This window comes from Temnothorax longispinosus, chromosome 3, assembly GCF_030848805.1.
Source record: "Temnothorax longispinosus isolate EJ_2023e chromosome 3, Tlon_JGU_v1, whole genome shotgun sequence".
Classification (NCBI taxonomy): Eukaryota; Metazoa; Arthropoda; class Insecta; order Hymenoptera; family Formicidae; genus Temnothorax; species Temnothorax longispinosus.
Window position 1 is genome coordinate 16267352 of NC_092360.1, and position 144179 is coordinate 16411530.

General features: G+C 35.9%; 9 protein-coding genes, 1 long non-coding RNA gene and 2 pseudogenes across 10 annotated transcripts; 4 read left to right on the plus strand and 8 right to left on the minus strand.

The window, feature by feature from the left end:
* Window positions 1-4801: 4801 nt before the first annotated feature.
* On the minus strand, window positions 4802-5693 carry LOC139810039 (uncharacterized). The gene is made up of 3 exons (XM_071773380.1): window positions 5601-5693; window positions 5156-5495; window positions 4802-5046 (listed from the first exon to the last, which is right to left on the minus strand). The coding sequence occupies exons 1-3, from the start codon at window positions 5691-5693 to the stop codon at window positions 4802-4804; spliced, it is 678 nt and encodes a 225-aa protein (XP_071629481.1).
* A 1011-nt stretch (window positions 5694-6704) lies between these two features.
* LOC139810041 (uncharacterized) lies at window positions 6705-7797 on the plus strand (annotated as a pseudogene).
* A 3451-nt stretch (window positions 7798-11248) lies between these two features.
* Window positions 11249-12053, minus strand: LOC139810175 (uncharacterized). Its single transcript, XR_011731249.1, has 3 exons — window positions 11737-12053; window positions 11547-11666; window positions 11249-11465 (listed from the first exon to the last, which is right to left on the minus strand). It is a non-coding gene; the product is annotated as an uncharacterized lncRNA (long non-coding RNA).
* A 12211-nt stretch (window positions 12054-24264) lies between these two features.
* LOC139810042 (uncharacterized) lies at window positions 24265-27185 on the minus strand (annotated as a pseudogene).
* Window positions 27186-36585: 9400 nt separating this feature from the next.
* LOC139810043 (uncharacterized) lies at window positions 36586-39816 on the minus strand. The gene has a single exon (XM_071773381.1). The coding sequence runs from the start codon at window positions 39814-39816 to the stop codon at window positions 36586-36588; it is 3231 nt and encodes a 1076-aa protein (XP_071629482.1).
* A 13565-nt stretch (window positions 39817-53381) lies between these two features.
* LOC139810493 (uncharacterized) lies at window positions 53382-57191 on the minus strand. Its single transcript, XM_071774083.1, has 6 exons — window positions 57174-57191; window positions 55865-55973; window positions 55414-55545; window positions 54968-55346; window positions 54649-54871; window positions 53382-54551 (listed from the first exon to the last, which is right to left on the minus strand). Exons 4-5 carry the CDS (start codon window positions 55338-55340, stop codon window positions 54675-54677), a joined length of 570 nt encoding a protein of 189 aa, XP_071630184.1. The 5' UTR covers window positions 55341-55346; window positions 55414-55545; window positions 55865-55973; window positions 57174-57191; the 3' UTR covers window positions 53382-54551; window positions 54649-54674.
* An 8603-nt stretch (window positions 57192-65794) lies between these two features.
* Window positions 65795-79159, minus strand: LOC139810044 (18S rRNA (guanine-N(7))-methyltransferase-like). Its single transcript, XM_071773382.1, has 4 exons — window positions 79029-79159; window positions 67277-67705; window positions 67049-67195; window positions 65795-66204 (listed from the first exon to the last, which is right to left on the minus strand). The coding sequence occupies exons 1-3, from the start codon at window positions 79157-79159 to the stop codon at window positions 67051-67053; spliced, it is 705 nt and encodes a 234-aa protein (XP_071629483.1). The 3' UTR covers window positions 65795-66204; window positions 67049-67050.
* Window positions 79160-79632: 473 nt separating this feature from the next.
* Window positions 79633-81528, plus strand: LOC139810045 (uncharacterized). The gene has a single exon (XM_071773383.1). The coding sequence runs from the start codon at window positions 79633-79635 to the stop codon at window positions 81526-81528; it is 1896 nt and encodes a 631-aa protein (XP_071629484.1).
* A 36-nt stretch (window positions 81529-81564) lies between these two features.
* Window positions 81565-84366, plus strand: LOC139810046 (uncharacterized). The gene is made up of 3 exons (XM_071773384.1): window positions 81565-82721; window positions 82944-84027; window positions 84136-84366. The coding sequence occupies exons 1-3, from the start codon at window positions 81565-81567 to the stop codon at window positions 84364-84366; spliced, it is 2472 nt and encodes an 823-aa protein (XP_071629485.1).
* Window positions 84367-99763: 15397 nt separating this feature from the next.
* On the minus strand, window positions 99764-100195 carry LOC139810047 (uncharacterized). The gene has a single exon (XM_071773385.1). The coding sequence runs from the start codon at window positions 100193-100195 to the stop codon at window positions 99764-99766; it is 432 nt and encodes a 143-aa protein (XP_071629486.1).
* A 9454-nt stretch (window positions 100196-109649) lies between these two features.
* On the plus strand, window positions 109650-119230 carry LOC139810048 (uncharacterized). The gene is made up of 8 exons (XM_071773386.1): window positions 109650-109741; window positions 110704-110849; window positions 110923-111081; window positions 111231-111299; window positions 111381-111622; window positions 114947-115003; window positions 115091-115207; window positions 119117-119230. The coding sequence occupies exons 1-8, from the start codon at window positions 109650-109652 to the stop codon at window positions 119228-119230; spliced, it is 996 nt and encodes a 331-aa protein (XP_071629487.1).
* Window positions 119231-128847: 9617 nt separating this feature from the next.
* LOC139809685 (uncharacterized) lies at window positions 128848-131122 on the minus strand. The gene is made up of 2 exons (XM_071772772.1): window positions 129974-131122; window positions 128848-129822 (listed from the first exon to the last, which is right to left on the minus strand). Exons 1-2 carry the CDS (start codon window positions 130443-130445, stop codon window positions 129200-129202), a joined length of 1095 nt encoding a protein of 364 aa, XP_071628873.1. The 5' UTR covers window positions 130446-131122; the 3' UTR covers window positions 128848-129199.
* Between the last annotated feature and the right edge of the window lie 13057 nt (window positions 131123-144179).

Consider the following 144179-nt stretch of genomic DNA (forward strand, 5'->3'; position numbering starts at 1 on the left):
CAAATTCGGCATGTCTCTGACTAATCGGGGCAGCGGCGACGGAGTCGACGGTGCGTCCGCGGTGAGATTGCGCTTCTCGATCGAGTCCCTGCGCAATTACGCGCGCAACAACGCGCTCTTCATGAGCGAGAATTTTTACGACGCGAAGGAGCGCAAGATACGAAGAGTGGCCGTGCCGGAGATCGGCACCGACGCGGCGAACAGGAGTTACGTCAAGGACGCGATTGGGCAGCTGAAAAGCGTTTTGATCGAAGAGATCAAGAATAACAACGCGATCCGAGATTTGGGAAACAGAATCGCGGCGTTGGAAAGCGTCGCACTCCGTTTGAACGCTCAGGATTCCTACGACGCGTCGGAGCGGAAGATTCGACGCGTAGTGTCACGTCTAACGGTATAATCACCGCTATATTCCAGCCGCATAAATTTTTTCGATTTCCATCCTAATTGCACAGCACCTGAAAACAATATAAGAATAAATAATCACACCTTAACTTAACTGTCACAACAATCACTCAGCTGATGCGAGCACGCGTTCTTAAAATAGTAGACACAAGCTTAGAGAACATGGCTGCCTTAAGGTACCCTTTCAAGCTTAAGCCCCATTTTCATGAATCACACTATAAAGTTTTGGACAATTGCTTGTTAAGATTCCCCAGCATCACTAAAATTGATCGTAAATGAATATTACCAGTTTTATGAGATCCTTTATGCAATATAAATTCAGTTTGACACGCGGACCTAACGAAAATAAATGCATGTTCCGTAAGAATAAACTAAGAAAATTAAAATAAAATATAAATAAATAAATTAAAAATAGATTATTCATAAAAACGTAATTTTTTGTGCCTAAAGAATATTATCATGCTAAAATAATAATTACCTCATTAGCATTTTTTCAAACATGATTGTTATAAACAATTAAATTATATTATTAACAGACCTAGTTAGTATGACTACTGGAACTATCACAAAAAGTCAAATAACTTTTGATTATAAACCATTGTTGGATCTCTCAAAATGAACTAATTAACAATAAAATTTATCATAAAAATATTATTAAAGATAATGAATAAAATCACTGCAGACACTCAGCAGAGCATATCAAGTAATCCCACAAAAATTCTCACATCATATTTCTTCTTAATTCCGAGATATAATTAAAAATTATGGAAATCCATAAAACACAAAAATTTTAAACAACCTAAAATAATGCCCTTAATTATCTAAACACAACAAAAGAAACTCCATCTTTTTATCTCTTACCGTTCTCGAGTTATAAATTATTAAAGTTTCACATCCGCCATTTTGAATTTCCTATCCTTTAGACTTACAAAGACCAAATCACTTTTACATTAATATTTTAGTCTTTTATACATTTTAAAACTGAAAAATTTCATTTCTAAACAAAAATTTTAACACTTAATTATTATGATAAAAATGGAATCTCTTATACTCCTAAACACCAGTAACGTTAACCCCGATTTTCTATTTAAATTAATTAAACTAATAAACGAAATTAAAAATTGAACGTTCATCCCATGAAAGACGAGGATAGTTTAATACCAGTTCACAGAGAGTAAGACAAGGATAGCCATAATAAATTCTTAATAAATTAAAATAAAATAGAAAACAAATAGTTTGAAAAGAGAACAATATAAATGTGCATAAGGAATAATCACTAGAACCGATCAATAGAAAAACATTTACTATATAGTTATTTAATTTTGCAACTTACTTTTATAAACAATCATAAACAAATTATTGACCATGTCAATAAATATTTTTAACTTATACCTTAAATCACGTATAACAATTTTTATATAAGTTTAAACCATGTCACTTTTCTAACGAAAGCTACACGAAAATCTAAAGGAAAAACCACCCGGTATAAGACAAAAGACCCGAAACCTACCTCGTGACAAACATATATATACATGTCCTCAGGTAGTTCTCAGGACATGGGAATTAATATTATAATACCCCATAAACCACAATCGTAAAAAATCTCTTTCTATATACACTGATAACCTGAACATTTCCCATTGAAAATAATCTATAAAGCATAATTTTTAATCAACTCCTATACCTAATTAATCGAAGAAATATATACCTTTAATTGTGTCCTGACGCCCCATAATAAAACTCGTTCCGATATATATAAATTTCACATGTATACATATAATCCGCATTAGCAACCCTGTAAAAACAATAATAATTTTTATTTCTACAATTGTCTATTTATAAAATATTTATAATAATAATATAAAGTCCCTTATAAAAATTTATTTTATTATAGAATCAAAACCGCATAATCATGTAAAACCTAAGAACATCAACGAGTGGATTAGGAGACCCCAAATTGTTTAATAAATAATTTGTTATTAACAAATACATATATTAACAATAAAATTTTCCAATGCTATATTATACTTTAGTGAAAGTCCTACAATATGTTTCCTCTGCACTCCTATCAAATTCCCAACCATTCGCGAGATATAAAAATAATAAAAATCTTAATATATATATATATATATATATATATACAATTTAATTTCATTGATTTCCCGTACTAATGAGAATGCTGACCACTACCTGCATGATACATTATTAACATGATATTAGAATCATTATTACCACTGCTAAAATCACTTTTATCAATATTATTATTATTAACAAAATATATATATATACTTTCTAAAATTAATATAAATCTCGAGCGTCAAACGCTAAAGCGCCACTCACGAACCTGAGAAAGATAAAATTGTACATGCGTAGCATAAGGAACGCGAATCCGAGCGAGATGCGAATATTGTACGATCTGAAAGAGAGAAAGAGAGAGTCAGATATACTATAGTAACTGTTAGACGAAGAGAGCAATATCTTTTATACTTTAGACATGCTAATAATGACTTTAATTGTACTATTGAATTATTCTACCCTATGTAAAGTATGTCTAAAGAAAATTTAAATAATATTCAACATATATTTTCACATTTTAAAAATTCAAATATTAAAAATTTCTTATTTTTCTTTATAATAAAAGTCATATTGAAATTTCATAATGAAAGAAAGTATCGCTCTCAATACAAATCGCTGTTAGACTAGAGAATAAAAATAGAATTCAGACGAGTCACCTGTATGACTCATTCGAGTGAATCTAGTCTTTGCATAGACCATATATGGACATGTCGAAGCAGAGTGCAACGCATGACCATATAAGGTAATGAATTTCAAGATACCACCCTATGACTCATTGCTGGCAAGCGAGCCACACCACTAGAAGTAGACTCACATCCGCTAGACAACGCCTTATGACTCATTGTAACGAGGTGCGGTCACCTCCCACTACCGTTTCCAAAATTGTATAAAAGCGGAATCTTTCACCCTCTCGACGGAGAGTGTGGAACGAGCCAGGAAAGGTCACATATCTTATACTTGTTCCATCCTCCCACGTAAACCACTTGTATCGTAAAAGTTCTACAATAAATATCATACTTTTTATATCAAAAGAAAGATAAAGATTATTGAATTACCTACCTTCGACGGATCCAAGGAGCCATAATCTACATCGCCGACCAACAGCTAATTATCCTGGGGTTTTACCTCCTTAACTGCAAGAAAAAGAACCCATCAACGGAGACGTTCTGCCGGATCGAGCCACCTCGCATCACCCAGGACGTCACAGCTTGTTAGAGTTTGGTTATTTAACATATTTCCAAGAAAAGTTAGTAGATTTTTTAATCCAGCATGGTGTTTTGGCAGCTACAATTAACCCTCAGGGTACAGACTGTAAAAAAGTTACGTTCCGTACGGACATGGGTTAGCCTAACCCGGCGACTTTGATTGACTGTATATCGGGCTGTAATTTGTCAATTAAAACAAATTTTTTTTCTTTGGATCGGAAATTTTCTCAAAAATACAATGGCGTTGATAGATTTATTACATTACTTGTTTAAACAAAGATACATTTGAAAATGTAAACCATTCTCAAAAAATTTTCATAAAAATTCACTTTTTCTTTTAAATTGCATAACTTTATGAAAAAAAAAGATATCGACATTTTTTAAGTCGCGTTTGAAAGCTAAAAAGTTGTTCTTTGAAATGGCTGAATTCGTTTTTTGATCCATTCCAAAAAGTATATTTTTTTTAAATATGAAAATACCCGTTTTTTTGCGATAGCGATATAACGTTACTTGCTTGATTTATCGTAATAACGCAAAAAAAATATCTTAAAATAAAAATAGTTTTTTTGGATGTTGTTGATTAGTATAATATAAATAAATAACAAAAATTGAAATAATATTAACATGCATGCACAAATACGTTATGCTGGTATGCTACAAAGCATCATTTTGAGGTTAGAATGCACAAAAGTATATTAAAAATAGTAAATTATACATACCAGAATAAAAAAAACACTTTACTGCAGCAAATACTCGAAAAACAAATTTTTTTTGAAAAACACGAATTTTGTAACGTTCCGTACGGACTGGGTGTAGACTACCCGAGTTCAATTTTCAAAATCGTATAACTTGAGCACCAAGCGTAGACTGACGCTGCCCTTTGGCGCTCACATAGTAGCTACCTCAAAGATTTCCCCCCCCCCCGGTACGGACCCCCACCATTCACTTCCTTTGAAATGGCGCTACTTTCAAAATTTGCTCGGGTTACGCTAACCCAGTGCGTACCCTGAGGGTTAAGTGTAGTAAATGTGGCAGTGATATTAATATCAATAAAGAGACATTGATGTTCCGATGTAGAAAACGGTACAACGTAAAAAATATACACAAGAAACGTGTGTTCAAGCAGTGCTGGTACTTGGTTCTTGATCTCTGGATGTCCCTGGCTGGTCCTCAGATGTGAATGTCGGAGGATATATTTCGGCGATGATCTCAAAGAATTTTTCAATTTGTTCCAGACGGCTATAGGCACGTTTGAAAAAAAATTCGCACAAATATCTAAGGACGTGATCCTCCCTGGTTCCGTACCTTGGAATATTGCCGCGAACTTCTCTCCTAACACGCTCTATGTGCTGCGTATGAGCGCCTAAAATTGGAAAAATTTATTAGATACAAGGAATAATATAATATAATATAATTAACAACTGTACAATTTTGATTATTTTAATATATATATTAATTTAAACATCTCTCACCGCTTTCAGGATCGACGAAGTTAAGGGAATGGTTAACTGTCGCATGTTGGAAGCCCTCATTGTTTAGACAATTATAGGACTTCCAACAATCTGACATAATCGTAGTGCCTGGCAGTATCCATTTCTTGATACATGCCAGGAGTGTAGTTTTCGTCCGATCCTGAACTGGAACGATGAAAATTTTCTTTGAGCCTCGTTCATATCCTCCGAATATCCAATTATCTCTGACGAGCCGACCACGATTATATTTTCTCTTTCCAATTTTTGCCTCGTCAATTTTGACTATGTGTCCTGGGCCACCAAGTTTCTCACTATGCTGTTCAGCCCAAAACACACAGACCTGTAAAAAAAAATTATATTAATTTTTTATTTCATACATTACTATATATTTTTGAAGAACATATATGCAGTACGTATATTAATGAACATGTTAAAATATAATTACCTCTCGGCAAAAATTAAACCAATCTACAATTGTGGCCGACGACGACACGCCAGTTTCAGCCAGAGTGTTATCTTGACGTGGATGTCGCAACATCAAAAAACATGCAACAATTTGCATATTGTTGCCACGTCAAGATGACTTTTGCCGAACCAAGTACCTGCTTTGGCATTTTTGTCGAAATCGCACTGCATCGAGACACGTTTCTTGTGTATATTTTTTACGTTGTACCGTTTTCTACATCGGAACATCAATGTCTCTTTATTGATATTAATATCACTGCCACATTTACTACACTTAATTGTAGCTGCCAAAACACCATGCTGGATTAAAAAATCTACTAACTTTTCTTGGAAATATGTTAAATAACCAAACTCTAACAAGCCCAACATTGTTGTGTGGCGTCAAGCGTGCGATTACTTGTCGCGTGTCTAACAATAACATTGTTGTGCTTCATTTGTTTAAGTTCGCTAATTTCAAAATTCGTGCATTCAACTGCGTGTGGCTACGGAGCATGCGCGTGCGGCCACTGAGCATGCGCATATACCCCCGCGAGGCATGTTTATGTCGCTACCAGTCGCTACATCTCGTCGGTATGACAGGAATTATAACCTGATTCCTGTCAACTTTAACGATTAATATCTCGCGTCGCGGGGCAGAGCGACACTTTTTTCTGCCAGATTCTTTCGTTTCGTGCAAAAACGCGTCGATTGAGCTTAAGTTCATCAAAATCGGAGGTGAGGGGTGTAAACTGAATAATTACCGGAATTTTAAACGTCTTTATCTAAAATGTTTTTATCGTTAAAACAAAACGTTTCTATAATAGTTTTTTAAACGTTATTTTATCGGGAAAGAAACGTTCCTTTGAACGTTTTTCGAATAGACATTTTTACTCGTGACAAACGTTTCTAGAAATTGGTTATAAAACGTTTCGGAAAACGCTTATAAAACATTTTTGAAACGTGTATGTGCTACCTGGGTGGTTTCAAAACAAATAGTGAAATTCAATTTGATTTCACAAATCCTTCGAAGTTGCACATCTCTAAATACAGTACAATTGTAAGAGTTTATATAAAAATTCCCAAATTGCTTAACTTTTATTAGAACATGGGCAAAAGTTGTTGCGTTCCTGGCTGCAAGTCAGGAGTAAAAGTGCCTTTGTAGGTATTTAGTACCGCAGGAGGTCGATTATGCCTCCGGGTGTCGGCCTACTACCGACGTCTTGACGAGAGGAATCGAGGAATAATTACACTCTCGATTACTGCTGATAAAATAATACTTTATTGCAGACCACGCAACAGCCACGAGAGTCAGTACAAATCTAACGGTCGTCGTAACTCAGTTCTGCCAACCTCGTAACTCTTAACCCCTCTTGCTAGCGCAGGAGAGGGGGCTGATCAATCGAAAGGGAGACAGATATGCTGCTCCCTACACCTTCACACAAATTTCCAAAAGATATTGAGAGATGTTCACAATGGATACACAGTTTAAAATTGGGTCAGTTATTAACTTATTAACAATTATTAACAATTATTGTGCTCAGGATTTACAAAGATTTAAAGTATGCCATAAGCACTTTGCAGAAACAGATTACTCCTGTTCTTTACATTGTCGTAAGTTAATAAAGACAACAATACCTGTCATGATAGCTGATACGATAGAACAAAATCAAGTTCCTACAATCTCAGGGCAAGAGACAGAAAGTTTAGATTCTCAGAATGAAGATATAGAACAAAATCAAGTTCCTACTATCTCAGGGCAAGAGACGGAAAGTTTAGATTCTCAGAATGAAGATATAGAACAAAATCAAGTTCCTACTATCTCAGGGCAAGAGACGGAAAGTTTAGATTCTCAGAATGAAGTTATCCAAAATGATAATAATAATGATAATAATAATGGTCAGAGAAATACGGAAAAATCTTCAAGAAGAAGCAAACATGTCAGATCGAACTTGAGAAATGTGACACGTGTTCGTAATCTAAGTCCAACAGCTAAATCGTTGTATGATGTTGCTGTAAAATTGAGACGCAACAATCGATATTTGAAGCGTCTTGTAAAAGACTCCAGAGCAAAGATTAACATGAAATCAATTTCTTTGAAACGAACCAATTCAGCCACACATGTGCGAGAACAATTTATGAATATGATATTAAGGAATAATGATGTTCCTCCCCAGGTACTTAATTTTTCGTATTCCTAAGGCTAGTATTCATAATCAGATCTTATTTCAAGACTGTCTTAAGTAATATCTTAAGATGCTTATACAGCTGTGTGATTGGTTCATTACATCTTAAGATCGCACTTAAGACGGTCTTAAATTTAAAGTCCGACTATGAACTGATTTAAACATTCCAAAATAAAAATAATGCATATATTACAATCATGTTCCTTAAATATCCTTATCTAAAATTATATTTTGATTTCGATACAATTACTTTTAAATAGTTTATGATAATCTTTTTGTACCTTTCTGTTACTTAATATATTGCACACGCGCAGAATTCCTTTTCTTGTAGTTTGGTGCGGGGCTCTTGTATGCATATATACATATGTATGTATATATACATATACAGGGTGAATCTTAATGGTGCACCAACTTTTTACCATAAGAGATGAGTTACCGATTGCAACTGTAATCAACCGAACGATCCATAGGTGACACCAGTGTCACGTCTGACGGTACAATTACCGCTATATTCCTGGAAAGCCGCATAAATTTTTCGATTTTTATCTTCATTGCCCAGCATCTGAAAACAATATTATAATATAATTATCACTCTTTAAAGTAACTGTCACAATAATCATTACTCAGCTGATGCGAGCACGCGTTCTTAAAATAGCTGACACGAGCCTAGAGAACATGGCTGCCTAAAGCCACCTTTTCAAGCTTAAGCCCCGTTTATCATGAATCACACTATAAACTTTTGGACAAGCACTTATCAGAATTCTCTAGAATCAATAAAGTTACTTACAAATTGCTATTTAATGCTAATACAGACTTTATGAGATCCTTTATGCAATATAAATTCAGTTTGACACGCGGATCTAACAAAAATAAATGCATGTTCCATAAGAATAAACTAAGGAAATTAAAATAAAATAAAATTAAATAAATTAAAAGCAGATTATTCATAAGAATATAACCTTTTGGGCCTAAAGAACATTATCACGCTAAAATAATAATTATCTTACTAGCATTTCTCAAACATGATTATTACAAACAATTAAAATTATATCATTATCCATCTTAACTAACTAGAATATAAGAATCACCTCAAAGAACCAATCGACTTTCGTATATAAGATATTTTCATTCCTTTTAAAATAAATTAATTAACAACAGAAAATTAATAACAATGTAAAGACTACGAACGTACGTTTGCGCACATGACCAAACATACACTCTGCACACATGACATTATTGCGCACATACACTTTGCACACATGACATTATTGCGCATATACGCTTTGCACACATGACATTATTGCGCACATACACATTGCACACATAACATTATTGCGCACATAAAATAAGAAAATCATATTAGCACATTGCACACATGACGTATTGCACACATATAATAATAACTTTTATTTCTACAATTGTTCATTTACGAAATATTTATAAAAATAAAATAAAGAGTGCTCATAAACAAGATGATATTAAAAATTCAAAACCTTTTAAATAAAGAGAACATAACAATATCAATATGCAAATTAAAGAGTACCAATTTATTTAATTAATAATTTGTTATTAACAAACACATATATTAATGATAAAATTTTCCAATGTTATATTATACTTTAGTGAAAGTCCTACAATATATTTCCTATACACTCCTATCAAATTCCCAACCATTCGCGAGATATAAAAATAATAAAAATCTTATTATACAGGGTGTATCATTTTAAGTGATTCAGCTGAATATCTCTTAAAGTAAAAGAGATTGGAAAAAATGTTCCAGACCAAAGTTGTATGGTTTCAAGGGATACATAAGATGGTGTCATTAGTTTCACCTTAAATAGTTGCTTGAAGGTCACGTAAAGGTCACCTTCAATTTTTTAAATAGAACCACTACTTTTTATTACATATTCTTGTAGCTTATCTCGAGGGCTTTCCAAAACACTATAAGAAAATATTTTTTCATTAAGAACTTTTGGAATTATAAGGCTTGAAAGTTCTAGTATTTTGACATAAAATACAAAATATCTTGTAAAAACATTAAGTTTGCGGTAATGTTACCTTAATACTTTTATGCACAGAATAATGAGACGAATCAATTGATATGAAAAAAAGACAGTTGCTTTTAAGAAAAAGTATGCAGATGCGTGTTGCAAATTACATATTTTTTCTTAAAGGAACTATGCTTTTTTTATACCACGTGATTCGTCTCATTATTCTGTGCATAAAAGTATTAAGGTAACATTACCGCAAACTTAATGTTTTACAAGATATTTTGTATTTTATGTCAAAATACTAGAACTTTCAAGCCTTATAATTCCAAAAGTTCTTAATGAAAAAATACTTTCTTATAGTGTTTTGGAAAGCCCTCGAGATAAGCTACAAGAATATGTAATAAAAAGTAGTGGTTCTATTTAAAAAATTGAAGGTGACCTTTACGTGACCTTCAAGCAACAATTTTAAGGTGAAACTAATGACACCATCTTATGTACCCCTTGAAACCAAACAACTTTTGTCTGAAACAATTTTTCCAATCTTTTTTACTTTAAGAGATATTCAGCTGAATCACTTAAAATGATACACCCTGTATAAACAATTTAATTTTATTGTACTAATGAGAATGCTAACCATTTCTACCTGCACGATACATTATTAACAAGATATTAGAAACATCATTACCACTGCTAAAATCATTTTTATCATTATTATTAACAAAATATATGTATATATACTTACTAAAACTAATATAAATCTCGAGCGTCAAGCGCCGAAGCATCACCCACAAACCTGAAAAGATAGAATTGTATATGCGTAGCATAAGGAACGCGAATCCGAGTGAGATGCAAGTATTGTACGATCTGAAAGAGAGAGAGAGTCAGATATACTATAGTAACTGTTAGACAAAAAGAGCAATATCTTTTATATTTTAGACATGCTAATAATGACTTTAATTGTATTATTGATTTATTTTACCATATGTAAAATATGTCTGAAGAAACTTAAATAATATTAAACATATATTTGCACATTTTAAAATTAAAATATTAAAGATTTCTTATATTCCTTTATGATAAAAGTCATATTGAGATTTTATAATGAAAGAAGGTATCGCTCTCAATACAAATCGCTGTTAGAATAGAGAATAGAAATAGAATTCAGATGAGTCACCTGTATGACTCATTCGAGTGAATCTAGTCTTCGCATAGACCATATATGGACATATCGAAGCAGAGCGCAACGCATGACCATATAAGGTAATGAATTTCAAGACACCACCCTATGACTCACTGCTGGCAAGCGAATCACACCACTAGAAGTAGACTCATATCCGCTAGACAACGCCTTATGACTCATTGTAACTAGAGACCCTCAAAGGAGAGTCTGGAAAACGTCCGCCATTTTGCAGCAACTAGTAACTTTTATAGGAAATTTTGAAATAATAAAAATCAAGTGATGCAATGGAATTGTATTATTTATTTAAGATTACAATGCATTGCCATTGTCTTGCTATTGTATGATTGCCTTTTTAATACTTTTTTTTTGTTCGCTATTCGCAACCTGAATATAGTGTACTTAAATATAATTTTGTATTTTAAATTATGACAATCTAAAATATTGCAATCTATTTGAGAAAATTGAGTAATAAAATATTGTTTTAAATTTTTGTTTTTATTTTCATCTTTTTCCTAAAAAATAAAAAATATCATTTATTATTTTACTTCTATTTATACAAAGTATTTTAAGAAATATTTTATTTGTTTTACAACCTCTACTAAAGATTCTCTCTTTACTACATAATTTGGGAAAAGAGTAGGTATTGCATTGAGTTTTAATTTTTTTTTACTATCAACACGAGTTGTTTCCCACATGTCATCTAAAAAATCTACCTATAAACATAAAATTTTTATTAAACTTTTTACTTTAATATATATTATACACATATGTTTTATTTCTTACTTCACATATGTATGTATTATCAGTCGGTGTCCAGTTTAACCTTGAAATGCATGCTGCCCACAACGCTCTTCTTGCAGGATTTTTTGGAAAACGTTTCATTATAAATCCTTTTTTGGAGCTGTTATTACAATCTGGCACGCAACAACCCGTCATCGTTTACAATACGGCCAGACATTCCCCTAACTTAAAAAGATTTTCGTTCCGGACAGGTCTGCGCACGTTGAGCAAAGATGCTACTCTAACCTCGAATAATAACAGATTCGTAACTTCAGTTGTTGATCTAAACTCATCCAAAATGTAACATCTAGTAAATTTTGCTGCAAAATGGCTGCACCAATCAGGAAGTGAACGTTGGGTTTCCAGACTCTCCCTTGAGGGTCTCTAATTGTAACGAGGTGCGGTCACCTCCCACTACCGTTTCCAAAATTGTATAAAAGTGGAATCTTTTACCCTCTCGATGGAGAGTCTCTCGACGGAGAGTGTGGAACGAGCCAGGAAAAGTCACATATCTTATACTTGTTCCATTCTCCCACATAAGCCACTTGTATCGTAAAAATTCTACAATAAATATCATACTCTTTTATATCAAAAGAAAGATAAAAATTATTGAATACCTACCTTCAACAGATCCAAGGAGCCATAATCTACATCGCCGACCAACAGCTAATTATCCTGGGGTTTTACCTCTTTAACTGCAAGAAGAAGAACCCATCAACGGAGACGTTCTGCCGGATTGAGCCACCTCGCATCACCCAGGACGTCACACCAGCTTGAATCGACCGCTTCGATCGACGAATCCGAGGTGATGTACAGTGCGACGCTATTTTCTACGGCCGCGAGGCTGTTATGTGCGACCGCGCCGATATACCGCACCACAAGTATGTTGAGCGAGTAGCAGAGCAAAATACAACCTCCAAAAATGTTGGGCGCCAAATGTGGAGAAGGCCACACCACCTTTGACTCGGAATACGCAAACGTAACACTAACTTTACTCCTAATGCTCCAAAGAACTCGAAATCCTCTCAAGACTTAAAGTTGCTCCAAATACTCTAAATACTCTACCTCGAATATTTTGCTCTTGTCGCTCGCGACGGCTGCTCATTCCGCGGTAGAGGGTCGTGGTTCGGCTAGAGGCCGAGCCTAGAGGAGGTTGGCTGTAATTAAGCGAAGGCGATAAACACACAAAATAATTCGTAGGCGATACAATAAGAGAAGCGGTAGTATATTGTACATCAAGACAGTCGCCATCTCATGTTCAAGACCGAGGTGTTGTAATCCTCGAGACAGTTCAGTATGTTCGCGTTAGGGCTAAAGCCACGGAATGCGGGACAATATTTACAACGCGGGAGTCACGTCTTGATCACTCGCTTCTTCAACAAGGGTCCGCTCAAGGTGACTCGAATAAATATTATTTGCCGGAAAATTAATACGCGCAAGGCAAGAAGATTCGCCATTATTCTACGCAGCAGATTTATATCCTCGAAATGACAATACGCGCGAAATAGAGATTACTCGGAAACGGATTATTGGTTGCACAATGAACAATGCACGCAAACGGAACATTTCTCGCGAAAAGAACGATACACGCAAAATAAATGTTTCTCGCCGAATGAACGATACACGCAAAATAAATGTTTCTCGCAGAATGAACGATACTCGAAAAATGAATGTTTCTCGCAGAATGAACGATACTCGAAAAATGAATGTTTTTCGCAGGATGAACGATACTCGAAAAATAACTTAGTCCGCTACATAAGTACACCAAATACCGGGCGCGCGAGGAACGCGAAGCCTCGCGGTACGGTTCACGCCGCGAGCACGTGATACTCATGCCTGACTCACTCCGGGGCGCGCAATACCCTCAGCCGGAGCAAAATCTCTGAACGTTAATTGCGGCCGTTTTTAGGACGCATTATCCCGAAAGGCACACTCCAGACCCGTTACTCCGACGCCTCACACTTCACGTACCGGGCGCGGTAATCAACGTATCAGGGAGCAGGCACGCCCCAGAATGACCGTACGCGTGGAAAGCACGCCCAAACTAAGAACACGAAATACTCAAAACTAACTAACGGGAACGCAGATATCTTACACGATAAGCAAATCGATCGACGCAAAACTAATACGGAATACGGAATACTCTAAACGGTAATCTAACGCTAATGACTGTTGAGCCGATCCGCGAGGTTTTATTACGCAACACGCACCACAATCGTGACGCGAGGCCTGTGCCAGGCGGTCGTCCGTCGTTACTTTATTACATAATCTCATATCACACCGGTCGAGTCAGGAAGAAACGGACGCCCCTTTACTATTCTTACGGGGAGTCAGCGGGCGGGCTATGTCTTACCCGTAAAAACGAAACGAAAAGGCGATAATCCCGGCAAGGGATTCACGGCAATGGTGCGTAGGTAAGGAAACTTTCAAGCAAACCTACGCGTCTCTCTCAAAAATAACGCGAAACGGTACTCGACAATCCGCCCCGCTGTCCCCCGATACCTGATGTCCGGGATTACTGGTCGTTTACATCGTCTTTCCTTCCTTCTCAACGGTAACTTCTAAGGCCGCCGCCCTCGCTTATTCTCGGCGCAACGGGAAGGTTCTCGCCGGACGTCCGTTTCCGCTCGCGATCGACCCAACAGCACCGGATCCTTCCCGCGGCTTCGACTCGCGGCTTTGACTCGCGGCCCTCTAGATCGGGGCGCTTCGCCGCACCGGCGGATGGTGTCACGCTGCCGAAATGGGCCTTCCGGCCGCTTTCTCCTGAAAACTAATAACTAGGCAGTACGCGCGCAATAAAAGGTTCGAGTGGCAAAGACTGTGACGTGCACACGGTGCAACGTCACAACAGGCAAGTTAAGAACTGTGAATCAAATAACGTATATCGTATGTACATACTTTTCTAATATATCCAACTGTCTTACGTATTTTTCTTTTTACATATAATTTTATTTAATAACACGATTTCTTATTATTCCACGCAACGTATCTACCGCATGTATGTACTACGTTTAAGCGAGAGTTACTTTTGTAGTAACTTACGATAATTCACTCGTTTACGCACAGTAAATTATCGTAAGTTACTACAAATTTTTCTTTACGCGAAGGAATTATCAAAAGTTACTACAGAAGTAACGCTCGCGTAAACATAGTAATAGAAAGAAATATCTTTTGTATCTGTTTTAACGTTTACGCGAGCGATTACTTCTGTGCGATAACTTACGATAATTCACTCGTTTACGCAGAGTAAATTATCGTAAGTTACTATAAAATTTCCTTTACGCGAAGGAATTATCGAAAGTTACTACAGAAGTAACGCTCGCGTAAACATAGTTTCTACGTTTACGTTTACGCGAGCGATTACTTCTGTGCGATAACTTACGATAATTTACTCGTTTACGCAGAGTAAATTATCGTAAGTTACTACAAAATTTCCTTTACGCGAAGGAATTATCGTAAGTTACTACAGAAGTAACGCTCGCGTAAACATAGTAATAGAAAGAAATATCTTTTGTATCTGTTTCTACGTTTACGCGAGCGATTATTTCTGTAGTAACTTACGATAATTTACTCGTTTACGCGAAGTAAATTATCATAAGTTACTACAAAATTCCGTTTACGCGAAAGAAAATCTCGTTTATACGAAAAAATTATCGTAAGTTACTACAGAAGCAACGCTCGCGTAAACGTAGTATAGGCCAATAATATTATTGTATTATAATTTTATTACACGAAGAGTTGTATAACAACAATAAAAACATTTATAAATAGTAAATAATAACTTTTGTACTCATATTTCAATATCCTATATTTATATATTATATTTTTTACAAATAATTTAATGTTTTTATTTTAATAATAAATGTAAGGGCCAGTTTCACCATCTCCGATTAATTTGACCTTCGAAACTCATTTTTTGTCTCTTTCTTACGATTAGAAAGAGATCAAGAATGAATTTAATCGGAGGATCACATTAATCGGAGATGGTGAAACTGGACCTATGGAAACTAAAACGTTGCGCATTTTTACCGACGGATGACGCCATTTTGCTACGTAGTTCCCCAATTCACAAAGGACCCAAATTAAATGGCGCTGAAACGACGAAAAAATAGTACGGGAGAATGCGGACCTTGAATACAATAAAGCTCATTTTACCAGACTTCAGGATTCATAAATTACTAGCCTCCGACTTCACTAATCTTCCTGCCATTCCGAAACAATAAATAAATAAAATTTTTCCAAAATTTTCATTTTATTTATACTTTTCACATTTTTATTTATTTATATCTTTTTTCGTTCTTTGATTGCTCCCTCCATTTACAATTTCTTGACTATACAAAATACTCTTAATTTACAAATACCATCCTGCCAGTTCTATATGACAATTCATATCCAAATAAAATTTGCTACAATGTGTGTCCTATCTTTATAAAAAGCTACATCTATTACTGAAATAGTGTACACCTTTAAAATGCTCGAATTAAAAATATCTTCTTTCTTAGTAGTAGTTCCCGTTATCTTTATAAACATTTATTTTATATTTAGTTAAAATATATAAGTAATTTTAGATTGAGAATGACAAGAATATATTGAAAGAATACATAAGAAACGAATGTAGTCACACGATAGGGTGTGATAGATTCGTGAACTGTTTACGGTAAAAGTTTACAATAACTTACACAGCTCGGATTACTTTGACCTTGACATATGTTGTCAAGGACATAATACTGAGTAACTTTTCCTTATAACTTAATCGGCGGTTGCTTTTTATTAAAAAGTTATAAACAAAAAAAGTTTGAAAAATATAGCATCTATTTTGAGTATTGGAAGGCATAAATGACTAATATATATGTCGAAATAGTTCAGTTTTGAGTAGACATCAAATTGACCCGACAGAAAACAAGTGGAATACTTGTTACTCCAATAGTTACTTAAATACTTAGGACGACGGAACGATTTGCTAGCCTATTCTGATGCTAGTTTTGCCGACTGCAAATCATCAATTTCTACTTGTGGCTTTATAATACGACTTTTTGGAGATACAATATCTTGGCGTGCGAATAAACAAAGTTATGTTGCTCTCTTTACCTGTGAAGCTGAGTATGTGGCAATGAACCAAGCTTGCCAAGAAATAATTGCCATCAACAAATCCGATGCAATAATAAAGCAGTAACTATCTGTGCACGGACTAGTGGCGGAAATAGATTGAGACATATGACAGGGATACACCAGGACTACATAAAAGTATGTGTTAAATACGACCGTATTGTTATTGAATAAGTTTCTACGAAAAATCAATGGGCTGACATAATGACAAAACCTTTGTGTTCCGAAATCCATGTTCGATTGCGAGATAAAATCTGAAATTACGATTGTTTTGAATAGACTGATTAATTTGAAATTATGATTATTTGATCAGATTGTTTAAATATATGACAGTATGACTGTTAAAGAAAAGGATGATATAATTGTAACGGCCTGCCTTTGGCGGTGATCGAACGCGGACTAGCTCGCCGGATTAGGGGTTTGATAGGAGGCCCAGAGGCAGTAACCAGAGATGTAGTTTACACGATAACGTTTATTCAATTCTATACATACAAAAAGACGGAACGCGGTATCTACAAGTTAAAGTGCAAACGCGCGGTATTACAATAACTGACGGTATCGACGGAGTAACGTGCAAGCGCACGCGGCACGGTATTTTACAGGAAAGACGGAACGCGGTATTTACAAGTTAGGCGGCGCGGTATTACAGTAACTGTCGCAACGCGGTATTTACAGGATACTCGGTGCGGTATGACAAGCAAGACGGGACGCGGTAATACGCGGCGCGTCGCGGTAGTACGGTAGGAGCGGCCGGTCAGGTGCAGGCTGACCGGTCGGTCGGTGCAGTAATCCGGGACTTCGGTGGCGAGAGAGCTCGCTACGAGGCCGAGCGTGCTCGACTTCCAGATAACAAGATACTTTCACAGTACTAGTACGGTGAACGTACGGTCGTACTTTGCGTATCGGTACTGTAGCTACCACGTACGTGCGTACCGTAAGCGTACGTTACCAGTACACCGTATTTGGTACGCAGTACGGCTACCGTAGCGCTACTGTGCGCTTGATGTACGGTTATGATTGTACGCTGTACTCTCACGGTACCAATAGTGTATTAGAACGAGAATGCATTATCGTACTGGCTTTTTTCGGTTTTTCCCCATCCCATTATAAATTTATAAAGGTTAGATACGTTTAAAAAAACATTATTTCAATTTGTAATTAAATTATACAGAATTTATTCATTTAAACACATATATATATATTACATAATAATTCACATATACATGATAAGTACAAAATTAAATTTTCATATTATATAATATTATAATACAAAATATGTACAGTATATATAATTAAAAAGTAATAATTAACAACTATATATAATATATACAAATCAAATAATTAGGACTCTCGATAATAAACAAAATAAAATTAGATCAGGCCATGAGAATCAACGCGGTTATTTTTGTGCGTGATTAATCAAAAATTATTTAATTTTTTTTAACATCTTTGTCCGAGCGTTTCGGCTCCGCAGTGTGACGTCCTGGGTGATGCGAGGTGGCTCGATCCGGCAGAACGTCTCCGTTGATGGGTTCTTTTTTTTGCAGTTAAGGAGGTAAAACCCCAGGATAATTAGCTGTTGGTCGGCGATGTAGATTATGGCTCCTTGGATCCGTCGAAGGTAGGTAATTCAATAATCTTTATCTTTCTTTTGATATAAAAAGTATGATATTTATTGTAGAACTTTTACGATACAAGTGGCTTATGTGGGAGGATGGAACAAGTACTCTCCGTCGAGAGGGTGAAAGATTCCGCTTTTATACAATTTTGGAAACGGTAGTGGGAGGTGACCGCACCTCGTTACAATGAGTCATAAGGCGTTGTCTAGCGGATGTGAGTCTACTTCTAGTGGTGTGGCTCGCTTGCCAGCAATGAGTCATAGGGTGGTATCTTGAAATTCATTACCTTATATGGTCATGCGTTGCGCTCTGCTTCGACATGTCCATATATGGTCTATGCAAAGACTAGATTCACTCGAATAAGTCATACAGGTGACTCGTCTGAATTCTATTTTTATTCTCTAGTCTAACAGCGATTTGTATTGAGAGCGATACTTTCTTTCATTATGAAAATTTTAATATGACTTTTATTATAAAGAAAAATAAGAAATCTTTAATATTTGAATTTTTAAAATGTGAAAATATATGTTGAATATTATTTAAATTTTCTTTAGACATACTTTACATAGGGTAGAATAATTCAATAGTACAATTAAAGTCATTATTAGCATGTCTGAAGTATAAAAAATATTGCTCTCTTCGTCTAACAGTTACTATAGTATATCTGACTCTCTCTTTCTCTTTTTCAGATCGTACAATACTCGCATCTCGCTCGGATTCGCGTTCCTTATGCTACGCATATACAATTCTATCTTTCTCAGGTTCGTGAGTGGCGCTTCAGCGTTTGACGCTCGAGATTTATATTAATTTTAGTAAGTATATATATATATTTTGTTAATAATAATAATATTGATAAAAGTGATTTTAGCAGTGGTGATAATGATTCTAATATCATGTTAATAATGTATCATGCAGGTAGGAGTGGTCAGCATTCTCATTAGTACGGGAAATCAATGAAATTAAATTGTTCATATATATATATATATATAATAAGATTTTTATTATTTTTATATCTCGCGAATGGTTGGGAATTTGATAGGAGTGCATAGGAAACATATTGTAGGACTTTCACTAAAGTATAATATAGCATTGGAAAATTTTATTGTTAATATATGTATTTGTTAATAACAAATTATTAATTAAATAAATTGGTATTTTTTAATTTACATATTGATATTGTTAAGCTCTCCTTAGTCGTACGGTTTTAATTCTACAATGAAATAATTTTTTAAGAGCCACTTTATTTTATTGTTATAAATGTTTCGTAAATAAACAATTGCAGAAATAAAAGTTATTACCATTTTTTGTAGGTGTACTGATGCAGAGTTTACGTGCGCGGTCAAAATTTGTACGGGTTTTCGCAAACAGTTTAACGCTCCAATGTCTCAATTTCCGCTTCCTTCGTGCTTCGTTTTTCGCTAGGGGCCACCGCCCTGGTGAAAATAGAAAGCTTCTCGGAGCGTCAAAGAAGGGCAAATGAAGAGTTTTAATAAATTTCGTTAAATCTTATTTATTAGTTTAAATAAAAAATCGGCGTTAACGTTACTGGTGTTTAGGAGTATGAGAGATTCCATTTTTATCATAATAATTAAGTGTAAAATTTTTGTTTAGAAATGAAATTTTTCAGCTTTAAAATGTATAAAAGACTAAAATATTAATGTAAAAGTGATTTGGTCTTTGTAAGTCTAAAGGATAGGAAATTCAAAATGGCGGATGTGAAACTTTAATAATTTATAACTCGAGAACGGTAAGAGATAAAAAGACGGAGTTTCTTTTGTTGTGTTCAGATAATTAAGGGCATTATTTTAGGTTGTTTAAAATTTTTGTGTTTTATGGATTTCCATAATTTTTAATTATATCTCGGAATTAAGAAGAGATATGATGTGGGGGTTTTTGTGAGGTTATTTGACATGCTCTGCTGAGTGTCTGCAGTGATTTTATTCATTATCTTTAATAATATTTTTATGATAAATTTTATTGTTAATTAGTTCATTTTGAGAGATCCAACAATGGTTTATAATCAAAAGTTGTTTGACTTTTTGTGATAGTTCCAGTAGTCATACTAACTAGGTCTGTTAATAGTATAATTTAATTGTTTATAACAATCATGTTTGAAAAAATGCTAATGAGGTAATTATTATTTTAGCATGATAATATTCTTTAGACACAAAAGGTTACGTTTTTATAAATAATCTGTTTTTAATTAATTTATTTATATTTTATTTTAATTTTCTTAGTTTATTCTTACGGAACATGCATTTATTTTTGTTAGGTCCGCGTGTCAAACTGAATTTATATTGCATAAAGGGTCTCATAAAGCTGGTAATATTCATTTACGATCAATTTTAATGATGCTGGGGAATCTTAACAAGCAATTGTCCAAAAGTTTATAGTGTGATTCATGAAAATGGGGCTTAAGCTTGAAAGGGTATCTTAAGGCAGCCATGTTCTCTAGGCTTGTGTCTACTATTTTAAGAACGCGTGCTCGCATCAGCTGAGTGATTGTTGTGACAGTTAAGTTAAGGTGTGATTATTCATTCTTATATTGTTTTCAGGTGCTGTGCAATTAGGATGGAAATCGAAAAAATTTATGCTGCTGGAATATAGCGGTGATTATACCGTCAGACGTGACAGCAGCCATCATTAGCGGCATAACAAATACAATTTAATACTCTCACGATCTTAAATTAAATTGTATTTGTTATGCCGCTAATGATGGCTCAATGCGAAGCCGAAACAATCGGAAAAAAATGTTAAGAAAAATTAAATAAATTTTGATTAATCACGCACAAATTAACCGCGTTGACTCATGATTTGACAATAAAAGTCAGCACGGTAAATTGTGCGTTTTATATTTTATTATAATTTAAATACTTAAACAATATAAACGTTATTAACATCAGCGTTTCAATCTTTTTTTGGATCATCTTCAAACGCATACTGATAATGAATTAAAAATTTATATTGTCTATATTATTTAATTACTTAAATTATAGTAAAGTATAAAGCGCATAAATTACCGCGCCTGGATGTTATTGCCAAATTTATGTATATATTTGATATAATTAATAACTGTAATAAAATTGTAGTATTAAAAAGTCATGTGAAAGAAAAAGGGCCCCATCCCCGCTTTTTCCTGTGAGGCACAACCAAATATTTGCCCCTCCATACCATTTATCCTGAAAAAAAAAGAAATGAATTAGGGATGAGAACGGCCCCATCCCGCCGTTCTCTGTGAAGCATATCCAAATTTATTACTGCTTCTTCAAGCAAAAAAACACAAAATACAAAAAATTCATACCGCTAACAACAGTCTGGTAGACTGCTAAAAAGAGTTATAACATCATTACTCTCATCGTCGTATAGATCTGGAATTATATTATTTATTAATAGAAATTAATAATGTTTTATTTATTTGTTATTTAAGGCTCCTAATACCTGCCATGATATAACAAGACAGGTGTAGCATTTCCAAGGATGCGCAGTCGTCAATTTTTTTTCACCAATAAAAAATTTATTCAACATGCAAAAAGGAACATGGCTCCTCTCCTAATATATGCCAACGTGTCAATTTTTCAGACAAAAATTTGATTGGTTGTTTCCTATTCTTCGCCCATTATTATGCGCAATGCTACACCTTCTTCTTATTGTAGTGGTCCCTGCTACAACTGTTTTTATGTAATAACGTCAGAAGCAAGAATGACGTTGAAAATCTTTGCATGGTGTTACATCCACCCTCTCATACGCCCGGAAAATTTGAAACCTTTTTTAGATTGTAAGAAGACTTTAGTCAGACTTTACTCATAAGAACAATGACTTACCGACAGTAGGATTACCACCGAACAAGTTACCATACTTACTAGCATGACTTACCGACAGTAGGATTACCACCGAATAAGTTACCTCACTCACTAGCATGATTTACCGACAGTAGAATTACCACCAAATAAGTTACCACACTAGCGATAAGTCATGACCTGCGCGGTAGGCCTAACCTACCCACTAGCATATAAATATAGAAGATAAGCCACGATATACGCGATAGGCTTGGCCTATTCCAATAATGTATATACAACGAATAAGTCGCAATGCCCACAAGGGTTTAGCCATAGGAATTTTCTCGCAAACGCTTCCTTTAAGTAACGCAAACCTAAACCCTCCCAGACCCTTCCTGAAAACTCAGGCTATGACCATATAAGGAGAGAAATCGAAAGCGGAGCCGATGACGCAACTCAACCCTTCCACTCAGTCAACCCTTCCACTCGACCACCCCCGCCATCGGGAAAACAGGAATATAAGGACGAACATCCCAAGGGACGCTCTCAGTTCCCCGGAGTCCTACCTCGATCACGGACTCTCCAGTTAAGTAACCAATCCTTCTCGAGTCTCTCCGAATCCAGAACCTTCCTATTTCTACATCGAGAATCTTCCTTATCTCCACGTGCGTTACCGAACCCAGAGCCTTCAGCTCTCTCACTACATATAGAATTACGTGTCACCATATATACATTTCTGATTGTAATCTTGCTACTTTTGTAATCATATGTCCTATGTAGAATTATCGTAATATACAATCATTTTTATACAATATCTTACTCTACAAATTTTTACACCTCTTCGCACATCCTCCACTGATCCCACTTACATTACATCCACACACAAACCAGTGCCGTACGAGCGGCACGTCTCCGCCTGTGGGTATTCTAGTAATTGCAATAAGGCATCCGAATCACCGGTCCTCCCCTTGTGCCACATCTGCGTACGAGGCAGTGCCGTACGAGCGGCACGCTACCGTCCGTGGGTGTCTGGAGAGGGGCAGTGCTGTACGAGCAGCACGCTTTCTCGCCACGAGCAAGGAGAGTCAGCCGAAGCGAATTTGTCTTTTAACCTCAATCAGTAGTTAACTAATGCCCAAGACGCGACGAAGCGGACTCAAGGTACGCACCCGCAGGCTCAACCGCCTTTTGTTCGGGACCCCTCCGAATCCATTGTTAGGAGTCCTTTCCGATTACGCGCCCGATCCTGAATACGAAAAGTACTTCGTCGCGAGTTCCACGTGCAAGGCGGACGCGGGACCAAAACTCGAAAACGTAACTTCAGTGCGCAAAATTAACATTAAAAGTATACAATACATCTACGTTCCACTGGACAAAACCGAGTCTCGAGCAGATTACCAAGCATTCCGTAAGGCCCAGAACTATCGGCTAACCCCGATCACCTTCACACCGGGGGGAGATTCCGACAATCCACCACCAGTTCCATCTTGGGAATTCATCGCTTCAATCAAAAGGGACGACCCCCGCCGAATCCGCCTGATCCAGCGCCGCGCCGAGATTCTACACCTGTGGTTCGACGCCTCACCACCAGAACACTGGGGCACCGCGGATCACCCATTGGAACTCGACTAAAGGTAAGTGACGACGCCCCTAGGCGCTAAGCGAACGGCATGAGCGAGTCGCGCACGCGACGCCCCGCGCGCCGACTAACCTCATTGGCCTCTAGAATTGCGCGGCGGAATTGGTTATCGCGCGCCATGTGTGTCTTTACTATCTGCCATCAAAATCGTGATAGCAAACACTACCTCTGTGAAGAGTGTTTCCGAGACCTAACGGGCCCGCAACGCCGCCAGTACGACTGCTTAGTCCGTCATTATATGCATATCGGTTACCGATACAAAGTCGAAAAGTGTGATTCGTGCGACGTCGTGATCGGAGAAATCCAGAGCCTTTCCGCGTGTACCACGTGCTGCGAAATATTCTCTAACGTAAAACGTTCGGTGGAACACGAGGGAGGAGACCAATATTTAGAGCGCGAATCTACGATAATTGCCATCTCCCAAACTAGAGTTTAGCGCTCCATTGTTCATGTGTCCCGGACATCCGGTAAATCGGCAACCTCCGGAGGTAGTTTTACCCCCTAGCCCTATCAGAGCATGGCTAATGACGGGAATCTGTGTCTGATCGTTGTTTTTCCAAAATAAAACTACGGGGGCCATTATTTGTGAGGATTGCCAGCTTGGCAAATACCAGCCCTTCCGGCAAGATTTCGAAGGCGTCCTCAGGCACTTCGTGCAATACGGTCCGCGGATAGAGTTCCCCACGTGTAGCAAGTGCAGTAAGATTCTAGCCGATTACCGGCCCGCTTTCGAATGTTACGCATGCACTAGAGTAGAAGAACCGTTTGAACGATTTCTGACGAATCCTCTGAATCAACGGTACGGTGAAGAATTACCGAATCTAAATCTCCCAGTGAGGGTGCGGATCGGGCAAACGATTTGGACGAGCGTCTGGATAGCGAATTACCTCGGTCGCAGGTATCCCCGGATAGAGCCCCTTGGCTCGATAACCCGAAAAGCGACTAGTCCCGTATAAGCGATCCGAGTACCGCCCCCTTCGCGGCCGCGATCTATCGGGACGTAACAATGGTATTTCCAAATAAAAAAATATTTTGCACAAAATAACACTTTAGATTACTTTAGCACACTTCAAAAATACTCCGAGTTTTATCCATTTCCCTTGACAATTAATAAACAGTCATAAAATAAATGTAATACGAAGCCTAACTGTGCACGTTTATGTACCTGCGCATAAGCCTACATTGTTAGGCTTTGCATTACATTCATTTTACGACTGTTTATTAACTGTCAAGAAAAATGTGTAGAACTCGGAATATTTTTGAAGTGTGCTGAAGTGATATGAAGTGCAAAATATCTCTTTATTTGGAAATACTATGCAAGAATTTCCAACGTGTCATTTCTCGCTTCTGATGTCATTAAATAAGGATAGTTATAGTAAGGACCAGGAGCCTTAAGATTAATAATTTAAATTTAACAAATTTTATAATTTATAATTAATATAATTTTATAATTTTTTATAATTTATATTATAAATTACTATATATTATCATACCTATTATTTATTTACCATTTTCTGCCAAATATTCATGCTCGTCGTTGTCTTCCGTTCCATCCGTGTCCTGGGTGTCTTGGGTGTCCTGGGTGTCCATATCATCGGCGTTTTCTCCCTCCGTGTGCTGGGTCTCCTCTGGTTCGTTGGCGTCCTCAGCTACCTCCTGGATGTTTTCAAATCCCGTGTCATCTTCCGGGTTATCCATTCGCTGACGTCGATTGAGTGAAACTTCCTCATTTTCTTCCTCATTTTCTTCCTCACTTTCTTGATGAAGTCGTCGTTTTCGGTTGTAACGCCATGTTCTAGTTTTAAGGCTTTTTAAAGCCTTCTCCAAAGCGTCATAAAATTCGACCTTATTGGGGTTGGGAAAATGTTTGTTAGCGTTTATGACATCTGGAAAAATTTATGAGAAACACCTTAGTTATTGTCGTGTATATTCAATATAGAATATAAACACGAACGGTATTTTTTTACGAACCTTGACATGCTTGAGCAAAACGACTATCTCGCAATTTGCATCCCCCTGGTCCTGTTCTTTCATTCAAGGTGAGGTATGTAGAAACCTCCTCATCTTCGGGAAATACGTTGCGAAAATACTCTGCAGCGCAATCGACTGGATTGGTCCGTCCAAGATAAACAAAGTATCCCACCTGTAACAAATTTTTTGTAGTAAACTGAATTAAATATATATTTAGAAAAAATTCTTACTAAATCATTATAAATATCATCGTCAACTTCCTCGAAGGCTAAGAAATCGTCCACAGTTTTAAATAAAATTCCTTGTGGCTTCACTGGTCTTCTTACTGCAGACTCTCGCGTCAGTTGTTTGATGGTTTTGACATTTTCACTGCAGAAAAAATTAAAATTATAGAATTAAAAATTTATTTATAATACGTTGCTTGCTATTCTTCAGTAAATTCGTTAATACTTACTCGATTTTCTTTTCAATCAAAATTTGTCGCTCTTCCATCTTTAGTTGCGTCACAATCATTCTGAAATAAAATTAATGTCTTTATCCGTGCACTAGATGACTATTATTGTAATCCTTCTTGAAACTTACTGTACAGATCGTATTATATCACAAGATATTTCCCCGTCTTTTGTCCACTCTTCTTTATGTCCTTGTCTGGCTGGAGATAGGCGATTCCGTTGTACAGATGATGGTGGTGGTTGTGATAACGTTTGTTTATGTTGTGGTGATGGTTTTGATGGTGGATGACTGTTTTGTGTAAGTGATTTTGTGGCTGGTGAAGGAGAGCGTCATAATGTTTGTTTATGTTGTGGTAATGGTTTTGATAGTGGATGACTGTTTTGTGTGAATGATTTTGTGGCTGGTGAAGGAGAGCGTGATGACATTTGTTTATGTTGTGATGATGGTTTTGATAGTGGATGACTGTTTTGTGTGAGTGATTTTATGGTTGGTGAAGGAGAGCGTGATAATATTTGTTTATGCTGTGGTGATGGTTTTGATAGTGAATGACTGTTTCGTGTGAATGATTTTGTTGCTGGTGAAGGTGAGTGTGATGAGATGAGTTTATGCTGTAATGGAGCTGATGGAGGGGGCATGTGTTTATGTGATTGTGCAGATGAGAGTGATGATGATGATGATAAAGCATGCAGGGATGATGATGCTGAGGATTGTGAATGTTGCTGTAATGGTGCTGTCTGTCTTTGTGTAGTTGTGATGTTTTGTGCCATGTGTCTTTGTGTGATCTTTCCGGGACGGGCAATATTTTGCAATATCCGCATCCAGCGATTGCAACTCTTGGAGTTTGTACATCTTGTCCGCTTTTTTTCCTCTCCCTCGTTGACTCATCTAAATAATGATTTGAGATAACTCACCTAATGAAGGCATCTTAATCTTATAGTATGTAGAATGACTGCAAATATCCAGACGTCAACAATAGGATCTGTATGGCCTTCAATGTGCCAATAAGGCATGCGAAAACATTTACTCTCCACTTCATTAAGATCTATTACACTGACTTCATCAGATAATAAAGAACATCGGAAGACACCTATTGACGACGATGGCAAACCAACATCGAAAAAATCTTCAACTCTGCAAAACTCTTTAACCGTTACCTGATAATGCTCACGCGAGAGAATGATGCTCTGAACAAGACAAACCTTTGAATTGTGTAATATTACCGTATTATCCTGATTCTTCACCGATATACGAAATTTTCCTGTGTCTAAGATCTGAAATTGACGACTATCTAGGGGAGTATAAAAAATTACAGGACTAACCCAGGGTCTACTGGAACGTATCACTTTTTCAGTTACATTATGTACGATGTTTTGTGTAACTTGTAACTTTTCAAGTCGCCTATTTACGATTTGCTGCAAATGTTGATGAGGCTTCCGGCAAGCTTGCGGAAATACGTCATATTATTTTCATATGGAAACATGGACAATTTATTCAATGAGCCAAAGCGTCTCGCGTCAAGATGTAAAAGACAATGAGTAATGTAAGAAAGAATTTCTGGACCATATATATCTTCTGCTCTATTTACAAAAATGTTTATTGCTGTGTGTGCAAAATTAAGACGATCTTCTGATAAGGAAGAACTGACCAGAATTCGAATGGCGGAATATAATAGAAGAAAATGTTTATATGCAGCAGGATTTATAAGTCCATAATAAACAACTAGGGCAGTATACAAAAGAAGTTGGCGATTTTTCGTAGCTTTAAACCCTCCATATTTTTCATGAATTGCGGTTTTCGTGAAAATTCCTTAGGGCAGTAATTCTTAACTTGCTGTAGACGTTTAGTAATAATGTCAAGTAATCTGGCTGTTTTAAATTTGGATTATATTTTCTATCAACAAAAACGCTATTTATTTTTGGGACGACACCAAGAAAAACAGTGTGCATCAAATCGAAGACCGTTTGAGTTACCAACCCTATCCCTAAAGTAAGCAGAGCAGAGTCAGAATCTGTATGATGTTCTCCATCAATGCGCTGTCTGTATTCTTTGTCTGTACGGGGCCTGTGCTGAATACCACGATAAGCTACTACTCCACGACGAAGCCAATTTCCCCGAATTCAACATTTTGAACACGGAAATATACTGCCATGGCCTTTATGACCCAATACAAAAGCTCGCGCAGGAGAATCTGCTATGAAACATCTCATATCAATTACTTTCAATTTATTATGAAAAACAACTCCACGATTTAATACATCCTGAACTTCATCTACAAAATATTGGAATAATTCCTGCGCATTTCTTGGTTTTGATGACAGTCGCCAGACGCCTACAATTTTCGGTTTACTTCGATGAATATTTGCAATCCTAATTTGTATTAGCCACATTTGAATTTTGCCCTGTCCATCTAGTGTTGCACCATCTGTACTAAAGTCTACCATCAAAGTGTCAAGTGGAATCAGTTCCGGAGAGGTTTGTTGATGAATGGAAAGAATTCCTGTCTCAAATCCTGAATGGAGATATTCACCCCCTGCAATGTTAAGTGTGGGATGCGCGGTACGTGGGGTCTTTAAAAGCGTTCTACCTTTGGCAAAGTAGATAAACAAGGATGTGTTCGAACAACCTGTAAAACAGCATTTATTTGCGAATGAGACATATTACTGCGTACGAAGACTTCAGCAAGGCGTTCTTGAAAATTATCAATAGTGTCTCGAGGCTCAATATCCACCGCATCATCATAATCTGAAATGGATTTAGCATCGTCTGAAAAACTTAATACTTCATCGACCTCATTAAAAGCAAATTGCACATCATTAGCTGATGCATCAGAAGATACAGATCTTCCTCAGTCTGACTGCATTCTGCAAGAATTTGACCTTCGTCAACAAAGTCTGAATCGGCTCTAGCATCAGCAACATCTAAATTCTGCTGTTGTAAATATTCGTATTCATTACGTGCAACTCTTTCTAATTTTTCCAAACGACGACGATGTACTGCAGATAGTAAATGATAAGGCTTGCGACTGCGCCTGTTTGCCAAACGCAACATATTGATAAAATGGAATATGAACAAAAGAAATAGACAAGACGAAAAAAATTACAACTCAAAAAAGAGTAAATAAAGTCTGAGGTGAAAAAACCTAAACCAAAAAAAACAAGTTTTATCTGGTTAACATAATACTCAATGATATGTAATAAAACCCTGAAAAAAATTATTAATAAAATTATGTATACCAAAGTATTTGCAAGTGATTGACAAAAATAATTTATTATTAGGAGTCTTTCTAAAAATAGTCTTAATAAATAAGAGTGAGATAAATAAAATACCTACAGCAAATTATACAAACCTCGTTTGTTGTAATTACTTCAGCAATCTGACCTGTAGATTAAGAATAAAACGGTGTAAAGCATAAAATTATTGAAAATACGTACAATTAAACAAACACATTTGTTAAATTAAGTTTCTATTTAACCATTAAATCATTATTACAAATTAAAAATTTATAATGGTGTATTGACAATATAGACTAAAAATTAAACTATCCTGTATTATGAAATCTTAAAAGGGAAGGCTTAGAACTGAACTCTGCCAAATTTGATGAAACATGGCAGGATTACAAAGAAAATTCTCTCGAAGTAATAATACCGCTATTTAGATGCCAACGGTCAACCGTTTGCGATATTTTAATAATCAATTTTAATATTTAGTAGCGTCTTTAGAGTAGAGTTTATTAGGACATTCACAGACAAGTATTTGTAGCGTAGTTGATATGGTAACTACCCTCATAATTATTTTATATGTTATTTTATATTATAATTATTTCTATTACAATTTATTTAATATACATTTTTTATATCACAAAATAATTTACTTTTTATATCAACAATATAATTATTTTTATCGTAAAACATTGATGTTATAAAAAAACATTATTATAAAAAAATTAACTGTGGGATTTAAACGAGTTTACAAATTATGAAGCAATTACTTATCCACTACGCCAAATACTTGTATGTGAGTATCCTAATAAATTCTACTCTAAAAATGCTATATTTATTATTAAAATATCTCGGAAACGATTGACCCAAATTAGGGCCAACCGTTGGCACCCAAATTAGGATATCATTACATATTTCAGAAAATGTTCTCTGTAATCCTGTCAAGTTTCATCAAAATCGGCAGAGTTCAGTTCTGAGCCCTCCCTTATTGTAAGACTAAAATTAACACGTTTCTAAGTTCATCTTACTGTTCATCTAACAGTCGTTTGATTTTTAAACGGTGAATTAGATTTAAGAAGTTTTTTCTTTAAAAAGTTCCGAAAAGTTCTATATGAATAAATATGTCAAAAATTATTAATACACCTAAAAAAGAAAAAATATTAAGAAAAAATAGATATTTTAATTTAAATTATTTCCCCCAAATTAAATAATACTACGATTGACTAAGGGTGTTTAGAAAATTTTTTGAGGTCTAGCAGCGCCAAGTTTTTTGACAAGAAAAATTTATGTATTTTAATAAAATATTTTTATTTTTTGTACTGTTACCTCTGTAATTCTTTGCGATGCGATTAAATTTTTTAAAATACATATATAAACTTTGTATTTAAATACCTTGTATTTCCTTGTTGGGTTTAAATATTTTAATAAAATATTTGTATTTTGTACTGTTACCTCTGTGTAATTCTTCATGATTCAATCTTTTATTCTAATCGAAGAAAAGCAGTGGTAATATTGTACCTCAAAAAAACCTAAATAACAAGTGGTAGACGTAATCTTTGTATCTCGAAAAATACACTGAGAAAAAAATTGTTAATTCCAAGAAATATTTAGTTCGATACGTTCAATTAAACATTTTAGTTAGTTAAGGTGGTCCTTTCGCGAACCCAGCTAAGTCAAGTAACAGTCCGTCATGAGGTAATTGAAAACAAACATATTGACAAACATTACACAACATCCCAATAATTATAATAATATAATATGATTTTACACGCACGATTTAATCGTATTTAATTATTTACTAATTAAAAAAATATCACAATAGTAGTGCGGTTGGACTCGATTTAGGTTAGGTTGTAACCGGACGGTACGTGGGTAGACACGAATCAACGCGGGGTGTCCTTGAATTCAACGGTCGCCACTCGGTTTGACCTCTGATATACCGAGAAGATAAGTATCTATCGAATTTTCAATCAGACTAATTATTCTTCTTTTCAGGTTCCTGCCACATGATGTTCATCGCCGTCGCCGTCCTTCGAGTGATCGACGCCAATGGATCAGGTATGGTACAGAAGGTAAGTCCAATCGAATAATTTTCAAGAATTTTTTGACAAAAGATTGTATAATTTATTCAATTTGACTGATTTTCATTCACAATTGTTCACAAATATCGAAGTTACACAATCTGTCGGACGATCGCACGTTCGGGCTGACACGCCCCTTTTCGTTACGACGCACAAGATTTTTCGGCACTAATTCGCCGTTCGCTTATGTAAAAGCGATAATTAACGCGTTTCGCGGGCGTTCCCGGTTGTTATGGAAGTTACGAGATTACGATTTGCGCACTCGGATTACGATCGCGGGACTTAGCGCGACAACGAGAGTGTCTGCGAAATTACGTGTTGCTCCGTGAACTATCCCCGAGAGACTGCCTCGAGTGGCCCGTCTCGCTCGGCCTCCCTACCATCGGCTATTTAGCCCCCACTTCGGCGCTTCTTACGACTTTCTCCTTCGAGAAGCTTCCTAACTGCGCATGTTTGTCTCGGTAATTTTCCACTCCGGTGTTTACGCGGGTCTACGTGGAAATTTCCATGGGCGTTGCGCTCGCGATGCCCTGCCGTCCTGACGCCAGGGTAGTGGTTTTCCACTGTTTCGAATATGCGTCCGCCGTTGACGCCGACCTGTGCGCCTATGCTTAATTCGCACGCCTTTTATGATTCCGGGCGACTTCCCCGGGGAAGAAGTCCGGGTGACGAGCACCACGTCTGCCGACGTCGCCGACCTATCCTGACGTGTTCTTGGGACCTGGTATCCTGCTTTCCGAGGTCTTTCCTCGGCGATGACGTCCGCGTCGCGATCTACCGGACGGTACTCTATCTCGCGACCCGATCTTCGGACTTCGACGGCACGCGGTACGGCGCTTTTCTTGGCCCTCTCCGTTCGTCAGAGCAACTCAGTTCCCGGAGATAACGCACCTGGTGCGAGTTCGCGGACGGTACGCTCATTTGTCTCCCGGTCGTCTGAGTTCGACGGCGCGCGGTACGGAGCCTAATTTGGCCCTCCCTTCTCGACTGAGCTACTCAGTTCTCGAAGATGACGTACCTGGTGCATACTTCCGGACGGTACCCTAACTCGTGACCCGGTCGTCGGATCTTGACGGCGATCGGCCCTGTCTCGTCCTTGGGACATCCCCTTTCGTCAGGGGCGGTTTGTCCCCGCAGATGACGCACCCAGTGGAACCTCGCGGACGGTTCCCTAACTCGCGTATCCGTTATCGGATCGCCACGATTTTCGGCTATGTGACCTTCTCGTGCCTCGTAGTTTCGTCAGGCACCGCGCGATATCACGTCCCGATCGCTTTCTCGTAAATTACGGACGGTCCGCCATTTTCTATTCTCGCGGTCGAAATGCGATCTTTTCTAGCTACGGTTGCTTCCCGGGCTCCCCGATTCGATCAGGGACCGTTCATTAACGCGAGAATCTTTAATTAAACGAAATTGCGGACGGTCCGCCATCTTGGCTCCCCTTGGTCGGCCCTCGTCGCTGCTGCGTTCTGGCTGTCCTTGATGGTCTGGTTTGTCGTCAGGGACGGCTTCCACGCCGTACGGGCATCTGGTTCGCTATACTTAAATCTATGATCGCGTCGGATTGGATTATGTAGGTAATTTTTGCGCCTGAGTTCGCGTTCCCCTAGCCATAATTTTAATAACGCTTGGGTCCTAGACCAGTTGAGTTCCCCCTCCTCGGAACGCTGTGTCGAAATCTTAAATCTAGTTTGGTTTTCGTTCACCGTTGTCTCCTTCGGGTCCCTTGGCAGTCCCAGTGACGCATACGGCTGCAAGGTCAAGCATGACAGTACGAGTAAAGCAATATGCGATTGGACTACTACTTATTTAACCTCATATATCAGAGCAAAACATTCGGCAAGCCCTTATTTTCAAGGTATGTACGAAATCCGGAAACTTCAGGGAATATTTTAAGACATGAATAATGTATTCATCTGATCGCTAAGTACATGTATTATTCGTTGAAAACCTCGGACGTGGCGATTTGCATTATTCTATCTTTCTCGTTCATTAGATGTAAACAAGGATAGAATGACAATGGCACGCTCCGCGAACGCACATTTAGAATGACTTATTTCTTGTAAAGTGTCGGTAACCTTACTTGATTTTTCGTACACATGCCCCTTATTACTGTATATTTAACATATATCCAATTTAGGTACCTATCTAATACTTGTTCTCACGAAAGGACCACCTTAACTAAATATTAATTGTTTCAACAATTTATTTCATTTCTTTAATCAAGAATTAATTAATTCAACTAATGTTTAGTTAACTAACTAAAATGTTTAGTTGAACGTATCGGACTAAATATTTCTTGGGATTGACAAATTTTTTTTCTCAGTGTATGTTCTCTGTAATTGGCGCTGTAATTTAAAGAGATATCATTTCTTTTTTGTAATTGTAATAATAGATCACTTGAAGCGCGACTCATTTTTGATAAGGTAACGTAATTTTGTGATGTGTATTACTTGAGTAATAATTTTTTGGAAATAAAAATACTACTGTATAGGTTTTTTCGAGATTTTTCAAGATACAAAGATTACGTCTACCACTTGTTACTTAGATTTTTTTAAGGTATAATACTACCACGTCTACCATTGTTTTTTTTCGAGGTAACAACATATTTGGAAATAAAAATACTACTGTTTGTTTTTTTCAAGATTTTTCGAGATACAAAGATTACGTCTACCACTTGTTACTTCGGTTTTTTCGAGGTAAAGATACTACTGCTTAGGTTTTTTCGAGATTTTTTGAAATACAAAAATTACGTCTACCACTTGTTACTTCGGTTTTTTCGAGGTAAAGATACTACTGCTTAGGTTTTTTCGAGATTTTTCGAAATATTATGCCTTTTTGTAATATTATGCATTGTATAAACAGTATGTACAGGGTGTTATTTCGAGGTATAATACTACCACTTTGTTTTTTTCGAGGTAACAACATAATACATATATACTACTATGCGTGTACTTGGCGCATTTTTTTACCTTTTTTTGAAAAAGGTAATTTTGTACGGATATCACGCCTTTTTGTAGTGTTACGCATCTTAATCTTAACAGAAAAAATTACACCTTATAAAGAAATGTGTCTGAAGTTGTTAATATATATATATATATATACATTGCCGGACATTGTTTTTGTGTAAAATATGCATCTATATTACGTTGCTTGTATAAATTATTTTTTACCAACTTTTTCCAAAAATAATATATAAATACCTTTAGCACCTGTTGGCCATCGTTTATTTTCTATAAGTTTTCCATTATCAAATTCAATCCAAAATGTCCTTTCTCTACACATACTTGTATAATGACCATCTTCAATGGATGTACCCTGATGAAATATAGTATTCATTACTTTATACTGCTGTTTAGCTATCGATATCTCAGTTGTTGATATGCTAGTTAAATTAAATGTCTGTGGTATTTTCACTAATTTATTATCCTGTGACGAGAACAAAATTAAATGAATGATAACTATTTCTTTCGTCAACGTTAATTCATTTCTAAATACTAGATTTCCTGCACAAAATTGGCATGTTTTTCCATATAACGGACCCCAATTTAAAAATGTATCCTTCAATAAATTATTAAGATTATAACTTTTCTTCTTCAAATTATTAATAGAAATTGGAACAACTATGTTATCAGTAATTTTATCTTTTGTCGTATAACCACATGAGTTGCTAATGCACTTAGTAGTACGAGTAACTTGATGCCCGACCAAATTTCTTATGTAATTATATTTTGTGCAAATGGCAATAAGAAATTCAAGAGCGTCTCGTTTTGCTGGTTTTTCATCACCACGACTCGTAAAGCGCTCTCCTAAATCTGTCCGTATCGCATCAGCATTCAAATTAGGTAATCGTTTGTCATATTTATGCGCTAATATACTTAAATCATCTTTATCAACTTTAAGCAACACTTTCCTAATAATACTTGACTGCAAGAAACATTGTATTACTGAATTTGCGTAGCATGAAACTCCATCTTCATTTTGCAAAACAGGTATCGGCTCAACAGTACTTTTTCCAACTTGTTGATCTGACTCTTGACCGGCATTGATTATTTTCGACAATGTCCACGGAACATCTTTTACTTTTCGAAAACGGTTTTTCGAAATAGGAATCGTTTGTGCTTGCGGTAGAAATGTTCGTATTAGTCGATTATATTCGCTAATAGCTCTTTCACTTACTTTTACAGCTGAAGGATCAAAGTTAATTAAATGCAATCCATCCGAAGACGGTAGTCGGGATAACGCAACATATGTCTGAGCACAACTAAATATAGAATTACCTATATCCATAACAGCGTTTTGCAAGGTTAATCTTTTATGAATGGTTATGCCATAACTGAGAGTTATGGGAAATTGTTTTCTGATAACATATGCTTTCTCCATTACTTTAAACTTGACACTTACTCTTTCAATACAATACTCCAAACCAAACGGTAAAAGAAGTTTAATCTTTTCTACACAATCGGTAGATATATCTCGCACAACAGAAATAACTGTAGCAATTGTACCATTTACCAGGCCCAAAGTGACATCAATATTGCGTCTTATCATAACTTTCGCTCCAATTTTAATTGTAATTTGTTTCAAAAGCCCAGCTGTATTGATATCATCGTCTTTATTATCCGTCAATCGCTTTTGTACCTTTCGTTTAATATAATTATCACAGTCAAGCGTATCTTGAGCAATTAATAATATTTCTTTCGAAGCAATACGACTTAGCATTGCAGTGTTAAGAACATCGCACAAATAACGAGTAGGCAGTAAACAAACAGTGTTAGGCGGCAAATTATCAAGATAATTACACAATTCGTATAATTTTTCATCGAAAGACCGACCTTTCAATGATATTCTTCTTTTCTCGAGAATCTCAGAATCAGAAGTTGTCAATAAACCAACACGAACTCTCGAGAGTAATTCACGATAAGCTGTATCTCCTTGCTGACGCATATTGATCGTCAATTCATCATATTGAAATTTTTGCCACAACTATTTCTCAGGAGTAGTCCCCACACTGCCAATATATTTATTAAATTCTGCTTTTGATAGTGGAACAAAGATAAAATTTTCACGTACAGGAGGTAATTGAAGCAGATCTCCAAATAAAAGAACATGCTTTCCACCAAAGAAATCGTCATCCATGGTATCAAATATTTGACATAGTCGTAAATGTATATACATGAAAGTTAAATTAGATATCATTGACACTTCATCAATTATAATAAGACTAACATCTTTAAGATCTGCCCGTAAAACTTTCAAAACGTGATCAGATAATAGTGTATACTTAGGAGACTGATCACCATGTTCAACAGGTAACTGCCATTGCCTGTGATTCGTTAAAGCATCGATATTAAACGCCGCTATACCGGTAGGTGCTGTTACAGCAGTATCCTTGTGGAGATTTTGTTTTATCCAGCATTTAATTGTTTTAATTAAAAAACTTTTACCAGCACCTCCTTCTCCGCTAACGTATAATAGTAATTGTTTAAATTGTTCGTTATCCGGCGATATCTTTACGGCGTTGATGACTCTGTCAAATATTCTTCTTTGATCTGCGTTCAGATTTGAAATCATTTCAGATACATCGATTTCCTGATTGAATTTGTCACCAAGATCCTTAAAATCTTGCATCGCTTCACCAGCCTCAATATTTTGAACACCTATTGGATTATCGGGATTATCTTGAGACTCATGCTGTTTTTCCAAATTATCTAAATATTGTTCAACTAATTGCTTTGCAGTTTCAAATGCTTTTTGCACTTCCTCTAATTTTTCATGATATTGCAATGCTTCCGTAAGATATAACTTTTCCTTGTGAAATGCTTCTGTATATGTATCACATCCGTCTTTAAGATCTTCTATTTTCCGCCACGGTTTAAACATGAGCAGTAATAAAAAGAAATAATTTTCCGGCTGCGTATTGATATTATATTTATAGTGATTAATAAGACATCCACGCTGTCGCCGTTTTAGATAATAACCATTCTCCATCGTGTAGTATTCAATATTTTTATCTCGTGGTTTATTTTTCAAAATATCATACTGTACAAACTCATATAAAAACATAGATTCCAATTCTTTTGGTCTCCGTGGATAATGTTCATCTATTACAGATGGACAAAATATATTTGTAGAATCTCCGTCAAGAGCTTTAATTTTCTTATAAGTTTTAACTTTTCTACGTCGTATCTGATTAACATCTAACCATTTTATAGTCGTTTTTGAATCAGTCCCCCATAAAGGAATACCACACATTCCATCACAGGCTTCAAGAGATCCACATTCCCTATTACTCGTGGCTCGCAAAGTAAAATTCCAAAGTTCTTGACGCAATGATTTCTTTGTCTTATTTTTACTATCAAGGACAGCATCAGATATTTCACATTTTCCTGGTTTATTTACGTACTTAGTAATATACCAAGTAAGCAACGTGGATGTTTCACTTACGTATTGTATATCGACATTTCCTTCTAATACCGTAAGAAGAACAGGATGATAATCATTTATATTGATCTCATCATGTTTTCGAGGAACATGATAAAGCCTACTTCTATGTTTCAATCGTTTCCTACCTGCTATCAAACTTATGACATCTTTCAAAATCAACGTTTCCGTGACAGGACGAGGAAACCCGAAACGACACACACGAATCGTTTTGCGTCCTACTTTTTTAGAACGAAGATAATAATTGTTATGTTTGTGTCGTTGATGCGTATTGACTCGCCTGTATAACAATGGTGAAATATTTGGATCTGGCATTTCACAAGTTATGTGTTGCAAAATAAATTGAGAAACTTCTTCAACAGAAGATTTCCCGATAATTGGCGCACCTTCAATCCAAATTAATAAATGAAAATGTTGTATACCTTTACCTTGGTATTCTTGTCGCCAGAAATAATGCGCCACTTTTCCGATCGGATTATCTTTGGAACAAATAAAATCAAGGAACGCTTTGAATTTGTTATCAAGAAACCTTGACGTTGACACGGGATCCTTAGCAACGAGTACATTAATGTGCGTCGAATCGTCAGGCCATCCATTTACTTCACGAAGATATGCAGCTAAGTCAGGCATCAGCCATTCAGCAGGACTCCATGTTACGAACCATGTCGCAGGTCCGTATTCTTGCGTCATACATCTTAAATTACTCCTCGGTATACGCCAGTATTGTTCCGTATTTCTTATAGTGGCGAATATTGTACTCAAGTCAGATTCTAATACATCTGTCTGTAGTGCTTCTAAATATTCTGAAGCCGTATAACGCTTAGTTGTACATAGTTTGCTATAAATACCACGATTTATTTGACGAAAAGTGTACAGATTATACAGAAAAAATACAAATTGTATATTTAATCTGAATTGTGGATGTTTGGACATCAAACATTTATCAAATTTATGGTCGTGAAGTTTAACCCGTCTAGCTTGGTGTCGTCCATCAATACCAAAAGGAAATAAATCTGGAAAACACAATAGATCTAAAGATCTCTCACGATTGTCCAAGGGCAAATCGGCTATTTTTAACATTTGATATAAGGCGGTATCAGTTTTACATAATTTTTTTTCATATAAAGGATAAATAGTATATTGCTCGTAATCGTAATAATCATTACTTTCGTCAAGAACCTGAGTTAACATTGCCTTACGCTCATTATTTAAAGTAGCGTCTACGTTGTTTTCTTGCGTTGGACTTTTTGGGCTCGATTCGCGTTCGTCATCCAAATTAGATTCAGTAGCATTTTCTGTCTCCTGTGCTTCAAAATCTGGATCGATTAATAATGACGTTTGTAAAGAAAACTCCTTACAAGTATTTGGCAATACAATATGAGAATATAAAGGATTGTGTTCTTTTAACCACACTAAGGCGTCAAAAACCTTGTTCTTAACGTCTACCATATCTTCCCAAATCATTTTTGATTTTGTCGGAATACCTCTAACACGTACAAAGTACAGTTCGTGATTGATATTAATCGGATCAGTATCAGGACATATTTTGTTCAATGTTTCTTGTAAAGGTAACGGTAAATGAAACGTTCTACCTTTTACTTTTTGTACCATCTGTCTGTGAGGCAATTTCTTGTTACTAACAGGTTTCATTGTAACGACAGTTTGAAAAGCTTTAGCTCTTTGTATGAGAATTTTTTCAAACTGGTTAAGACATGATATTACTTCAGGTGGATCATGTACAATACGATCATTTAAAACGCAATACGCAGGCATTAATCCGTCACGGAATTTTTTTTTACAGTAATTACATATGTATTGCGGAGTAATATTATGTTTTTCTAAATGCGCCATTAAATCTCTCCAAATTGGAATATCTATTCGTGCTTTAAGCTTATTAAATTCAGAGACACTTCTTCTATATAAAAGTCTCTCACATGATGCACAAACATATCGAGGTGTGTCCATGGAGCGTTTAGTAAAAGCCTTAAATGCGTTTTTAAAGCGAGACATGATTTCATCTTCACTCAAAGTAGTACGATTCTGCTGATGTTTGTACATATATGCTTTTTGTTGTGCCGAAATTATAATTTTGTTTAACGTGTCTAAATCAACAGAAGTTAAAGCCTTCTCCAGATTAACATTTTGTCGTATAAACTTGTCATTTAATAAATTAAACGTTTAATATATCTCACCATTGGAAAATGAGGTGATAATAATAAAACAGGAAGAAATAGAGCTTTGCAAAGAGTTGCATCAATGTAACAGGCATGTGTGTGACCCTTTCTATCAGAATTCTTTATCGTACATGTATGAATATCTGTTAACAATTGTGGTATTTTCTTTAAAGTGCAGGCAAATATCGTTTTGAGAAATTTTTCATAACGATCGATTAGAATCTTCATCAACGGATCATCATAAATTTTATACAAAGCATTGCATAACCATGATTTTTTTACTCGTGCTTGTTGCAAAGGTAATACATTCGTAGTTTTACCTTTCTCGTTAATTACCAACAGTTGTGAAGTTGTGATGAAGCAATGTTATGATATGTGTCGATAAAATAATTTTCGGATGAAGCTGTATGTCCCGATGTGCCACATAATGCACGTATTTTATCGTCATTTATAGAGCATTCAGCGGCAAGAGTCAAGCACACGTCTGATTTCTTTTTAAGTGAAGCTAATATTTTAGAGATCTTGCTGACAAAACTATCTCGAATACGCATACACCAACGTAAGATTCTTTCGGCTTCTAATCGTCTTTCAGTAGGATTTTTAATATTAAGTTTGTTTTCGATGTCTTCAATTGCCACAGGAATAAGAAATTGTATGTAATTTCGTGACCAAAACTTTGCATATTTTCTAGTAATATTTTTGGCAATATCGTGATTTTTGTTTGCAGGTACGTATTTAGAATTCTTTCTCTCATAATATCGCTTATTATAAAGCCATTTACGATCAGAATATTTTCTTTGTCTATCTTGTTCTTGCTGAGAATGTACAAGATATTATTTTCTTTTTCTATCTTGTTCTTGCTGAGAATATATAAAATAATATTTTCTTTTTCTATCTCGTTCTTGCTGAGAATGTATAAGATAATCTTTTCTTTTTCTATCTCGTTCTTGCTGAGAATGTATAAGATAATCTTTTCTTTTTCTATCTCGTTCTTGCTGAGAATGTATAAGATAATCTTTTCTTTTTCTATCTCGTTCTTGCTGAGAATGTATAAGATAATCTTTTCTTTTTCTATCTCGTTCTTGCTGAGAATGTATAAGATAATATTTTCTTTGTCTATCTCGTCCTTGCTGAGAATGTATAAGATATTTTCGCTTATTAAGGCGATTATTTGCTAAGTTGTCTTTATACTGACGTCGTTTTTTAGCACGATTGTCTTCTAAATTCTGATATCGACGCTGTTTTTTAGCACAATCATTTTCTGACGAGTCTTGTTCCTCTCGACACCGTTTCTTAGCGCGATTAATTTTAGTATTATTAACACAATTGTTTTCTGAATTCTGATATCGACGCCGTTTTTTAGCACGATCATTTTCTGACGAGTTCTGTTCCTCTCGACAACGTTTCTCAGCGCAATTATTTCCAGTATTACTAATGTTTTCACAGGAATCTTTCTGAGATATATGTCTATTTATACGTAGAGCAGTCGCTTTAGCTTCTCTATCTCTTATTACTGCTAATGGAAGCACTGTCTGAGCATCACTTTGTGGATCTTGAGGAAAATGTTCAATTGTATTCGATTCAAAAATCTTCAACAAATGTGAACGCATTACTCTGTGATCATATCTAACTTCGTCAGGTTTAATATTAAACAATAATGAAATCGCAAAAGCTATAGCAAAAACTCCGCAATTATTACAGTTTGGTTGATATTGTACAGTAGGAAATTCGACAGGATTATTCTCAAAGTCGTACGTTGGAAATAATTCTCTCAAGAATATCTCGTGATGTTCGTGCAATTCTTGTTTATTTTGTGAATTATAGATATATATTTTTGTTGTATCGTAATAACTACATACCCAATGTCCATTTCTATCTATAAGTTTTGGATCTCCACAATTGAACGGAACTGACGAACTGTGTAATATTTGTATATGTTTTCTATCTTCTGGTATACGTTGAATAAATTGAGGCAATTGGATTCGCCATGTTCCGACAGGTTCATTCTGAACAACTTCGCAAAAGTGTATGGAAATGATCTATATGAGCGTCCGTAATCCATTTGCCTCGAATAATTATATTTTTTTCTTTAAACTTTAAAATTACTTTCTTTTTTAAATTCTGTTTGGATCGCTTTATTATAGCGCGATTGTTTAAATCCTGCTGCTCTGCACGAGATTTTGTAGCATAATTACTTTCAGAATGTGTCTTTGCACTTTTAACAATCGCTTCAGTTTCTGTCGCTTTTATTATCGCTAATGGAAGTACTCTTTGAGAAATAGCACATTGTGAATCTTGAGCACGATTATTTGGTAAAATCTGTTTGCATCGTTGCCGCTGTGTAGCACGATTTTCTAAATCCTGTTCCTCTGCACGACGTTTTATAGCATAATTACTTTTAAATTGTCTCTTTGTACGTTTAGCAATCGCTTCAATCTCTCTCGCTTTTATTACAGCTAATGGAAATACTTTTTGTGGAATACCACATTGCAAATCTTGAGGAAAATGTTCAATAACATTATTTTCCAAAATTTGTATCAAATGTGAACGCATAAACTTATATTCATACTTTACTTTGTCAGGTTTAATATTGAATAACAATGAAGTAGCAAAAGCTATAGCAAAAACACCACAATCGCTATTGTTCGGTTGACGTTGCACAGTAGGAAATTTGACGGGATGTTTTTTAAAGTCATGTGCTGGAAATAATTTTTCCAAGAATCGCTCATGATCTTTACATAATGTTTTATTATGTGAGGAATCATATACAAATATATTTTTTGTATCATAATAGCAACACACCCAATGTGACGAACTACACAATATTTGAATGTGTTTTTTATCTTGTGATACAGGTTGAATCATATCAGGCAATTGTATTCCGACAGGTTTATAATCGGAACAATTTTGTACAAGTTAATGGAAATGATCCATATGTATGTCCGTCAGCCATTGACCCTGGACAATTATATTTCTCTCTGCAGGCATCAAGATTATATGTTTCTTTGTGTGCACAGACATGTTGTCTGTCAAAAAGTGATTATATTCTCCTATAAATTAATTTTTTATTATGTATATATAATTGGATTAATCTGGAAAATAAAATTTGACCATTAATAGCAGTCGATATTTGACAGCGCTATGGCAACCTTATGTAATGCCAATGAAAGGTCAATATACCAAAATTTAGCGCTAATAGCAGCCAACAGCGCTATATAGCAGCCGTTCAGCGCTAATGAGCAGCCGATATAATATATACATATATATATATATAATATTCTCTCCCCCCCCCCTCAACGTTCTTGAAGCAATCTGTAAAAGAATAATATATATTTATGCAATATACAATATGTTTATACATAATATAACCAAGTGATTCGCGTTACGTTAAACGGCTCCTAGACGATCAATATTATTGTACAATTATATTGTACAATATCTCTAGATTGTGCAATAATATTCATTATCTAGGAGTTGCTTTAGTCGGATGTTTTAAAATATTTGGGCTATTTTTAAATAAAATATTCTCGTATTAACTAATTGTAATATATACATACAGATAATACAACACTCGTCTCCGTTCTGCTTGACTATGTTGCACATGAAACATTAAATAACTAAACTCGAATCACTTGAGATAAAACATAAAAGAAAGTAATACATTACTCACAGATTTTGCCTAAGAAAACAGTATAAACGGATGGTTGAAAAACACCAATAAATGATCGATTAAAATCCACTTTTACCAATCCGTTTGTTCAAAAAGCAAGCTGCAATTAAAAGACATGCTTCTAACACGCTTATTTAAATAATTAGAATATTTAGAAAAGCGTAATGAGCAAGGGCCCGCAATCAAAGATTGAATATTGAAATAATTTTACTAGCAATTGTTAAAACGTCTTAATGACGTCTTTAAAATGTTATATGTCGCGATTTGAAATATTATGTTTACTGGATTAAGAAATATACCTATATACATACATATAACATTAACATATATATAATTATTTTTTAAATTATAATTTTTTTATATGCAATAATTAAATTATTTATATTAAACTAATTAATAACTTTTAAAATCAAAAGACATAAGTAACTGATCTGAAACTATATAATTATTAATATTTTAATAATAAAGAATTTATTTCTACTTAATAATTACCAATAGAAATATTTCTTGGACAAATTATCATGTCTATTAAGTTAGCACCCTTCCCTCCTCCCACAAAAAACCGGAATAACATATATACAGAAATTAAGGATGTTTTACCCATATTTATATAAATTAAAACAATTTTTTTGTAGCAAAAAATTTTGAAACTTAAAATACAATATCAATGATGTATGTTTTACACATAAAAAAAGTTTGAGAAATATCTTAATGGTTTATTTATATTTTATTTTTATATTTACAGCAAAGTGTCGATTCTCTATAAGGTTTTATATCAACTTAAAACTGAAATAACTCTTAAATAAAGTGCCAGTTAAAATACAGATAGCAAATTGGTTTTAGTTTTAAAATATTCCTCAATTTATGTGCTTTCAAAATATGCACAATGAAATTTTTTTGCTCATTTCCTTCCGCCGACAAATCTTCCTGAAAGAGAACACCACTCAACTTACAAGAGTATAAAAGTACCAGTTAAAATATAGATAGCAAATTGGTTTCAGTTTTAAAATGTTCCTCAATTTATGTGCTTTCAAAATGTACAGAATAAGATTTTTGTGCTCATCTCCTTCGGACACGGTCGTGGGCGCGGACGAGGATGAACATGATGACATGGACAAAACTATGTTCACATACATAAAGGAAACATTTATGTTTATAACACTCATTAATCTCATAAAACTTCAAGCTATACTTATTATGTACAACATAAAACGCAATAAACATATTACATAATAAAGAACATGTCTATTTACATTTATAACAACCTCTAATAAAACCAATTTGCTATCTGTATTTTAACTGGTACTTTACTCTTGTACGTATGAGGTACTCACGTTTGGGTTGGCCGAACGGAATGAGCACGGAAATCTCATTGTGCATATTTTAAAAGCACATAAATTGAGCAACATTTTAAGACTAAAACCAATTTGCTATCTGTATTTTAACTGGTACTTTACTCTTGTACGTATGGGGTGCTCACGTTCGGGTCGGCTGAAGGAGATGAGCACGAAAATCTCATTGTGCATATTTCGGAAACACATAAATTGAGGAACATTTTAAGACTAAAACCAATTCGCTGTCTGTATTTTAACTGGTACTTTACTCTTGTACGTATGGGGTGCTCACGTTTAGGTCGGCTGAAGGAGATGAGCACGAAAATCTCATTGTGCATATTTCGGAAACACATAAATTGAAGAACATTTTAAGACTAAAACCAATTCGCTATCTATATTTTAACTGGTACTTTACTCTTATATCAGTAGTATATTTTTGCGTATATCTTTTAAACTATTACAGATAGACTAATTTTGTTTGAGGCATTTGAAAGCACATAAAAAGTATATAATTCTAAAATATTGAGTTTTTTATTTTATTTATATGTAATTTTAATAAATGGGGGTACTAGCTTACGTTAAGCTAGCACCCCTACTTTCAATTGATGCAATCCCACAAAACTGCTCGAGCACAAAAATTTTGAATAGAGCACATAATTAACATATAAAGAGCACTTAATTTCTATATGTGTTATTCCGGTTTTTGTGGAGGAAGGATGCTAACTTAACAGACATCAAATTATCAATTTTTTTAGCAATGTGTAATTCACTTTTACTTAAATATTATTAATTTTTACGTAATTAGTAATTTTTTGCGAATAATTACTTATAATTTGATAATTTAATACAAATTTAAGTAAATATGTAGTATAACAGCATTCTTTCTGATTCCTTTGAAATTTTTAAATTTAGTGTATTTTGGGTAATAAAAGATTCTCGGAAAGAAAATTGTCGCTCATTTCGTTTGTTTATAATTAATACTTAAAACATCATGTCGATAAGTATAAAGAAATAATAATTATGGATACCCACACAGCAAAAATAGATCTGCGTAATATCGTTACAATATCTTGTCGGGAAATCAGAATATTATTGAGATGTCTAAGATATATATGGATATCTACAGGATATTCGAGAAATACACTAATGTCCGCTCTTACGAACACGTAGAGATATCACTAGTTTATAAGTATATATTTGTAGGATATCATTTAGATATATTATAAATATACTGTTCACATACACACAAAATATAAATTTCAATATGTTGTATGTATATTATATAGATGTAGTATGTATATATAGAGAATATTGTGGTAACTGATCAGGACATATTGAGGAGAATGTTTGTAATACTAATAATGATAGGTGTATTTCACACGTGGTATTACAAATCGTTTGATTGACAAAACAGGACAAAAATAGTAAAAATTTCTTTATCCTAATAATCCTGGTCAATTCAACGATTTGCAATATCAAGTATAAAGTACACTCAATATTAACGCGCAAGATTATAGAGAACTTTTTAATGCAACTTTGAAATAAATCTATTTTATTATACACGCTTTCTAATGTTCCTTAATCACACAATCACATTAAGTTTTGAATATTAAATTTAAAAAAGTACTACAAAGAAATAATACGAACGAAATGATACATAACGAAGTACGTACGGAATTCGAAAGGTGATTAAAAACACAATGCCAATTTAGAGCAATGAGTATGGTTATAATTACGAAGTATATATGTTTATATACATAGTTTAGATGAAATACATGCATAAGTTGAATGATGTTATCACTATGCACTATAAGGGGTTAATATTGAGTTATTAATTATAAGGTCAGCCTGGATAATATCTATCAAAACAATACTACAAAACGCTATTTAAACACTGAATAAAACACTCAACATATATTTTGCTTCTTATTATTAGATCATATGGAGGGGTAAAAGTCATAATGGTGTAAGTCAAATTTTTTTAAATTTTTTCTCACGTGGATGGATGCAATCTATACAATATATAAATTGCATATATGCACACAAAAAACTATAATCTTTGTTAAAGCAGAGAATAGTAGAAAGCATAAATACAGAGTATTCTCTGCTTTAACCGAGGCTTTAACCAAAAGCACTGTTATCTGTTTTAATTGTAATCCTTTAAATTATCCCAGAACATTTTTCAAATTAAAAGTTTCAAAGAAATCTGAATGCCGTTATTATACTACATATTTACCAAAATTTATTTTGTTGTTATTGCTAATAATTTCGTGAATATGTTATATGATACAAATGTCATAATCATATAATATATATATGTATCATATAAAATGTTGCAACATAAATACAGTACCACTTCCGGTCCCATATAGCAATTGCAAAACATCTTCATAAACGTTCAGAGATTCATCAAACTAAATAATGTTTCTTCGTTCATACATGTACTATTTCCACATAAATATCAATTATTTATGTCTATTAGTACTCAAAATAACTGCTATATTTTTCAAACTTTTTTGTTTATAACTTTTTAATAAACAACGACCGCCAGCTAAAACCTTCTGAAGGTTATTCAGGACGATGACCTTGACGACATATGTCAAGGTCAAGGTCATCGGTGAGGTTTGACCTAACTAATATTCATATTTACCTATAATAGCTTTAATAGTCTTTTTTTAAACATTTAAATTTATATTGCACTAATTATTGCACAAAATAAATTATTTTATCCATGCACATATATCCACTTATTTACTTAAATTAATTTTGTCCTACCAGTCTTAATCTATTTGTCATCAGACAAATCTGAGCTTAAAAAACTTCCAACAGTTGCAAAATAAACGTTCTGCTGTATTAAAAAAACGTTTATATGTTTGTTTTATTTTGAAGAACTTCCTAAACTGGTGCACATCAGTAGGGGAGATCGGGACTCGTTGGCACACAATTTTCACAATTTCAGCATTTAATTTTTTAAACAACTAATTATCATGATTAAACAGTATAAAAAAAATAACAGTCGAATATAGTAACAGAAACTTTTTTTTTAACTAACAATAATACGTCACTTTGATTTACTTCTCAAGCTGAAGAACAAATACGATTTTTGAAACGCTCGAAAATTTACTTGCCACCTCTTGAATCAGAGTTTTCTCTTTTTTTATTGTAATACTTGTTTGATTTAAATAAAACTTTGGGAAAAGTACCTATGTCATAAAAGAGATATTTTGAGTCTGTTTTCTATTGCTGAACTGGCTGAACTTCAGAGTTTATCTTTTTCCTTCCAATGTCACAATGTGGAGTAACAAAGATAAACTCTGAACTAGGCAGTTCAGCAATTGTGATAACTTTTCCACATTGTTTCTTTCCATAAATACATAAACGGAACGCATTGCTAATTTGCCTCTTGTGCCAACGAGCCCCGATCTTCTCTAAGTTAGAGTGAAACAAGTATATTTTGTTTCACTTTAACTTAACTTATTGCACGAATGTGTACCAGTGCAGGAAATTTCTTCGAAAAAGAATAGACGCCATAGATGGTATAATGCATAAAGCTCCTAGAACATTCTCACGCATGTCGTAAAGACGTCATAAACACGTTCAAAAGACGTAAAAAGTAGGAATTTTGAAACTTCTTTATTATTAAAAAAAACGTTTCTATAATAGTTTCTTAAACGTTATTTTATGGAAAAAGAAAGTTTCGTCGAACGTTTTTTGAATGGACATTTTTACTCATGAGAAATGTTTCTAGAAATTGGTTATAAAACGCTTGTAAAACATTTTTGAAACGTGTATGTGCTACCTGGGAAAGGTATTTTATTCTAGAACTCGGTAAATTTATGATTTGCATACTTAAAAATTATGGGGAAGCAATGTGCAAGTCTCTATACTTGCCCACTTAAAAGCTATGAGGAAGCAATGTACAGGTTTCTACTTGCACTCTTAAAAACTATGAAGGTGCTTTTTTATGCTGACGCTCGACGCTCGATTTGAGCGTCAAAATTTATCACGTGATAGTCTTTTTAAATTCAACGGCAAATGGCAAAAGCTCAACTGTGTTCAGCTTTGACGCTTGACGCTGGTTTCACTTAATTGCTTGTGAATTGCAAATTGTTGACTGTAAATAAAGTGTGTATCGTTAAAATAACAGATATTAGTATAACAGATATTAGTTGCAATAAAGCTTTATCACAATAAAAAAAGTGTGCAAGTAGAAATTTGCACATTGCTTCCTCATAATTTTTAAGTGTACAAGTAGAAACCTGCACATTGCTTTCTCAAGGTGTCAATTCATGAGACGCTGAAAATGAGCGTCATCAACAAGGTGAATGTGGTGGTTCCGCTTTGACGCTAGCATCAAAAAAATAAAATTGAATTTGTTTAATGTTCAGCGTCGTCGCTGAATCATCGTTAATCGTCCCAATACAATCAAACATATACTACGTTTACGCGAGCGTTACTTCTGTAGTAACTTACGAGATATATCACTCGTTTACGCGGAGTAAATTATCGTAAGTTACTACAAAATCCCGTTTACGCGAAGGAATTATCGTAAGTTACTACAGAAGTAACGCTCGCGTAAACGTAGTAATAGACTTCGAAATACAAGAAAATAGTTACCTTTTGTTATGGGCCGCGCGGGTACAGATAAAATAATCAGGGGCGGTGCCGACGCAACTCACCGTCCGCTGGATGTAACCTGTTATCAAACAATTCACTCACTCACAGAAAGAGATATTGTCTCAGAGATATCGCAATATATCAACAATATAACCTTCACTCACTCACAGATATGATGAGATAATGTCACGCAATAATTTCTGGTCGCAGCTATCGCCAGATAATTGGTGATAGTTGCGATTAGCTGATCGCTACACACACCTTACGCAAAATACAACTGGTAATGAATTTCGAGACGCTGCCCGTTGGGCACGTGTTCTGTAACTAACTAATTACCGACAATTATCGGTGTCGGTAAATGTGATTATGGAATACGCTCGTAGCATCCCAAACACCACGCATGTCCAAAAACGGGATATCTTTTAGATGTTTTTTGTCCCGTGTGACGTCCTGGGTGATGCGAGGTGGCTCGATCCGGCCAGAACGTCTCCGTTGATGGGTTCTTTTTCTTGCAGTTAAGGAGGTAAAACCCCAGGATAATTAGCTGTTGGTCGGCGATGTAGATTATGGCTCCTTGGATCCGTCGAAGGTAGGTAATTCAATAATCTTTATCTTTCTTTTGATATAAAAAGTATGATATTTATTGTAGAACTTTTACGATACAAGTAGCTTATGTGGGAGGATGGAACAAGTATAAGATATGTGACCTTTCCTGGCTCGTTCCACACTCTCCGTCGAGAGGGTGAAAGATTCCGCTTTTATACAATTTTGGAAACGGTAGTGGGAGGTGACCGCACCTCGTTACAATGAGTCATAAGGCGTTGTCTAGCGGATGTGAGTCTACTTCTAGTGGTGTGGCTCGCTTGCCAGCAATGAGTCATAGGGTGGTATCTTGAAATTCATTACCTTATATGGTCATGCGTTGCGCTCTGCTTCGACATGTCCATATATGGTCTATGCAAAGACTAGATTCACTCGAATGAGTCATACAGGTGACTCGTCTGAATTCTATTTTTATTCTTTAGTCTAACAGCGATTTGTATTGAGAGCGATACTTTCTTTCATTATGAAATTTCAATATGATTTTTATTATAAAAAAAAATAAGAAATCTTTAATATTTGAATTTTTTAAAATGTGAAAATATATGTTGAATATTATTTAAATTTTCTTTAGACATACTTTACATAGGGTAGAATAATTCAATAGTACAATTAAAGTCATTATTAGCATGTCTAAAGTATAAAAGATATTGCTCTCTTCGTCTAACAGTTACTATGGTATATCTGACTCTCTCTTTCTCTCTTTCAGATCGTACAATACTCGCATCTCGCTCGGATTCGCGTTCCTTATGCTACGCATGTACAATTCTATCTTTCTCAGGTTCGTGAGTGGCGGTTCAGCGTTTGACGCTCGAGATTTTTAGTATGTATATATATTTTGTTAATAATAATAATATTGGTAAAAGTGATTTTAGCAGTGGTAATAATGATTCTAATATCATGTTAATAATGTATCATGCAGGTAGGAGTGGTCAGCATTCTCATTAGTACGGGAAATCAATGAAATTAAATTGTATATATATATATATAATAAGATTTTTATTATTTTTATATCTCGCTAATGGTTGGGAATTTGATGGGAGTGTATAGGAAACATATTGCAGAACTTTCACTAAAGTATAATATAGCATTGGAAAATTTTATTGTTAATATATGTATTTGTTAATAACAAATTATTAATTAAATAAATTGGTATTTTTTAATTTATATATTGATATTGTTAAGCTCTCCTTAGTCGTACGGTTTTAATTCTACAATGAAATAATTTTTTAAGAGCCACTTTATTTTATTGTTATAAATGTTTCGTAAATAAACAATTGCAGAAATAAAAGTTATTATCATTTTTCGTAGGTGTACTGATGCAGAGTTTACGTGCGCGGTCAAAATTTGTACGGGTTTTAGCAAACAGTTTAACGCTCCAATGTCTCAATTTCCGCTTCCTTCGTGCTTCGTTTTTCGCTAGGCGCGCCCCTGGTGAAAATAGAAAGCTTCTCGGAGCGTCAAAGAAGGGCAAATGAAGAGTTTTAATAAATTTCGTTAAATCTTATTTATTAATTTAAATAAAAAATCGGCGTTAACGTTACTGGTGTTTAGGAGTATGAGAGATTCCATTTTTGTCATAATAATTAAGTGTTAAAATTTTTGTTTAGAAATGAAATTTTTCAGCTTTAAAATGTATAAAAGACTAAAATATTAATGTAAAAGTGATTTGGTCTTTGTAAGTCTGAAGGATAGGAAATTCAAAATGGCGGATGTGAAACTTTAATAATTTATAACTCGAGAACGGTAAGAGATAAAAAGACGGAGTTTCTTTTGTTGTGTTCAGATAATTAAGGGCATTATTTTAGGTTGTTTAAAATTTTTGTGTTTTATGGATTTCCATAATTTTTAATTATATCTCGGAATTAAGAAGAGATATGATGTGGAGGTTTTTGTGAGATTATTTGACATGCTCTGCTGAGTGTCTGCAGTGATTTTATTCATTATCTTTAATAATATTTTTATGATAAATTTTATTGTTAATTAGTTTATTTTGAGAGATCCAACAATGGTTTATAATCAAAAGTTGTTTGACTTTTTGTGATAGTTCCAGTAGTCATACTAACTAGGTCTGTTAATAATATAATTTAATTGTTTATAACAATCATGTTTGAAAAAATGCTAATGAGGTAATTATTATTTTAGCATGATAATATTCTTTAGGCACAAAAGGTTACGTTTTTATAAATAATCTGTTTTTAATTAATTTATTTATATTTTATTTTAATTTTCTTAGTTTATTCTTACGGAACATGGATTTATTTTCGTTAGGTCCGCGTGTCAAACTGAATTTATATTGCATAAAGGATCTCATAAAACTGGTAATATTCATTTACGATCAATTTTAGTGATGCTGGGGCATCTTAACAAGCAATTGTCCAAAAGTTTATAGTGTGATTCATGAAAATGGGGCTTAAGCTTGAAAGGGTACCTTAAGGCAGCCATGTTCTCTAGGCTTGTGTCTACTATTTTAAGAACGCGTGCTCGCATCAGCTGAGTGATTGTTGTGACAGTTAAGTTAAGGTGTGATTATTTATTCTTATATTGTTTTCAGGTGCTGTGCAATTAGGATGGAAATCGAAAAAATTTATGCGGCTGGAATATAGCGGTGATTATACCGTCAGACGTGACACCCGCTTTTGGACATGGTGCTGTCTGGGATCTTGAAATTGGCATTATCTATATTTTGCATTGTAGAGATTTATATTTATTTCATCATAATCATGATCATGAGATTTAATAATTATGGTAAAGGATATTTTAAAGGTAACAAAAAATTTAAATATATATATACAATATATATATCTACAATCTCTAACAAATTACCTAAATATTAATTTTTTAGATAAGGTGCGAATTATGCGGGAGATGTGACCCGAAACGGAGATAGAGAGGATACAGTCGGAATATGACGCTCAATTAAATTGGATTTTTCATAAAAACTTTAAATACACATATTTTATATTTAATTAATAGATCCGAGATACCTTTTACATTAGCGATATACATTAACAATAAAACTTACATTTAACGAATATAATTAATGGATCTGAGATATACATTTTACACTAGCGATATAAATTTGCGATATTTAGACCTAATAAAAATATGTGCTGCATATATAACATGCAATTTATTCTCGCTCATGTACAAAGTTACGTGGGCCACGTAGAAATTATAGATAATGACAGTACGGGTACAAAATCGAGACCATATTGTTTTTTATAGTCTTTTTTTATTACAAAACTTACACGAAAATAAAAATAGTACAATCCCTGAACCTTAGAACTTAAAAGATAGCGATAATTAACGTCAGGAACATTTCTTTACAATTACACATACAATGTAATGATCATGTTCGACATGAATAATGAACGTGAGTAAAGAAGCAAAAAGAATTCTGACAATTACTAAAATAGATATGCAATTTGTGTATTATTGGTAAAAGCGTTACCATCTTTGTCATATTTTATTGCCATTTGTGTGAAATGTAATTATGCGAAGTTCTCGATTAATCAATATCATTTTCTAAGTAAAACATAGCTCTGTCATAATACATGTCTCCGCAACTTGAACTTTTGCCAGTTATAATTATATACGCGCGCGTGTATATGTGCGTGTACGTAAATACATTTACACTCATCTACATACCGTTAAATGTTAATATATAATGAATTATTTGTAAAAGGATAATAAAAGGAGAAAGACGTTAATAATATGCACGAACAAAATGTTTTTTTCAATAGTGCGTAAAAACTTGGATCTAGCAAAGTAAACATTAGTCGAGCAATTTAAGAAAAATACAAGAGCTACAAATATTTTTTTGTTTGCAGAACAAAAGATCTCAAAAAATATTTTAACACAAATCTACCCGACCTCACTTGCGCGTTGCAAATCAGATGATTTCTAAATCACGAACTAAAAAAATATTTATTACGAACGATGTCGATCACTACGAAATAAACCTATGACTGTTCCACAGTACCGTGTGATAATAACACAAACTAAAAAAATAAAATATCTATAGGGAAATATCCTCCCCTTTTCATGTGGATTCTAAATAGAAGAGTTATTACAAATATCTTGCTACTCTGCTTTTGAGCGTCGGATGATCTGAAACAGAAAAGTTGCGTGTGTCACAATAAGTTTTTGATTTGAATATATACCAAATATTGAGCATTTGTATAAAATATCTTGCACATACGTATACCTTGTATATGCTGCTGTATATGCTACTTAATCTCCTTGACTTCTTCCTCTGCCTCTTCCTCTTCCTCCATCTCCTCTTCCTCTTCCTCTTCCTCTTCCTCTTCCTCTTCCTCTTTCTCCGCCATAATAGTGGTTGCTGTATGTGTCGCTCATGTGGAACAAGAACTGGAAGAATGTTTTTGCCTTACGATGTTTACCAGCTTTCGTGCCCCTTCCTCTTCGTGCTATGATAAAAAAGTAAGTCATTAATATTCATAAATATAAATATAACCAATTATATATGTGTAAATATAAATAAAATAATCAATATGTATATTCACCTAAATCAACGAGGCCGGCAGCAGCGGCGGTACTAGAAGGGCCGGCAGCAGCGGCGGTATTCGAAGGGCCGGCAACAGCGGCGATACTCGAAGGGCCGGCAGAAACAGAGGTACTAGAAGGACCGGCAGCGGTGGGGATACTCGAAGGACGGGTAACAGTGAAGATACCAGAAGGATTGGCTGCAGCAGCAGCACTCGAAGGACCGGCAGCAACAGGGATGCTAGGATTGGTTACAGCGGCAGCACTCGAAGGGCCGGCAGTAGCAGGGATACTAGGATTATTGGCTGCAGCGGCAGCACTCGAAGGGCCGGCAGCAGGAGCGGTACACGAAAAATCAGAGGATTCCTTGAACAGGAGTTCCATATCTTCCATATCAATCTGAAATATTTTTAATGTATTAAAATTAAAAATAAACATGTTATAAATATGCATTTTTTATACTCACGTCATCTTCAGCTTCGGGAGACGGAATCTTTTTTTGCCCAGAAGAAATTATTTTCTGCGCGACGAGCGACGAGCATGCGATGAACAACGATGCGACGAGCGACGAGCGACGATGCCAAGAGCAATGAAAAATCTGAAAACGAGACGTTTGTCGTAAAAACGAGACGTTTGTCATGGACGTAATACATGCACTATAAAAATCGCAGATTCAGGTGAGAAAGCATTAATGACCGCGTGGTACACACAAAATAGTCTTTGACGACTTATAAAGCCTTTGCCCAAGACTCTCATATAACGTAACGTGCAGTGTCAACGCATAAGAAACCGTAACCGATACGTTTCTTATGCGTTAACCCATGTTACGTTATACTACGCTATCACACGAGTCTTGTGCAGAAACTCTTACGTTTGTCTCTGCTAATTTCACAACTACAATAGACATAAGCACTTACATGTCTCTCTGCTTCTTCCTTGTTTCGGAATGGCACTTGATCCGGGCTGGATTTTCCGAGAAACGACGCGACGAGCGACGATGCGACAGGCGACGACGCGATGAGCAATCTAATGGCAGAGAACGAGACATTTGTCGTAGTCATGAACGTGATATTTGGTAAAAGTTTACAATAACTTACACAGCTCGGATTACTTTGACCTTGACATATGTTGTCAAGGACATAATACTGAGTAACTTTTCCTTATAACTTAATCGGCGGTCGCTTTTTATTAAAAAGTTATTAACAAAAAAAAGTTTGGCGACCTCACCGATTTCAATGACCTTGATATATGTTGTCAAGGTCATGACCCCGAGTGACCTTCAGAAGGTTTTAGCCGTTGCTCGTTATTCGTTAAAAAGTTATTAACAAAAAAAATTTGGAAAATACGTAGGTTAGATGACGCGCTTTACAAGTATTTAACTGTTTAAAGCGCGTCACTAATCTACATAGGTTAGATGACGCGCTTTAACAGTATTTAATTGTTTAAAGCGCGTCAACTAAGACATGCGTAAACTATTTCAGGGCTACCGTACCTCCCCCGAAAGCAGGGGGGGTGTGGGTGAACCTCGGTTCGCGTGAAAAGTATATGCGTGAACTATTTCGAGGCTACCGCACCTCCCCCGAAAGCGGGGGGGGGGGTGTGGTTGAACCTCGGTTCGCGTGAAAAGTGTATGCGTGAACTATTTCGGAGCTACCGCACCTCCCCCGAAAGCAGAGGGGAGTGTGGGTGAACCTCGGTTCGCGTGAAAAGTGTATGCGTGAACTATTTCGACATATATATTAGTCATTTATGCCTTCCAATACTCAAAATAGCTGCTATATTTTTCAAACTTTTTTTGTTTATAACTTTTTAATAAGCAGCGACCGCCGACTAAGTTATAAGGAAAAGTTACTCAGTATTATGTCCTTGACAACATATGTCAAGGTCAAAGTAATCCGAGCTGTGTAAGTTATTGTAAACTTTTACCTGATATTTTTACGACTTACAATTAGAGCCTTTGCACAAGATTTTCATATAGTAACGTAGCGTAACGTAACATGCAGTGTCAACGTATAAGAAACGTATCGGTTACGGCGTTATACGTGAGAGACTGCATGTGAAAGAATCGATCTCGATCCGAGGCATCTATTAAGTAAGCTTATAACGCCGTAACCGATGCGTTTCTTGTGCGTTAACCCATGTTACGTTATACTATGCTATCACACGAATCTTGTGCGGAAACTTACGTTTGTTACGTCCACAACTACAATAAACGTATGCACTTACGTGTCTCTCTGCTTATTCTTCTTTGCTGCAAATACGACGAATAGCACTCGATCCGGGCTGGATTAATCAATAACTTTATAACGACGCACGTGTCGACCGACCATCAACAATCGCGAAACGCAACTTTTGTGTGTGGCGCCTTCGCTTTTGTGGTGCAAAGCATTGATTGGTTGATCAGAAAATTTTTATAAGATGGTAACATTGATAAAACGGTAACATTGGGCACGTTCAGCAGACAAAAGAGACCAGTAAGCGCTCAGTGATTTTGTAACATGATTGGTTCTTGCCTTTAGTTCTTTACTGGATTTAAGGCTGGTATTCATAGTCAAATCTTATATTTACGACCGTCTTAAATACAATCTTAAGATGTCATTAACCAATCACAAAGCCGTATTAGCATCTTAAGACATTACTTAAGACGGTCTTAAAATAAGAACCGACTATGAATACCGACCTAAAGGCTTTTGCACATAAATTGCCATAATAACCATAAACATAAAACGTAAACATAAGCTAAAGAACCAATCAGTATATTGTTATTGCTTTAACTTTATGTATTCTAGAAGACGATAGAAATGAGCCGTAAGCAGAAGTAAAGTAAAATTCAACCGGTTGAAATCGTACTTATGCCCGTTTTCACCAACGTCGTTTAACTTGAACCTTAGTTCAATTCACTCTTTGTCTGTTTCTAAGGAAAACTGTTAGAAAGAGACAAAGAGTGAATTGAACTAAGGTTCAAGTTAAACGACGTTGGTGAAAAAGGGAATTACTCCTGCTTACGGCCAACTCGTATCATCATTTCTATCGTCTTCTAAAATACATAAAGTTAAAGCAATATACTTATTGATTCTTCAGCTTATGTTTACGTTTTACGTTTTTTATAGTTACGGCAATCCAGTGAAAAACTAAAACAGTGAGACACGTAAAAGGCTATTGTATTGTAAGCAGGGCACACACGGTTTTCGTAGAACGTAACAGTAAGTTTCGACCAATCGCGTTGCTCGATTCTTACTTCTACAGTTACAGACGGCCGAATCGAGTAACGCGAGTCGAAACCTTACTGTTATGTTCTACTACGGAAAAGTGTGTGTGCTCTGTTTTATACATCTATTAGACATAATTTTAATTCGTCCAATTTTTATTATGTCTAGACATAATTTTAATTCAGCGAATTTTTATTGTCATGACAATTTTAATTCTGCCACTAGGAAATTTGTAAGTCGATTCTTATGAATCAAGCTTGAATTCGATGTCTAGGTGTCCCAGGTTGCCGATGACGAGGTCCACATAGCGCGCTCCATAGTTTTCGGTATCCAGGTGTATTGATACCTTGAATTCGATGTCCACGTGTCCCAGGTTGCCGATGACGAGGTTTACATAGTGCGCTTCGTAGTTTTTGGTGTCTAGGTGTATTAATAATTTTAAATCTGAATGTAGGACACGTAGATATCGAATTCGAGGTATTAATACACGTAGACACCGAAAACTACGGAGCGCACTATGTGGACCTCGTCATCGGCAACCTGGGACACCTAGACATCGAATTCAACGTACGATTACACCTGGACACCGAAAACTATGAAGCGCACTATCTGGATCCCGTCATCGGCAACCTAGGACACGTGGACATCGAATTCAAGGTATTAATATACGTAGACACCGAAAACTACGGAGCGCACTATGTGGACCTTGTCATCGGCAACCTGGGACACCTAGACATCGAATTCAACGTACGATTACACCTGGACACCGAAAACTATGAAGCGCACTATCTGGATTCCGTCATCGGCAACCTGGGACACGTGGACATCGAATTCAAGGTATTAATACACGTAGGCACCGAAAACTACAGAGCGCACTATGTGAACCTCGTCATCGGCAACCTGGGACACGTAGACATCGAATTCAACGTATTATTACACCTGGACACCAAAAACTATGAAGCGCACTATCTGGACATCGTCATCGGCAACCTGGGATACCTAGACATCGAATTCAAGCTTGATTCATAAGAATCGACTTAAAAATTCCCTAGCGGCACTTTCTGCCAAGCGTAGAGAACCTTCTTTTCCGTTGACTCAATATATATTATATATATACCTAATTTACCTAAATAGAAATCTTCCTCCTGACCGATAAGTCTATCGACCTAATTTCGAAATACGCGCGCGATATCGAAACTGACGATACCTGCGCCGCCAGCGTCGAAAAAGTGAAAGGGACGTTTCTCTGATAATCATAATAATAATATTGAGACGTCAGCGTTAGGAGGAGGAGGAGGAGGAGGAGTATCTTAAAAATAAATGTTCACATTTGGACTTTGCGTCGCAATATCTTCGCTCGTAGGGCACGTAGCGGAATATTATAAGAGAAACCCCCCCCTAATTGGACCCCAAGCTATCGATCAAGCCTACTTAGAACTTGATCCGTTCACTCGTTATCCAGATCTCAACATCTCGGGTACTCGCAACCCGTCGCGTCGCGTAAAAGAGTCACGGTCGGTCTCGCTCCGCGTGTACTTGGCGCGAGACACTACCGTGTCTCTTAATAATTTTTCGTTATCGATCTTTGGGGAAATCGGTATCAGAAAATTTTCCAATTTTTCGGAAATTAATTGACTGAATCTTAAACAATTGTATATGAAGTAGAGGTAGAATTTTCTGGGGAGTTCTATAAAATGTATTATTTTTCGTTACCGATTTTTTTGGAAGCCGGCTACGAAATTTTTCCAATTTCTCGGGAAATAATTAAATCTTAAGGAATTACATATGAAATAAAGGTAGAATTTCCCCGGGATTGCTATAAAGTGTATAATTTTTTGTTACCAATTTTTTTGGGAACCGGTTACAAATTTTTTGCAATTTTTCGGGAATTAATTGACCAAATCTTAAAGAATTATATATGAAATAGGAGTCGTGTCAAAATTTTTTTAATTTTTGGAGGATAAGTTTAATTTTTTATTAATGGATAATTTTTCATTAATGAATTTATTTTTTTGAAACCGGTTACGGAGTTTTTCCAATTTTTTTAAAGGGGTTTCCGATTTTTGTTTAAAAAAATGTACGTGATTTCAAAATATGAAGTGGGGGTAATATTTCCCTGTATATGAAACAGGGGTAGAATTTTCCGGGGAGTTCTATAAAATGTATTATTTTTCGTTACCGATATAAAGTGTATTTTTCGTTACCGATCTTCTGAAAACCGGTTTTTTTAATTTTTCCAATTTTTCGGGAATTAATTGACCGAATCGCAAAGAATTGTATATGAAGTAGGGGTAGAATTTCCCGGGAATTGCATTAAGTGTATAATTTTTCGTTACCGATCTTTTTGGAAACCGGTTCCAAAATTTTTCAAATTTTTCTGGAAATAATTGACCGAATTTCAAAGAATTGTATATACTGACACACACATACACGCGCGCACACATATAATTTATTCATTAAGCCTAAATTTTGCTAAAATCACTCCTTATAGGTGATAAATTATCAAATACGGATGGACTACATCTCGATACAATAGAAATTCCCCAGAATTTTATATCAAAAGAATCTCTTATTGCTGAAATTTTTGGTGATAGAATCACCATGGAACAGATTAAAGAAAATCCAGATCGAACGATTCTTTGTCCTAAGAATGAGGATACATTCAAAATTAATGACGAAATTCTTTGTCTAATGGAAGGAGAAGAAAAAGAGTATCTCTCAATTGACTCTATTGTAAGTGATCCACAAGAGCAATTGAATTTTTCAACTGAGTTTTTAAACTCTCTGACACCTTCTGGAATGCCAGTTCATCGACTTAAAATAAAAGTCAGTGCTACAATAATCCTATTAAGAAATTTAAATACTAAAAAAGGACTGTAATGGCACAAGATTTATTGTTACTAATTTGAAAAATAATCTAATTTATGCAGAGGTTCTAACTGGTCCTGCTCGAGGACAGATTGTCTTTATTCCAAGGATAGATTTAATTACAAGTGATTTGGAACTGCCATTTAAGTTTAAACGAAAACAGTTTCCTATTCGAGTGTCATTTGCTATGACAATCAATAAATCACAAGGACAAAGTTTAGAAAAAGTTGGGATTTATTTGCCACATCCTGTATTTGCTCATGGTCAACTTTATGTGGCATTTTCTAGAGCAACCAAAAAGGAAAGTGTAAAAATTAAGATTGATGAATTAAGCAATCAAGGACATCTAATAGAAGGAAGTAAAAAGTGTTTTACAAAAAATGTAATATACAGAGAAATTTTATAAATTAAAAAATTATAAAATTGTATAAATGAATAATATAATAATTCAAATGTTAATAAAATATATATTTAAAAATTTTTAAATAAATTAAATAGATTATATTTTGTGTATCAAGAGTTAGCATACAGAAAAGATACAGTTTTTTATGCAATCGATCAAAAACAAATTGCAAGGAAAAGACAAAAAGAGAACATTATAAGAAAGAAAGAGAGAGAGAAAGAGAGAGAGAGAGAGAGAGAGACAAAGAAAAAAGGTATGTATCTTAAATTCTTTCCATCTCTCCATCTCTTTCATACATACATACAGACGACGGTACTTATATATATAGATAAAATTATATAAATTTTATTTATATTTATATATCTAAATATATAAGTACCGTCGTCTGTATGAGATGTATGTATGAGATGTATGTATGAGAAACTGGCAGCAAAAGATTACTAATTTTATAGGGATGGCTACTATGGGGTTGAAAATTGGGGGTTTTATGAGGCTCTATTGGTGCTACTAATTAATGGGTGAGTTTGGGGGAATAGATTTTGAGCCTGCGCGAAGCGCGGGCGAAAAATCTAGTATATATATATATATGTTGCATACAATTGTCGGTGTTGATAATACTCAAATTGTTAACAACATATATGTACATTCTCCAGTTTTCTAGTAAATCTTTATATAATTTTTAGATGTTAAAATTGTTTTTTTCAGTTGATTTAACTAATTTATGTGTAAATGTGTAAATGTAAACGTGTAAGTAAACGTAAAAAATCCGCATCCTCAAACCATGACATACAAGCTATGCAGCTACAGGAGAAAACTCATTTATTAATTTATTAATAAAGCATATAATACCGAAATTCTCATAAATTATAAGGAGGCAAGTAATATGCAATATTAACTACTACAACTTATCACAAATATAAATTAAAGAAGATACAGAGCTTCCCTGAAGTAAAACTTTAATATCTTGAAAAAATTTTGAAAAAACCTAAACAGTAGTATCTTTACCTCGAAAAAAAACAAAGTGGTAGTATTATACCTCGAAAAAAACCTAAGTAACAAGTGGTAGACGTAATCTTTGTATCTCCAAAAATCTCGAAAAAACCTAAGCAGTAGTATTTTTATTTCCAAAAAATTATAACTCAAGTGATACACATCACAAAATTACGTTACCTTATCAAAAATGAGTCGCGCTTCAAGTGATCTATTATTACAATTACAAAAAAGAAATGATATCTCTTTTTAAATTACAGCGCCAATTACAGAGAACATATTTTTCGAGATACAAAGATTACGTCTACCACTTGTTACTTGTAGATTTTTTCGAGGTATAATATTACCACTGCTTTTCTTCGATTAGAATAAAAGATTGAATCATGAAGAATTACACAGAGGTAACAGTACAAAATACAAATATTTTATTAAAATATTTAAACCCAACAAGGGAATACAAGGTATTTAAATACAAAGTTTATATATGTATTTTAAAAGATTAAATCGCATCGCAAAAAATTACAGAGGTAACAGTACAAAAAATAAAAATATTTTATTAAAATACATAAATTTTTCTTGTCAAAAAACTTGGCGCTGTTAGACCTCAAAATTAGGTCAGCTTGTTGTGTATATGCGAGCGAGTGAATGTGGGTGATGTGTGTGTGTGTGTGTAACGGTGAATAATGCGGCTTATGATTAAGTATAGGATAAGTTAGGATAAGTCTATATTTTTAAAGCGATTAGAATTAAGTATAGAATAAGTATAGAATAAGTATAGAATAAGTAATATTCACATTTGTAAAAGGTCTCTCTCTTTCTCTCTCTCTCTCTCTCTCTCTCTCTCTCTCTCTCTCTCGAATAATGCGGCTTATGATTAAGTATAGGATAAAAGGTCTCTCTCTCTTTCTCTCTCTAGCAGCGCCAAGTTTTTTGACAAAAAAAATTTATGTATTTTAATAAAATATTTTTATTTTTTGTACTGTTACCTCTGTAATTTTTTGCGATGCAATTAAATCTTTTAAAATACATATATAAACTTTGTATTTAAATACCTTGTATTCCCTTGTTGGGTTTAAATATTTTAATAAAATATTTGTATTTTGTACTGTTACCTCTGTGTAATTCTTCATGATTCAATCTCTTATTCTAATCGAAGAAAAGCAGTGGTAATATTATACCTCGAAAAAATCTAAGTAACAAGTGGTAGACGTAATCTTTGTATCTCGAAAAATATGTTCTCTGTAATTGGCGCTGTAATTTAAAAAGAGATATCATTTCTTTTTTGTAATTGTAATAATAGATCACTTGAAGCGCGACTCATTTTTGATAAGGTAACGTAATTTTGTGATGTGTATCACTTGAGTTATAATTTTTTGGAAATAAAAATACTACTGCTTAGGTTTTTTCGAGATTTTTGGAGATACAAAGATTACGTCTACCACTTGTTACTTAGGTTTTTTTCGAGGTATAATACTACCACTTTGTTTTTTTTAGAGTTAAAGATACTACTGTTTAAGTTTTTTCGAAATTTTTCAAGATACAAAGATTACGTCTACCACTTGGTACTTCGGTTTTTTCGAGGTAAAGATACTACTGCTTAGGTTTTTTCGAGATTTTTCGAAATACAAAGATTACGTCTACTACTTGTTACTTAGATTTTTTTGAGGTATAATACTACCACTGTTTTTTTTTCGAGGTAACAATATATACACTACTATGCGTGTACTTGGCGCCTTTCTTTACCTTTTTTTTAAAAAAGTTAATTTTGTACGGATATCACGCCTTTTTGTAATATTATGCATTGTATAAACAGTATGTACAGGGTGTTATTTCGAGGTATAATACTACCACTTTGTTTTTTTCGAGGTAACAACATAATACATATATACTACTATGCGTGTACTTGGCGCATTTTTTTACCTTTTTTTGAAAAAGGTAATTTTGTACGGATATCACGCCTTTTTGTAGTGTTACGCATCTTAATCTTAACAGAAAAAAATTACACCTTATAAAGAAATGTGTCTGAAGCTGTTAATATATATAATATATACATTGCCGGACATTGCTTTTATGTAAAATATGCATCTATATTATGTTGCTTGTAAAAATTATTTCTTATCAATTTTTTCCAAAAATAATAAATTGTGAAACATTTTAAGACTAAAACCAATTCGCTATCTGTATTTTAACTGGTACTTTACTCTTGTACGTATGGGGTACTCACGTTCGAGTTGGCCAAAGGCCGTGTTTTTATTTTTCCGCTACGTGCCCTACGAGCGGAAATATTGCAACGCAAAGTTGAAATGTGAAAATATTATATTAAGATATTTCTACTAACGTCGACGTCTCTCAATATATATGACATATATATATCAGAGAAATGTAACTTTCACTTTTTCGACACTGGTCGATAGACTTATCGGTCAGGAAGAAGATTTCTATTTAGGTAAATTAGAAAATAATATTAACAGGTCGCTTATCGCAATTTTTTATTTTTTATTTAGTAAGATAGAAAAAATTTTATAATTATCTAACAAACAGTAATACAGCATTGCTCTACATAGATTTTTGTAGTAAATTTATTGCTCTACAAAAAATATTTCTTATCATTTTTTCATAAATTCAACCGTTCAAAAGATGTTCAAAGTTTGATAAATATAAAACTTGTTTTTGCTTCTTATGAATTTTGTATCATATCGACTATCAAAAATTATGAAATAATCAATACATATTTTTGTAGAAAATTTAACGATCTATAAAAAAAATCTTATATTTTTTTCATAAATAAAACCATTTAGACGATATTAAGGCTTAAAGTTCAAAGTGTATAAAAATTACTTTTTTTCATATTAAATAAATGAAGCTCAGAATTTTGTTATAATATGAAAAAAAAGAATAATTTTTATACACTGAACTTTAAACTTTAAACCTTAATATCGTCTAAATGATTATATTTATGAAAAAAATATAAGACTTTTTTGTAGATCGTTAAATTTTCTACAAAAATATGTATTGATTATTTCATAATTTTTGATAGTCGATATTATAAAATTTATCAAACTTTAACTTTGAATATCTTTTGAACGGTTGAATTTATGAAAAAATGATAAGAGATCTTTTTTGTAAAACAATAAATTTACTACAAAAATTTATGTGAAGCAATGCTGTATTACTGTTTGTTAGATAATTATAAAATTTTTTCTATCTTACTAAATGAAAAATAAAAAATCGCGATAAGCGACCTGTTAATATTAATTAATATTAAGGGCTCAAACTTTAACAGGTATCTTATTTTACCCTTCTGCAAGTATATATGCTATTCGTGAAATAAAAAAAAGCATAGTTTTTTTAAGAAAAAGTATGTAACATCAACAATGTATAATCAACCGACATTATATATATTTCAACTTTTATTTATTGTATTACAATTATTAATAAAATTATATAATTTCCTTCATTCACGGTCGTACTTATTCGTATCCTGCGCCGTGACATGTCATAAGTACGTTCCGAGCTCATGTGTGCCAATGGGCCTGCTTAGTCTGCCTAATTCTCTATTAACATTTTTTGTCATATTTTGTAAAGGTTTATCTATGGTAATTTCATAAAGAAATCATTCCGCCGCACATGATAAAAATTGGAATACATTATACGTAGAGTTTAAACATGTAAAGATTTTTTACATAAATACATTGTCATATTTATATTTAACAGACTGTTAAATCTACATATAATTTTCTGCAAAAACTAATGATGTTACAATCACGCCAATATTTGTTTTACTGCCCTAAAAATAAACAAAGTTTTATATATATTGCATAAATATACATTTCAAACATAAAGAAACGAGTAAGAATTAAAATAACAATTTTAGCCGAATAAATATATTACAACTTCTCTCTACAACTAATTTTGCATGTGAATATTTTAATGGGGACAAAAAAATAATTTGAAAATGTTCTTTATCAATTTTTTTACAAACTGCAAAAAGAGTATTACAAGATACATGTAGTGCAACAATAAAAGTAAAGTTTTATGGAAATGCACCTATCGGATTCTACAAATACAAATATCCTAAGAAGCTTTGCGAGCAAGGAAGTTATAGTGCTAAAATATTTTATTTCTTAGCCAAACATATGGATGGAGATATCAACAATAACGTAAAATACCAGTGGTTGGATCATGAAGAATTAGAAAAAGTATTACCTACTGGAGTACAACAGAGTATTTCACAATTTATGTTTACGTAAAGAATAAAATATAAAATATTGAACTCATTCTTTGATCTCTTATTAATATTGTCTATTATTACCGTAATATTAACATTATAAAGGACTCCTAATATCCTTTTTAAAGGAAAATATTCTCCTTTACACAAACATTTATGCACAGTCACGATTATTAAATTTCATGTTTGATATTCTTTAACAAAAAATTTTTTAGGCGCATTTTTCGTTACTAAAAAAAAATATTTTATGCATATATTATTTTTAAGTAGTAGATTGATTATATAGAAACAAACAAAAATTAATTAGATCAATTTTATCAATTTTTTTATTTATAATTAACATTATAAATTATTTAAAAAATTATTAAAATAGTGTTTTTTATATTAACAAAGTATATCTTACAATTAGAATCTCCCGGGTCTCTTTCGTCCAGTATATTTGAAGTCATCTCTAACTTCTTTTCCTTGCCGGCGCCGCCTTTCTTTCTTCTTTAAAATCCAGTCACTACTTTTCTTCAATGATTTATTCTTGGCTTTCTTTATGTATTCCCTATGGACAAAAAAATTATCACAATTTTTGGAAGGTAAAATAGAGAAATAATAGATATAACAGACAACGAGAGGATCAAACCTTCTTGAATTAGCGACGGTTTGTCTATCTTCGTTCTCTACGCCTAGTGCCTTTGGAAGCGGAGCAGCTCCTCCGGTCATTAAAACCAAGACCATTTTCTTTGCTTTTGCGCTATTCGGAAAATCGACAACCACACCGCCATAAAAGCCAGCTTTTGTGGCTTGTGCCGTGATTAATTCAATCTGTTCACCGTTCTCTGGATAGAATTGTAACACTGCTCTTGCGCTTCTTGACAGGCATGCATACAACGTTGAGAAGAAACGATATAAACGTTTTGTAGGATTGTGCAAAGTTTTGCTTGCATAGCACAACCACTGAAGCGCAGAAATACTGACAGCCCCATCAAACGTACCAGCTTTAAATGGCAATCCTTGACCTATATCTCCCAAAATTAAGTCACCATCTAATTCTCTTTCATCACAGCTACGTCTAAAAATAATGTAATGTGTTAATATGATTATATATCATCTTTCACGCAAATTTTTACAGACAGCGTTACTAGCAACGTGCACAACTTCATTTGAGGTTATAATTGGGTACAACATTCATCGCACGATACTGTTATACGTGCAAATCGGAAACGTACCTCGAGTCCAGCTCTTCTGCGATCAACGAAGTCGGGATCGAACGTGTCAGTCGTCACTTTCTGCCAAGCGTAGAGAACCTTCTGTTCCGGCAGCGGTGCAATGGTAACACGATGTAGGGATACGAAATCTCCAGATAAGAGCACGAAGCAATTCAAATTCAGTATATCGCCGGCACGATTATACGGTGTTACTGCCGTTTCGCGTGCGGCTCGTGCAAACGTTCGCGCGGCCGCAATCGCGCGGCAGAAACGCCTCGTGTGAACAGGCTCCTTGATCTCAGTATCCTCAGCTCCCTGCCGTCAATATAAAAATAAAAAATAATATAATAGAACCTGTATGTATAAACACTCACGTAAACGTAGTAAACAGTAAATAGGTTATAACCTGTATGTATAAACACTCACGTAAACGTAAAATAATAAACAGTAAATAAAATAAGTATAATAGTAATTAATCGTTGCGTCGCGTAAAGAGTCACGGTCGGTCTCGCTCCGCGCGTACTTCGTACTTACCGTGTCTCTCGAGTGCTCTCGAGACAGGTTAACTGATGAATAGGAACTGACTGACAGCGCGCTAAACGAACGCACTGTCTACACTGCACTGCACTGCGATACTAACGCCGTTAGCCGCCAGTGTCGAAAAAGTAAAAGTGACGTTTCTCTATTATTCTAATCATAATAATATTGAGATGAGAGACAATCGACGTAGAAGTAGAAGAAGTATTCGTATCTTAAAAATAAATTTTCACATTTGGCATTTCGTAGGGCACGTAGCGGAATATTATGAGAGAAACCCCCCCTAATTGGACCCCAAGCTATCGATCAAGCCTACTTAGAACTTGATCCGTTCACTCGTTATCGAGATCTCAACATCTCGAGTACTCGCAACCCGTCGCGTCGCGTAAAAGAGGTCGGTCTCGCTCCGCGTGTACTTGGCGCGAGACACTACCGTGTCTCTTGAAACAAGCTTATAATTATCAATCAAATATTTTCGGTAACAAAATATTATAATGCATTTCCTATTATAAACGAAAGTATGTAAAGTATCCCTGAATATCTTAAGTGAATAAAATCACAAAGTTTTACTGGCACTTAAGGGGATCCTAAATACCGACAAAACAGAGCTCGTTCTTTAAAACGGCTTTATAGATCGCAAAATCCTTTTACAGGAGTAAAGTATAGGTACTAATGAAGAGTGGGAATGTAAAATAATTAGTAATAATTGAAAAAATGTAAAAATGCTGTCACTTCATTTTCTAATATAAACAGTTGTATAAGTAATATGTACGAAATGAATGTTTCCACTCTTCAGAAGACGTGCACAAATAATAACGTACCTTTGAAATTGAGATTGAAAGCCTGGAATAAAAATGAGAGCTTCGAAGAAATTATAATCTATAACCACGTCTATCCTTGTCTATAAGTTCCGATAAGTTGAGCTGTGAATGGCTGTCATTCGGTGCCGGGTGCCGCACCCGGAAAAAAATGCATGATACGGTACTACAAACATGACCATAGACTAATAAATTTTACTAGATCGCCCACTCCCTGCAGTCTATTGTCTATTGTCTATAATTTTCATGATCCGTACCCTGAGGGGGACCTTTTTTTACATGGTGGAAATCTTCGACCACTGGAACACCCAACCCGACCCGACCCCCGACACTCGCGTGAGGACAAGGCACGAGAAATGACTCATACCATTCTCCTCCCGCGGGCCAAGGGGGGACCGGGCCAGACGGGACCGCGCCCCGACGCTGCCCGCCCCTCTCTTGTGCGGTTTTTGACCGCACTTGTGGGGAGAAGAGGGAGTCGACGCCTTCGCATCGGCCCCCGTTCTCCCCATTTCCATCTTTCTCGAGTAACATTTCCAAAATTGGAAGCCGGAGCCCAGGACGAGGGAACGACTCGCGCATCGTCTTGAGCCACCCCCCGCTCCGCGCCGTTGCTATATTCCCATAACCAGTTCCGGGATGTTAATAAAACCTGTTTATGACGTCCCGGTTTCCTCTTTGCTAGAAGGGGGAAGACTTCCCTCCTCCTAATTCTTTCGCTCGCCTCCTTCCGCGAATTACTCTGCCGCAGAAGGAGACGAACGAATTCCACCTTTCCTCTCCCCCAGGTTCAAACAGAGCGTCGATTATTGCCCTGAGGGAGAGGTCTTGCCCAACACTGCCGCGGAGGACACGGCGCACAGTGGTAAAAAATCCGAAAAAGCTGGACGAAATGCAGTTTTTGAATATTGATTATTTTTGTATGTATAATGTTGACCATAAACTTGATATTTTTACATATGTATATATTATAAAAACAAAACTTTTCTTTTGTTAATTATTTAATAAATATGGAAAATTTTTTTTTTTTTTAACAAAAAGTAAAAAAAAGTACATGTTTGTCGCCTCTTGCCCCTTCAACATAAGGTGCACTAGTTAGAAGAACGTTTCTACTTCATGATTCAATTTATAGTTCTTGCGCAAATTTGCGCTAACTGATAATATATGCTTTTGTTTTAAAACATTTTAATCTTTAAGCGTAAATGAGCAACTCGGCAAGTGCCAATATAAACAGTATATATTTTAAGTAGTTTTGGAGTTGCTGATTCCGAATCTGCTGTAAGATTTGTGATATTAAATTGTTTAAATAATTTGTTTCAACAAATTAAAGCAAATTTTAATTATTTTCAGAAATCTACCTGAAAATCGTATTCTACGGAAAAAATTACATTACAAATAACATGGAAGTAAATAAAAATACTTATTGTTAACATTAAACAATAAACAATTTTTATCGGTCGTAATAATTCATCACGTAGAGTACGTATAGACACAAATTGTTGAACATTTGAACTCCATATTATTGTTCTTATAGTTTTTGTTTCGCTAGCAAATTCACTTCACTAAATTGTTTTTAAAATAATTCAATAAATTTATTTTGCTAATCTGACAGCGGATTTGGAATCAGGGACTCAAAAAACTGTAAGAATAATATAGTTGAAATGTTAAATAACTCAGTTCCTTATGTACTCTATATTTTTGCAAAAAGTAAGATATGGATAAAATCTTTACAGATTTTCAGAAAGAATACTCTGATATTTGTTTACAAATACCGAGCCTTAGATGCAACTTTTGTAGTCGCTGGGGAGTTGTAAGGAAAATCTGTTTGGTTTTTCTCAGTAAATACCCCGCTTTCAAATTGTCCGTTTTTAATGTTTATGTTTATGTTTACCTCGCGTTCGCGCTCGTTATTGCGCTTTTAGCGCGGATTCCCAGAATTTCTGCAAAAAACCGGACTTTTATCAACATAATTTCACTTTATAAATTTACTTTTGGCATTCGGACGCGAGTTCTTGCAGAGTGAAGAGCTTTCTTATGTTGCAAATTATTAAAAAAGATTCAAAATTAACTTGGAAATAGGTATGTAAACACAATGCTGTACTTGACTGTTAATTTTTTATTCTTTAATTTTACTTCATTATATTCATATATTGAAATACTAACATTAACTGAAACACATTATTGATTAAGAGAGGTTGGCGTGCAAAAATGGCGAATTCGATAACAAGATTGGAGATGCATAACATTGTCGTGCATAAAACCGCGTTATCCAACGAAGAAAAGAAAAAGGCGATCATCGACAAGATGTCAAACAAATTTCATTGCAAAGATAAGCCAGAGGAAAGAAAATGATTAATTAAATGTGTGAATGATAATTTTTTCAACAAATATTTTATCAAATGGAAGAAGAGTGGGCGACATGAAGATCGCTTCAAGGCCAACAATTCCGATTGGTTGAAATATGTAATTGAATTGAAATTCGCAGATCAAACAACTCCTACCAATTCAGGTACTTTATTAATTCCGAAAAATTAAACCCAAGTGATCTATCAAGACACATCACAAAATTATGTTACCTTATCAAAAAGAAGAGTCGCGCTTCAAGTGATCTATTACAATTACAAAAAAAAATGATATCTCTTTAAATTACAGCGCCAATTACAGAAAGAACATATATGTATATTGCCTCAAAAAATAATTGTTGCACTACTTTGAAAAATCTTTACATTGTGTCAATTAGAAAAGAATGTATGATAACAATTTTATAAGATTAAAAAATTTTATTTAAATTTAACAAGGGAATACAAGATATTCAAATACAAAGTTTACATGTGTATTTTTTAGTGGTCACAAAGAATTACAGAGGTAACAGTACAAAATAAAAATATTTTATTAAAATACATAAATTTTTCTTGTAAAAAAACTTGGCGCTGCTAGACCTCGAAATTTTAAATATTTACTTAATGATAAGCCGCATTATCCGCCGTCCGCGTCGTCACGCACACCCATATCACTCACTCGCACGCATCCACGCTGATAATCATTTAATATTACTCCCATCGCATTATTTTCTGAATTATTTTTATTTATTGTTGTCTTCATTTATTTAAAATTTCGAGGTCTAGCAGCGCCAAGTTTTTTTACAAGAAAAATTTATGTATTTTAATAAAATATTTTTATTTTGTACTGTTACCTCTGTAATTCTTTGTGACCACTAAAAAATACACATGTAAACTTTGTATTTAAATATCTTGTATTCCCTTGTTAAATTTAAATAAAATTTTTTAATCTTATAAAATTGTTATCATACATTCTTTTCTAATTGACACAATGTAAAGATTTTTCAAAGTAGTGCAACAATTATTTTTTGAGGCAATATACATATATGTTCTTTCTGTAATTGGCGCTGTAATTTAAAGAGATATCATTTCTTTTTTGTAATTGTAATAGATCACTTGAAGCGCGACTCTTCTTTTTGATAAGGTAACATAATTTTGTGATGTGTCTTGATAGATCACTTGGGTTTAATTTTTCGGAAATAAAGATACTACTGCTTAGATTTTTTCAAAATTTTTCGAGATATAAAGATTACGTCTACCACTTGTTACTTAGGTTTTTTCGATGTATAATACTACCACTTTCTTTTTTTTTCGAGGTAACAACATATACACTACTATGCGTGTACTTGGCGCCTTTTTTTATCTTTTTTTTAAAAAAGGTAATTTTGTACGGATATCACGCTTTTTTGTAGTATTACGCACTTTATAAACAGTATGTACAGGGTAAAGCTATTTGGAGGTATAATACTACCACTTTGTTTTTTTCGAGGTAACAACATAACAGGGTAACAACATAATACATATACACTACTATGCGTGTACTTAGCGCCTCCTTTTACCTTTTTTTTTAAAATGTGTATACACATAATAAAAATGCGGAATTATTTTTGTCAGACATAATTTTAATTCATCCAATTTTTATTATGTCAAGACATAATTTTAATTCATCCAATTTTTATTATGTCTAGACATAATTTTAATTCGTCCAATTTTTATTATGTCTAGACATAATTTTAATTCAGCGAATTTTTATTATGTCATGACATAATTTTAATTCTGCCGCTAGGGAATTTTTAAGTTGATTTTTATGAATTAAGCTTGAATTCGATGTCTAGGTGTCCCATGTTGCCGATGACGAGGTCCACATAGTGCGCTCCGTAGTTTTCGGTGTCTACGTGTATTAATACCTCGAATTCGATATCTACGTGTCCTACATTCAGATTTAAAGTTATTAATACACCTAGACACTAAAAACTACGAAACGCACTATGTGGACTTCGTCATCGGCAACCTGGGACACGTAGACATCGAATTCGAGGTATTATTACATATAGACACCGAAAACTACGAAGCGCGCTATCTGGACCTTGTCATCAGCAACCTGGGACACCTAGACATCAATTTCAAGATATTAATACACGTAGACACCGACAACTACGGAGCGCACTCTCTAGACATTGTCATCGGCAACCTGGGACACCTAGACATCGAATTCAACGTACGATTACACCTGTACACCGAAAACTATGAAGCGCACTATTTGGATCCCGTCATCGGAAACCTGGGACACGTGGACATCAAATTCAAGGTATTAATACACGTAGACACCAAAAACTACGGAGCGCATTATGTGGACCTCGTCATCGGCAACCTGGGACACCTAGACATCGAATTCAAATTACGATTACACCTGGACACCGAAAACTATGAAGCGCACTATCTGGATTCCGTCATCGGCAACCTGGGACACGTGGACATCGAATTCAAGGTATTAATACACGTAAACACCGAAAACTACGAAGCGCACTATGTGGACCTCGTCATCGGCAACCTGGGACACCTAGACATCGAATTCAACGTACGATTACACCTGGACACCGAAAACTATGAAGCGCACTATCTGGATCTTGTCATCGGCAACCTGGGACACGTGGACATCGAATTCAAGGTATTAATACACGTAGACACCGAAAACTACGGAGCGCACTATGTGGACCTCGTCATCGGCAACCTGGGACTCGTAGACATCAAATTCAACGTATTATTACACCTGGACACCGAAAACTATGAAGCGCACTATCTGGACCTCGTCATCGGCAACCTGGGATACTTAGACATCGAATTCAAGTTTGATTCATAAGAATCGACTTAAAAATTCCCTAGCGGCACTTTCTGCCAAGCGTAGAGAACCTTCTTTTCCGGCAGCGGTGGTAATACGATGTAAGGATACGAAATCTCTCCAGATAAACATGAAGGAATTGACTCAATATATATTATATAAGTATATACCTAATTTACCTAAAATACCTAAATAGAAATCTTACTCCTGACCGATAAGTCTATCGACCTTATTTCGAAATACGCGCGCGATATCGAAACTGGCGATACCTGCGCCGCCAGCGTCGAAAAAGTGAAAGTGACGTTTCTGATTATGACGTCATCATACAAGAACGTCGGCGTTAGAAGTATACGTATCTTAAAAATAAATTTTCACATTTGGACTTTGCGTCGCAATATCTCCGCTCGTAGGGCACGTAGCGGAATATTATGAGAGAAACCCCCCCCCCCCCTAATTGGACCCCAAGCTATCGATCAAGCCTACTTAGAACTTGATCCGTTCACTCGTTATCGAGATCTCAACATCTAGGGTACTCGCAACCCGTCGCGTCGCGTAAAAGAGTCACGGTCGGTCTCGCTCCGCGTGTACTTGGCGCGAGACACTACCGTGTCTCTTGATTTCATTATATATTTTTCATGAATTTCATTTAGAAATAATTATAACTACAAATAAATAGACTTGTAGTGCAAAGAGCCTTAATTCTAAACTTTCATAAGAATACAAAAACGAAAAAAAACTATAATGATATTAAAGTTACCCTTTTTATTCGCTAACATTAATAAACGTTATTTACATATTTTTATTCAATTATTAATTATTATGGTACATATAAATGGCACATGATCTGCTGTTGCTCGCTTAATCTACCAGTATCGCTCGTGTACCATTCATATTCACAATAATAATTAATAATTTAATAAAATCCTAGTTTTACGTAACGCTTACAATGGTTTTTGAATATACGATGTAACATATTAAATTATATCAAATGAAGCAAAATAAGGAACACCCTAACTTTATAATTAACTTTATTCGTGTAATACATTCTTATTCCTATACATTCAATGTTTAGTATAAAAGTTTTGAATCCAGTGTCTGACATTTTTTGGCTACAATACTGTCTTCCAAATTCTGGTATTCTTATATCGTTTTTTTCAACGTAAAAAAACTATTCGTTAAATATTCAGTACAAAATTAACATTTTATTGCATGATTACTGTTTAAAATGTTAAACAACCATGCTGAACTACATAATATCGTATAAATTATTTTAATCGTTTCTTGAAACGTTCAGAAAATTGCTAAAATATAGAATATTGTACATTTTTAAAGGGTTTTAAAGGGTTATGCTCGTTAAAAGAAAGGCGGACAAAAAATTTTGACAATTGTAGTGACCGTGTTAAACGGAGAAAAACAGAAAATCTACGCCAGGTTCACGATTTAAACGAATTGTGTTTTGCTGCTTCTATGTCCTTACGCGCAAAAGGCAAAGAAGCTGCTGCTAAGCTTGTACGGACGGGAATCGCCTCACCTGACCGCGCAAAAAAATGTCAGATAATTATAAAAAATCAGCAGCGCGGGCTGCACAAGAAAAAATAACTGCAGAAGAAGCTGAACATTTTATTATAACTCATAATTTGACAAAGAGTCAATATAATGTCGTTTTGAGTAATGTCTATTTTCGCTGTAACTTCCGCAAATTTTGAGATATCGAGATGAATTTTTTTTAAATGAGAGTCATGTAAAGGAGATTGGGGTTGAATTTAGTGAAGATCGGTAAAGGGATTATTTAAAAAAATTTTTTTGAATTTTTTGAGAAATGTTCATTTTCGCTGTAACTTCCGCAAATTTTGAGATATTGGTCTGTTTCAAATTCCATATATAACTCATTAAGATTTGGTTGATTAGATCTAATTTTGTAAAGTTTTTATGTTTGTACGCATTCTCTGATATTTACAAATTTGTATCTCATGAAGTAATAAACCAAATCTCTCTTAATGAATTATATATGAAATAGGGGGGTAGAAAAGACTAAATTAAATATAATTAGAAAATTACAGTGTATTGATACTATACGATAATCTTTCATTAGTAAAAGTTCAAAGAACGTTCTTTTCTATTTTCCGACAGATTATTAAAAAAAAAAATAGTGCAAATTAAAAATTTGCACATTGCTTCCTCATCATTTTAAAGAGAGGAAATTAGAAATTAGCACATTACTTAATCAACATTTAAAGACGCACACAATAAGCTTCCTCTATGAGGAAACCAAAATAATAAATAATAATTGCATCAAATAAAATACAAGCTTCCTCATACGAGGAGCTTTGTGTGCGTCTTTAAATGTTGATTAAGCAATATGCTAATTTCTAATTTCTAATTTGTACCATTTTTTTAATTATATTTTTTATATATAAAATATACTAGATATGATCATTGTTGTATAGTTTTTCCACTGTACTGAAAAAGTAATGTGTAACAATTACGTCTTAAGCTATAACTACATCTATCGTAATGTTCACCGTAAGCGATCGTAACGCTCGTCGTACTCACTATCGTAAGCTCATCGTATGAGTTGATTCAACTTGAACTCTTTACGATTATAACTTATCAGTTTTCTCGACGTGAGAAAAAAAATGTTTATAGATATATTATACATAGATATACGGTTTACGACGGCTTCATTGCTTACGACCACGATCAAAGCGTTACGATAGATGTAGTTGTAGCTTTAATAATGATAAGGTCCGCCAATGGCGATCATGAACTCATTTATATACATACATTATAAAAGCTTCACGTTTCGTTAGAGTACACTTTTGAAATATATTAATTTCGCAACACGTATCGATGGTTTTTCGTAATTAATACCTCCATTTTTTTGCAAACTATTTATAATATTTACGTCATTCACAACGATATTTATAATATAAATGAAAAATGTAGATAGAATTAATGTAACTTAAAAAAAATTGATATTAACTGTATTTTTTCTAAGTTTTTCTAATTTAATGTGCTATAAAAGGGATCATGGAATTTATTTTTTAAGTAACAATATATATAATTAATGCTATAATTTATAATTATTTCAATAATAATTATAATTATAATAAAATTATAAAGAAATTTATTTGCTGTGTACAATTCTTACATTTTTTTACAATCAAGGTTTTTATAAAATAAAGAGAAGAAGAAAAGAAATAAAACTTAAAAAAATTAATTTTGATCGAGAAGTTAATGTGACTTGAGTCGATATGTATTGCGTTATCGATATATATTATTACTATCACTTTTCCACGCGAGAGTGGTTGGTTCATTAAGATGTCGGCGAGTTCGATAAATAAAAAAATAAAGAAAAATAAGTAAATAAATAAATAAACAGATAAATATAAATATAAATAAAAACAAAATATTAGGGATGGTAAAATAATAATTAAAAATAAAAAAAAAGAATAGTGGTGGAAAAGATTAAAAGAATGGAAGAAAAAGGAAGAGCGGGAGAAGGAAAAGCAAAAGGAGGTATAGTGGGATAAAGAATGTGAAAAGTATGTAATAGATTATCTTTCGATAAATAAAGGAAAAAATAAGAAAAATTAGTAACAAAAAACGAGTATGTGATAGATTATCTTTCAGTAAATAAAGTAAAAAATAAAGAAAATTAGAGGTGGTGGTAGAAATATTGAAAAAATGGAAGAAGAGATTGGAAGGCATAAATAACTAATATATATGTCGAAATTGTTCACGCATACACTTTCCATGCGAAACGAGGTGCCACATGGGTTCGTGCTTTAAACACTTAAATACTTTTAAATCGCGTCACTAACCTACATAGGTTGCTGATTACTTATTAAGAAAATTTGTAAGTCAGTCAGTTGATTCATTTGGACGTGAATTTGTGGTTTATAATGTTCACTCCGAAGAATGTTACAATAGGAGTGCATTGGATTCATGGAGTGCATTTCCTTACGAAAATTTTTTGGGCGTTATAAAAAATCACTTGCGTTCCATTCATCGACCATTGCAACAATTGGCTAATAGAGATACGGAATTACAAGGTGCACTGATAAAATCATGTCCTCGTGAAGATCTTGTTAAACTGAAAAAACCATTTAATGGTTATCATTTAGAAATTGAAGGTCAACAATATACCACTGTTATCACCAAAGATTTTACATTAAGAATAAATAAAGCAGATCGATACTTCAAAACTGTAAATGGTGAAATTGTGCGTTTGTACCCCGTAATTAATTCTGTTGAAGGTATCATTATTGCAAGAAAAAAGTTTACATGCCTTGAAAATTATTATACTATTTGTTACGGGAGTTAATATTCAAGCGTTCCGAATTAGATATTTCTCGGTAATAGTTAGTTTAGCGCGACACCGACGGCGCGATGAGCGTTAGTTACTAGTTACTAGTTTTCGGTCCTACCGCACGTTCTCGTAGAGAATCAGAATCTGAGTAGAGACACATTGTAACGGTCGCAAGAAATTTACGTGTGTACGAATAAAGAGTTTTGTAATCCGCAATACATGGTTACATTCTTTAAATCATCAACATATTATTTTGGTCCTTCGAGCCGGATCCAGCCACGGACGGCTGGACATACGAGAAACGCATTTGAAGAGCGAAACGTGAAAAGCGGACGTTCTAACCTAAGTCGAGAAGCATCGAGAACATTCGAGCGCCATACCGAAGTAGTGTCGTGAGATACATTTGCGTCATTAGTTTCGGGGAAGCGAGACGTATTTAACAACGAAGATTGAGATACATAGTGATACAACATGTCACTCGCAACCGACGTTAATCAACGAGCGTTAATACAACGACGTGCGACGATAAAATCGCAATGCACGAGGGTTCAGACGTTCTTAGACGGTGACGACTGTCGAAGCACATCCGTGATTGAGTTGCGTACTCGATTACAGAAATTCAATAGCACATGGGACGAGTTCAACGAAGTACAAGCCAAAATCGAGGCTGCCGAGGATGCAGAACAGGTTAGTGAGAATCAATTGGAGGAAAGGACAGCCTTCGAAAATAGGTATTTCACGATATCAGCTGCCTTAGAATTGTTAATAGAGGAGAAAGAAAGGCTAATGGCAACTCGCTCACCGCATACGCAGGATCGCCAGGTAAGAGAAGCGACCCCATTTACCATTGGAGGATCCTCGGTAAGCGATAACCTAAAATTACCTCACCTTTACCAACATTCTCTGGAGAATATGAGAAATGGCACTCAATAATATGTTTATTAGCATGATAGAGCAGAATGCCGTGTTGCCTGATGTGCAAAAAATGCAGTATTTGATGTCGTCACTTAAAGGAGAAGCGCACGATGTAGTGAGTTCTTTAGAGGCATCGGCGGAGAATTACAAAGAAGCATGGACAATATTGATGGAGAGATACGACGATCCAGGATTGATTATCGGGAGACATGTGAAAGCACTGTTTGAGTTACTTGCCATGATCAAGGATAATCACGTAATTTTGCGAAAATTATTAGACACTGTACTAAAGCATATCCGCGCTCTCAAAGCTCTCAAAAGACCTACAAATAATTGGGACGACTTAATGATACATTTGGTGACCAGCAGATTGGATCAATCGACATATCAAGAATGGGAAACTACGGTAGTACGAAGTAGGATATCATCATTTGAAGAATTAATTAACTTTTTAAATCAACGTTGTAGAGCATTAGAAGCAACAGCCCGTTCATCGAAATCAACAAGTTCTCAAAAAAAGACGCTTCATAATAAAAGTACGACAGCTAATGTGTCGACCACCAAAAATACATGCGCATTCTGTCAACAAGAGAATCATGCTATATACAAGTGCAAGGAGTTTTTGGCACTAAACATAGATCAAAGAGTGAAGGAAGCAAGAACACGTAAATTATGTTTAAATTGCTTGAAATGCGCGTCACATCAAGCCAAGGAGTGTCTAGCAGGAACATGTCGCAAGTGCAGCAAGCGTCATAATACACTACTACATTTTGAGCAAGCTTCAAAAAATAATTCGGATTCTGAGCCTAAAACGGAGAAATCTGAGAATAAAGAGAGCACGAGTCCCGCAACGGTAAATCACGCAGCCATAAATCAAGTACAAGTTTTATTGGCAACCGCACTGGTAAATGTGCCAAATACCAAAGGAGAAACGAAATCAATTCATGCACTTCTTGACAGCGGATCTCAATCTTGCTTCATCACGGAAGATTGTTGCACGGAACTTGGAGTCAAACGTCAATCCACTAACATGCCGATTTGTGGATTGGGAGGACAAGCCGTATCAACCAGAAGTCTAGTGAAGATTATCATACAATCCAGAACCACGGGTTATAGGAAGCAGTTAGATTGTCTGGTGGTGGACACGATTACGCATCGACTTCCTATCAATGAAATAAGCAAGAGTGACATAAGAATATCACGCGGAATTACATTAGCTGATCCACAATTCAACCAAACCTCGAAGATAAATTTGCTGATAGAAGCGGAGATATTTTTCGATTTATTATGTATCGGCAGAATAAAGGTAACTGAAAATCAGCCAACTTGGCAAAAAACAGTTCTCGGTTGGATTGCCTCAGGAAACTGCATAACAGGAGATCAATACATGAAGTCTACAGTATGCAACATGAGTATAAACGATCAATTGAACGCAAGTCTTATGAAATTTTGGCAACTTGAAAGCTGTGAAAGGATAGCCACGCGAACCCCGGAAAAGCGTGCATTCGAGAATCACTTCATGCAAACCCACAAGAGAGACAGTGAAGGCAGATTTGTGGTAACATTGCCGATCAAGATGGATGTGCTGAAGAATTTGGGTGAATCCAAAGAGATTGCAGTGCAACAACTGCACAGCTTGGAGAGGAGACTCAAGCGACAACCACAATTCACAAGGAAATATGTAGAATTCATGCGGGAGTACCAGAGGTTGGGACATATGCGAGAGCTTCAAGAACCCGTAAGTGATGAATGGCCATGCGTATACCTACCACATCATTATGTTATTAAAGAAAGCAGTACTACCACGAGACTGAGAGTTGTTTTCAACGCGTCGAGTCCAACTACAAGCGGGGTTTCACTGAACCAGACTCTCATGGTAGGACCTGTCGTGCAACCTGACGTCACTTTAATTTTGATACGTTTTTGAATTCCTGCATGTGCATTGACGGGTGACATAGAAAAGATGTATCGTCAAATACGGCTTGACCCAACTCAAACGTCATTGCATAGAGTAGTGTGGAGGGAAGATCCATCGCATAATATCAAGATTAGCGAGTTACTTACTTTAACTTATGGGACAGCCTCAGCATCAGCCATAGCTACCGAATCCTTGGAGCAGTTGGCGAAATCCAAAATGGATAAATATCCTAAGGGAGCTATAGCAGTACTCAAAGGCTTTTACATAGATGATTTTGTTTACGGAGAAGACGACGAAGACGAAGTATTGGAGATTCATAGGCAAGTAACGGCCTTACTTGCTGAAGGAGGTTTCAGAATTTGCAAATGGGCATCCAACAGCAGCGGCGTGCTAAAAGAGATATCACAATCGTCATCAAAGGATTACTTACTAGAGTTAGATAAGGATGGAGCTGCTAAAACATTAGGTGTCGTCTGGAATCCAAGCAAGGATGTTTTTCTATACAGAATATCAATTAAAGCGTCTGCTACACAATTGCACACGAAGAGATCCATCCTATCGCAAATCGCACAAATATTTGACCCATTAGGATTGTTGGGTCCAATTATAATTACTGCAAAGATATTGATGCAGCGTCTTTGGAAGATGAAAATCGACTGGAACAAAACGCTACCCAGGCAGATTCGTACGGAGTGGTTTACCTACATCCACGAGCTACAGGACCTAGAGAAAATCAGCATACCACGGAAGATCGTTCGGAGTGGACAAGGCGTTCGTAAAGAAATCCACGGATTCTGTGACGCAAGCGAACACGCTTATGGTGCTTGTGTATACATGCGCAGCATCGGAACGGACGGAGTAGCGGAAGTACATTTAATATGTGCCAAATCTAAAGTTGCACCCCTTAAACTACTGTCCACACCAAAACTGGAACTTCAAGGTGCCGAGTTATTATCTGAGCTTATGGAAAAGGTTGCAAACGCCCTGGAAGGGAAAATCGAGGAGAAATTTTACTGGACAGACGCAAAAATAGTGCTGTATTGGATTCAGGCCAGCAACAAGAAGCTACCAGTCTTCGTGGCTCACAGAGTAGGCAGTATTCAAGAAAGAACAGCCGTTGATAATTGGAGACATGTCGGAAGTAAGGAGAACCCGGCAGATTTAATTTCACGTGGAATCAGCGCCAAGGAATTAATGCATTCGTAACTCTGGTGGGAAGGACCGCAATGGTTACGGTGTAATGACCTGCCGGAAAGCCAGCAAAAAGTGACGGAATACGATGAAAGCCAACTTGCGAAAAACGACAGAGCAAGAGTAGTTACAGTAGCTAGCTGTCAGGAAACAAGTCCATTCTACAAATTTTCTACGTTCACTAAGCTTATACGGATAGCAGCCACATGTTTACGATTTGTTCATAATTGCAGACGGCAAAAACATTACGGACCATTGACAGTCGACGAGTTAGACGAAGCAACTAAATGTCTAATACGCAGAGAGCAGGCAATAACGTTTTCCAAGGACATACAAGATTTAACGAGGCAAGGAACTGTATCCAATAAAAGCAGCCTAAAGCATTTGACTCCTTTTATCGACGAAGAGAAATTAATTCGAGTAGGTGGCAGACTACAACACGCGAACTTACGGTCGGACGTCAAGCATCCTTGGTTATTGCCCCAGCGTTCAAAAGTCACGGAGCTCATCATCGAGCACGAACATCGAAAACACATGCATGCTGGTCCGGAGGCCACTTTGGCTGCGATGCAACTCAGGTATTGGTCCCCCAAGGCGCACGGTACCATCAGAAGAGTACTTCGGAGATGTATAAGATGCTTTAAGGCTAAGCTGAAATTTTCGGAACAATTGATGGGAGATCTACCGACTCACCGTGTAATACAGTCAAGACCATTTAGTCATACTGGGGTAGATTTTTGCGGACCAATATATGTTCGTGAGGGTTCGCGAAAAAATGCCAAAAGCGTCAAGGCGTATGTGGCCGTATTTGTGTGTATGGCTACAAAAGCTGTTCACTTGGAGGTGGTGTCAAGCATGACCACCGACGCCTTCTTAAGCGCCTTCAAAAGATTAATTGCAAGAAGAGGCAAACCTTCAGATGTATTCTCTGATAACGGCACCAATTTCGTTGGAGCAAACCGCGAATTGGAAGAACTTAGAGACATATTCACCAAAGAAGAGCACCAGCATAAGATCACAGAAGTCGCTGCTTCAGACCAAATTAAGTGGCACTTCATTCCACCTCGGGCCCCTCATTTCGGCGGACTGTGGGAGGCAACTGTAAAGGCATTCAAGAGACATTTCTACAAAGTAGCAGCCGATACAAAACTGACATTCGAGGAAGCATCTACTCTCGTGATACAGATAGAAGCAATCCTTAATTCGAGACCTCTGATAACTGTATCGTCCGACCCTAATGATCTTAGTTATGTTTCAGCGGGGCATTTTCTCATAGGCGACACAATAACGTCTTATCCAGAACCTGATGTAACTCAAGTAAAAGTTAACCGCCTATCACGTTGGCAGCATCTGGAGCAAATGAGGCAGCATTTCTGGAGACGATGGTTTAATGAGTACTTACTCCAGCTTCAAAATTGAACGAAGTGGTGTTCGAATCGTGGCCCAACGCTCAGGGTTGGTCAACTGGTCATTTGTCGAAAGGATGGTTTACCGCCATTGAAATGGGTTTTTGGGCGAGTCCAAGAAACATGTCCAGGGGCTGATGGAGTGGTGCGCACGTCTGTTATTAAGACATCAACAGGATCTTTCAAACGCCCAGCAGCTAAATTGGCAATACTGCCATTAGAAGAAGATTTGGACAACACGACAGACTGAACATTGTATCATTCTGAAGAAGATTGTTAAAAGCAAGCTGTATAGTATTTACGAAGATTGTAAAATTAGCTGTAAGTTATTTTGTTTCGCGAGTTTCAAATAGGATTTTATAGTTTCACGAATCACTAATGAATAATACAAGTTATCTTATTTTATGTACTTTATTAGTTTATGTTTTGATAGTCCAAGCCCATCAAGGCGCGCGGTATGTTACGGGAGTTAATATTCAAGCGTTCCGAATTAGATATTTCTCGGTAATAGTTAGTTTAGCGCGACACCGACGGCGCGATGAGCGTTAGTTACTAGTTACTAGTTTTCGGTCCTACCGCACGTTCTCGTAGAGAATCAGAATCTGAGTAAAGACACATTGTAACGGTCGCAAGAAATTTACGTGTGTACGAATAAAGAGTTTTGTAATCCGCAATACATGGTTACATTCTTTAAATCATCAACACTATTCCTATGGAGTCTTCAGAGTTAGGTATTTTTAAAATATCAAAGTGTGAACAAGATTTCTGTTTTTGGAGAATTGAAGATATTAAAGAGAAATGTGTTGTTATGCCTAATAATGATGGTACTTTTCTCTGCATTCTACTTATCCCATTTTTTTACTAAAGTATGCTTATCCTTTTACACTCTTTATGAGCTATATATGCCTTTATGCCAGTATGTAATAATCTTTATGGTTTGTGTTGCAGTATGTTGTTGTAAAATTTCTTCCTCTTAATAATATGGAAAAAGAGACTGTAGCCATAGTCCCATCTTCATGGATAAATTATGACCTTAATATATGCAAATGGCCACCAAAAAAATATCACTATGATAAAGTTAATAGATGGATTATGGGTCTAATGGAACCGAAACATGATTTTGAAGATATGTCAATACAAGTTATGTATGAATATAGTAAGTATTATTTGTACAATAAAGCAGTAACAAAATAAAACACTTATATACTTATAATTTAATCTTTGAAAAAACTTATAATTTTTTGTAAAATTTATCTAATTTGTTAATTATATAATCTTAGTCTTGAAATCGTATGATATATGTATATTATGTATGATAATTTTTGCATAATTAATATTGCATGCGTATGATTTTTATTCTCACATGATATATTTCTTTTATTAAATATGCAACGTTTTTTTTTAATAAAATACTAGGCTTAATATATTAGAGAAATCTAATCGTTTATACTTGTTTTACTTAATGTTTGTTTATGTATTTATATATATATGTATATGTGTATATATATATATATATATATATATATATATATATATATAAATACATAAACAAACATTAAGTAAAACAAGTATAAACGATTAGATTTCTCTAATATATTAAGCCTAGTATTTTATTAAAAAAAAACGTTGCATATTTAATAAAAGAAATATATCATGTGAGAATAAAAATCATACGCATGCAATATTAAGTATGCAAAAATTATCATACATAATATACATATATCATACGATTTCAAGACTAAGATTATATAATTAACAAATTAGATAAATTATATATATATATATATATTGTGACGTTGCGGCCCGCCGCTTCGTGGCAGTGCCCCGCTGCCGTCACAAGGCGCGGAAATTCGCGCCCAGGGACGAGCCAGAGAGGCGACGACGAGATCTCCAGGGGCCAAAAATTTTAATATCGTTTCCGCATTCTGATTCCAATTTTATTTTCATGTGTAATTGTAATGCGCGCGGCGCCTCATCCGCACCGCGGCGAATCTTCGAGGGAGCACCGATGACAGGAGGGTCCTGGAGGACCAAGGACCGAGGAGGGGTGGCGATAGCGGCAACCACTGGGATCACGGGCGGCGAGAGCAACGCGGCAGGCGTGCGGCAAATGAGACAGCGATGGACAAGGCCGCCGATAGCGGGGCCCCAGGCGCCTGGGGAGAACCCGGCCTCAGCAATCTGCCTCCGCAAAATACCGGCCCGCGGGGTGACTGATCACCGCCCCGAGGTCAAACCGGAGGCCTACCGGCTAGAACGAAGTCCAGTCCGCTGTCCAAGGACAAATTGAAGGAGTCGCTACGCTGCCGAGGGACCGTTGCGCGCCCCCGAAGGATCCACATTATGACAATCCTGCGTTAAAATATCGCGCGAGCTTGCAAGCTCGCTCCCGATTGGTCGGCGCGCCCCTGCGGAAGGGGGTGCCACATCGATTCCGCAATCGAGCAGATTTAGCGAGACACTCTCTGGTCGTCCGTCGGCGAGTCCGAGATTGAGCTCCGCGATAGCCATCCCGAATCGGGAGTTAGTTTTCCGAATACGACGATCGAGTACGAGGTGACGACGAGGAACCCCAGGAGAAGGCGTCACATCGGTGAGGTTGCCCGCAAGTACTTGATACCGAAATGTAAAGCCACGACGCCGCCCTCCGGTGCACGCTCTCGTCCGGGATTTTGTTATAATATCGCAACACGCATACGGTCCCTTGAGACCGAGTATCGAATGGCGATCGACAGCGAGAGCGAAGGGCCTCGGGATGGTATCGTGGCCGCGGAATCGCGATAACGACGTGATGACGAGCCTCTGGAGATCGCGATAGATTTGTTAGCAAAATCCGGTAATGCGAGTCCGTTTTCATGTAATATCCGCGCTCGCGGTCGCGTCTCGCGCACACGGTGCTCACGGCGTATCGAATTACCAAATATTGCGTAGGTCGGAATGTCGTCCGCGTCGGCACATTAATCGCGTCAACGTGCCGTTTAGGTGGGCTAATTGCCTTAGGAGAGTGTGCGCGTAAGGATAGTTATGTTCGGATGCGTTGTTTCGGTAGCGGGGTGTAAGAATTAGTAGTGCTGACCGCGGGAGAGCGTTATTCGCGTGATTTACTCCATTCTCGCGATCGGCACAGCGCCGTCGTAATTGCGTGTTATTAGTGCTCGCGGTAATTCCGCATATATTTTCCTCGCGTTCGTTCCGTATTTCGCGCTATGCCGAGTATCTCGGCGTATCATTCTTCGCGTTCGAAAGTCACGGGAGACAATGTGCCGAATTCGATCCGAATGATTTGCGTTGACCTTAGTTATTACGTGCGTTAGATTAAGTCCGTATTTTCGCGTTAGTTATAAGATTTCGCGTCTCCTGGCGATCGCGCCGGAATATTTCTCGCGTTATTACGTTGCGTACGGTCCTCATTACGTTGAGCCGCGGCTTACACCACGATTCCCCGGGTGTTAGGCTTAGGATAATTGGCGACAGAATTCGCGTGCGACTCTATACGTGGCATTCACGCGCTCCGAGCGTGACGTCCCGTCCTCTCGCGATCTTTTCTGCGAGACTATATTTTCCATTTCCGTGATTGTTTCGCGTTTACTGTCAATGTTCCATAAGAATTATAAGTTTCGTCCTACTGTATTTCTCTAATCTAATCGCAGCGCCTTCTGCGCGTTTACGATACGATACGTAATACTCTGTTTATTTCTGGCGTCCGCGCCGTCGCTATTTTATTTGTTTCATTTCTGACGCTCGCGTGATTGATTATTCGATTTGTTCGATTGACTGAAGCCGAATCGGCCTGTATTGTTTCACTCGCGAGTTACTAAGAAATAAATGTTATTTTTTTTGTTAATCGCTTGAGTTCATAGCCTTCATTATTGCGTGTCACCCCGCCGGATATCGCGCCGCCCTTCATCACCCCCGCCCCAGCCCTTAGGTCGAGCTAGCCGATTCCTCGCACATCCGCACGTTTCGTCTCGCGTCTCGTCTCGGTTTTCTTTCGCGATTTCGCGGACGCAAATTCACGCGTCTGGCGCCCAACAGCAAAATCGTTTCGCGAAGTGTCGGAGGTGCGAGGAAATCGTCGGAGAGGCTTGTCACCTTTCTCTCCGTTTCCTCCTTTTGATCCGGCACACGTCCCGGCGCGGTCCGGGAGTGCAATAAGCCGTGATAATATATATATATATATATATATATATATATATATACCTTTATATATATATATATATATATATATATACATATATGTATAAGAATAAACAAAAAATTTCATGACATATTATAATATTCTGTTTTCTAATTAACATTTTCTTATTAATCGTATTATATTTTTTTACAGAGAATTGCTATGAAGAGAACGAAAATGCGCAGAAACAACATACTACTTCAAGGAAATTGTGAGAATTACATGTGGTTTTACACAAGATAGATGAACCATTAAAAAAACGTTACAGAAGTAACCGAATTTAAATTCCGTCAGGCAATGCTATTGTTGCTTAGCACTTCGTAATACTTTATACTCAGACATAACAGTTAACAAGTAATAAGTATATTACAGTAAGTTTTCATACATGTCTATGGACAATATCCTTAACGTTCTTTCCTCTTTTCCTTACAGATGATTCATTCATATATGAGGCGCCAGGAGATGATTATAAATATTTGTATGAGGATAACAACAATACTCATAAAGAAGACCTTCCATTTCATTATTATTAACTAGAATTTCCAAAATCCTAACGTGTCAGGAGCAAAACCTTCCGAAGAAAACTGCACGGTGTGTCTTACTAATGAATGAACACGTTTTCATACCATGTGGTCATCTTGCTTGTTGCATTGAATGCATTGAAAAATTAGAAAGAAATCGAGGTCCGATTTGCAATACTACTTATGAAAACTCTTCGAGTTAGAAGACCATAAGAATTGTCTTTGAGTCAAACAATATTTTTTTGTTTACCAACACTGCTGTCTACTAATTTTAGAACAAAAAACGCTTTATTATTTTTATTTACTCTGTTTTGAAAATAAATTGACTCATATTTTTTACATTATTTAGAATGTATCTTAAATATCTGTATGTGCAATATTGCTTTAATTGAATCTGAAATATCCACTTATAATTCGAATTGGTAATTGTATAGATGGGGGGGATCACCTTGGATGACCTTGATATTTTAGTATGTTGTCAAGGTCACCCTCCTGAGTAACCTTCAGAAGGTTTTAGCCCGCGCTCGTTATTCGTTAAAAAGTTATTAACAAAAAATGTTTCGAAAATATAGCAGCTATTTTGAGTATTGGAAGGCATAAATGACTAATATATACGTGTGTGTGCCCTGCTTTAAAGAAAATCACAACTTCTATAAAGCAGAACATACACACATGTGTGCGTGTGCGTGCGCGTGTGCGTGCGCGTACACACGCACACGCACACGCACACATGTGTGTATGTTCTGCTTTATAGAAGTTGTGATTTTCTTTAAAGCAGGGCACACACACGTATATATTAGTCATTTATGCCTTCCAATACTCAAAATAGCTGCTATATTTTCGAAACATTTTTTGTTAATAACTTTTTAACGAATAACGAGCGCGGGCTAAAACCTTCTGAAGGTCACTCAGGAGGGTGACTTTGACAACATACTAAAATATCAAGGTCATCCAAGGTGATCCCCCCATCTATACAATTACCTTCGAATTTTACAGGCAAAGTTATGCACTATGAAGTGCCGATATACAGGGTGTTCGATATAAAAGTAACCACCCGAATATGGGGGGTAGATTGGGTCAAACTGAAAAGAAAAGTCTGGTACCATTTTGCAAAATTCGCAATAGTTAACGAGTTATTAAATAAAACGTCTGAGCGAATGAGCGCACAAAGAGCGATAGAGGCGGGCCTCGGCGGCTGGCTGGGCTGGCACGGTGCCCGGCGCGCGGCGAGCGGTGGGGGTCGAGAGACGAGCGGCGAGCGAGGCGCGGCGCGGCGCGGCGAACGTCGAGCGACAGATGTTATACACTGCGGCGAAAAAATATTAGAGCCGGCCCATACTAAACTTACGATAATTCCTTCGCGTAAACGGGATTTTGTTGTAACTTACAATAATTTACTTCGCGTAAACGAGTGAATTATCGTAAGTTACTACAGAAGTAACGCGCTCGCGTAAACGTAGTAACAGGTAGCACACGTATTGCATAGGCATTGCCGTAGCGTCTTACGCCTTAGATAATATTAATTAGTTTAGCTTGAATTATGTGTAATAGAAACATTTAATTTTAGTAAATTTAATTATTTTTTATGTCAAAGTTTACGAGGTTTAACAAGCTTTACTTTAACTTTTGTTTATGTTAGAATAACTTTAATGGTGCGTGTCCACCTGCGAGTAAAACTCTCGAGAGTAGCTCTCGAGATTGATTCTCGCAAATGGACATATTCCTGGAGAGTACCTAACGGAGAATGAATCGCAGCTCTCGGCGAGCGAACTTGTCAAGACCTACTCGCAAATCGACACGACGTTATTTAGAACATAACGTTACGCAGAACATAAAAATTTTAAAATTTTTTTATTTCTGTCACAGTAGTTATAAAGTATCGTATTCCACAATAGTTCATGATTTCCGCATTATTCAATAAGTTCCTTTGTGTCATCTCAAAGGAACAAACTTTTGCCATCTCGGTTTTTACTCTCAACATGTAGCTCTCAAAATACGAACAGCGTTCGAGCTTGGCGAGCTGATCTCCGAGAGTAAAATAACGTCGTGTCGATTTGCGAGTAGGTCTTGAAAAGTTCGCTCGCCGAGAGCTGCGATTAAATTCATTCTCCGTTAGGTACTCTCCAGGAATATGTCCATTTGCGAGAATCAATCTCGAGAGCTACTCTCGAGAGTTTTACTCGCAGGTGGACACGCACCATTAAAGTTATTCTAACATAAACAAAAGTTAAAGTAAAGCTTGTTAAACCTCGTAAACTTTGACATAAAAAATAATTAAATTTACTAAAATTAAATGTTTCTATTACACATAATTCAAGCTAAACTAATTAATATTATCTAAGGCGTAAGACGCTACGGCAATGCCTATGCAATACGTGTGCTACCTGTTACTACGTTTACGCAAGCGCGTTACTTCTGTAGTAACTTACGATAATTCACTCGTTTACGCGAAGTAAATTATTGTAAGTTACAACAAAATCCCGTTTACGCGAAGGAATTATCGTAAGTTTAGTATGGGCCGGCTCTAATATTTTTTCGCCGCAGTGTATAACATCTGTCGCTCGACGTTCGCCGCGCCGCGCCGCGCCCCGCTCGCCGCTCGTGGCGCTCGTCTCTCGACCCCCACCGCTCGCCGCGCGCCGGGCACCGTGCCAGCCCAGCCAGCCGCCGAGGCCCGCCTCTATCGCTCTTTGTGCGCTCATTCGCTCAGACGTTTTATTTAATAACTCGTTAACTATTGCGAATTTTGCAAAATGGTACCAGACTTTTCTTTTCAGTTTGACCCAATCTACCCCCCATATTCGGGTGGTTACTTTTATATCGAACACCCTGTATAATAAGTTTACAAATTGTGTAATGCATACAGATATTTTTTATCCTAAACAAAAAAATGGAAACAGATAAAGATACCAAAGCCAAATGTTAATGTTACATGTAACTTATTGCTATAGTCATGCATGGTTTTCTTTGAAATTAATTGTTTTCTAAATTTAGCTATAAATCAGTTATAACAAGACATTTTGCACCTTTCATGATTTGTTGTAATAATTAATATCTTTCAAAATGCCTGATTATAGAAACTATAGTTCCTAATTAAACTTAATCATAATTAATATACGTAAATTCTCTGTTACCAAACATGGGCATTTTATTTTATATACCAAAGATTTATAATAAGAAAAATATTTTGATAACTATTTCTTTTAATATTGTTACATATAGTACAATACCCTGCGATTACATACGATTTTCTTTTATAACGTTTTATCGGAAAGATAACACTACATATTATAATACTTTGTATTTGATTTAAAATGTTTAGTATAAGTATTGTTATACCGCTATATTGCGCTGAAGGCAAGTATAAAATAAAAATTGCGAATTTATGATACCAAAGATATTTTGATAAATATTTCTTTTAATATTGTTATGTATTTTACAATGCGCTGTGATTTTATGCGATTTTCTTTAGTAACGTTTTATCGGAAAAACAACACTGTGTATTACAATTCTTCGTATTTAATTACAAATGTTTAGTATAAGTATTGTTATACTGCTATGTTGCGCAGAAAGCAGATATAAAATAAAAATTGCGCAAATTGCGGATCAAGAGACACGGTAGTGTCTCGCGCCAAGTACACGCGGAGCGAGACCGACCGTGACTCTTTTACGCGACGCGATGGGTTGCGAGTACCCGAGATGTTGAGATCTCGATAACGAGTGAACGGATCAAGTTCTAAGTAGGCTTGATCGATAGCTTGGGGTCCAATTAGGGGGGGGGGGTTTTTCTTATAATATTCCGCTACGTGCCCTACGAGCGGAGATATTGCGACGCAAAATCCAAATGTGAAAATTTATTTTTAAGATACTATCTACTTCTACGTCGACCGCTCTCATCTCAATATTATTATGATTATCAGAGAAACGTCCCTTTCACTTTTTCGACGCCGGCGGCGCAGGTATCGCCAGTTTCGATATCGCGCGCGTATTTCGAAATTAGGTCGATAGACTTATCGGTCAGGAGGAAGATTTCTATTTAGGTAAATTAGGTATATATATAATATATATTGAATTAACGGAAAAGAAGGTTCTCTACGCTTGGCAGAAAGTGCCGCTAGGGAATTTTTAAGTCGATTCTTATGAATCAAGCTTGAATTCGATGTCTAGGTATCCCAGGTTGCCGATGACGAGGTCCACATAGTGCGCTCCGTAGTTTTCGGTGTCTACGTGTATTAATACCTTGAATTCGATGTCCACGTGTCCCAGGTTGCCAATGACGAGGTCACTTACATAGTGCGCTTCGTAGTTTTTGGTGTCTAGGTGTATTAATAACTTTAAATCTGAATGTAGGACACGTAGATATCAAATTCGAGGTATTAATACACGTAGACACCGAAAACTACGGAGCGCACTATGTGAACCTCGTCATCGGCAACGTGGGACACCTAGACATCGAATTCAACGTATTATTACATCTGGACACCGAAAACTATAAAGCGCACTATCTGGAACCCGTCATCGGCAACCTGGAACACGTGGACATCGAATTCAAGGTATTAATACACCTGGATACCGAAAACTATGGAGCGCACCATGTGGACCTCGTCATCGGCAACCTGGGACACCTAGACATCGAATTCAAGCTTGATTCATAAGAATCGACTTACAAATTTCCTAGTGGCAGAATTAAAATTATGTCATGACATAATAAAAATTCGCTGAATTAAAATTATGTCTAGACATAATAAAAATTGGACGAATTAAAATTATGTCTAATAAAAATTGGATGAATTAAAATTCTGTCTGACAAAAATAATTCCGCATTTTTATTATGTGTATACACATAATTTTAATTCATACAATTTTTATTATGTGTACACATAATTTGTTTTCGATTTAGGATACGAATTTTTTTCCGTTAGTTTGTAAGTTTCATGATTAAAAAGATCATGTCGTATTATTAACATATAACTAAAATTTATAGAATCGTTATTAATTTTATTATATATCTTAATTGCGCGAATCTCTGTTTTGTAAAAATTATGCACAATATTCCTATGCAAAGATACTTGTTTAATTTTTTCTTCCTATTGCATTTAAGTATAGAAAAATATACAATTTCTATGTGTTTGTACTTTATATTTAATGAGCAGGCAACTAAATATATATGATTCAATTTGCGTCTATGTCTCTTTATTGACTGACATAGTTATATACTTTTAAATATTTTTCTTTTCTGAAATTCAATCAAATTGAATAGCAAAAACTACGTATCATATTATATATTTTTGGTACGTAGTGTGCAAATGTATTTTGAAATGAAGATTATATATTTTCTACTGAATTATTTACACACACACATGCGGTTTCAGAGAATCATTTTTCGCCAACTCAAATATGTTCCTACTCAACTGTCAAAATATGAAAGATAATTTTATCTAGTTGTGACATTCGCTCAAATTCTCGAAATAATTTTCAAGGATGTGAGTACGAATATATATATATATCGTACTATTTAATATTTATAATAGAAAATTATAAACGATGCGTTATGTATGAGAAATTTAACAGAATTGCTTTTATCAAATAGAATTAATTTGCGATTAGTTGAAGGGAATAAAAGAATAAACAAATCGGGTAAATTTTAAACACGTGTTACAGGTGTCCATCTGTAATTATCAAAAATATCGATACCTGAAGATATCGGTACATATACAGTTGCGAACAACATTCAGTAAGACACGCGAATAAAAATAAATAAAGAATTTTACAGTTAACGACTTATTAACATTAATCATGCTATATTGCGATTATGTTTTATGTTGAAATTGAAAAATATATACAAGGTGTACAGCTGAAAGGGTTACAGATTATTATTTTTAAAAAACTAAGCAAAATATTAAATTGTTGTTTTCTTTAGAAATAATAGTCCGTAACACTTTTAGCTTCATACCTTGTATATACTGTTTATAAGATTATAAGATATATTGTTTATAAGATTAAGATGCGTAACACTACAAAAAGGCGTGATATCCGTACAAAATTACTTTTTAAAAAAAAAGGTAAAAAAAGGCGCCAAGTACACGCATAATAGTGTATATGTATTATGTTGTTACCCTGTTATGTTGTTACCTCGAAAAAAACAAAGTGGTAGTATTATACCTCCAAATAGCTTTACCCTGTACATACTGTTTATAAAATGCGTAATAGTACAAAAAGGCGTGATATTCGTACAAAATTACCTTTTTTAAAAAAAAAGGCGCCAAGTTCACGCATAGTAGTGTACCTATATGTTGTTACGTCGAAAAAAAAAGAAAGTGGTAGTATTATACCTCGAAAAAATTTAAGTAACAAGTGGTAGACGTAATCTTTATATCTCGAAAAATCTTGAAAAAATCTAAGCAGTAGTATCTTTATTTCCGAAAAATTATAACCCAAGTGATCTATCAAGACACATCACAAAATTATGTTACCTTATCAAAAAGAAGAGTCGCGCTTCAAGTGATCTATTACAATTACAAAAAAAAATAAATTACAGCGCCAATTACAGAGAGAACATATATATTGCCTCAAAAAATAATTGTTGCACTACTTTAAAAAATCTTTAAATTGTGTTTAAATTTAACAAGGAAATACAAGATATTTAAATACAAAGTTTACATGTGTATTTTTTAGTGGTCACAAAGAATTACAGAGGTATCAGTACAAAATAAAAATATTTTATTAAAATACATAAATTTTTCTTGTAAAAAAACTTGGCGCTGCTAGACCTCGAAATTTTTAATAAATTAATAAACTTATCCTTTACTTAATTATAAGCCGCATTATTCGCCGTCCGCGTCGTCACGCACACCCATATCACTCACTCGCACATCCACGCTGATAATCATTTAATATTACTCTTATCGCATTCTTCTCTAAATTATTTTTATTTATTGTTGTCCTTATTTATTTAAAATTTTGAGGTCTAGCAGCGCCAAGGTTTTTTTACAAAAAAAATTTATGTATTTTAATAAAATATAATAATTTTGTATCCTTTTCTATTCTTATCCTTACCCATATACTATGAATCACTTTTGATCCCAAAGAACATTGCTAACATGTAAAAATGGTAAAAACTATTGCAATTTTTGACCCGAGTATTCTCAATCACAATTATATGTCGCGCATTTTCGTGTCCAAATGCACAGGCCGCGCATTTTCGTGTCCAAGTGAACAGATCGCGCATTTAGGTGTCTAAGTGAACAGGCCGCGCATTTTTGTGTCCAAGTGAACAGGTCGCGCATTTTCGTGTCCAAGTAAACAGATCGCGCATTTTCGTGTCCAAGTGAACAGATCGCGCATTTTCGTGTCCAAGTGAACAGGTTGCGCATTTTCGTGTCCAAGTGAACAGATCGCGCATTTTCGTGTCCAAGTGAACAGATCGCGCATTTCGGTGTCCAAGTGAACAGGCCGCGCATTTTCGTGTCCAAGTAAACAGGTCGCGCATTTTCGTGTCTAAGTGAACAGATCGCGCATTTTTGTGTCCAAGTGAACAGGCCGCGCATTTTCGTGTCCAAGTGAACAGATCGCGCATTTCGGTGTCCTAGTGAACAGGCCGCGCATTTTCGTGTCCAAGTGAAAAAACCGCGCATTTTCGTGTCCAAGTAAACAGGTCGCGCATTTCGGTGTCCAAGTGAACAGGCCGCGCATTTTCGTGTCCAAGTGAGCGGCGAGCACTTCTTACAATGTCCAAATAAACCGTGTCCAAATGAACCGTGTCCAAATGAACGGTGTCCAAACGAACCGTGTCCAATTCGCCGTGTCCAAACGAACGGTGTCCTATTCACCGTGTCCAAATGAGTCGTGTCCAAATGAACTGTGTCCAAATGAACCGTGTCCAAATGAACCGTGTCCAAATGAACCGTGTCCAAATGAACGGTGTCCAAATGAACGGTGTCCAAATGAACCTTGTCCATATAAAGGTGTCCATTTGATCGTGTCCAAATGACCGTGTCCAAATGAACGGTGTACAAGCGCACCTCTCCCGTCAAAAACTTAATCTACGTGAGCCGCTGCTCGGCGAACACCGTCGCAACGCTTATGTCTATTTTATGAAATTATAATGTACTCGTGTGCCGGATGGGATCACTGGTACACAAAATAAAGTTAGGAATGAAAATAACTGGAAAAACAAGTATTATATATTGTATGATTCTCCCCATCCTCGGAGCGCTCTTTTATCGCTATGTAACTACACCGGGTTCTCTCCCCCGTCACCCTGCTCAGGGTTATCGTCGCTCTCCGGGCTCCCGAAGCTCCCCGATGAAGCGCTGTTCTCGCATGCGTCAGCGCTCAGTGGGACGGCCTCCTCGGCCGTGGCCGCCGGTGGGTCGGTGTCCGTGTCTATCATGGAAGCGAGCTCACCCTCTAGATCTTCCACAACGCCCCGAATCGCCTCCAGCCTGGCTTGCCGGTTCAGGATCTCATCTAACGTCGCTCCTTCCCCGGACAATATCCCTGGGTGCGTCGGATGCACCGCGGTTCCATCGCCCGCGACCTGCGATAACAGGTCTGCCATGTCACGGTTATGCGCGGTTTCGGGCACGCCCGGAGCTTTGGTCATTTCCTGCTGCTCTGCAGACCCGGATGCTCGGCCTATCCGCTGCAACACCTCCATCGACAATTTCCGCAGCACCACCCTGGGCGACCTCCTACCTGCTGGGAACGCGAATTTAGCGTGCGGCTTCAACGTTTGGTAAACGACGCTGACGACATTATTTGGGAAAACAAACGCCATCATCAGTTCTTTTTTGTCGACCGTTGTTTTTTGAATTCGTGAAGGAGATGGAAAATATGGTTAAAACGATTTATAACCGCTACAACTCGCGTTTGGATAAATTACAAACACATAACATTAATATTGGCAATAAAACATTCAAGTGCAGCTTTGACTTCGAATGTACAATGATCGATGGCAAAGTTTGTAGCATTCTAACTGGAAAAAGAGCATCCTCGCGTTGTAATATTGTCATGTGGGACCATCAAAAGTAAATGACATAGAGTATGTATTGACACTCTTACCCGATGAACAGTCCTACAAGTTCGGGCTGTCAACATTGCACGCGTGGATTCGTTGTTTAGAGTACCTTCTCCACATTGCATATAACATGGGGATCGAAACAAGTGCCGCAAGGTCTGATGAAGAAAAGAAGTCAAAAACTCAACGAAAACAAGTGATTCAGACCTTACTGTCATCGAAATTGGGAATTACTGTTGATGTTGTTAAACAAGGTTGGGGTACAACAAACACGGGTAACGTGGCACGTGCATTCTTTGAAAATGCTAAATCCGTGGCTGAAATCACACAATTAGATGAAAATCTCATAAATCGTCTACATAATGTATTACAAGTTATAACAAGCGGGAAGGCTGTAGATTGTAATGCATTCCAAACTTACTCTCTAGATACAGCAAGATTGTGTATCCAGTTATACCTTTGGTACAATATACCACCTGCAGTACATAAAATCCTTATACACGGAAGCGACATCATAAAGGCACTTCCGTTACCAATTGGATGGTATTCCAAAGAATTTCAGGAAGCAAATAATAAACATTTTTGACAAGCTCGGTTATCATGTAGTCGAATGTTTAATCGAACGGCATCAAACGAAGATGTTTTTCATTAGATATTGATAGCTTCCGATCCTTTTGTTAGTCGTAGCAGATATATAGAAAGTCGAAAAGTTAAAGAACTGTCTGATGCTGCAAAAAATATGTTGGTAATGTGAAATCCTTCCACTTATTGTGTTGAAACGTACAGACACGTACAAGCGCAAAACACACACACACACACACACACACACACACACACACGCGCGCGCGCGCGCGCGCGCAGAGTCAAATGTAAATGGCCCTTTTCAGGGCCACATGATGTGCGAAATCCAATCGGCTACCTCCACGTGGTGCACATCAGGTAAAGCTGAAGCCGATGGTTGACCCTAGTCAACCTAGTCGAAGCTGACCCTAGTTGATGTTAATTAACGCTAAAATGCAATAAATAAACGCTTGCCGTAAAGTTTGTTCATTATTATTAATATAGACGGATATACGAATCTTCTGTGTGAATTTCAAGTCCAACAAAAAAAAGCTAAGGCCAGCAGGAAATAAACTTAGTCGGTTTTTCGATTAATACATCCTTAATTAGCATGAAAACATAATTAGTGAAAGCGTCCGCGTCCTGTCAAGTTTGTTCAAAATTATTAATCTAGGTGTTCAGATGAATCTTCTCTGTAAATTTCAAGCCCCCCAAAAGAAGCTAACGGCCAGCAGGAAATAAACTTAGTCGGTTTTTCGATTAATACATCCTTAATTAGCATGAAAATGTAATTAGTGAAAGCGTGCCGTCAAGTTTTTTCAAGATTATTAATCTGGGTATTCAGATGAATCTTCTCCGTGAATTTCAAGTCCCTAAAAAAAAGCTAACGGCCAGCAGGAAATAAACCTAGTTGGTTTTTTTATTAATACATCCTTAATTAGCCTGAAAACGTAATTAGTGAAAGCGTCCGCGTCCTGTCAAGTTTGTTCAAAATTATTAATCTGGGTATTCAGATGAATCTTCTCCGTGAATTTCAAGTCCGTAAAAAAAAAGCTAACGACCAGCAGGAAATAAACAGTCGTTTTTTCGATTAATGCATCCTTAATTAGCGTAAAAATGTAATTAATAAACGCGTGCCGTCCGATTTCGAAATTTAGGCAGTGACCCGTCAAAGTGCAATCAGTAACGAGATTTAAAAAAAAATTGTTCCGATTCGTTTAGATTTGACCTCTCGCATGTAATTTTATCAGAAAAAAAATACAAGATCTCTAAAATTGACCACTGTGCGACGGTTGCACTGTTTTCCATTTGATGCGTTGCTGCAGGGTATTAATATAATCCGCCTGCCAAACTTTCCAGAATTGCTCCGTCATGTGTCGAATAACTGCCACCTTGAGAGTCGATTTTTGTCAACGGATAGAACGGAAGGTTCAGGATTGAGCGCGATTGCAGAACCAATTAAAAAATGTCCGGGCGTAAGAGGTTCGTAGTCGTCTAATGTATCTTTTAATGGCCCAATAGGCCTTGAGTTGAGACACGCTTCTATGCGGTAAAGAAGCGTAGTGAACTCTTCGAAGGTTAAGGTATGAGCTCCGAGAACCCGGCGAAGATGGTGTTTTACACTTTTGACATCTGCTTCCCAGAGCCCTCCGAAATGAGGGGCGTAAGGTGGGATGAAGTGCCAGGAAATACCGTCCAATGCGGTTCCATTTAGAAAGTCTGGGTGATTAAGTGCGTCGTGATACGCTTTTGTTAATTGAGCGTCAGCACCTACAAACGTTGTTCCGTTGTCGGAGTACATAGCGGAAGGCAGCCCTCTGCGAGAGCAAAAGCGAGAGAATGCGTTTATAAAGGCAGGGGTTGAAAGGTCACTGACAAGTTCGAGGTGAATTGCCCAAGTGGCGAGACTGACGAAAACGATTATATACCCTTTTCGACATTTTATACCGCGACTTAGCGATGAGCGAGTAGACAATGGACCTGCATAGTCAGTGCCACAGTGTAGAAAAGCCCGAGCAAAGGCAGAGACTCGTGCTGGAAGTAGTTGACCTAGCAATTGTTTACGTTCACGCGTACAAGGTGTATCAAGACGATACAGAGCGGTATGGCGGGTTGCCCATTCGAGCAGGCGCGCATCGTCGTTCACAATTGCGTTGACTTCGGTGCATCACCTATAATCACTCGCATATCTTTTTTACAATAAAATGAACTTTGCAGCGCCCGAAGTTGCAATACAATTGTGACGGATTTCCGTAGCAGTAACGTTAAAACAGAAGTCGAGATGACAATACAGGTTATGAAATAAATTTTATTAAGAAAACGAAAGACATCTTCTTTCTCACGAAAAAAGCTCGTACCATAGTCCATCATAATCATTATATATTATAATTTTTATACTTAAATTATTTTTTACACACAATGTTTATGCATAGGACAAAAGTCAGCAATTAGCATATGTGTGCAAATTTAAATTATAAATCGGCTAATAAATTTTATTCAATGTAAGTTTAAATAATGGCAGAAATTACCATTAACAAATCTCACAATATTCATTTTGTTTAATTAATAAATAATTTATCATTAAATTGATAATCAATTTAATATATCAATACTAATGAGCATTATATCATTCTTTATATAAATAATGCCGCTGCATCTTAAAAATCTTAATTTTAATCTCATAAACAAGAGGTTTATTAGTATAAAATATACATTTTAAATATGATGTTAATGAATAGTTTATATAAGGCAAATTATCATAATATTTAATGAATACTTTTCAGTAATAAATTCCTTGTAGATTTAAATGAGATTCAGTAGCATTATTTACATAAAGATGCTTATTAGCATCAGTATATTGAATTAATTATTAATGTTAATGATGAAATATTAATAATCTGAAATAAATGTTGTTAGACATAAGATCCGCTGATAATCGTTTTTATCGTTATAAATAATGATGGAAACGGTTATCAACGGATCTTGTGCCTAATAACATTTATTTCAGGTTATATTATTAATATATATATATATATATATATATATATATGTCGTAGTCTTTTCGTTATATTCGTCATTTCATAAAATACCTAGGCACTTCCAGAAACGTCGACGTTTGGTGAAACTTATTCAAATTACTTAACGTGCTTAGGTAGTTCATGAAATGACCACTCGGTGCCGCGCCGGCGCTTCGTGATAAATACTCAAATACGTCATCTGACTAATTTCACACTTCGATGTTTCATGTAATGCCTGGCATATCGTAACACGTGCTTCGAGAAAATTAATTATTTTTGTAACAATTAAAAACATTTAAAATGGAAGCTATAGTGAGTAAAAAATTTATAAAAAAATACAATAAGTACTATGAGGAACAACCTGGTAAACGACCATATACTTCAGCTCAATTAAAAGAGGTAAATATCAAATCAAATTACGCATATTGAATACTTTTGAGGTTAGGACAACTCTTGTTCAGTAAGAGTTTTCTTATTCAATTTTTAGATTGCTGATGAAATTATCACAGCGATAAATAAAAAATTACTTACCAAAACTTGTCGAGAATACTATCTATTGAGAAAATATGACATCATCACGGTAGATAACAATGTATTGGTGGTCAAAAAAACTGAAAAACATGATAAACTTATTTATTTAACACCTGAGGAGAATGTGTTCGACAGGTTACTTGACATTCACGTCAACTGTGGCCATGGATCTCGAGACAAAATGATGGACATTATTAAGCAAAGCTGTTCTATTCCGGACGCGCAGGCGGGTCTGACGGAGATCCAGCGCATAGTCCAGGCGCTCGAGGAGGAGTTGGCGAAGGTGCCGGGAGACGCGACAGCGCGGACGAATGGCCATGGAGAAGGCGGGTTAGCCGGACAGGAATCCTCTGAGGAGTTACTGAGCCCCGACGCTGAGGAAGGGGCGTCAGAGGAGGACGGGACTAAGTTCCCGCAGTAAAATAGAGGCAAACACGCTCCGAGGATGCGGAACGCGCTATGTGTGTTTGCTTGTTCGAGCGGTATCCCATCCGGCGTACGCCATGCATAGTATATAAGGTAGATTATAAGTGCGTTTGCGGCCAAGCCCGCCGAGCTTGTGCTCGAGTAGATTAAGTTCCCACGCGTCGGCGAAGGAATAAGATTACGTTTAATTTACTCGGTTCGTCCACGTTATTTTAGTTAGAACGCGCGTCCAGTTGGACGAGACACACAATCTTCAGAAAAACAAAGGCGATCAAGCGACCCCAGACCGCGTTCGCTAAATCACTTACCACGGGCCAAAACAACGAAACGACTGCCCATGACTGACGAGCGCGTGATACAGCTTAGTCATGGACAGGCGGATGAGCGATCCGAGGCCGCGCCCGCGAGATGGTTTACCATGGATCAAAATATCAAAATGACCGACCGTGACTGTCGAGCGCGAGACGGAACTTGGTCGTGGACGGGCGAGCGAGCGATCCGAGACCGCGTTCGCGAGATAATTTGCCACGGGTCAAAATACCAAAATAACCGACCATGACTAACGAGCGCGAGACAAAACTTAGTCATGGACAGGCGAGCGAGCGATTCGAGACCGCGTTCGCGAGATAATTTGCCACGGGTCAAAATGTCAAAATAACCGCCCATGACTGACAAGCGCGAGACAAAACTTAGCCATGGACGGGCGAGCGAGCGATCCAAGACCGCGTTCGCGAAATAAGTTACTACGGGCCAAAACTTAGAAATAGCCGCCCATGACTGACGAGCGCGAGACATAACTTAGTTAGGGAGAGGCGAGCAAGCGCTCCGACATCGCATTCACAAGATAATTTACGCGAGGCCCGAATGTTAAGATAGCGGCCCATCGAGGAAGTCATCCGGTGGAGTGTTTCTCAGCGTAGGAAAGGTCGTGGGCACGGGTCGGCGTTGTCGGCGGACGTAAATTGTAAAAGCAGGAAACCTGGTGCATCGGAGCCAGGGCGCGCGGGTAGCGCGAGCGCAAGTCCGATGGAAATTTCCAGAATGACGTAGTAGGTCGCCCGAACGCGTAAACAAGCGCAGAGGGGGAAAGAGAAAGTCGAACATCTGGCGAACATCTGGCACTACGGCGCAATAGGCGTCGGAGTGGGGGTAAAAACCGACAGTGGGGATCCCGAAAGCAACCCGCAGCTCGAGGCAGTCCGTCGGAAATTCTCGTTGAGGTAACATCATATCGTCGCGCTAACGTTCTTCGCGTACGACTTAGTCCCGCGAATCGAGCCCGGACGCGTCGATGGTTCGCCCCGAGATCCGTAACAACCGGCAACGCCCGCGGAAACGCGTTACTCGCTCGCGATTACTAAAGCGAGAGACGCAGAGTCGTCAAAATTAAATTGTGAAGTGCGGAGCGAAGGGTACTCATGCCCGTGACACGCGTGTCAGTCATTTTGTGAACAACGAAGATCTGTGAACAACTTTCTACGGGAAAACATTCTAATAAATAAATATTCAAATCATGATATAATATAATTCAAGAATTATCATCATTTACTTACTTTTTTACTTACCTGGTCCATCGTCGGTGATCCCTCGAAGTCCATCGTCGATCCTTGTGAGAATCCGGGTGGCAGCGGCAACGGTGATCCAGCGTTGGCAAAAACCTGAAAATAAAGGAGAATAATTAAAATGATAATTTGCGAAGTCATGACTACTTACCTTCTCGGTTGGTAAAGGTTAAACTGAGTGGCGACCGTGTTAAGGAACAAAACATCGGGATTCGGACACCCAGCACACAACGTCCGGTCACATCCTAACCTCAAAAATATTCAATATGCGTAATTTGATGCGTGATTTAATATTTACCTTTTTTAATTGAGCTGAAGTATATGGTCGTTTACCAGGTTGTTCCTCATAGTACTTATTGTATTTTTCGATAAATAATTCTTTACTCACTATATCTTCCATTTTAAATGTTTTTAATCGTTACGAAAATAATTAATTTTCTCGAAGCACGTGTTACGATATGCCAGGCATTACATGAAACATCGAAGTGTGAAATTAGTCAGATGACGTATTTGAGTATTTATCACGAAGCGCCAGCGCCGAGTGGTCATTTCATGAACTACCTAGGCACATTAAGTAATTTGAATAAGTTTCACCAAACGTCGACGTTTCTGGAAGTGCCTAGGTATTTCATGAAATGACGAATATAACGAAAAGACTACAACATATAATATATATTAATAATCTGAAATAAATGTTATTAGGTTATTGCACAAGATCCGTTGATAACCGTTTCCATCGTTATTTATAATCCTCCAATCAATCAGTCATGAAATCGAGAGTGCTTTGGTAGAGCTCCTCGTGCGCCTCCAGTTGATCTTCAATAAAGTAGGAATGCTCTCTTGTGCCTCGTGGATAAGCGTGTAGGATAAGGGCGTGACCCTGCACACACTTGCTCCACGTTTCCTTAAGCGAAGCGATTCGAGAGCGAATCTTTGCCGGAGTATAATTGTTGCGTCCAATTTTCTTGAAATTATCGAGCGCTTTCGCTACTGATCTAAACAGTGCACTTTGCGTCTCGAATTTGCTCATGGTGAGTAAGTGAGGTGATTCGATCACTCATTATTCACAAAATGAGGAGGCGAACACTGATCTTGAAAATAACGGTCAAGATCACCACTGATTCGAGGAGACTTGCGATCCCTGAATCAAGAATTTTATTAAGGAAATAATTAATTGTCAAAATCACTATTGAGTTGCTGAGCAGAAGGTCACTATTAGGTTACTGGATTGAACTCTCTTGTGACGAAGGCTCAAATAATTATTTTATTTTATTTTATGGATCAGTAACGAGAAATGTCTTTAGAATCAGTGTAAAATACGCGCTGAGTTACTGAGAATCGCACTTACTCAGTCTCGAATAGTGAGGGTAAATTATTAATGTCGCTAAAGAGCACTCACTTAAGCGCGAAGTTGTCCATTGCACGTCACCTTCAGATCCGGCTCGAAGGACCACACAAATATTTGTTCGGCGAGTTGAAATTTTTAGCAATGCGAAACGCCGTTGCGAGAAATACCGGGACGCGCTCCGATTGGTGCGCCTAAAGGTGCGCAAATGGATGCGGAAATGAGGAGCACAGATTTTATTGAAAAGGCGTGTGTTTGATTGTTTGGAACATATCATAGATTTATTTAGAGAGCACAGTTGGCCAGGTCACAGCGAAAGCGGGTATACATTGAGGTGCATTGTTTACGAAAGTGAAGTCGCATCGGTCGGAGAGAGGCTGGCACAGCGTGTGAAAAAACGATCTTGTGGCACTTCCTCTTTGACAGGCGCAATGCACTATCTTTGGAGTTTAGATCACTGCGGCACTTTGTGGAGTACACGAGAGGCACAAGATGCACAGTATTTAGAGTTGAGATCACTGCAGCACTCTCTGGAATACCTACACGAGAGGCACATGATGCACAGTATTTAGTTGCAATATTAATTCTTCTCATGAAAATGACTCTAATAGTGCAGTGTTATGCAACGAAGAAGCTAATAGTGCGTTTTTGATATAAAAAGTAAAATTCAACAGTGGACGCTTGATAATTTGGACACTTTGCGGTTGAATGTCGTGACAGATTTGCTACGAATACTGCGGGAGGAAGGACACTCATCTTTACCAACAACTGCCCAAAGTCTTTTAGGAACAAAACACCATCGAATTTTACAGCAAATGAAAAGCAGTAAAAATACTCAATGTAAATATAATTATATCGGCATAGAACCTGGTTTGCATTAGGTTATTAATACTCAGATATTTATAGAAGAAAAAATTTGTGTACTAGTTCACATTGATGGTGTGCAAATTTACAATAATTCACAAATACAAGTTTGGCCAATTATTATAAAAATATTTCATAAAAAATACAATTGTGAACTTTTCACTGTTGCTTTGTATTGTGGTGATTCAAAACCTGCAAGTACTCATGATTATCTAATTGATTTTGTGACGGAAGCGACTAAATTAATTAACGAAGGAGTGACAATCAACACAAGAATATATTCTTTCAGAATAATTGGAAATATAGCTGATTCTCCAGCAAGGTCATTTATAAAATGCATTAAACCACCTGGTGCATTCTATGTTTGTGAACGATGTTCAGTTAAAGGAATTAGCGTTGGGAAACAAATGAAGAAAAGAAGAATATACCCTGAAACAAATTGTTCCAAACGCACAAAGAAGTCTTTTGAAGACCGGAATCAACCACAGCACCATAAAGAAAATGTTATGTCTCCATTGTTAATGATGCCAAATTTTGATATTATTAATGATGTTATTCTAGATTCTATGCATCTGTTTTATCTCGGAGTGATGAAATGGTTGTTAGAAAATTGGACTGTGAAAAAAAGTTCTGCAAGACTAAAATAAAGAGTTATCAATAATTTCCGCAGAATAATGTTAAATGTTACAGTTGATGTGCCTTGTAAATTCCAAAGACAAAAATTTGATGTTAATCTCGTTTCAAGATGGAAAGCCGCGAGGACAGAAACCTCGCGTAGAGCAAAAGGGCAAAAGCTGGCTTGATCTCGATGTTCAGTACGCATAGAGACTGCGAAAGCACGGCCTATCGATCCTTTTGGCTTGAAGAGTTTTCAGCAAGAGGTGTCAGAAAAGTTAGATTTTTCCTATTATACTGTGGTTCTGTCGTTTTCTGCCGTTTGAAAAGTGTTTTACCCGATCAGCATTATAGACATGTTTTATTGTTATTTGTAGCATGTCGTATATTAAATAGCAGTGACTTATCGGTGACCACTTGTGAATATGCTAAATATTTGCTAACACAATTTTTCGTATTATTACCATCATTGTATGGAGAAGCTCTCAAGTCCTCAGTATGCATAATTTAATTTATGTAGCAGATGATGCGATAAATCATAACATTTCGTTAAGTCGCATTTTAGCATTTTGGGGTAAAAGCTACATTGGTCTTTTTAAAAAAATAGTCGAATCTCCCAATAAACCATTAACTCAGATAATTAATAGATTATCTGAATTAAAACCTGGAAATCGTTAAAAAAAAAATTATATCCTCTCAAACTGTGTAATAGATGATGGCGCTGGACTATTTACTTATGATGGAAATGGAAAATTGATTGGTCTATTTCCTTATGCACATGTGTATGGACCAATCAATTTCTTATGCTTACGCATTATGCGTTGTGCAGAAGTGTGTGCTCCCCGCTTTACTTATCCACTTTCATCAATGCAAATCGGCATTTTTGGTGGAAATGGATTTATTGCATCGCCTAAATTAATATTAATTAAAATGATTAAGCATAAATGTGTTTTATTAAACATAGAAAATGAATTAAATGTAGTTACTCTGCTACATTGTTAATAAATCACAAGTAGTAAATACTATCTGAAAAATCTATATATAAAATAAAATATTTAAATAATATATAATAATAAAAAAATAATAAAGAAAATAATAAAAAAAATATATAATATAAAATACAAAATAATTAAAATAAATGTACAAATTGTAACGGCCTGGCTTTATCGAACGCGGACGAGTTTACGGGATCGGGAGTTCGATGACAGGCCCAGAAACAGTAATCAATTTGCCATGTGAATATGCACTTTATTCAAATATTCAAAACTATACTATAAACTATCATATACAATACTCGGGATTCGGTATTACACACGAACTGAACGCGGGAAATTACCGTGGTCGGTAGTGCCGGTGCACGCGACGCGGTATACGAAATCTCGGGACTCGAGTCTTCGCCTCGAGGTGCGGTACGCAAGGGAGGGATAACGCAGCGCGGTATTTTACAGAACGGAGTTCGTTGCGGTATACAGGGCTACGATGAGGCGGAACGCGGTAGATTACATACGGAACGCGGCTACGGGTAGACGCTAATGGAACGCGGTATATTACATAGTGAACCGAATTGATACATATATTTAATACATACAAGAAAGATATACGCCGATAACGGAACGCGGTATATTACATACGGAACGCGGCTACGGGTAGACGCTAATGGAACGCGGTATATTACATAGTGAACCGAATTGATACATATATTTAATACATACAAGAAAGATATACGCCGATAACGGAACGCGGTATATTACATACGGAACGCGGGACGTGACATACGGAGCGCGGTATATTACACGCGGAACGCGGCTACAGCTAACGCTGTATGCGATGCACGGGTAAGCTAGCGCGGTAGGTTGTACCAGAGGATGGCAGAATCCCGGGATCACGGTTGTGAGAACTCTCGCGGCGAGGCCGAGCACGCTCGACCCCGCTTTACCGTGATCGTCGGGGCAATCAGGGAGTTCGGGAACACTCTGAGAACCCTCAGTCGAGAACCAGAACTCTGGACCTCGTTGTACGTGTTGCCCTAGGATTCGGAAGGTATCGGGAGGTAGCTTCGTCAGGAGAGCCGAGATGAAGACGAAGTGTCTTCCTCGTCGAGCGCGCCGGCTTTTTATACCGCGCGTCGCGGTGAGCGTGGCAGGAGGGAGGCCGATCGTCAGGCGACGGTGCGGTGGTGGGAGCGGCGCGATCCCGCGTGCTCGCTTCGGCGGGGATCGGCTCGCTTCGGCGCTCGTCGGCGTCGTGCGGGAGGGCACCGGTGCAGCGGATTTCCCGCGCACACGGTGCGTTTCAAGTACTTAAAAAGATGTGGGCGCACCGCGCCCTGTGCTCGCCCGACGTAATCGGTCGGGCGGCTCCCGGAGGGTGGTAGCCGGGGACGATGCTTTGTCATAAGGGGTGCATCGTTATAAAATAAAATATATAAAAAATAAGTATATATATATAAGTAAATGTAAAAATATCAATAAGTATAAAATATATAAATATAAATATACATGTACACATAAATATAAAAGTAATAAAGAGATATTACGCCATAACAAACAACTAGGAATGCGTGCTGGTGTCGAGTATATATGTATATGTGTGTATGTAAGCATGCACGGCGCAACCGGCCTATGGCAGCAATCGGCGACCTGCGGCGACCGACCGGCTTACGAGTTACGATTCCTTCCTATATAACCGTATGAAAGGGCAGGAATTTCAAGTGTTTCAACAGTCAAAGGCGGAAAATTGTAAGAACTCGAATATTGTGTAAAACGAAACGAACACGCAAAACGAAAATTTGAACTGAAAACAAGGTAAAGAAACAACAATTGAGGTTATATGGACGTGAGGTTATATACGTGCATAGCTAAATAATTATATTTTTTATTTTAGATTATATTTTAGATGTGCGATAACAACAAGGAACGTTACGTAATTGTACGTTTTATGGACTATAACTCAAATTCTAGTAGACTTCTTGATTTGGTCCCACTCTCATCCCAGCAAACGAAAAAAGATTGAAAAGAATTAAAACGGGATTGCCAGGAATTCAATTAAGGACTTTCCGAATTCTATTCTGTCCAAAAAAGGGATTGAAATAGTTTCAATATCATGGAATTCCTTATTTTGGAAAGAATTTGTCTTTTTTGAATCCCATCCAATTCCGACACAAAAATATTATACCACTGAATGCCAGGTTAGGGATTGGAAAGTTTCGTGATGAATTCCATTGAATACCATTGATTCCGTTAACGAAATAAATACCACTGAATGCCAGGTTAGGGATTGGAAAGTTTCGTGATGAATTCCATTGAATACCATTGATTCCGTTAACGAAATGAATACCATTGAACGCCAAACTAGGAATTAAAAATTTTCGTATTGAATTTCATTGAATTCCGCCTATTCTGACAATAAAATGAATACCATTGAATGCCAGGATAGGGATTAAAAAGTGTCCGTGTTGAACTCTGTGGCGGTACGCGCCAACAATAGTACACGCCCGCGCGGTATCTGCATTACCGGCAATTCGCGTCGACGCCGCTAGGCGTCGCATCGCCGGGGCATCTTCTCGAGTTCAAAGTTTCGTCTCGACCGCTATGTAAAGGGACCCCCTACGGTGCCTGACAGATCTTACAAATCTCATTTTTGGGCTAATTGCCCGTCGGCAGTAGTGCGTGTAATGCCCTTAGGCATACACAAAAGTTCACCGACGAACAACGGCGCTTGGTCGCCCAACGGAGGCGCGAGACGTTTCCTAAACCATCTAATGCCATGCAATTTCATAACCTTTACGGATTCCATAAGATTGGATGGAATTTAAAATTTCTTTTTTGGATTCCATGGGATTAGACCATCTCATTTCGAATCCTATCTAATTTCATCTAATTCCGCCAAAAAAGGGATTCAAAGGTATTAAAAAATTTTAATATCTTTTAATCCTTTTGCGTTTGCTGGGATGGGTGCACGGAGATGAAGAGAACGGATATACCTGCCTATATCCAGGTTCGTGCGATTACGAGCACATGGACAGCTGGTTATTATCATTGAAAGAGCCCGAGCAACATTGGGAATCTTTTACAATAGAAGTCATTGCATACGCAAGTATGTAATAATATTTATTAATATTTTTTTTGCAAATTAATGTGCCTGTAATTTTTTCTTTTTAAATAATTAGAAGATTTGAAACAAGGGAAAAGGCGGCTCAAGCGAGCCTTCAAGTCCGATGAAATTAAATGCACTGATGAAGACGGATGTGATAAAGGCCAACCTATTAAAATGTCCACAGATGCCCTCGAAGAAAGATTGAATGCTGTAAAACCCTTAAAACACTGGAGTAAGCCTTCTTCGGCATCAGTAAATTCGGCATCAGTAAACCAGCCAAAAACGAAGAACAATTCAGGTATATACATTTTTCAGCTCTGTTTAACTTCTAGTTTTATCCTAATATAAAGTACTTTGTATATAATTATTTTTGTATTTTAGGGATATGTTCGACGGATAAACCAACGGAACAAACAGTAAAGATAATGGATATTCCTGTTTTAGAACCGAGTAAATACTTGAAATTCTATTAAATATGTACTGCTTTTAGATTTATTAGATCTCTAACTTAATATTCAATAATTTTTTTAGTTTCAGAAAATGTTTTTGTTCAGAAGGAATACATAGATCACAAGTTTGAACAACAGCAAAAAGCAATATTAAGTAAAATAATGTCTGCCAAAAGAAGCATTCTATACGACCTGGACAATAAAATTAACGAAATCAAACGTACAATTGTATTAAACAGTCCAACAGGAAATACGGCACAAGGTGGTGTAGAGAAAATTAAAAACGACTTGGAAATAATTTTGCCCACAGTAACATTGGAGAATGTCACGTCTGACGGTATAATCACCGCTATATTCCACCCGCATAAATTTTTTTGATTTTCTACCTTCATTGCTAGAAGTCCCCAGTATCTGAAAACAATATTATAATATAACAATCATTCTTTAAATTAACTGTCACAACAAACACTCAGCTGATGCGAACACGCGTTCTTAAAGCAGTAGACATAAGCCTAGAGAACATGGCTGCCTTAAGGTACCCTTTCAAGCTTAAGCCCATTTTCATGAATCACACTATAAACTTTTGGACAATTGCTTGTTAAAATTCCCCAGAATTACTAAAATTGATCGTAAATGAATATTACAAGCTTTATGAGATCTTTTATGCAATATAAATTCAATTCAACACACAAATAAATACATGTTCCATAAGAATAAACTCAGAAAATTAAAATAAAATATAAATAAATTAATTAAAAGTAGATTATTCATAAGAACATAACCTTTTATGCCTAAAGAACATTATCACGATAAAATAATAATTATCTCATTAACATTCTTTCAAACGTGATTGTTATAAACAATTAAATTATATTATTAACAAACCTAGTTAATGTGATTACTGGAACTATCACAAAAAGTCAAATAACTTTTGATTATAAACCATTATTGTATCTCTCAAAATAAACTAATTAACAATAAAATTTATCATAAAAATATTATTAAAGATGATAAATAAAATCACTGCAGATACTCAGCAGAGCATGTCAAATAACCTCACAAAAAACCCCACATCATATCTCTTCTTAATTCCGAGATATAAGTAAAAATTATGGAAATCCATAAAACACAGAAATTTTAACCAACCTAAAATAATGCCCTTAATTATCTGAACACAACAAAAGAAACCCCATCTTTCTATCTCTTACCGTTCTCGAGTTATAAATTATTAAAGTTTTACATCCGCCATTTTGAATTTTCTACCCTTTAGACTTACAAAGACCAAATCACTTTTACATTAATATTTTAGTCTTTTATACATTTTAAAGCTGAAAAATTTCATTTCTGAACAAAAATTTTGACACTTAATTATTATGATAAAAATGGAATCTCTCATACTCCTAAACACCAGTAATGTTAACGCCGATTTTCTATTTAAATTAATTAAATTAATAAACGTGATTGAAAATTGAACATTCACTCCATGAAAGACGAGGATAGTTTAATACCAGTTCACAAGGTGTAAGACAAGGATAGCCATAATAAATTCTTAATAAATTAAAATAAAATTAGAAAATGAACAGTTAAGATAAGAACAATATATACGTATATACGGAATAATCATTAGAATCGATTGATAGAAAAACATTTACTACATAATCATTTATTTTTGCAACTTACTTTTATAAACAATCATAAACAAAGTATTAACCATGTCATTAAATATTTTTAACTTATACCTCGGATCACGTATAACAATTTTTATATAAGTTTAAACCATGTCACTTTTCTAATGAAAGCTACACGAAAATTTAAAGGAAAAACCACCCGGTATAAGGCAAAAGACCCGGAACCTACCCCGTAACAAACATATAAATGTTTGTCCTTAGGTAGTTCCCAGGTCATGGGAATTAATATTATGATATCCCATAAACCACAATCGTGAAAAATTTTCTTTTTGTATACATTGATAACCTGAACATTTCCCATTAAAATTAAAATATAAAGCATAATTCTTAATCAACTCCTATACCTAATTAATCGAAGAAATATATATCTTTAAATGTGTTCCAACACCCCATAATAAAACTCGTTCATATAGATATAAATTTCACAAGTATACATATATTCCGCATTAACAACTCTGTAAAAGTAATAATAACTTTTATTTCTACAATTGTTTATTTACGAAATATTTATAACAATAAAATAACGAATGTTCATAAACGAGATAATATTAGAAATTCAAAACCTTTTAAACAAAGAGAACCTAATACTATCAATACGCGAATTAAAGAGTACCAATTTATTTAATTAATAATTTGCTATTAACAAATACATATATTAACAATAAAATTTTCCAACGCTATATTATACTTTAGTGAAAGTTCTGCAATATGTTTCCTATACACCCCCATCAAATTCCCAACCATTTGCGAGATATAAAAATAATAAAAATCTTAATATATATATATATATATACACAATTTAATTTCATTAATTTCCTGTACTAATGAGAATGCTGACCATTTCTATCTGTACGATATATTATTAACCTGACATTAGAATCATTATTAACACCACTAACATCACTTTTATTAATATTATTATTAACAAATATATATACTTACCAAAATCAATATAAACATCGAATGTCAAGCGCCGAAGCGTTACTCACGAATTCGAGAAAGATAAAATTGTATTATGCGCAGCGCAAGGAACACGAATCCGAGCGAGATGCGAGAATTGTATGATCTGAAAGAAAGAAAGAGAGAGTCAGATATACCGTATTAACTATTAGACGAAGAGAGCAATATCTTTTATACTTTAGACATGCTAATAATGACTTTAATTGTACTATTGAATTATTCTACTCTATGTAAAGTATGTCTAAAGAAAATTTAAATAATATTCAACATATATTTGCATTTTTTTTTTTTGATTCAAATATTAAATATTTTCTTCATGATAAAAGTCATATTAAAATTTAATAATGAAATTTAATAATGAAAAGGAAGTATCGCTCTCAATACAAATCGCCGTTAGACTAGAGAATAAAAATAGAATTCAGACGAGTCACCTGTATGACTCATTCGAGTGAATCTAGTCTATGCAAAACCATATATGGACATGTCGAAGCAGAACGTAACGCGTGACCATATAAGGTAATGAATTTCAAGACACCACCCTATGACTCATTGCTGGCAAGCGAGCCACACCCCTAGAAGTAGACTCACATCCGCTAGACAACGCCTTATGACTCATTGTAACGAGGTGCGGTCACCTCCCACTACCGTTTCCAAAATTGTATAAAAGCGGAATCTTTCACCCTCTCGACGGAGAGTGTGGAACGAGCCAGGAAAGGTCACATATCTCATACTTGTTCCATCCTCCCACATAAACCACTTGTATCGTAAAAGTCCTACAATAAATATCATACTATTTTTTTTTTATATCAAAAGAAAGATAAAGATTATTGGAGATTATTGAATTACCTACCTTCGACGGATCCAAGGAGCCATAATCTACATCGCCGACCAACAGCTAATTATCCTGGGGTTTTACCTCCTTAACTGCAAGAAAAAGAACCCATCAACGGAGACGTTCTGCCGGATCGAAGCCACCTCGCATCACCCAGGACGTCACAAGAATTTTTTGAAACTTGAAAATTTATTAATGAATTCTGAAAGCAAAAGAGAATTATTGGTAAATAATTTTAAATAAGTAGAAAATACATCTACGAAAATACATCTACGTTATTTGTAAAGAATTTTTTTAATATTTTTGTTACAGATGACACTGTTCCGAATTTTAATTGCTGGTGATACAGTCGTAAAAGACAGCATTGCTAAAACTTTAGAATCAGTGATGGTCAAAGCGGTCGAATTGCAATATTCGGGAACTGGAAAAGTAATTAAAGGTCACGGAAAAAGAAATTTCAGTGCGACAAACACATATATCTGTTTAAGAAGTAAAATAAATATCTTTTAATATTAACCCTTATGTCTTATATAACTTGTGACTAGAATATTAATTATATAATATTTTTCGCAGATACTTTGATCGAAAAATATGGAAATACCCTTGTTTGAAACGTACAAGCTCGCGCAGGAGCCTGGGCTCAAGATTTACAGAATAAGGAACGACACTTTTCTAAAAGTTACGTCGGTAAAGAAATTGTGTATTTCCATGTTAGTTATGTCTTAATAAACGAATATGTCGTAATAAAAATGTTACAGAGAACACATAGCATAAATACAAACGAAGATAATGGTAAATTATCAATGCATAATCCTTTCTCATGTGTCACTAAAAGAAGTTAATCTCTCATCATAAATGATTGTAAGAAGACAGAATTCCATTATTTTTGTATCTCGATCAGAGAAAACAATCAAGTGATTTCAATACTTATGTCTGTTTTAAGAAAGGATCATGCAAGTTAAACATATTATTCAAAACGCACATTACATAAATATAGCAATATTATACAAAGCATAAATGAATTGAAGTACTGTGTCAATTAGTAATTCGTCAAAATAGTCCTTGTATATCTCTCACTTGACAAGCAAACAAATAAACATATGTAGATTAAAGCAATCGAGAGAACGTTTATGCTCATATAAATTGTGCGAAATTCTACAACTTCAATATAATGCACTTTCTTTCTGTTAATTGACACAGTAACTTCCGCAGTAAATCAAGTTATCTAAAATATTTCAAGTAAATATGGTAAACAATTCGATAAATGAAGAGCGAATTCAATTAAATGATAATTAACTTTTCGTATGTAATACGTTGTTTCGTAATCATTAATAACTGGCAAATAGCCACGGGTCGAATCGCAATATTCGTTAAGATAATACAGACTATGCGTGAATATCCGAATCACGTGTGCATCGATAATGCACGTTAAATTACTACACATCGAGAATCAATGACTTTATTCGCGGGTTGCAACCATTCAAAATAACTTTAAGTTCTACTGAGCTCAGACACATAATTAATTCCGGAATATTTAGTTAGCTACGTAGCCTTTATGCGAGGATACAATCCGTCGCCCCGTGAGTTATGCGAGGACGATATCCATCGCCCCGTGCTTTCTCGAACTCTGTAATCAGATGATTGCAATTTATGATGACCTTGCGTTCATCATAATCCGCTTGAGAGTTGCCAATCAATCTCGTAAGTGATCTCTGAGTTACATGAGTTCGATATATTACCTGAAAGCATCCGCCGTTAATACCGCTTGTAAATGATGGTCATTAACCAAAACCGTAAGGACCCCCTTATGAAAATGTGCCCTTGAGTGCTCAATGGCGGTCAGTGGGAATGTATGGTTGCCCTACAGTTGCAATGCGAATTATATGGAAAAGTTAATGGAAAATATTGAGTGGCAATAAGATGAATGGAAACGCAATGGCAAGATTCGAATGACAACTTTTTCCATACAGGCGTAATGGAAACTGCTAATGGCTTATGAAGGTTAAAACTTGTGTATGGAACTTGCAATGCGAATTATATGGAAAAGTTAATGGAAAATATTGAATGGCAATAAGATGAATGGAAACACAATGGCAAGATTCGAATGACAACCTTTTCCATATAGGCGTAATGGAAACTGCCAATGATTCATGAAGGATAAAATTTGTATGGAATTTTTCTACCTTCAGCTAATTTGTTTAGTGTGAATTGTAATGGAAATTCGTCAATGGTAAATGTGGCGGTTCGCGCCACCAGTGGTACATGCATCATCATCACGCCCGCGCGGTAACTGTATTACCGGCAGTTCGCATCGACGGCGCTAGGCGTCGCGTCGTTCATGCATTCTCTCAAATTCAAGGTTTGGGACGGACTGGTATATGTATGAGACCCCCTACGGGACACCGAGGCAGATATTTTCAGGCGCTAGTCGCCTAAGGCAAGAGTTCCTATTAGATTGTCCGTTGAACCAAAGGCAATGGGAAATGAAGGCATTTATATTAAAGACAAAATAGTACCATTTATTAAAATGCCATTGAATTCTTATTGTTTCAGACGCAATGGAAATAAAGACATTTTTGCCAAAGATAAAAATTTCCACACAAAATCCCATTGGTATTGCCAGTGTTAATACCAATGGCAATGCTAATGGCAATACCAATGGCAATATCAACGGCAAAACCAGTGGCAATACCAATAGCAATACCAATGGGATTTTAAATTTTTGTTTCAAATACAGGGGGTGGTTTACCCCCTAAAAATGATCGAACCGAGTCAAAAATTTTTCATTTTTCATATCTCTTGATAATGCAACTATTTTATTTGGTTCGGGCCGAAAATACTGAATCCTTATATACAAAACAATTAAATCGATACCCATAAATTCAAAGGGGTGTTTCAAACCCTAAATATGGTTTTCCGCAGATAAAAAAAAATACGTATGTCTTATTTTTACGTCTACTAAAACATATTAAAACATTATCCAAATCGGCGATTTACACTTGGGTAGTGTTACTTGTAAGATGGCTGCTTCGTTCCTTTTTCACGAGGCCACGTCGCAATGTCCAAGATGGCCGCTTCGTTCCGTTTCAACGAGGCCACGTCGCAATGGCTAAGTTCGTCCTTCCTTCAATCGAATCGAGCGATGTACTTTAATTAACCTCTTGTCAGGGCTGCAAAGCCTCCTCTGATATTGCAGAGACGTCCTCGTTCTTTCTGTCTCAGACTCAATAGTCTGGCGGATTTCAATCGCGTAGCAATTATACGTATATCTGAAGCCGATGTAAAGAACGCGACTGTACGCCTCGCTAGTCGGAAGACGAATGCTCGCTCGGCGGGCTTCACGCCCGTCCCGACACGCTTACGCTTGCGCAGTATTGTCTTTTCGTACCGTTTTCCGGCGCTGGGGCGCAACGCGGTCGTCGCAGCGCTCACGAAACACATAATGTTAAAGATAACTAGGGAACTGTAACACCGACGCCATCTGTGAGCATTCTACCGAATCGCCACTTATATCAACAATGTTCACATACACAATCTCTTCACGATTCTTATTACCCGTTTCTAACAACCCTGGATGTAAAAAATTACCGAGCCAGGTGGGCATGTGGCTGTCCCGAGCTGGCGACAGAGAAGGCGGCCGAAAACAACAAGAAAAAAATGTAGATAATGAATAACAACTTCAGTCCTACTTAAAAAGCGTTGAACGAGAAATACAATATATATAGATATATACATATGTATATGTAATGTAAGAGTTAACTAAAAAAAATAGTTTAAAAAAGTTACATAAGTTGAATAACAGTATATATATGTTGACATTTACAGAGTTTTTAAAACATAATAAAAAGAATTTTTAAACTTAAAATAACTTAAAATGTTTATTTTCTTTTCCGAGTAGTAACTCTACTGCATGGTAAGAATGCCAACATGGCTTTCTTACAATACCAGGCTTAATCAAATTGTTTTTTTATGCTTTATTGCGTAAATATATTATTACAAATAAACATTTATGAAAGTATATTTTGCTAGATACTTTTGAATTTTTATTAAAAATACATTAACACATAAAATTTATATACATATAAGTATTGTTCATAAAAATGGAAAAATTTTCCAGTGAAATATATTTTGATTATTTGTAAAAATATATTTATGCAATAAAGCAATAAAAAATAATTTAGTTAAGCCGGGCATCATAAAAACGCTATTATTGTCATAATAGATTAGCCATTAATGGTCAAATATTGGCAGGACAGATTAACCATTAATGGCCTATGATTGGTTACCACGTTTGGCCCATGATTGTTACCCATTGCTGGACCGAAGTCATCATTCCAGAGAAGTCCCATTGCTGGGCCAGTCATGGCTGCCATTATCACGCCAATATTGGTGTCTTGGGGACCAGTTTTGGGCCAGAATAAGACCATTAGTAAAACCCTATATGGGATGTAGAACTAGTTAGCCAATGTTTCAGATGCTTTAAATATGGTCACTTCAAGAATAAATGCAAATCTAATGACGTTTGTGGAAGATGCAGCAACACGGCTCACGGTCCTTGCGGCTTTGAATACAAATGTGTAAATTGTGGAGGACGACATAGAGCAACGGATAGAAAATGTTTAATATATATCAAGAATAAAGAAATAAAAATGGTAATGGCTTACAAAAACGCGTCATACACAGAAGCAATAAAAATAATATATGGTCAAGATACAGAGGAAAAGAAGTATGATAAATACAACAGAAAGGCATGGCCTACAATAGACGAGAGACTAAGAAATAAGAGCACAACAAATAGAGAAGACAATAAAGAAAAGGGTTACAGAAGGGATAATTATGAATGAAAGAAGGACGTATGCAAAAGCTGTAGCAAGCACAGGAATAATTAAACCAACTGTCACGTCTGACAGTATAATCATCGCTATATTCCAGCCGCATAAATTTTTCGATTTCTATCCTCATTGCCCAGCATCTGAAAACAATATTATAATATAATTATCACTCTTTAAAGTAATTGTCACAATAATTATTACTCAGCTGATGCGAGCACGCGTTCTTAAAGTAGCTGACACAAGCCTAGAGAACATGGCTGCCTAAAAGCACCCTTTCAAGTTTAAGCCCCATTTTCATGAATCACACTATAAACTTTTGGACAATTGCTTGTTAAAATTTCCCAGAATCTCTCAAATTGATCGTAAATGGATATTACAGGCTTTATAAGATCCTTTATGCAATATAAATTCAGTTTGACACGCGGATCTAACGAAAATAAATGCATGATCCATAAGAATAAACTAAAAAAATTAAAATAAAATATAAATAAATCAATTAAAAGCAAATTATTCATAAGAATATAACCTTTTGTGCCTAAAGAACATTATCACGCTAAAATAATAATTATCCTACTAGCATTTTTCAAACATGATTGTTATAAACAATTAAATTATACTATTAACAAACCTAGCTAATGTGACTACCGGAACTATCACAAAAGGTCAAACAACTTTTGGTTATAAATCATTATTGTATCTCTCAAAATAAACTAATTAACAATAAAATTTATCATAAAATTATTATAAAAGATGATGAATAAAATCACTGCCGACACTCAGCAGAGCATGTCAAGTAATCTCACAAAAACATTTACATCATATCTCTTCTTAATTCCGAGATATAATTAAAAATTACGGAAATCCATAAAACACAAAAATTTTAAACAACCTAAAATAAAGCCCTTAATTGTCTAAACACAACAAAAGAAACTCCATCTCTTTATTTTTTACCGTTCTCGAGTTATAAATTATTAAAGTTTCACCGCCATTTGGACTTCTTACTATTTAAACTTAGAAAGACCAAATCATTTTTACATTAATATTTTAGTCTTTTATACATTTTAAGATTAAAAAATTTCATTTTGAACGAAAATTTTGACACTTAATTATTATGATAAAAATAGAATCCGTCATGTTTCTAAACACCAGTAGCGTTAACGCCGATTTTCTATCTAAATTAATTAAATTAATAAACGAGATTGAAAATTGAACATTCGCTCCATGAAAGACGAGGATAGTTTAATACCAGTTCACAGAGAGTAAGACAAGGATAGCCATATAAACTTTTAATAAATTAAAATAAAAATGAAAACAAATAGACGGAGATAAAACAATTATAGAAATACATTCTCTTATATTTATGGAAAAACACCACATTGAAATAACTATTATCTTATTAATATTTCTCAGAAACAATTGTTATAAACAATTAAAATTATATCAATACCATTTTACTAACTACATCATCAAAATCATCTCGAAAAACCGACCAACTTAATGAAAAAATACTTACTACAAGATTGTTCAATTTTGCAACTTGTTTTTATAAACAATTATAAATAAATAATTAACCACATTAATAATAGCCGTTAACATGTGCCCTAGGTTATGCATAACAACTTTTGTATAAGTCAAAACCTCGTCACTCCTCTGGTTGAGGCTACAAAAAATTCCAAAGGGAAAGACACCTGGTATAACGGTTTAGCATGGGAGTTGTGCCATATAATTGATATTATACGCCCTAAATATCGAAAATTCGACTGGATCAAACTTCGATTCTTAATATCTCTTAAACTACGCCTGCTAAAAATACCCTGTTTGCATGTAAATTAAGTTTAAACCTTCCTCTTCAAGCCTGTATAAAAAACATAATTTTTAACAACTCGCTACACCTAATTCATTAACAAAATACATACCTCCGTCTGCATTTGTTCCATATAATTGGCAATTATGTGGATGAAACAATTATGTGGATGAAAACTCATTCGGGTAAACACGAATTCTAATAACTTTTATTTCTGCAATTGTTTATTTACGAAATATTTATAACAATAAAATAAAGTGCCTTATAAAAAATTATTTCATTGTAAAATTAAAACCGTGTGACTAAGGAGAGCTTAACAATATCAATATGTAAATTAAAAAGTACCAATTTATTTAATTAATAATTTGTTATTATATCGTGGTCGTGTAGGCGTCTTGAAAATGTGGTCTGTCTGAGTTGCCACAGAGTTCTCCGGATCGACAGGATGAAGAGGGCGTCAGACACGTGGAGCTCGTGGTGGAACGTCGATCGGATAGAGTTTCCACGGTAGGAAGGTTTCTATCCTAGAGATCGGTATAGAGTCCCTCGCCTGGATCTCAGGAGCTGGTATGTTCTCGGGAGCCGGAACAGAAATGGGTACGAGCTTCCAAGGTAGGAAGGTTTCTACCTTAGAGGTTAGGATCGGATCCCGCGTCGTAGCCTCAGGAACAGGAGCTGGTGTAGGGCTCGGTAGGACTGGAGTCGGACTCGGAATGGACGATTTGATTTCCACCGATTTCTGTGTTGCTGGGTCAGTATGACCCCACTTGGCAATCGGGGTGAATCTCCACTTCGTCTTGGACTTGCTCTGCTGGAAACGTTTCCCAGGAGGTAGAGTTTCTACCTTGGTGATCAGGATACGTTCCTTCGTCTTGATCACAGGAACAGGAGTCGGGTTCACAGGAACAGGAGTCGGAGCTGAGGCCGTAGTAAGAGGAGGCAGCGTCTTGATCTCAGGAGCCGGAGTCGTGGTAGGAGAAGGCAGCGCCTTGGTCTCAGGAGCCGGATATGGAGTCGCCCGACGGGCTGGGTCGCGACGACCCCGGAAACCTTTTGCGGCAGGGTGTCGGTTGACTCTTTACCGTAGTTATCGCCCTGCCAAGCAGGTAATTACGAAGGCCCAGAGTAGAGCAACACTTCGTACCAAAAAGAGAATTATGTCAGGGGCCCCGATAGGTAGCACGCCCTGACTGGCGTTCTCGAAGATTGCTGGAGAGGCCCCGCTGAGCTGCCCTTTATATAGGGATCGATGTTGAACCTTACTTACGAGAGAGATACGCCGCGCAGCGGTGCGCACCGAACTATCCCGCCGATCGATACTCATGCCGCGCGCCGATCGATATTATGCTACTATCCGTGCTGCGCGCCGCGCGCTTCCCGTCATACTATTCGTGTAACGTATGTACGGTCGCGCGCACGTGGCGGACAGCTGACCGCCACATTTAACAAATACATATATTAACAATAAAATTTTCCAATGCTATATTCAGTGAAAGTCCTGCAATATGTTTCCTATACACTCCAATCAAATTCCCAACTATTCGTGAGATATAAAAATAATAAAAATCTTATTATATAAACAATTTAATTTCATTGTACTAACGAGAATGCTAACCATTTCTACCTGCACATTATTAACAAGATATTAGAAACATTATTACTACTGCTAAAATCACTTTTATCAATATTATTATTAACAAAATATATATATACTTACTAAAATTAATATAAATATCGAGCGTCAAGCGCCGAAACGTCACCCACGAACCTGAAAAGATAGCGAATCCGAGCGAGTTGCGAGTATTGTACAATCTGAAGAAGAGAAAGAGAGAGTCTGATATACCATAGTAACTGTCAAACGAAAAGAGCAATATCTTTCATACTTTAGACATGCTAATAATGACTTTAATTGTACTATTGAATTATTCTACTGTATGTAAAGTATGTCTGAAGGAACTTAAATAATATTCAACATATATTTGCACATTTTAAAATTAAAATATTAAATATTTCTTATATCCCTTTATGATAAAAGTCATATTGAGATTTTATAATGACAGAAGGTATCGTTCTTATTACAAATCGTTGTTAGAATAAAGAATAGAAATAGAATTCAGATGAGTCACCTGTATGACTCATTTGAGTGAATCTAGTCCTCGCATAGACCATATATGGACATGTCGAAGCAGAGCGCAACGCATGACCATATAAGGTAATGAATTTCAAGACACCACCCTATGACTCATTGCTGGCAAGCGAGCCACGCCACTAGAAGTAGACTCATATCCGCTAGACAACGCCCTATGACTCATTGTAACGAAGTGCGGTCACCTCCCACTACCGTTTCCAAAACTGTATAAAAGCGGAATCTTTCACCCTCTCAATGGAGAGTGTGGAACAAGCCAGGAAAAGTCACATATCTTATACTTGTTTTATCCTCCCATATAAGCCACTTGTATCGTAAAAGTTCTACAATAAATATCATACTCTTTTATATCAAAAGAAAGATAAAGATTATTGAATACCTACCTTTGACGGATCCAAAGAGCCATTATCTACATCGCCGACCAACAGCTAATTATCCTGGGGTTTTACCTCCTTAACTGCAAGAAGTAAAACCCATCAACGGAGACGTTCTGCCGGATCGAGCCACCTCGCATCACCCAGGACGTCACAAGTTGAAATTTTTGGTGGCAGCGGTGGGATTGCCAAAAAGGTGATCCCGACAGGAAGGCTGAAAGAATTGGACATCTGGAAAAAGCATCCCTTGGGACAACACTTCAATTATCTGGAAGCTGAGTGAGCCAGTAGCGGAAGAAGAAGCCAATTGCTGTATTCATTCTACAACATCCTGTCTCTACTTTAACGAGAAAAGGATCTTTTCCGGAGAGCAGCTGCAGGGATAAGGCTGCGAGCGTGTGGACAAAGCTTCATGGAGTCACGCATAACTTTCATTCTTCTTTTCATTATCATACGATACATGTAAGTGCGAACTTGCCAATATTACGAACTTTTACATTTCCTTTTAACAAATAAGTAATTATAATAAATAAAAATGGCTACAGACGGAATAAATGATTTAACTAGACAGATAGGCGACATGAATATCAACGCAACCGACGCGAATTGTAGAGCTGTAAATGCGCCGTATATAAGTTTGCGAGATGCAGCCGAGACAATTCTCCTGTTTGATGGAAAAAATATGCCCGTCCTACAGTTTGCTAATAGTTGCATGCACGCTAGAAATATGATTTCCCCTACCGCGGAATATGGACTTGTTTAAATGATAAAAAATAAATTAGTCGGACCTGCATTGAGAGTGGCATTAAGCGGAGAATATAATGATATAGAATCTTTGTTAGCAGTCTTAAGAACTAGATTTGCACCAGTTTATTCTTCGTCACAATTGCACGGGGAACTTGCTAAAGTAACTCAACATCCCGACGAATCAGTAGTCGATTACGGTAGCCGAGTATCAATGATCCTGCAACAATTAAAATCTTGTTATTAAACCGAAAATCCAAATCAGACAATACAATTTTTAAATTCTGCTGAAAGCAATGCCGTAAGAAATTTTCTAACTGGTTTAAAAACAGACATTTTCACAAGAATGTATCCACGCGACTCGATCACTTTAAATACCGCGATAGAATCCGCAATAAAAGAGGAGTATCAGGAACACGCGCAACGTATGAGAATAACGGAAGGACTCATACAATCAATTCGATGCAATAATTGTCTTGGATATGGTCATGATACTTATTCATGCAGCACTATTAATCTTCTTGCACAAATATCTCACGTACAATGGCAACCCAAAGTATGTTCGTATTGTAAAAATTCTGGACATGTACGAGCGGAATGTAAAGCCTTACAACCGCGAATTTTGAACCGAAATCCCTTATTAAATAATGTTCGAAATTCTTTGATAAATAATGCCGCGAGAAATATGAATTATAATAATAATAACCGTTTTAATCGCCCAAATTTAACTAATCCGCGAAACGCTGGTATAATTTTCCGATACTGCAAGATTCCTGGCCACAGTCTCGAACAATGTCGAAAGAGACAATATAATAATAATCTGCGGAATCAAGGAAATCAATATTTCAATAGAGAAAATAGAGCTTCTGAAAACGTACGACGCGACAGAGCCCAAGAGAATTCGGGAAAACGAGATCGGCTCAGCGAGTAGGCGCAGGGTTGAACGAACGCCCGCGAGTGCCTGGTCAACCCGGAGGAACCTCAAGAGGAAACGCAAGTGTAAAAATCTGTAATAAAATCGGGAAGCCACTTTCTGTCGTTCTGCCAAGTAAAAACCTTCTCGACAAACGTACTAGCTTTATGATAGATACGGGATCCGATATAAATTTGATAAAGGAGAATTCGCTCCATGAGAATGTGCTATTGATAAGAAAATAATATTCGAGCTTAGTGGAATAACTAAAGGACGAACACGCACGATAGGCGTAGCTAAATTACGCATTCTTGATGCTGATGCATGGTTTCATGTAGTTCCTAATAACTTTCCAATTAAGTTAGACGGAATACTAGGCACGGAATTCTTCAAAAAGTAAAAGGCAACTATAGACTACCCAAGGGCTTGTCTGGTTGTGAACGGAGTATCGTACTATTTCCATAACGACAAAATTGTTACTATTCCCGCTAGAACGCGAAAACAAATATTTGTTCGTATAGCACCTGAAATAAAATACGGATATATTCTAAAACTAGATGCCGGATCGCAGGTGTACTTAGGTAACGCCGTCGTCTCGAATCGTGATGGGATAGCACATCTATGTGTTATTAACTTATCGGACGAAGACGTAGAATTAGCGATACCGACTGTAAGGGCTCAGTCACAATGAGAGGAATAAGGAATAAGATAAAGGAATAAGGAATAAGGGAATGTCGCATCTCACTTCAGTACACGTACATTAAAGTGAGATGCAATATGCCTTATTCCTAATTCCTTTATCTTATTCCTTATTCCTCTCATTGTGACTGAGCCTTAAAAATATATTCATTAAAAGAGCTAAATAACGAAGAAAAGGACGCAAATGACGCAGAAGAAGACTCAAAGAACAATAAAACACGAATTAATCAAATAATACAGCTACTACGTCTCGATCATTTAAATGCGGAAGAAAAAACTAGTGTCACTAGGCTAGTAACAAATTATGCGGAACGATTTCATTTGCCAGGAGAATCGCTAGGCGCAACTAGCGTATCAAAGCACCGAATATTCACCACTGACAATAGACCAATCAACGTCAAGCAATATCGATATCCTCAAGTACATAAAGAAGAAATACAACGACAGGTTGACGAAATGTTGGAAAAGGGTGTAATAGAGCCGTCGAGCTCGCCTTATAATTCTCCTTTGTGGATAGTACCGAAAAAGGATGATTCTAAAGGCAATAAAAAATGGCGTCTCGTAATATATTTTTGAGCGCAATGAGAAAACGATCGGTGATGCATATCCACTACCAAATATTGTCGATATACTCGATCAACTTGGTAGCGCAAAATATTTTTCAGTATTTGATCTAGAGTCTGGATTTCACCAGATATTAATGGACAAGACTGACAAGCATAAGACTGCGTTTTCAACACCGTACGGACATTTTGAATATAACCGTATGCCGTTTGGATTAAAGAACGCTCCTGCTACTTTTCAGAGATTAATGGATCAGGTATTAACAGGCTTACAAGGAATTGAATTATTTGTATATTTCGATGATATTGTAATATATGCTAAATCGCTTCAGGAACATGAGATTAAATTCCAACGATTAATGAAACGACTAGAAGAAGCGAATTTATTGTTGCAACCCGATAAATGCAAATTTTTAAAGAAGGAAGTTGCTTATCTTGGACACGTAATAACTGAAAATGGTGTACGACCCGATCCCAAAAAGGTAAGTGCTGTAGAGAACTTTCCGACGCCAAAAACACGAAAGAATATTAAGCAATTTCTCGGTCTTGCAGGATATTACCAAAGATTCATAGAAAACTTTTCTAAAATCGCTAAACCTCTTTCGGATTTAACGAAACAATCTATTGCATTTGAATGGAAACAAGAACAGCAAGAAGCATTTGATAAATAGAAACACGCTTTGTGCTCAGAACCAATTTTGCAATACCCTAATTTTAATGAACCGTTTATTATAACTACTGACGCATCAGGATACGCCATTGGTGCAATATTAAGTCAAGGCAAGATAGGAAGCGATCTACCCATAGCTTATGCATCAAGAGTCTTGAATGAAACAGAAACAAGATATTCGCCTACAGAAAGAGAATTATTAGCTTTAGCTTACGCCGTGAAACATTTTCGACCTTATGTTTATGGACGTAAATTTACATTACTAATGGATCATAAACCATTAAAATGGTTAAATTCAGTATCTGATCCTACGTCACGATTAATGAGGTGGAGATTAAAATTAGCGGAATACGATTATCAAATAAAATACAAACCAGGAAAAAGAAATAAAAATGCTGACGCTTTGTCCAGAAATCCTATCGAAGAAATTAAACATACATGTATATGTATACATGTATACATGTATATCCTTTGCACGCAAAACGAGCATTATAATCTTCAAGTGAAGCCTCAGTAGGGCAGGAACATAAAAAACAAAAAACATTTCACCCGAGTTTTAAAAGAACAATGAAAAGTGAAGGATCAGGAAATCCAGCGCCGCATAAAAAGAACAGACCTGATGAACCATCTCCTTATATAGATTCAGATAGCGAAGAAGAAATGTCACCTAGAAGTAAATTTTTAAAAGCTTAGACAGTAGCAGTGACAGTGGAACAGTTTCATATTATTATAAAACCGACTACGATACCGATGATCCAGAAATATGTCAAAAGGGTGAAAAGAGAAAACATGAGAGTAGCTCTTCTACTCACATAAGACGCAGAAAGCGAAAACATAAGAGAACAAAGAAACACCGTAAAGATTCAAATCCCAAAGAAATCGACGAATCCCGTGATGACAGTAAAGACGCAATGCTGCATGTGAATGAAGCTGAAGGGCGCGTCCCGCAAGAGCGTCTTAGCGATGACGACGCCGCCTGTGAGCTACTGCAGGAAGCAACCGCTCCGGACGACGCATGCGCTTCGCGCAAGAGACCGAGCGAAAGCACAACGGGTGTCCTGAAAAAACGAATCGATGATAAACAATTTTATAATAAAAAAGAAATGCATAAACAACAAGAGGAATCTGAAGATGAGCCTATGGAAATAACACCACAATCTAGCGATAACCATCGAGCACATACTAATATTGAAGTAAAGGCTGACGTTCATGCACCACCTTCGCATATACGAATAATGCCAAAATCAAAGGTAAATAGTATATTACACTACAAGGGCCGAAAGTTGAATTTTCGGCCCTGCGCGTCAAGATGCCCCGAGGCAAAGCCGAGGGCATCATGACGAGCAGGACCGAGATTTCAACTTTTGGCCCGCGTAGTGTATACGATTTTTCTTCATAGCCGGTCGAAAGTACGTTATTAATTTTACTTTTTTTAACTTTAAATGTTAATAAGCATGTTTTTGATGCCTGCCCCCGACATTTGCGGCACGAGCGAAGCGAGTGCTGCTGGTCGGGGGGGCAGGCATCAAATACATTCCAAGAGTCAAGTCTTGTCATATTTTGTAAAAATAAATTAATTCTATTCTATCAAAAATGTATTTATTTTCATTAGTTTAACAAATTATATTAATTATAATAAAATTTATAAACAAGAACATATTATAAGCTAAAAACTCTTATTGCTTTTTTTTATCGTTTTCATTTTTACTTGAATGATCACAATTATTAAGAAAACTTCCATAAAAAACACAGTTTTCAAACTTGATATTAGAGTAGTTAGAAGTAATATCTCCGGTAAATATACAGTTTTGATAATTCATGATTTGATTATTTAAATTTAAATTTTTAGATAAGCATTCTGATGATAGTTTACTAGTATGAGTATTAGTTTCATCACTTTTTCTCATTTTTAACGGTGGTTCATTTTCTTGTTTTTTAGCAAAGACTAAAATTGGTGGTTTTCTCATAAAATGAGTTGGAGGTAATTGGTTAATATATTCTGTTAGTACTTTTCTTTTTGTCCGTGTTGTAATCGAGGTTATTGGAGGTTCCGGTGTTGTTAACTGATTTAATTTATCAATTGTTACTAGATCATCTTCACTTATTATAAAATCATCAGAAAAATCATCGGAATTAACATCTTGTCCAGTAGTTTTTAAATTTTTATTTGCAGTTACTGTGCCACTAGAATAATTTTTACTAGTCGATGGTTGTGGATTCAGATGATCATTAGATACAGTAGCATTAGTAATACATTCATAAATTTTTTCTCTATTTTTTAACGAATTTTCGACGTAACCTGTAAATAATTAAATTATTTATAGGTAAGATATCAAGATAAAAATGTGTAGTATCTGAATATTTTACAGAGTATTAAATTTTTATGTATTTATACAATTAGTAAATGATAGGAAATATCTACAATCTAATTAAATAAATAAAACAGTAACCTTGTGCTATTGTAATTGACTTCCATCCACCTAGTTGTTTAAGCATGGTAGTGCTTGCTCCTGAGTTAGATAAAAGCGTTGCACCCGTTCTACGAAAGCAATGACCGGTGTACTGTTTTGGATTTTCCAAGTTTAGGTATGCAGCTATAATTTGAGGTGTCTCCCCAATTTTATTCTTGCCAATAACTTGACGTTGACACTTCCCTTTATGATACTGGATAAAAAATCTATCAGTAAATCGATCTTCAGGCCTCAGTGACATGTACTGAGTAACTTTCTTATAGAAAAGATCTCCGATAATAAATTGTCGAGGCATGTCATTTTTCGACTCATGAATAGAAACAAGATACTTATTACCGTTGTTTTCTACATCTTGGATTTTAAGTTTCGTAAGTTCATCACATCTAAGAGCTCCACATATGCCAAAGATTAAATAACCTGCAATTATTATAGAAATAGATTTACATGTCATGATGAGTTGATTATTATTAATTTAAGTATACATTAAAAAGATGAAACATTAAGCAATAAATAAAAATTAATATAAATACTAACCTTTGAAGCTAAGTGAACATAGTCTGGTGCATTGTTAATAAATTTTAAAATTTCATCCCATTTCAATACCAAGGACTTTTTCGGTTTGTAACCTTTAGAGTTATTTTTGACTAAAGCTTTCAAGTTAAGAAAATTACCTATGTTAACATTGTCTCTTGAATTTAATGTGCTTTTCAAAATTGACCAAACACTCCATAAAGTTGACGGCTTTAATTTTTTAGATAGGTCCTTAAAATACACAACCAAATTATTTTCTTCACAGTTTGACAGTGAAGTTTTGTGTTCTATCTGCCACTTTTTATACGTGTCGTAAACAAGATTGTATCGATCAACAGACTTCTTTGGCAACGTATCTGTATTTATTATCAATCGCGCTTCTGCATCGAAATTTCGTATAACTTCTTCCTCGTCTACGGATTCATCAGATGACATATTGACAGAACAATATTGATGACTATTTTTAAGGTTAAAGGGCGTTAAGGTTTAAAGTTATAGAGAGCGCGCGTGTACTTTTCACAGGGAGTAAATGTTAAACTTTCGTCCCTGCTATTAGGGACGAAAGTACGTACTTTCGACCGAGGTATGAAGAAAAATTGATTAAAAAATTACAAAAATTGCCAGATGATATTGATGCTATTGAAGTAATAGAAAAAAAATATACCATTAGATAAACGAGAATTAGAAGCAATGGAAGTAGATACTGATAGTGAAATGGATTATGAAATAAATAAAAAACCATTAGGATATCGTAAACAAAAAACACCGAATGATGCTCAACAGACGAAAGCAATATGAACAGAATATTTTCACCTCCTTCGTATAATGCAGTTCCCAAACCTTTACAAATAAGCAATAAAACATCTGCGAAAACAAAAGATACTACCCCTAATAAAAGATTAATAAAAGAAGACCAGTAAATAAAAAATTTCCAAACAAAAAATTAAGCAAGAAAACTGTTTAAAACGTACAAGCTCGCGCAGGAGCCTGGTCTCAAAATTTACAGAATAGGGAACGACATTTATTTTCTAGTTACGTCGGTAAAGAGATTGTGTATTTCCATGTTAGTTATGTCTTAATAAACGAATATATCGTAATAAAATGTTAGACAGAGAACACATAGCATAAATACAAACTAAGATAATGTTGAATTATCCATGCATAATCCTTTCTCATGTGTCACTACAAGAAGTTAATCTCTCATCATAAATGATTGTAAGAAGACAGAATTCCATTATTTTTGTATCTTGATCAGAGAAAACAGTCAAGTGGTTTCAATACTTATGTCTGTTTTAAGAAAGGATCATGTAAGTTAAACATATTATTCAAAACACATTACATAAATATAGCAAGAATATACAAAGCATAAATAAATTGAAGTACTGTGTCAACTAGTAATTCGTCGAAAATAATCCTTATATCTCTCATTTGACAAGTAAGCAAATAAACATATGTAAAGTAAAGCAATCGAGAGAATGTTTAGGCTTATATAAATATTGTGCGAGATTCTACAACTTCAATATAATGCAATTTCTTTCTATTAATTGACATAGTAACTTCCGCAGTAAATCGAGTTATCCAAAGATACTTCCAGTGCGTATGGTAAACAATTCGATAAGTGAAGAGCGAACTCAATTAAATAATAATTAACTTTTCGTATGTAATACGGTGTTGCGTAAACGTTAATAGCTGGCAAATAGCCACGGGTCGAATCGCAATATTCGTTAAGATAATACAGACTATGCGTGAATATCCGAATCACGTGTGCATCGATAATGCATCGAGAATCAATGACTTTATTCGCGGGTTGCAACCATTCAAAATAACTTTAAGTTCTACTGAGCTCAGACAGATAATTAATTCCGGAATATTTAGTTAAGGCTACGTAGCCTTTATGCGAGGATACAATCCGTCGCCCCGTGTTTTATGCGAGGACGATATCCATCGCTCCGTGCTTTATGCGAGGACGATATCCATCGCTCCGTGCTTTATGCGAGGACGATATCCATCGCCCCGTGCTTTCTCGAACTCTGTAATCAGACGATCGCATTTTATGATGACCTTGTGTTCATCATAATCCGCTTGAGAGTTGCCGATCAATCTCGTATATGATCTCTGAGTTACACGAGTTCGATATTTTACCTGAAAGCATCCGCCGGTGATAAATTGTAATGATGGTCATCGACCAAAACCGTAAGGACCTTCTCCAATGGATAAGATGGCCGCTTCGTTCCTTTTTAACGATGCCACGTCGCAATGTCCAAGATGGCCGCTTCGTTCCATTTCAACGAGGCCACGTCGCAATGGCTAAGTTCGTCCTTCCTTCAATCGAATCGAGCGAGGTACTTTAATTAACCTCTTGTCAGGGCTGCAAAGCCTCCTCTGATACTGCGGAGACGTCCTCGTTCTTTCTGTCTCAGACTCCATAGTCTGGCGGATTTCAATCGCGTAGCAATTATACGTATATCTGGAGCCGATGTAAAGAACGCGACTGTACGCCTCGCTAGCCGGAAGACGAATCCCTGGTCGGCGGGCTTCACGCCCGTCCTGACACACTCACGCTTGCGCAGTATCGTCTTTTCGTACCGTTTTCCGGCGCTGGGGCGCAACGTGGTCGTCGCAGCGCTCGCGAAACACATAACGTTAAAGATAACTAGGGAACTGTAACACCGACGCCATCTGTGAGCGTTCTATCGAATTGCCACTTACATCAACAATGTTCACATACACAATCTCTTCACGATTCTTATTACCCGTTTCTAACAAAAACAAATAAAAAATCTAACTTGAAGGAACGAACACCACCGAGGGAATTACAGAGACCAAGAATAAGAGAAGTGGAAGTTACTTCTGTCAACATTATAGACTCCCGAGATCACATATCGATGAGGAATAATAATATAATATATTTTATAAATACGAAGAAAGATCCGATAGATGAAATAGGAAAAGAATTGATTGATAGGAAAATATGTCAGAAGCCGAAGAACTTTAAAGGAATAATAGGACATGTGTTAATATCAGAAAAAAACAACATGAAAATTTTTGGAATAATAATTAAAGAAGAATTAAGCGATCAGATTCTAGAAAAATATGCAGCGCAGGGATTTAGGGAATTAAAAAACGAAATGATGCGTTTAAATATTTCACATGCGAGCATATCTGAAAGCAATAGCGATATAAAAATACCGTGGTTCAGAATACGATGCATTATAAGACTTGCATTTTTAAATACAGACATTGAAATTACTGTATGTAAGGGCCAAGTGTGCATACCCGAGCTCAAGGATAGACCGCGTATCATACGTGAATCCCACGAATCCAGTGTCGGAGGACATAAAGGAATCGCAAAGACAGTGGCGCGGATACGTCATAAATATTTTTGTAAAAATATGAAAAGTCAAGTTAAAAAATTTATTCAAACCTGTAATAGTTGTCAAAAGAAAAAATTAATACGCGTTAAGACTAAACAACCGATGATTATAACCGACACTCCTGTAGACGCATTTGATAAAGTTGCTATGGATATATTAGGGCCTTTGCCTATTACTGATAATGGTAATGAATATATTTTAACGATTCAGGATCATATCGGTAATAATTTCGTCCGCCAGTGAATAAAATCAGCAAATTCAATTTATTTCTCGATTAACTGGCGCAATATGTACAAAAATGCACGACGTTTCGGCTCAAGATTCGAGCCCTTTTCAAGTGCGAACTGAAACAGGAACAGCGAGAAAAAAACAAACAATATAAATGAGTCGAGATAAATATTAAATTAACGACGTTAAATAGTGAGCAATACCTATATCATCTATTGACTCGTCACATAATTAATACAGATTCCTGAGTTCACGAGCATGTTCCCGCATGGCCATAAAGGTCAGCTGCGGACCAATCTTAATTTGTAGCAACAATGATATGAGGAGAGAAAGCGACGATCAAGAAAAACTTACGAATTCCGTAATAAATTTTCGCGTATGACGGATTCTTCGTTGCGACATGTTACATGTATGCGAGTGCTTGGGAGACTGAGCGGACAAAGAAAGAAACAAGGTGTCCGAGGTATAAATATAAACATTTAAACAGACATGATGACACTGTCGTATATCGAGTTTAAGTTCTCGGTATCTTTTTTTAAATTAATCGTGTTCTTATATTTCTTTATAAAGAACATTTCAGCGATCTCTTTCATTTTCCAGTGAGGTTCTTTGTGTAATATTTTCGGATCTGACCACTTAAAATTATGGTCATTCTGTATCCGGTGTTTACTTACGACAGAGAAATTGCTGTCATGTTTTTTAATATCGCTGAAATGTTCCTTCACTCTTGTTTCAAGATGTCTCTTCGTCTGGCCAATGTAGGACGCGTCGCATTCTCGCAATCAATTTTGTAAACTACATTAGTTTCTTTGTTAGTCGCTAATCTGTCCTTGCCTCTCCTGATGACAGCACTGAGTTTTTTCGGTATCTTATATACCACGTCACAGCGGACTCTCTCAAGAGTACCCCGTATGCCCGCGCTTAAGCCCTTCACGTAAGGGATCACCACACATCTGCGTACATCAAACGTGCTGTCGCGTTCGGAATTGTTAGCGCTCAAGTCCCTTCTATTTTCTAATTGTCGCAATCTATTGTTAATATGCTTATTAACCAACTTAATCAGTTCGCACTTGAAAAGGGCTCGAATCTTGAGCCGAAACGTCGTGCATTTTTGTACATATTGCGCCAGTTAATCGAGAAATAAATTGAATTTGCTGATTCAGAATCAATTAACGAAATATTCAGTTGCCGTACTTCTTGTGCAAGCGAACTTAGAGGAAATCGCAAAAGCATTTACGCGTAGATTTATTTGTCAATTTGGAAGTCCCAAAGCAATTTTGTCGGATCAAGGTTCAAATTTTACTAGCTCTATGATGAAAAAATTTGCGAAACATTTTAAAATAAAACAATACTGTACATCTGCTTTTCATCCTCAATCCAATGGCTCGTTGGAAAGAAGCCACCATGTATTGACCGAATATTTAAAGCATTATATCTCTGATGAACGCGATTGGGATAATTGGCTCGAGCATGCTATGTTTTCATATAATACTAGCGTACATGAGGGAACAAAATTCACACCGTATGAGTTAGTATTCGGCAAAGCCGCACGATTGCCATCTGAAATAAAAACAGGTGATTCAATAGAAACGTATGACGATTACGTGAGCGAACTTATTGATAAATTAACTGATCTAAGGAAACTAGCCGTGTCAAATTTAGGATTAGCTAAAACACGTTATAAACATTATTATGATAAGAAATTAAAAACACAAACTTATAAAATAGGAGATTTCATATATTTAGGGTAGACCGGAACACGTTGTCACGCGGGGCACGTTGTCACTTTGGCTTTATTTAAAAAGCTAATAACCGGAGGGCAGCATCCGTCATTCCCAAAACGTGTTAGTGTATGCCCATCTTTGGTGACGTGTTTACAGTCTTGAGATTGCGCCAGCCGTGTTGACGTAAAATCAACTTGAAAGTTTTTTGCGACCGTAAGTAAAATTTTATTGTCTAATATTCAACGTACTGGACATGAAGCTTATGTTTTTTTAGAATAGACCTTTATATTATCTTAAAGTATATACTTTTACCTACCGCGTGCAGTACCTAACCTTACAAATATCTTAAACGTGTCAGACATGAGGCTGTTTGAAGTAAAAAAATGCCCTCGAGGCACGTTGTCACGAATTTGATGGGAATCTATTGCGAATCTTCGGATGACGATAACGAATAAAAATATTTTATGTTTAATCACCGACATGATTATAAAAGAAAAAATGTTTATCAATAAGTTGCGCATTCAAGTGGAATTCTTGCCTATTTAGATTAAGACAAAAACTTCGTGCTTTTTGTACTTTTTTGAAATAAAATAAATGTTTCTGTGAAAGATTTTACTTTTTTACATTGCAGCGCACTATAATATATTGATATTTACGTTGTATACAGTTTGGATTACATTTTGCATGCAATTACATTTGATGTGACAACGTGCCCCGTTCACGGGGCACGTTGTCACAAGCGACCTGTCCTTTTTTTATTGTTATGTAACAACTGTAGAGTAACAATTACACAAAATTCGATACTGTCCAATTGAAGCTGAGGGTTCACTCAAAATTTTGGCATATCAAAGTACTCTTAAATATTGAATGTAAAAAATACAAAAAATATTGAAAAAAATGTGTGACAACGTGCCCCGGTTTACCCTATTAAAACCTAAAAAGAAAAACAAGTTCGATGACAAATACACAGGACCATATGAAATTGTAGAAATCCTAGAGAATAATAATATTAAAATATTAATTCCACCAAATAAAACTAAAATCGTACATGTAGACCGAACTAAACCTGCTCGGATTGCAGATCAGGGATGAAGGAAAAAGAATACACAATTACTGGTTTAAAAGATAATCCTGGAATATTTTTCGAGGCCGTTGGAGAAATGCGTACGTCCGAGAATTCTTGGAAGATGATAATCTACATCGACTTGCGCGATATTAAAGGTACAACGATCAAACTCGAACAGCAAATGGACTTAATATTACAACAATGTGGCGATCACAATTCGCATTGTGAAATACGACCTCAACTGACTTCATTAATTGCCAAATTAAATAAGATAAAGCAGTATCAAGATCATATACGTGAACTCATAGGAGAATTCCGAACAAAACGAGCTCCCCTGGAATTTGTTGGACAACTTAGCAAGATATTATTCGGAACTTTAACCATCGAAGACGAATATGACATGCGTAATGCTATAATGCACGTAGAAAATAAAACTAAGGATCTCGCTCTGCTACTCATGAATCAAACTGTAGCAACGCAAGCGCGTTTCGGGGAACTGTACAACGCCACATAGGAGATAAGAAAGCAGCTTAGCGCACTGGAAATTAGAGCAATGTTAAACCAAAAACATCGATATTTTTGGGAAGTGTGACGTCCTGGGTGATGCGAGGTGGCTCGATCCGGCAGAACGTCTCCGTTGATGGGTTCTTCTTCTTGCAGTTAAGGAGGTAAAACCCCAGGATAATTAGCTGTTGGTCGGCGATGTAGATTATGGCTCCTTGGATCCGTTGAAGGTAGGTATTCAATAATCTTTATCTTTCTTTTGATATAAAAGAGTATGATATTTATTGTAGAACTTTTACGATACAAGTGGTTTATATGGGAAGATGGAACATGTATAAGATATGTGACCTTTCCTGGCTCGTTCCACACTCCATCGAGAGGGTGAAAGATTCCGCTTTTATACAATTTTGGAAACGGTAGTGGGAGGTGACCGCATCTCGTTACAATGAGTCATAAGGCGTTGTCTAGCGGATAATGAGTCTACTTCTAGTGGTGTGGCTCGCTTGCCAGCAATAAGTCATAGGGTGGTGTTTTGAAATTCATTACCTTATATGGTCATGCGTTGCGCTCTGCTTCGATATGTCCATATATGGTCTATGCGAAGACTAGATTCATTCGAATGAGTCATACAGGTGACTCGTCTGAATTCGATTTCTATTCTCTATTCTAACAGCGATTTGTATTGAGAGCGATACCTTCTTTCATTATAAAATCTCAATATGACTTTTATCATAAAGGGATATAAGAAATATTTAATATTTTAATTTTAAAATGTGCAAATATATGTTGAATATTATTTAAGTTCCTTCAGACATACTTTACATACAATAGAATAATTCAATACTACAATTAAAGTCATTATTAGCATGTCTAAAGTATGAAAGATATTGCTCTCTTCGTCTAACAGTTACTATGATATATCTGACTCTCTCTTTCTCTTCTTCAGATTGTACAATACTCGCATCTCGCTCGGATTCGCGTTCCTTATGCTATGCATATACAATTCTATCTTTCTCTGGTTCGTGGGTGACGTTTCGGCGCTTGACGCTCGATATTTATATTAATTTTAGTAAGTATATATACTTTTTGTTAATAATAATATTGATAAAAGTGATTTTAGCAGTGGTAATGATGTTTCTAATATTTTGTTAATAATGTATTGTGCAGGTAGAAATGGTTAGCATTTTCATTAGTACAGGAAATCAATAAAATTAAATTGTTTATGTATAATAAGATTTTTATTATTTTTATATCTCGCGAACGGTTGGGAATTTGATAGGAGTGTATAGGAAATATATTGCAGGATTTTCACTAAAGTATAATATAGCATTGGAAATTTTCATCATTAATTTATGTGTTTGTTAATAACAAATTATTAATTAAATAAATTGGTACAATTTAATTCGCATATTGATATTGTTATGTTCTTTTTATTTAAGAGGTTTTGAATTTCTAATATCATCTCGTTTATGAGCACTCTTTATTTTATTGTTATAAATATTTCGTAAATAAACAATTGCAGAAATAAAAGTTATTATTATATGTGTGCAATACGTCATGTGTGCAATGTGCTAATATGATTTTCTTATTTTATGTGCGCAATAATGTCATGTGTGCAAAGCGTATGTGCGCAATAATGTCATGTGTGCAAAGTGTATGTGCGCAATAATGTCATGTATGCAAAGTGAATGTGCGCAATAATGTCATGTGTGCAAAGTGTATGTTTGGTCATGTGCGCAAACGTACTTTCGTAATCTTTACATTGTTATTAATTTTCTGTTGTTAATTAATTTATTTTAAAAGAAATAAAAATATCTTATATACGAAAGTCGATTGGTTCTTTGAGGTGATTCTTATGTTCTAGTTAGTTAAGATGGCTAATGATATAATTTTAATTATTTGTAATAATCATGTTTGAGAAATGCTAGTAAGATAATTATTATTTTAGCGTGATAATGTTCTTTAGGCATAAAGGATTATGCTCCTATGAATAATCTGCTTTTAATTTATTTATTTATACTTTATTTTAATTTCCTTAGTTTATTCTTATGGAACATGCATTTATTTTCGTTAGATCCGCGTGTCAAACTGAATTTATATTGCATAAAGGATCTCATAAAGCTTGTAATATCCATTTACGATCAATTTTAGAGATTCTGGGGAATTTTAACAAGCGATTGTCCAAAAGTTTATAGTGTGATTCATGAAAATGGGGCTTAAGCTTGAAAGGGTGCCTTGAGGCAGCCATGTTCTCTAGGCTCGTGTCAGCTATTTTAAGAACGCGTGCTCGCATCAGCTGAGTAATGATTATTGTGACAATTACTTTAAAGAGTGATAATTATATTATAAATTATATTATAAATTATATTATAATATTGTTTTCAGGTGCTGGGTAATGAGGATAGAAATCAAAAAAATTTATGCGGCTGGAATATAGCGGTGATTATACCGTCAGACGTGACAGAAGTTATGACACCAACTAAAAAGGATGAATACTATAGTAGAACAATAAATAAAATTAAAGAGAATGAATATGATAGAAACAGGATAACAAGAACAAAAGAAACAGAAATAAGTAGACTACCAATCTGGAAAGATAGAAAGAGAGAAGATTATACAAAGAAAAATAAAGAAGAGGACCAAAAAAAGGTAGCAGGAGAAGAAAAAAAATAAACAACATTATCAAAACATAAAAGAGGTACTAGAGGAAGAAGATTGGAGGAGATTCATTAGAGACCAAATTAAAAGAGTAGTACAAGAAAAAGTTGAAAGGACAATAGGAGTTAAAAGCACATCCACAGAAAATAGCACGGAGGAAATCAATGCAGAAGGAAAAACTTTTAATAATTACAATTAACAGAAAAGACAAAGATCTCAATAAATAATTATGAACAAGAAAGATAAACTTGAGATAGTACTATGGAATGCTAGAGGATATATAGGAAAAAAGGAAGAAGTGGATGAATATATTAAAAATACGGACATAACAATAATTACGGAATCTAAAGTAAAAAAATCGCGAAAAAATAAAGGTAAAAGGATATTTAAAAAAAAGGTAAAGAAAGGCGCCAAGTACACGCATAGTAGTGTATATGTTGTTACCTCGAAAAAAAACAGTAGTAGTATTATACCTCAAAAAAATCTAAGTAACAAGTGGTAGACGTAATTTTTGTATTTCAAAAAATCTCGAAAAAACCTAAGCAGTAGTATCTTTACCTCGAAAAAACCGAAGTAACAAGTGGTAGACGTAATCTTTGTATCTCGAAAAATCTCGAAAAAAACTAAACAGTAGTATTTTTATTTCCAAATATGTTGTTACCTCGAAAAAAAGCAGTGGTAGTATTATACCTCAAAAAATCCAAGTAACAAGTGGTAGACGTAATCTTTGTATCTTGAAAAATCTCGAAAAAACCTAAACAGTAGTATTTTTATTTCCAAAAAATTATTACTCAAGTGATACACATCACAAAATTACGTTACTTTTCAAAAATGAGTCGCGCTTCAAGTGATCTATTATTACAATTACAAAAAAGAAATGATATCTCTTTTTAAATTACAGCGCCATTACAGAGAACATACACTGAGAAAAAAAATTTGTCAATTTCAAGAAATATTTAGTCTGATACGTTCAACTAAACATTTTAGTTAGTTAACTAAACATTAGTTGAATTAATTAATTCTTGATTAAAAAAACGAAATAAATTGTTGAAACAATTAATATTTAGTTAACTAACTAAAATGTTTAGTTGAACGTATCGAACTAAATATTTCTTGGAATTAACAATTTTTTTTCTCAGTGTATTTTTCGAGATACAAAGATTACGTCTACCACTTGTTACTTAGGTTTTTTCGAGGTATAATATTACCACTGCTTTTCTTTGATTAGAATAAAAGATTGAATCATGAAGAATTACACAGGGGTAACAGTACAAAATACAAATATTTTATTAAAATATTTAAACCCAACAAGGGAATACAAGGTATTTAAATACAAAGTTTATATATGTTTTAAAAAATTTAATCGCATCGCAAAAAATTACAGAGGTAACAGTACAAAAAATAAAAATATTTTATTAAAATACATAAATTTTTCTTGTCGAAAAACTTGGCGCTGTTAGACCTCAAAATTAGGTCAGCCTGGTGTGTATGTGCGAGCGAGTGAATGTGGGTGATGTGTGTGGTGCGTGTGCGTGTGCGTGTGCGTGTGCGTGTGCGTGTGCGCGTGCGCGTGCGCGTGCGTGTGCGTGTGCGTGTGTGTGTGTGTGTGTGTGTGTGTGTGTGTGTGTGTGTGTGTGTGTGTGTGTGTGTGTGTGTGTGTGTGTGTGTGTGTGTGTGACGGTGAATGACGGCTTATGATTAAGTATAGGATAAGTTAGGATAAGTTTATATTTTTAAAGCGATTAGAATTAAGTATAGAATAAGTATAGAATAAGTAATATTTACATTTGTAAAAGGTCTCTTTCTCTCTCGAATAATGCGGCTTATGATTAAATATAGGATAAAAGGTCTCTTTCTCTTTCTCTCTCTAGCAGCGCCAAGTTTTTTGACAAGAATAATTTATGTATTTTAATAAAATATTTTTATTTTTTGTACTGTTAACTCTGTAATTCTTTGTGATGCAATTAAATCTTTTAAAATACATATATAAACTTTGTATTTAAATACCTTGTATTCCCTTGTTGGGTTTAAATATTTTAATAAAATATTTGTATTTTGTACTGTTACCTCTGTGTAATTCTTTATGATTCAATCTTTTATTCTAATCGTAGAAAAGCAGTGGTAATATTATACCTCGAAAAAACCTAAGTAACAAGTGGTAGACGTAATCTTTGTATCTCAAAAAATATGTTTTTTGTAATTGGCGCTGTAATTTAAAAAGAGATATCATTTCTTTTTTGTATCAATTTTACATAATTTTTTTTTATATAAAGGATAAATAGTATATTGCTCGTAATCGTAATAATCATTACTTTCGTCAAGAACCTGAGTTAACATTGCCTTACGCTCATTATTTAAAGTAGCGTCTACGTTGTTTTCTTGCGTTGGACTTTTTGGGCTCGATTCGCGCGTCATCCAAATTAGATTCAGTAGCATTTTCTGTCTCCTGTACTTCAAAATCTGGATCGATTAATAATGACGTTTGTAAAGAAAACTCCTTACAAGTATTTGGCAATACAATATGAGAATATAAAGGATTGTGTTCTTTTAACCACACTAAGGCGTCAAAAACCTTGTTAACGTCTACCATGTCTTCCCAAATCATTTTTTATTTTGTCGGAATACCTCTAACACGTACAAAGTACAGTTCGTGATTGATATTAATTGGATCAGTATCAGGACATATTTTGTTCAATGTTTCTTGTAAAGGTAACGGTAAATGAAACGTTCTACCTTTTACTTTTTGTGCCATCTGTCTGTGAGGCAATTTCTTGTTACTAACAGGTTTCATTGTAACGACAGTTTGAAAAGCTTTAGCTCTTTGTATGAGAATTTTTTCAAACTGGTTAAGGGGATGCTAAAGCCGTTCAAATTACCGACAATTACAGTCAAAGGTCTCATTTTGAAACGGCTTTACAGATCGCAAAATCCTTTTACAAATGTAAAGTAGAGGTACTAATGAAGAGAGGGATTGTCAAATAATTAGTAATAATTGAAAAAAATTTTAAAATGCTGTCACCTCATAACCTTATTTTCTAATATAAACAGTTGTATAAGTAATATGTACGAAATGAAACTTTCCCACCCTTCAGAAGACGTGCACAAACAATAACGTACCTTTGAAATTGAGATTGAAAACCTGGAATAAAAATGAGAGCTTTGAAACGATCATGTATATTTTTCACAAAAATATTCACGCTGAGCAGCAATCATGTCACAGCAGTAGTTCACGGATCCTGCGAGATATGGCGCGATGGCGCACGCAGCTGTAAGCAGTTTCGGGGTTGGGCGGTTGGCTACATTGTCTGGTTCGTACACAGCAATCGAACCAGGACAGATATATGATACAGATATCTTTCGTTAGGCATTTTTACATTTTTTTCAATTATTACTAATTATTTTACAATCCCACCCTTTATTAGTACCTAAACTTTACTCTTGTAAAAGGATTTTGCGATCTATGAAGCCATTTTAAAGAACGAGCTTTGACAGATATGTGGTACAGATATCTCGTTAGGCATTTTTACATTTTTTTCAATTATTACTAATTATTTTACAATCCCACCCTTTATTAGTACCTAAACTTTACTCCTGTAAAAGGATTTTGCGATCTATGAAGTTTCAAAGAACGAGCTTTGACAGATATGGGGCCCGATTCTCTATCTACAAACGTATGCGTAAACTCTGCTCTAACAGAAAAGCTGCAAGCTTATTGGCTAAAAACTGTGCGATAGCCAATCAATTTGCAGCCTTTCTCTTAGAGCAGTGTTTGCACATACGTTTCTCGTTAGAGAATCGGGCCCATGTGGTACAGATATCTCGTTAGGCATTTTTTCATTTTTGTTCAATTATTACTAATTATTTTACAATTCCACCCTTCATTAGTACCTAAACTTTACTCCTGTAAAAGGATTTTGTGATCTATGAAGCCGTTTCAAAGAACGAGCTTTGACAGATATGTCGTACAGATGCCTCGTTAGACAAGGACAGATATCTCTCGTATTATTATTCCTTTCTCTATGTATGTAATTTGCATGCACCCATTTATTCCTCTCTCTCTCTCTCTCCCCCTCTCGCTCTCTCTCTTTTAGTACACTGGG

Excerpts from the sequence above, each read along its gene's own strand:
- LOC139810039 (XM_071773380.1), bottom strand. The coding sequence starts at position 5,693 with ATGTTGCGACATCCACGTCAAGATAACACTCTGGCTGAAACTGGCGTG. Across the intron at positions 5,496-5,600 it reads GGTTTAATTTTTGCCGAGAG|GTCTGTGTGTTTTGGGCTGA; the intron begins GTAATTATATTT and ends TTTTTTTTACAG. Across the intron at positions 5,047-5,155 it reads CTTCGTCGATCCTGAAAGCG|GCGCTCATACGCAGCACATA; the intron begins GTGAGAGATGTT and ends TTCCAATTTTAG.
- LOC139810043 (XM_071773381.1), bottom strand. The coding sequence starts at position 39,816 with ATGCCTGCGTATTGCGTTTTAAATGATCGTATTGTACATGATCCACCT.
- LOC139810493 (XM_071774083.1), bottom strand. The coding sequence starts at position 55,340 with ATGGAAGATATGGAACTCCTGTTCAAGGAATCCTCTGATTTTTCGTGT. Across the intron at positions 54,872-54,967 it reads TGCCGGCCTCGTTGATTTAG|CACGAAGAGGAAGGGGCACG; the intron begins GTGAATATACAT and ends TTTTTATCATAG.
- LOC139810044 (XM_071773382.1), bottom strand. The coding sequence starts at position 79,159 with ATGTTGTATCACTATGTATCTCAATCTTCGTTGTTAAATACGTCTCGC. Across the intron at positions 67,706-79,028 it reads CTCGATGCTTCTCGACTTAG|ACGTAGCTGTGATGAAAGAG; the intron begins GTTAGAACGTCC and ends CATTATTTTTAG. Across the intron at positions 67,196-67,276 it reads ACCGTCGCTAATTCAAGAAG|GGAATACATAAAGAAAGCCA; the intron begins GTTTGATCCTCT and ends TTTTGTCCATAG.
- LOC139810045 (XM_071773383.1), top strand. The coding sequence starts at position 79,633 with ATGATAGAGCAGAATGCCGTGTTGCCTGATGTGCAAAAAATGCAGTAT.
- LOC139810046 (XM_071773384.1), top strand. The coding sequence starts at position 81,565 with ATGTATCGTCAAATACGGCTTGACCCAACTCAAACGTCATTGCATAGA. Across the intron at positions 82,722-82,943 it reads GCCAAGGAATTAATGCATTC|ACGGCAAAAACATTACGGAC; the intron begins GTAACTCTGGTG and ends TCATAATTGCAG. Across the intron at positions 84,028-84,135 it reads CAGAACCTGATGTAACTCAA|TGGTGTTCGAATCGTGGCCC; the intron begins GTAAAAGTTAAC and ends AATTGAACGAAG.
- LOC139810047 (XM_071773385.1), bottom strand. The coding sequence starts at position 100,195 with ATGTACTCCGACAACGGAACAACGTTTGTAGGTGCTGACGCTCAATTA.
- LOC139810048 (XM_071773386.1), top strand. The coding sequence starts at position 109,650 with ATGTGCGATAACAACAAGGAACGTTACGTAATTGTACGTTTTATGGAC. Across the intron at positions 111,082-111,230 it reads AAAACCCTTAAAACACTGGA|GGATATGTTCGACGGATAAA; the intron begins GTAAGCCTTCTT and ends TTTGTATTTTAG. Across the intron at positions 111,300-111,380 it reads TATTCCTGTTTTAGAACCGA|TTTCAGAAAATGTTTTTGTT; the intron begins GTAAATACTTGA and ends TAATTTTTTTAG.
- LOC139809685 (XM_071772772.1), bottom strand. The coding sequence starts at position 130,445 with ATGACATGTAAATCTATTTCTATAATAATTGCAGGTTATTTAATCTTT. Across the intron at positions 129,823-129,973 it reads GTCAATTACAATAGCACAAG|GTTACGTCGAAAATTCGTTA; the intron begins GTTACTGTTTTA and ends AATTATTTACAG.